The sequence below is a fragment of the Vipera berus genome (assembly GCF_964194415.1).
Source record: "Vipera berus genome assembly, chromosome: 6".
In the NCBI taxonomy this organism is placed as follows: Eukaryota; Metazoa; Chordata; class Lepidosauria; order Squamata; family Viperidae; genus Vipera; species Vipera berus.
The window spans coordinates 71,376,128-71,508,059 of record NC_138208.1 but is presented as its reverse complement, the minus strand read 5'-3'; the positions used below and the strand labels follow the sequence as shown (position 1 = coordinate 71,508,059).

The 131,932-nt window shown below is 40.5% G+C and overlaps 2 protein-coding genes across 4 annotated transcripts; one reads left to right on the top strand and one right to left on the bottom strand.

The window, feature by feature from the left end:
- Window positions 1-12,594: 12,594 nt before the first annotated feature.
- LOC308669509 (protein mono-ADP-ribosyltransferase PARP12-like) lies at window positions 12,595-29,477 on the top strand. Of its 3 annotated transcripts, none has more exons than XM_081330243.1 (8): window positions 12,595-12,998; window positions 15,949-16,086; window positions 17,496-17,616; window positions 18,494-18,590; window positions 20,299-20,380; window positions 27,001-27,131; window positions 27,831-27,910; window positions 29,083-29,477. In XM_081330243.1, exons 2-8 carry the CDS (start codon window positions 15,991-15,993, stop codon window positions 29,361-29,363), a joined length of 888 nt encoding a protein of 295 aa, XP_081186369.1. In that variant the 5' UTR covers window positions 12,595-12,998; window positions 15,949-15,990; the 3' UTR covers window positions 29,364-29,477. The 3 variants fall into 3 exon arrangements, with proteins under 3 accessions (XP_081186369.1, XP_081186368.1, XP_081186367.1); XM_081330242.1 differs by having other exon boundaries at window positions 27,759-27,910; XM_081330241.1 differs by having other exon boundaries at window positions 27,759-27,916.
- A 7,395-nt stretch (window positions 29,478-36,872) lies between these two features.
- On the bottom strand, window positions 36,873-79,054 carry AKR1D1 (aldo-keto reductase family 1 member D1; the record flags this gene model as incomplete). The annotated part of the gene is made up of 9 exons (XM_081331875.1): window positions 78,537-79,054; window positions 61,664-61,831; window positions 51,632-51,748; window positions 47,932-48,009; window positions 46,645-46,767; window positions 43,802-43,911; window positions 40,300-40,465; window positions 39,070-39,152; window positions 36,873-36,915 (listed from the first exon to the last, which is right to left on the bottom strand). The coding sequence occupies exons 1-9, from the start codon at window positions 78,630-78,632 to the stop codon at window positions 36,873-36,875; spliced, it is 984 nt and encodes a 327-aa protein (XP_081188001.1). The 5' UTR covers window positions 78,633-79,054.
- Between the last annotated feature and the right edge of the window lie 52,878 nt (window positions 79,055-131,932).

Below are 131,932 nucleotides of genomic sequence, written 5' to 3'. Positions count from 1 at the left end.
CTGCTCTTGGTCTTATCCTCATCTGCAATGCAGATGCACTTAGGTGCAACCAATAAATCTGATGCAGTTGCATCTGCATACCTACTCTATTTCTACATAAAGCAAGGGTAGAAACACATTATTTGTAGATTTTGAAATACCATAAATTTGTTATGGTATATTTTGACAGGCATTTCTGGGTTCAAGAGAATTTTGGATGCTTTTTAGCCTATGAAAAGCTTTACAAAAGACACATTTTTCAAAGCTGTAAGTGCATTTGATAGGATTCAAGATATTTTTAAACATGACCGGTGGTGTTATAATGGGTTTCCTGCACACCAGGGTGCTGTGCTGAATCATCATTGACATTCCTTCTGACTTTGATGGTGTACATTTGGAATACAGTTTTAACAGGATTTTTCAACCACAATGACATCCTACTTTCAGTTACTGTTACTGGCACTTCAGCAAGTGTTAGTAACTAAGTGTTAGTAACTTAAGTGTTAATTTTAAATACTTTAGTACCATCACCTCAGTTGGGAGAAAATTACTGTTCTCTACCCATGCAAAGGAATAATGATTTTGACACAGTTGCAATGGTTAGGATCTAGCCAAACAAACAACAACAACAACAACATTAATAGTAGTAGTATAGCAGGGTCATGTTCTGCAGCATTTGCATAGTATTTTGCTTAAAACAGCAAGATTCCATTCTTTCACTAACATGTTTAAGATTGATCTGTCAGACTGAAATGCATCTCTTTGTAAGACAGAGGGCAGAGCATGTTGTAAATGTTTTGTATATTAAATGGCAGCAGTGTTAATTCTTTTCTGTCCATGCCTGTTTCACATGTGTTCATTCATAAATATGTACTATTTCTGCCTTAATCTGTATGTTTTTGAAAATAAGTAGAAAAATATACTCATTTTATATGCATTTTGTCATAAAATATACATTTTGCTGTAAACTATCCAAGTTTGTTTATTGGGACAGAAAATGATTGTGTAACATTTGAAGAAGCATTAAACTGCCAGTTTGGTGTAATAGTTAAGGTACTGGTCTAGAAACCAGGACATGGTAAATCCTAGTCATGCCTTGGGCGTGAATGCTAGCTGGGAGAGTCACTCTATTTCTCAGTCCAGCCCACCTCACAAGGTTGTTGTTGTGGAGAAAAATAGGAGGATAAACTTTACGTCTGTTTGCCCCCTTGAGTTATTTATAAAAAATAATAAAGGCAGGATTTAAAAAATCTAGACAAAAATAATGGGAAAGATTTAATTTGAGAGGTTTTCACTGTCAGGAAATTTCTCCTTAGTTCTAGATAGGATTTTTCATTAAGGAGCTTCCACCCATTATTTCTTGTCCTGACCTCAGGTGCTTTGGAGAAAAGGTTGACCCCTTCATCTTTGTGACAGCCCCTCAAGTGCTGGAAGGCTGGTAGTATATCACTTCTAATCCTTCTCTTCATTAGACTACACATACCTAGTTCCCTTAATCCAAGGCACTTTTCCAAAAGGCAACTGGACTTCCTTGGTTTTTTCCTTTGAAAATGTTCTGCTTCTCATCCAAGAAGCTTCTTCAGTTCTAACCAGTTCCCTTAACTGTTCATTATACAGTGTAAGCCTCCAGAGCCCTAATCATCTTTGTTGCTCTTGTCTGTATTCTTTTTAGGGTCTCAGCATTTTTTTTTATATCATGGTGACCTGAACTGGACACATTATTCCAAGTATTGCCTCACTAGTGCAGCATAAAGCAAACTATCACTTCACATCATATTGATACTATCCCTCTTTGAGCAGGGCTTTGAGCAGTTGACTTCCAAGCATGGAGAAATTAAAATGTTCAAGGACCTTACTTACATATGTTTGCATATGCCTTTAAATGCTTCTCCTAGGTCCTAGGACAGGGGCAGGCAACCTCGGCTGTTTTATGACTCATGGACTTCAACTCCCAGAATTCCTGAGTCAGCTATGCTGACTCAGGAATTCTGGGAGTTGAAGTCCATGAGTCATAAAACAGCCGAGGTTGCTGTTGTGTATTTACATGTTTATTAACGTTAACATAATTATAATAGAATACGGGGCTGAGGTAAAGCCACGGCAGCTTTTGACAGCTGTCAAAAGCTGCCGGACAGAACCACGCAGGCGCCCGCCGTCTGACAGCTCTCGGCTGTCAGAATCACCTGGCAACAGCACGCGCTACCGATGACAGCTCCGAGCTGTCAAAACTCAGCCGGCTCGGATTGGCGAAGCAGACGGCGCGGGAAACCGGCTGAGCCCTGATTGGACAATACGTTGACAGCTGCGAGTATAAATAAGAGCGCTGCTCTTCTGTTCCTTGCCTGGTTCTTAATAAAGTTAAGTTTACTTAACTTTGCTGTCTCGCCTGCTCTCTTCACTAAAGCACTGGCGACGAGGGTGGGATGCCTGCTTGCATAGCTGAAGTCACCGCCTAAGGGGAGAAGAGATTTTTCCCCTTAGCCTGAGCTAGTCACTCGCTGAAGTCACTTGGAAGCCTAGCTTCCACACAACGCAAGCAGCAGCACCCACGACAAGACAGACAGCATGACGAACCACGGCCATATTCGCGAGTTCAACACTCGCCACCCAGAATGCTGGGAATCTCATCTAGGCCAGGTAGAAGGATACCTGGTGGTGAAGAAGATTACGGACGACCGGGCGAAGGCAGCCGCCTTCCTCTGGCTTAGCGGGCCTGCCGTCTACGATGCCGCTGTGGGACTCTTCAGTCCAGAACCCATCGCAACAATCTCCTACGCTGAACTCACCGAGGGGCTGAGTAAACACTTCATGCCCACGAAGTCAGAGCTCTTCTGGAGGGTAAATTTCGCCCGACGAGTACAGCTTCCTGAAGAGCCCACCAATGACTTTATAACCCGGGTCAGACACGCCGCTCGGCGATGTCGGATCCCTGATTTAGAGGACCGAATCCGGGACCAAATTGTCATAGGGCTTAAAGATGAGCGGCTGAGGAGGAAGCTGATCGCCAAACCCACTCTGACACTGGCTGAAGTGGCGATGGAAGTCATCGCCTACGAGGACAGCCACGGTGACAACCAACGTTCCCCTGATAGCGGGCCCAGCGGGTCCGTGCACCAGGAGGACGGCGGTTTCAGCGGTCCAGAGGATGACGACATCTCCATGGACATTGATGCTGTGCAGCGGCGATTCGAAAGGCTCAGGCTGCAACGCAACAACCGAGGGGGCCCTGCCAACAACCAAAAGAGCACCAGCTACCAGCCGAACAGGGCTAAATGTGCCAGCTGCGGCGGAAGCCACCCGAGAGCATCGTGCCGGTTCCACAGTGCCAAGTGCCATGGATGCGGGAAAACAGGTCACCTCAAAGCCGTGTGCCGTAGCCGGAGTCGAGAAAATCTACATGAATTGGAGGTGACGTCTGCAGGTATGAACCAACCCACACCCAGGGTCAGGCACAAATCCAAACCCCTAGTGCAAAATGTGAAGGGAAAAGTGAGGGAGCACACAGTCCACAGCACCCTTAAGCCCAAAGTCAAGGTGGACGTCCTAATTCACGGAATTCCCTGTGAGATGGAAGTGGACTCTGGGTCCTCCGTCTCACTCATTTCTTGGCAAACTTACAGGGACATTTGTAACCGCAGCCGAAAACGGCCTGCCCTACGCCCCACTAAACTCCGCCTAGCGGATTTTCAAAAAACGCCCATTAAACTCCGGGGGAAAGCTTCCGTCCCAACGGAGTTTAAGCAATTTAAGGGACCCCTTACTATACTAGTGACCCAGGAAAACAGGACCAGCCTGCTAGGGCTGGACTGGTTCGAGGCGCTAGGGATAGCGTTGACAGGCATCAACGCCACTCAGCTGTCAAACTTAGAATCCGTCTGTCTTCAATTCGCGGACGTTTTTGACAGCTCACTAGGGAAATACACAGGACCCCCAGTATCATTAAAACTAAACCCGAATGTAATGCCTGTCAGAATCAAGGTGAGAAGAGTTCCCTTCGCCTTGAGAGAAAAAATAGAAAATGAACTAGATCGGTTAATTAACTTAGGGGTCTTAGAACCAGTAGAAGGGGCCGAATGGGAGACACCCATAGTGACCCCAATTAAGCCCAATGGCCAAATCAGATTATGTGCTGATTATAAGGCGACCCTAAACCGCGCATTAAACGCCCATGCCTACCCGGTCCCGGCTGTCAAAGACATCCTCGCGGCCATTAAGTCAGGCGCCATTTTCGCTAAGTTAGACTTGGCGCAGGCGTATTTACAGCTGCCTGTCACCCCTGACACCGCCTTAGCACAGACAATTGTCACGCACAAGGGAGCGTTTAAAATTAACCGCCTTCAATTCGGCATCTCTGCAGCCCCAGGGATCTTCCAAGAAATCATGGAAAAAACACTTAAAGGGATCCCTGGGGTCTGCCCATATTTCGACGACATCCTAATTGCAGGGGAATCAGAAAACGACTTAGCGGACAAATTAACAAAGGTGCTCCTTAGATTCAGGGAGGCTGGCCTTAAATTAAGAAGAGACAAATGCTCCATAGGGGTGCCCTCAACGGAGTTTCTAGGTTTTAAAATTGACGCAAAAGGAATTCACCCCACTGAATCAAAAATAAAAGCCATCAAGACAGCACCCACCCCCAAAAATAAGCAGGAACTGCAAGCCTTTCTAGGTCTAGTTAATTTTTACCATACCTTCCTGCCTCACAAAGCCTCCATCGCTGAACCCCTCCACAGGCTATTAGACAAAGGCAAACCCTGGATTTGGTCACCTCAGCACGACAAAAGTTTTAAACTTCTAAAAAACCTACTGACTAGCAACGCTACGGTGGCACTGTTCAACGAACAGCTACCTTTATGTCTGGCTTGTGATGCCTCTCCCTACGGCATTGGAGCAGTCCTAAGCCACTTAACTAAGGAGGGAACGCAAACCCCTGTAGCGTTCTATTCCAGAACGCTGTCAAAACCTGAGCGCAATTACGCTCAAATTGATAAAGAGGCTTTAGCTATAGTTGCTAGCGTAAAAAAGTTTCATGACTACCTATATGGTCGTCAATTTACCATTTTTACGGACCATAAGCCTCTATTAGGAATCTTTACAGTAAACAAACTGACACCCCAAATATTATCTCCCCGCATCCTTAGATGGTCTACCTTTTTGTCAGCCTATTCATTCACCTTAGAATACAGACCAGGAAAAAGCATGGGCCATGTGGACGGGCTTAGCAGACTGCCCCAACCAATAATCGACCCAGACCCTGCACCAGCTGGAAAGATACTGGCTATCTCTGAACTGCCAGAATGCCCATTATCTGTCAAGGACATTTCTGCAGCCACAGCTGCAGACAAAATCCTGGGCAGAGTCTTAGGCTATGTCACGTCAGGCTGGCAATCCACACCCCCAGACCCAGAATTCCAACCTTATATTTTGAAACAAAAAGAATTATCCACCCATCAAGGATGTTTATTATGGGGCAGCAGGGTAGTAATACCCGAAAAGCACAGATTAAAGGTGTTAGAAAGCCTCCACGAAGGTCACCCGGGCACCGTCAAAATGAAGGCTTTGGCCAGAAGCTATGTCTGGTGGCCAGGATTAGACAAGCAAATAGAAGCACATGTAGCTGGGTGTTATCCCTGCCAACTTGTCAGAGCAGCCCAGCCCCAAGCTCCCATACACAGATGGGAAACAACCAAGACACCCTGGTCACGCATTCACATAGACTTTGCGGGTCCATTCCAGGGACAAACATTCCTAATAGTCGTGGATAGCTATTCCAGATGGCTAGAGGTGGCCCCAGTTACAAGCACAACTTCTGCAGCCACAATACAAGTCTTAAGGGGATTGTTTGCTACACATGGGCTTCCGGATGTATTAGTCTCCGATAACGGCCCACAATTTACTTCCCACGAATTCCAGAGTTTCACAACGGCGAACTCTATTAGACACACCACCACGGCTCCGTTTCACCCATCCACAAACGGCTTGGCTGAGGTGATGGTGAAGTCGACCAAAGAGGCACTGCAGAAAATCATCACCGGCAATTGGCACCGCAGACTTGCTCAATTCCTTTTATCACAACACACCACCCCCTGCACAACTACAGGAAAGTCTCCAGCAGAACTTCGCTGGGGCAAGAGACTAACTACCAGACTGGACCGTTTACATCCTGACAGATCCCCACCAGACCCAGAGCTTCCCCTCCAGTACAGAACTCTCAGCACCGGGCAAGCTGTCTGGGCCAGGGACTACGGAGGGGGCAATAAGTGGACACAGGGGGTCGTCTTAGAACAAACAGGTCCCCTATCATACGTCATTGACACGGGAAATAATTCCCACATCCGCAGACACATTGACCAACTACGGCGTCGCAGCCCACAAAATATGGGGGAAAGGGGGAACCTGGAAATGCAATCTGAACCACCGCCGCAGGCAACTGCACATCAAGACAGTGTTGTGACTCAGGGCCAGCCTGTGGGTCAGGCAGCCGGCTCAGATGTCTCGGATGACTCAGATGAGGGGGAGGAGGAGTGTGTGGAAGACGAACCGGCTGATGATGGTTTGGAGGCTTCGCAGAGCCCCCAGCCGGGGCCCTCTTCTCAGCTGCGTGAGCCCGATAGTGCGGAGGATGATGACCCACAGCTGGCCCTGTTCAAGGACGCCCGACGCAGGAGGCAGTCGAGCAGGAACAAACAGAGAAAGGCTGTGGGACTCCTCGGGAGGAGGCACAGGGAGGCCACGCCCTGATCTCTAAATAAAAGGAGTGTTTGGGGAAGGGCTGGTTGCTGAAAGCAACCCTTCCGTTTGAGGATTCAAGTTCCAGTGTTTTTGTTTCTTGTTCTGTTGTTTGAGTAATAAATCTTGGCAGACGCTTTTCAGCCTCAGACGCTCTCCAGTCTCTACTGTTTGAACAGGGGTTTGCCTTATTGCAAGGCCGGTAGCAGGCTGGTTCAGAACAGACACCCCTGAACAATTGACACCACAACAAAACCCCGCACAATGGGACTTCTTCCATCAAGGAAACCCCGAAGCAAGAGAATCAAGCCCCCCACCCCCCGAGCCAGATTCCAACACATACCAAGAAAAGGAACAAACGGAAGAAACCATTCCCCGACGGTCCGAAAGAATAAAAAGACCCCCCACTTATTTAGAAGACTTCGAATGGGGCAACCCCAAAAAGAAACAATTGGGGAAACGGCAACTCAATCAGAGGGAGGGGTAAGGGGTGTTGTGTATTTACATGTTTATTAACGTTAACATAATTATAATAGAATATGGGGCTGAGGTAAAGCCGCGGCAGCTTTTGACAGCTGTCAAAAGCTGCCGGACAGAACCACGCAGGCGCCCGCCGTCTGACAGCTCTCGGCTGTCAGAATCACCTGGCAACAGCACGCGCTACCGATGACAGCTCTGAGCTGTCAAAACTCAGCCGGCTCGGATTGGCGAAGCAGACGGCGCGGGAAACCGGCTCAGCCCTGATTGGACAATACGTTGACAGCTGCGAGTATAAATAAGAGCGCTGCTCTTCTGTTCCTTGCCTGGTTCTTAATAAAGTTAAGTTTACTTAACTTTGCTGTCTCGCCTGCTCTCTTCACTAAAGCAGTTGCCTACCCTTGTCCTAGGAGAATTAAAATAGTTATGGTATTGTTACAGCATCTAGCTAAATTTGTTTGGTCTCAGAAACACTAAGTAGGTCTGAATTGGTAGTAACTTGGACGGAGGAACTCTAGGACATTCCATATCTATGTATATGGACACATGTATATTTCACACAGAAATAAAAAAATAACTTCTCAGAAGACAACACTAGCAAACCACCTCCATGTTATTGCCAAGAGAACCCTATAGATGTGTCAATGTGATCATCAACTTGAGACCTTCTTTAAAGTATTTCTGTTCACTGCAATTTATACACCATTTAATACATGTTATCCTATGAGGAAGCAGTCATTTTAACCATTGTCTATACGGTCCTGAGCTTTCTTTTGCCAGTTGGGCCCACAATACTTGCTGATGTTGTCGATTCATGTTGCTTTAAGTCTCTTTCATGGATGTTTTTTTATCAAGTGGGATCCATTCTATGACTGCCCATCAGTTCTTCAATTAAACATAATTCACCAGTGCCAAGATATTCCTTTTTTTCTTTCCTTAACTCAAGGGGAAAAAAACACAAAATGCATACATTTTTGTTCTTCTGTTGCAATGCTTTTAATCAATGCTAGGAGTTCCCATGTTCCAATGACTAAACTAGAGGAAGAAACAGGATGTGATTTTAATTTATTACCAAATCTACAGTATGTAAATGTACTATGAAACTAAAGTTTAAGAGTTGTAGGAGTTTAATTTTCAATAAAATAATATATAGAAGGTTCACCAACAAAATAGGTTCTTTTTGATATTATTAATCTTCACAGCCATTAATCTTGACTCTCCAGATACTAAAGTATACTGTATGTTCAAAACTTGCTTTCAGCACAAACTTCAGAGATACGACCTGGTTAGATTACTATATAGTAGTTGCAATAAAGCAAGATAACTGCCACGTACCTATCTATAGAATTTAAGTGAAAAATATTCTTTCAGGACAAAAATTGATTTATATCAATTTCATTAAATCTCATTTTAAAAATTGAGTACAATTTGATATTTTATTTCAAATCAAGGTTCCATTTCCTGAAAAGAAAAGCACTTGAACCAGTCTGTGTAATATGGACTTTGACCATTTTGTATTTTAATTGCTTGCTATAATTTATGAATGCTTATTGGCTTTTACCTGTCACTGTTCTCAGTGCCAGAGCTGAAGAGTAATAACTGGTTTAGTGGTATGAGATTTTATACAGAGAATTACAGCTGATCATAGATCCAAATCCAGTTCTTCTTTGTCCATAGTTAATGCTATTGGCACCACCAGAATGGTTTTCAAATCAGCAGTTGTGAAACAGAATGTATCAAGAAATGCTGATGTTAATCATGCTAAAATATAAAATTATTATTATTATACTTTCTTCTAAATGAACAATCTTCCTTACTGGCCCTGAACGTGTGACTCTCTGAAGTTTGGGTTCAGCCTCTGCCTGGATTCAGTATACAAAACGAGCTGTGAATTGAACTTGATGGAGAAGAAACACAGAGAATATTAAGCGTATTTAAATGTATAATTAAGATCCGTGTAAATTTTGGTTCTGTGCTGGTCTCACATTTTGTTTTAAAAACTAGTCATGCTAAATGCAACTATATATTTTCCCTGCTTATTTAGCTTTGTGTGGGCAAAAAGATTTCAGCTTCCCCTGGAAAAAGAAGCCAGTTGATGACAAGTCTCTTAGAAGAGATCATTGCACAACTCGTATGCCACAATTGTGCAGACTTTTATATCTGTTCATCTCCTTATTTTAAATAACAATAGACTGGAAATAGGAACTGAGGCCGTAACAGCTACATACGAACCTGAAGTTGGAATGAGGGAATCATACCATCTTCATGGTCATCCCCAGCTTCAGGTTCATAGTTCTTCATCGCTGAGAATATTTGCTCAGAGTGCTGGGAGTTGTTCAATTTTGCAGAAAATTTTAGAGATCTTCCATCCTTACTTTTGGTAATATGCACTAAGTCACTTATGACAGGAAAGAATAAAGACTGGGCTCACATAGTGAGCTCAGCTATAATGGCATTGGTTAGTTTCTGGCAGTGTTTTAAACACTCAGCTAGTTTATGATTCAATACAATGTACAGATGCAAACAATTGTTTAATTAGAGATCTATGATTCACTAGATTAGCATTGTGGAAACTCAACCAATATTGTGTGGAGTGGATTGTTTCAGTCTATCTATGCTCTAACGTATCTACTAATTCCTTCCTTCCTTCCTTCCTTCCTTCCTTCCTTCCTTCCTTCCTTCCTTCCTTCCTTCCTTCCTTCCTTCCTTCCTTCCTTCCTTCCTTCCTTCCTTCCTTCCAGTATTGTGGCTACCTCACTGTTCTTAGATTCAGTTACAACACTAATTTTTTTTTTAAAAAAATGTTTAAAACATTCTACCTCCTCTTTACATTCAGTACACACACACCTAAACACACCCACACCCACACACCCTAGCTGATACAATTATGTCAATATAATGTTCCCCAATTTGTAGTTGTAGAATTGATGGAGATAATAATGCAATATGGGAAAGTTTCTGGATTTAAGATTAATATACAAAAAACTAAAATACTGTCTAAAAATATGACAGTATCACAAAAGGCTGTTTTAGAAGAGCTAATGGGATTTGAAATAGTTAAAAGGGTTAAATACTTGGGGATATATTTGTCAGCGTCAAATGTGAAGTTATACAAAAATAATTATGAAAAGTTATGGGGAAAAGTACAAAAAGAATTAGACAGTTGGAAAAAATTACAATTATCCTTATTGGGAAGAATTGCAGCAGTGAAAATGAATGTTTTGCCAAAATTTTTATTTTTATTTCAAATGATACCTATACTTAAAAAGGATTTAAACTTGGAGGAATGGCAAAAGGGAGTTAATAAATTTGTCTGGGCAGGGAAAAAGCCACGAGTTAAATTTAAGATAATGCAAGATATGCGTGAAAGAGGTGGTCTTAAAATGCCTAATTTCAAATTATGTTATGAGGCTGCTGCTTTATCAGCAATAAGTGACTGGTTTAATTTAACACAAGCGAGATTATTAAATCTTGAGGGTTATGATTTGTTATTTGGATGGCATGCATATTTATTGTATGATAAGAAGGTGGATAATGTGTTTAAGATACATATTTTAAGGTATGCTCTGTTGCGAGTTTGGAAAAAGTACAGACACAAGTTAAATTATAAGATACCTATTTGGGCAATACCTAAACACGCAATAGAAAATATAAATGTGGGATTTAAACATGATGTGACTACATATAAGGAAATTTTAAGTTTTGAGAGGAATGTATGGCAATTAAAGTCATATAATATTTTAAAAGAAGAAAAGATTGTACAAACTTGGTTTCAGTATGGGCAATTACAGGCTAGATGGAAAGAGGACCAGAAAACTGGTTTTTCAATGATTGATGAAAATTTGGTAAAGCAAATTAGAGATCAAGGTCAAGCACATATAAAAAGGATATATATTGCATTGATAGAAATTGATTCAGAGACGGAACTTGTTAAAGATTGTATGATAAAGTGGGCTCAGAATTTTTAAGAAGTTATTACAATGGATACCTGGGAAAAGATCTGGGTTAGAAATGTAAAATTTACACAGGCCCAAAATTTAAGAGAGAATTTTTATAAAATGTTTTATAGGTGGCACTTAGATCCAAAAAAATTAGCAAGTATGTATCCGAATTGCCAGCCCAAATGTTGGAGGTGTGGTTGTGAGGATGCAACGTATTTTCATATATGGTGGACTTGTAAAAAGGTTAAAGCTTTTTGGATTAAAATTTGGTGGGACATGCAAAAAATATTTAAGAAAAGGATAAAGTTCTCTCCGCAACTGTTTTTATTGGTTATTATTACAGATACCACCGTTGTAGATACTAAGTTGATGTTGAATTTAATTACGGCAGCGAGACTTTTAGTAGCGCAATATTGGAAGAAGGAAGAACTGCGGACTATAGAAGAATGGACTTTAACAGTTTCTAACTTGGCGGAAATGGCAAAGATCTCAGCGTATTTGAAAGATCAATGGCAACAGAGATACACTGTGGAGTGGAAGAGATGGATTGATTATATTCAGAATAAATATGGGACTAAAAAGTCTCACTTAGCATTTGAATAAGTAGTGGATTTACATGATGTATAACTAGCTTGTAGTTATTTTACTAAGAGTTAAAGTGCGATAGAATTTAATATTTTATTGTTGTTTGCATATTTTAGATTATGTTTGTTTGTATTTTTATACCCTGTATTTAGCTCTGGGAAGTCAGGGTGTGTGTGTGTGGAGGGGAGGGGAGGGTTGGGGAGGGTTGGGGAGAGGGGAGGGGGAGGGGGGTTGTATTCAAAAATGTATTGTAAAACTTTTCAATAAAAAAAAATGTTCCCCAATTTGAGAGTGCATTTGCTATCAAGAGATTGTTAGATGTGGATCACTTTGATTGAAATTGCAGTGGTTTATATCCACTAGTTTTAGGTTGTGGTTATTAGGTACACTGTACCATAAACCAGCTAGCCACCTTTTAGCCTAGCAGATTGTTCAAATACAAGTTCTGTGATTATTCTGAGGTACAGTGTTACTTGTGTACAGAACAAAATAGACAAATGAATAGAACCTGCTCCACTAATTCTAGGAATAATTATAGTTTTGTGACTGTGGAGAGTTTTCTGCCAGTATCCACAAAACTGTCCTCTCCTGTTCTGAATTAATTTCCTGGTTCAGGAGGGAATAAAATAATAATGGAAGTGTGTAACATAAAGGCTGTAAAATGATTTTTTAAAAAGCCTATCCCAGTTGACTGTAATATCTGCGTGAACAATAGTTTTCTATAGGCAGGAACTAGTTCAAGAAAGATCTGGGAAGGGGTTAATAGGTGGACTTTTACCTAGGAGCAGCTGACTTTCCAGTTAATTATCCCGCCCACGAGGTAATCCTGGAGGCTTGTTCTTTGTCCTCACAGCTAAGTTAGAGAGTAGGAGCTCAGAAAAAAGTTCAGACAGAAGTCAAGGCTCCATGAAAAAGAAGAAAAAGAAGTGACATTGGGATTTTGATTACCTGCAATATGAAAGCTTTACTTTAGAATTAGGTGGAAGTGACGTCTGCCATAAAATTTTGGGAATTAGAAACTTTGTAGTGAGATTTTGTTTTGTTTCCTTGTTTTCATTTTGTAGCCTTTTCTGACTGTTTTAAAACTTCCCCTCTGGCATGAATTTGATCAAGCCTTGTATTTTGATGGGCTGGTTGTAATCTTACTAGTATAGTTCGATTGCTGCAAAATTAGTTCACATGAAAAAATGGATATATACTTTTTCCCCCTTGCTGTTTCTACGTGAATATTGTTGCTGGATTTATCTAGAGAATAATAAAAGACAAGAGAAGGAACTCAAAGAAAAGGTAAGTGAATAAATTGGTTCTCTCGAGGGTTGTTTTTTTTTAACAGCAACTGCCCCAGGCCTAGCAAAGGACAGCTGGATGGATATGATGAAGTTGTAACCCATCAATCTGGGAACATTAAATTGAGAAAGGTGTCATTTAAATATGTTCACAGGAAAGCCTCAGGGCAAAATTTAATGTGCTGCTTGCTGAAATTCTTCGAAAGTGTTTATTTGAAATATGCAGTGCTTTTTTTGTAAAAGAAAAAGGTGCCGGAACTCACACATGTCATACAACCCCCCTTGCCTACCCTACAAGGTTCCATCCAAAAAAGGTGCCGGAACTCCGTTCTGAGCATTCTATGACAAAAAAGCCCTGGAAATATGTATTTCCAAGGAATTGGGGCAGTGGTGGGATTCGGCCAGTTCGGAAGAACTGGTAGCTAATTTTTTGTTGCCCAGGCCCAGAATGGACTTCCAGAAGCAACATCCACACAGAAAACCAGTTGTTTACATATTTGAATCCCACCACTGAATTGGGGATAATAACAGAATAACATATCCATTTAATTGGTAATGCATCTTGGCCAAACTAGAGCAACAATAGGAAGGAACTGTATGCATACAAACATGCTTAAATTAGGTCAGTCACAAACCTACTGTCTGAATGTATGCAACATGCTGGCTAGTCTGAGATAGTTTAACATATTGCATGAATCCAGGGCATTGTTCAGTTTATGCTTTATGATATTCAACAGACTCAATAACCAAGTCAAGCATGTTACAATGTTCATAATAAGGAGATGCCCATTGACTGTTGCAATATAGAAATAGATATAGATATGTGGTCATTGGATTTGGTTTTTATATCCAAAAGGAAGGATAATGCATGATCAAGTCCCAGATTTGTTTCTGTACTATATATGAATTTAGGAAGGTATCTAGTACTATAAACCATGGTTCTATCTAGCCGAATCTTATCAAAGCAGGTTTGATTTGGATACTGTGGAATTTCAGACAGTTTAGTAGTATTTTCAATGCTACCCTAGAAAGTAATATCTAAAATGGAGGTCTTTTGAAAGCAAGTGCTTTGCTTTACAACTTTTCTGTTCTGCTCAGATCTACTTCAGATATAGATATTTTCCCTGGTTGCATTCGACAGATCTTTTGTTGTTGTGATAGGATATGACCATCCTGAGCTTGAGTAGGATTTTTCCCCCCCAGGAGAATTAGAGAAGATGGAAGAGATTAGCCCTGCATAAGGGATGGATACTTAACAATTTTGAAAACATTTATTTTATATAAACCATCCCAACATTTTTATATTTCTCATGTCAAAAAACCAAACACAAAAGAAAAAAAGAAAGAAGGCATACTATATTACTTGAGGGTTTTTTTCTTTTTCCCTTTTTTTTAAGATATGAAAAATGTAAAAATGTGATGGCTTGTACGAGAAAAAAGACTTAAATACTTAAGTGTAACTAATTCTGAGAAAATCTTAACCAGTAAGAATGTTTTGAATATTGTGGGGAAAACAAATTTAAATAAGAATGTAAACAGGATTTATGACGAGGCAATCAAGATGATCAATGAAAAGAAGCTTTATACTGATGTGGTTATTACTTCCAGAAGCATGAGAAAAATGTCTATATTTAATGGTCATTTGTTTAAATAAGAACTGTATTAATTTAAGGTTGGCAAAAGAGAATATTATTGGAAGAAGAGGAAATCAAGCAAAGCTATTCTATGGACTATATAATTATAGAAATTAATTGATTGTTTTTTAAACACTAACCCAGACAACATGCTGTTTGCCAAATATTAAGATGTATGTTAAAAATCAATAAAATATATTTTAAAAAAACAATTTTGAATCTAAGACTAGCTAGACCAGGGGTAGGCAACCTCGGCTCTTTTATGACTCATGGACTTCGACTCCCAGAATTCCTGAGTCAGCATAGCTGACTCAGGAATTCTGGGAGTTGAAGTCCATGAGTCATAAAAGAGCCGAGGTTGCCTACCCCTGAGCTAGACTCACACACCATGTTGCAGTTAAACTTGCACTAGCACCAGGAAGATGGAGCTTCAAATGTGCTTTCAGCTACTGAAACCAACTAGGTGACCTTGGACCTCTGAGCCCAACCTACCTTACAGATGACTTGTTCTGTGGGGAAGACTAGAATTCAAGCTCCCGAGGGAAGGCAGAAGAGAAATCCGATGAATAATGAAATACAAGTGTGCTAAGGCAGGAACAAACATACAGTCTTTTCTATAGTGTTGTCAGTGCTAGTCAGTACGTTTGCCATGAGATTTGGGATTAAAGTGGACATTGCGCAATGACTGATGAAGCCACCACTGGATGGTTCCAATGTTGCTATTTTTCTTTTATGGGTCAAGATGGGAGGCCATTCCTAGCGAAAGGAAGTTGGCTGCCAAACACAGACTTGGCTTCTCTGTTGTTTCTTAGGTAGCACTGCAAGCCATATAGTTTGCAAGACAGCCTGGTAGGGAAATGGCTGCCATTATTTATTCACCACATTTCTACACAGCTCATTTCACCTAAGTGACACAGTGTACAGTAAAAATATCTGAAATAAAAGCATAAATAGGAACAAGTTAAAACAATTTTTAAAAGACAGAGTTAAGATATTAAAAGTTAAAACATTAAAAAGGTTGAGAGAAACTCATCATGACCCCAACTATCCCCAAGCTTCCCTATTACTCTTTGACCCACATGCTAATTGGCAAAACCAGGTCTTGGTGCTCTTTCGGAAGGCTAGAAGAATGGGGCCCTGTCTCATCTCGTGGTGGTGGTGGGGGCAAGGTGTTCCACAGGGCAGGGCTGCTACACAGAAGAGCCTAACTGGAGGACAGTGAATGTCTACCTCTTTGTCTCATAGCAAAATGTCAAATTGATTGGTTTCCCTCCTTTGTTTTTACATGCTTGCTGACATGCCTGATTTTTTCCCCAGAAGATGCCTGGTGCCAGAATTCATATCTGACTCTCCTAGCGAATGCCAGCGGTCATGCTGTTTGACTCCATTGTCAGAGTAGAGTTTATCTGGTATTGGCTGGATGAAAATGGCAAGTGGATCGAGTATGGCCAAAAGGTAAACTTTTATCTGCTGATGAATCAGACCAGGGTTGCTGTCGTTGCTGCTTCAAAGAGCTTCAATTTTGCTACACAGATTTATTAGCTGGGTTCACACATGGCAATAAATTATAACGCAAAGCAATTTCTTTGCCTTTGGCTTAGTGTGCTGCACACTTTGTGACTTGAGACACTGTGAGCTCAGCTATTAATATTTATAACAGCTTATTAAATCATGATAAAGCAAACTATTGCTGAATATGATATTTGAACCTTTTCTGCTGCTCTCGGCATCACTGCAGAGCAGCACCTGGGCCCATGAATATTGCTTGTCTCTGCTTTAGAGGATGGATGGTAGAGCTAAATACAGGAAGTCCTCAGCTTACAACAGTTCATTTAGTGACCATTCAAAGTTACAACAGCACTGGAAAAACTGACTTATGACCATTTTCCACACTTATGACCGTTACAGCATCCTGATGGTCACATGGTCAACATTCAGATGCTTGGCAACTGACTTATTTAGGATGGTTGCAGTGTGCAGGGTCATGTGATCCCCTTTTGTAACCTTATAATAATAATAATAATATAAAGTTGGAAGGGACCTTGGAGATCATCTAGTCCAACCCCCTGCTCAGGCAGGAAACCCTATACCATTTCAGGCAAATGGCTGTCCAGTCTCTTCTTAAAAGCCTCCAGTGTTGGAGCATTCACCACCTCTGGAGGCAGGTTGTTCCATTGGTTAATTGTTCTAACTGTCAGGAAGTTTCTCCTTAGTTCTAGGTTGCTTCTCTCCTTGACTAGTTTCCATCCATTGCTTCTTGTCCTGCTTTCAGGTGCTTTGGAGAATAGCTTGACTCCCTCTTCTTTGTGGTAGCCCCTGAGACAACCTTGTGACAAGCAAAGTCAATAGGAGAGCCAGCTTCACTTGTCACATAAGTGTTAAGATTCACTTAACAACCTAGTTACTAACTTAACAGATGCAGTGATTCACTTAACAGCTGTGGCAAGGACGTTTATAAAATGGGCAAAATTCACTTAACAACTGTCTCACTCAGCAACATAAATTTTGGGCTCAATTGTGGTCGTAAATCAAGGACTATCTGTACAGATGGATAGTTTAGGGGTCACAGTTGGGACCAGAAATTCGGTGGTTAAGTGAATTGATCTCAAAGTGAAACCACAACTGTGCTTATGATCATACTTCAGCTTTTCTTTGCTTTATACAGTAGACCTGGAAAAGTTGTAAATGTGAGCACTGGTGATAAAATTAGTTCTTCATCACCATCATAACTGAGAGAGTTGATAAGCAAGGACTACTGTAATATAACATGCTGTTTTGTGATTTGCTCTCCAATGATCAAAATTAAATTATCCATTTCCCTTTCTTTCCTACTTTGGTCTCTGTTTTTCCTTTCTGTTTTTCAGGATTCTGAGCACTGTGTTGCCTCAATATCATCCTCTGAGTTAGAGGTTACTTTCCTAACTGACTACAGAGGAGTTGTATTCTTCCAGGCTGGGACTCAGCTGTATTCATTAAATTTTCAAGGTATTTTTTTTTTAGCAATAATAGCTTGGTATGTGACAATGACTGCTAACTCGGATGCCCATGTGAATATATATCAAAGAAGTCAAAATGGTAGCTGCAACTCACATGATGAGGATTTTTTTTTTCAGGGATGGAACTTTGTTCACACTGTTGAGGCTACCATTTTGATTTTTAAAAACTCCCCATGCAGCCATCCCCAACATTCATTGCTAATATGAATTAGCCTAATTTATTCAAACTATCACATGAAAAAATATATGCAGACAGGCAAAACAATTACCATTTAAGACTACTGAATAGTACTGTGGGCTTAAAAAAACATCCTGAACAAATATCTATTGTTGCCAAAAATAGACATTTTCTTGATAAATCATTAATTTAACAAATTTAATAATTAAATATTTTGTTCATCCAGAGTCCTTGTGGTATAATTTGTCTCTTCTTGATAATATCTTAAATTTAAAGATTAAATTTCCATGAGACTGATCTGATTGAGATTCTGGTATCTTACCTTATTTTTAAATATTACTAAACTCAATATTGCTAATTGTGGAATAGCACAGTGTTTTTTAGGAAGTGAAAAATGGGTGTTCCTCTTGGGTGTTCTTTGGAAGTCTCTTGATTTCCAATGAGAAGGGCTTCCCTCTATTATATTAATAATCAAATGTAAATCTGACCAAGTGCACCAAATATAGTCCCTCAGTAGACATAAAATACCCATTTTTGTGGCTTTTCTGCATAGTCCACATAGCGTTATTGACAACAGCAGTCCAAGAGTAGCAGCCTACAATGCCTTGTATTTAAGTTTAATTGATAAGTGAATTAATTCTTAGCATAGATGAGTTATCTGACAGTGGGTATTGCTTTTTCCTTCAAGAGATGGTTCAGAGAAATGTGTACTACGGAACACAGAGGAAAGTCTGCAGATGGCCCCGACTTGTATTTTTTGGAGGTAGACGCAAAAGTGAGAAGAGGTAATTAGCATTTTTCACAAAATCATTTACAGGTACTCCTCTACTTACAACCACAATTGAGTCCAAAATTTCTGTTGCTAAGTGAGACAGTTGCCCCATTTTGTGACTATAGTTGCCACAGTTGTTCAGTGAATCACTGCAGTTGTTAAGTTACTAACACAACTGTAAAGTGAATCTGACTTCTCAATTGACTTTGCTTGTCAGAAGGTCACAAAAGGTGATTATGACCCCAGGATGTGCAACCATATGAACCAGTTGCCAAGCATCCAAATTTTGATCATGTGATGTAAAAATCCTTCCCCCTTCTCCCAGTTTTGGTTCTGCTACTTTAGTAATTTCACAGTGATGCTAGCCACAGTCCATGTGGCCTTTGGGCAGGCGGTATCATCATATTCCAGACCTCTGTTTAAAACCACATAACATTGTGGGAAGAAAAAATAGCAATTATTTTAATAGGAAAATGAAGAAAGGGATTTCAGCCATTTAAAGCAAAAGGTCGGTGGAAAAGAAATCTTTCTTGCATTAATCCAATGAAACATTTCCAAACAAATAAACGCCAACTGGATTTTTACATTGTGCTAATCAATATATTATTTAAACCAGTGATTCTCAACCTTTTCTTCACCATGATCCCCCTTTAAATTCCTTTTGTGGTTACTGACCATGGCCATGGACCCTCAAGATTTAACTCAAAATTTAAATCGTAACATTTCTTCAAGCTTTTGCGGGGGCCCTGTGATGACATTGCGGCTCCCCTGGGGTCCACGGACTACTGATTTAAATCATGGTCTTGTTGGCCTGATTCACACTCATTTTATCATAAACGTCCAAATCAAACTAGTGGACTCACATCTCATGCTAAGCTAAAAACCTAGTGTGTCAATGCAGTACATAAACCCTAAATGAATGAAGCTCAGTGTTTCTCAGTAATCCTTAGGTGTTATAAGAAATATATTGCTGAAATGCATTTGTAACCTTGTCCTGAGTTGTGCTATAGCTGTGCTTCAGTCCAATTTCTGGGTTATTTTTAAGTAGGGTCCCTAAATACAAAAGATTCCTGCAGTTTGCTGAAACTTGAATCATGTTTATATTCAGCTTCCACTTCCAAGATATGCTTCCCAATGATTTTGTTGGAAGTGTGACTCTCAATCAATTTGACCATAAGGAGCTCTGAGATATAGATACTTCAGGGAATTAAGCCTGTTCTCTGGCTCTCCTCCTGTAAACTGTGGTCAAATGGGTGCTAGGCCTATCCTAATCATGTATTTCTTTAAATACATCTTTTTGTTACAATTATAAAATCTGCTTCATTGCTCATGGCTTGGGCTCAATTCTCAGTCTTGGGACACTGTTATACACAAATATATCCTCTCCATCATTTTACCCCTTTACTAATCCAGGATTTGATGAAATAAAAGTGATGAGATTAGGGATAGCTTTCCAGTTCTAATAGCTTTCAATAACTTGGGAAAGGGCAAATACAGTTGGAAAAATTAGTTTGGGAAACTAACACAGGTTTTCATGACCTGGTATCCTTCAGAGAGTTAGACTGCCATTTTCATCATTTCCAGCACAATGAATATTTTGGCCAAAAACCTGCAGAGATTATCAAATTGGGGAAGTCTGCTCTAAAATAGATAAAATTGGAAATTAAATGAGATTTGTCTACAACAGGAATCCTCTTTGTTTCTTTATTTCCCATTTCCAGCTGGCGTTTTGAATCATCTTTTCCCTTCCACTTGTTTCCTTCAACCTGGGATCAATCAGCCCTTCCTGACATAGGCTATAAGGTATTCTGTTTTATCTGACCATAGCAACAACCTCTGTTTCTGCCCTCATTAAAAAAACACCTTCCATGTGCAGTTGGGGAACTTACTTCCCTTTTTCTTTCTCTACCCACCCCAAACTTGGTACATTCTTCCACTCTACTTCCTGGAACTTTGTCCAAAGTCCATAGGGGCTCAAATGCATTCAGAGTTTGTTGGGGACCAGCATTTCCCTTTGTTCCTGGCCATTTGACCATTGCTGTAATGTTGACAGATGTCATTCTTTACAACATTTCTAGGGAAAGATATTAGCCAAGAAAAATACTGTTTGGTGGTATGGTTGGTTCATAAGCTTCTCTAAAAGCCCTGGTGGCACAGTGGTTAAAGTGCATTACTGCAGGCAAGCTCTGTTCATAGCTTAGAGTTCGATTCCGACAGGACTCAAGGTTGATACAGCCTTCCATCTTTCTGTGGTCAGTGAAATGAGGGCCCAAATTGTTAGGGGCAATATGCAAATAATGCTTCTTCATTGGAAGCTGCCCAGAAAATGTTGTAAGGTGCCATGAGGTAGTATATAAGTCAAATTGCTATTGCTATTCCCTATGCCCCTGTAAGTGCATAGAGATGACACCCATACCTTCTTAATTCTGTCATATGTCATATAAAAGCCACATAGTTTGAAATAGTCCACCATTTCTTCTGAAATTAGGTTTTAAGTAGCTTGAAAGATACTACTGGTTTTTGTGAACATCAGACAGAATTAAATGTGAAATACCTCTCTGGCAAATAGTGATATGTGAATAGTTTTGCTAAGGTTACCCATCATGTCCCTTGGCAATATTCTATTTAAACCTTCATGGTAAAATCTGTACAGAAGAATCTATCAAGCAGGGTACACTCAGCAGCATTAAAAGTAATCTTTGAGTACTGAAATATTGCTGGATGACAATTCTATAATCCTTAACATTTGGGTATGTTAAGAGCTGAAGTCAATATCTGAGAGTCAAAGGTTAGAATAGGATGATTTACAGTAAGTTATTTATTCATGCCTCATGCTAAGCCATGGCTTGTTTCTAATTGTGGTTATTTAGCATGATGACTTTGTTCATATGTAATGCTTAACTGTAAATCAAGGTTGAATAATTTATTAGAGGGATTAAAGTCATAGTAAATGGAACAATGATGTACTGTGATTAAGATTTTTTTATGTACATGGTGAGGCCATAGTATATAAACTAGAGTGGTTATGTAGTGTATGCCTTTAAAGCATACACGGAAATGTCAGCAGAGCAGGGGGCTGGATAGCTCCAGGCTATAACCGCTTTGGCGGGAAAGCCTGAATAGAGCGAGTCGTTGACAGCCCCAGGGCATGGTCAGCTCTGGCGGGAAGCAAGGGTTTAAATCCATTGGCCACCTGCACTGGCGGGAAGCCCAGGTTTAAATCTATTGGTCACCATTCACCTGGGCAGGTATAAAGAGACGCCAGGTAACCCCCTTTGCTCCAGCTTCATTTCTGACTCAATAAAGAAATACTACCCAGCTCAAGTGTCCATCTCTCCGTTCAACCACGCGACATTGCACTGGCGACAAAGGTGGGATCCTGCACCGGACAACGCTAGCCGCGGATGGAATCCAATCGGCAGCCCCGGACCAAGGCGCAGGACGACCGAGACGGCGGAATGGCACAACTGGGTCAGTATCCCCTTTTCAATAGCAACCGCCCAGAGGAGTGGGAAGCCTTCGTGGGGCAGCTCGAGTGCTACCTACAGGCAAACGGGGTGAAAGATGACCGGCAGAGAGCGGCAGCGCTACTCTGCAGCTGTGGCACGGAAACGTACCAGCTGGCGGTCGGTCTCTGCGCACCCGACGTCATCCACTCCATCAGGTACAACGAGTTGCTGGCAAAGCTGACCGAGCACTTCAAGCCCGAGACGTCCGAGATTGCCTGGCGGTATCGTTTCAAGAAGCAGGACCAGCGTCCGGGTGAGTCTGCCAATCAATACATGGCCGCCCTGAGGCAGGCAGCTCGCCTCTGTAATTTTGAGAATCTAGAGATCCGGCTGCGGGATTGGATCGTCTGCGGGTTGAGGGACAGGAAGCTGCACCAGAAAATTTTTGCAAAGCAGAAGCTGACCCTGAGGGATGTCCAAGAGGAATTCCTAGCCTGGGACGCGGCCGAGGAGTCCGACGCGAGGGAAGGCAGATCCATCCACCAGTTGAGCGGGTGCGGCGACGCGGACGGGGCAGAGTTGGAAGTGGACGCCATCCACCGACAACAGCGACCCGTCACCTCCAACCGAGACAATGTGAGGGAGCCAAGACCAGCCGTGGCGGACACGAGATGCCAGGAGTGCAGGCGTGGAGCGAACGGCCCCCGGTATACCCAACTCCACGGCTACAGTGCGAATCGGCCCCAGTCTACCCAGCATTGCGGTTGCGGCCCCCGGTCTACCCAGCACAGCGGCTGCGGACAACCCCGGTCTACCCAGTGTTCCGACTGCGGCACGAACAGCTCCCGGTCTACCCGTTGCGCCAGCTGCAGAGGGCAGCATCCCTGGTCTACCTGCCATTTCAAGTCGGCCAAGTGTCGGGCATGCGGAAAAACCGGGCACATTGCGGCGGTCTGCAGGAGCAGGCAGCGGGATAGCCTGCACGAGGTGGAGGCAGAGTTCCAGTTCGCTACAGGTACCGGGGAGCGGTTGCCACGACTGACAGTCAGCAACACGGCGGGATGGCCGGACGTTCACCTAACAGGGGCCCCTGCGGCGCTAACCCCGAAAATAAAATTGAGGGTGAAGTTGCAAGGGGTCCCCTGCACGATGGAGCTGGACTCAGGGTCAGCCGTGTCCATCATCTCTGCCAGAACGTTTAATGAGATTTGCAAACGGAGAGGCCAACGGGTTCCCTTGAGGCCATCCAGACTGACCCTCTCTGACTTTCAGAATTCACCCATTAGCGTCCGGGGGGAGGCGTTGGTGAGGGCTCAGTACAAAGGGTTCGAGGGGAAATTAAGTGTGCTGGTCGTCGAAGGCCAGCGGACCAGCCTCGTGGGGTTAGGGTGGTTCAACGCGCTGGGCATCGGAATCACGGGGATTCACCAGACGCGGAGCTGCCTTTCCCTTGAAGCTGTCTGCAAGGATTTTGTGGACATGTTCGACGGGCAGCTGGGAAGGTACACAGGTCCCCCAATCTCATTTAAGTTAGACCTCCAGGTGCAACCCATAAGGATGAAGGCTAGGAGGGTTCCGTTTGCGCTAAAGCACAAGATAGAGCGGGAATTGGATAAGCTGGTAGACCAGGGGGTGCTAACGCCAGTCGATGGAGCGGAATGGGAAACCCCCATCGTAACGCCACTCAAGGCAAACGGCGAAATTAGAATTTGCGCTGATTATAAGGGGATAATCAACCAGGCTCTGAGCACTCATTCATACCCGGTTCCTGCAGTAAACAGCATTCTGGTGTCCCTGCAAAGCGGGTCGGTGTTCGCCAAACTGGATCTTGCCCAAGCTTAGCAGCTGCCGGTAGACCCAGGGGCTGCTAGAGCACAAACAATCATCACACACAAGGGGGCGTTCCAGGTAGACCGGTTGCAGTTCGGGGTCAGCGTGGCTCCTGGAATATTCCAGGAGGTGATGGAAAGGACCCTCAAGGGAATACCAGGGGTTTGCCCCTATTTCGATGACGTCCTGATCGCAGCCAGCTTCAAGGATGTACTGGCAGCCCGATTGAACGCAGTACTTGAGAGGTTCAGCGGTGCAGGGTTGAAGCTCAAAAGGGAGAAATGCAAGATTGGGGTAACTGAGACAGAGTTCCTGGGGTTCAGGATTGATGCTCAAGGCATCCACCCATCTGCATCCAAAGTCAGGGCAATCAAAGAAGCCCCTACCCCCAAAAGCAAGTCTGAGTTGCAGGCATTCCTGGGCCTCCTCAATTTTTATCACGCATTCCTGCCACACAAGGCTACGATTGCAGAACCCCTACACAGGTTGCTTGACAAGCAAGCATCCTGGAACTGGACTGACAAACACGCTAACACGCTAATGCATTCAAAACACTGAAGAACCTGTTAGCAGGCAATGCCACAGTCACCCACTTCAGGGAGGACCAGTCAATCTGCCTTGCTTGCGATGCGTCCCCTTATGGGATTGGGGCAGTGCTCAGCCATTTAAGGGAGGATGGAACTCAGGCACCCATCGCCTACTACTCCAGGACCCTGTCAGCTGCAGAGCGGAACTATGCCCAGATAGACAAGGAGGCACTGGGAGTGGTTGCAGGGGTAAAGAAATTTCATGACTACCTTTATGGTAGGGAATTTCAAATTTATACAGACCATAAGCCATTATTAGGGTTATTTACAACAAAGAAGCAGACACCACAGATCCTGTCACCCCGGATGTTACGCTGGTCCATATTCCTGTCCGCATACTCATGCAAACTGGTACACAGGCCGGGCAAAGAGATGGGGCACACCGATGGCCTCAGTAGACTTCCCCTAAGGGACACTGAGCCATACCCAGCACCGGCTGTCCAAATACTGGCAATACAGGAACTGCCAGAATGCCCCCTCAACACAAGGGACATAGCCACAGAGACCCCCAAGGACAAGGTTCTGAGCAGGGTACAATCATGGGTGAGCAGTGGGTGGCAGGACAAATCACCAGGGCAAGAGTTCATTGCTTACTTCTCCAGAAGGCATGAACTGTCCACACACAAGGGATGCCTCTTGTGGGGAAGTAGAGTCATCATCCCCATGAGGCTCAGAGAAAGAGTCCTCCAGTCGTTACACGAAGGCCACCCAGGAATAGTAAGAATGAAGGCCCTGGCAAGGAGCTACCTGTGGTGGCCAGGGTTGGACAAGGAGATAGAAGAACTAGTAGTGGGGTGTTACACATGCCAGAGGACACGGCCAGAACAACCACATGCACCAGTCCACAAGTGGGAGGAAACACACTCACCATGGTCCAGGGTGCATATAGACTATGCAGGCCCATTCCAAGGTCACACATTTCTGGTAGCAGTAGACAGCCATTCTAAATGGCTGGAGGTGATGCCTGTGGGCAACATGACCTCAGCAGGAACCATTCAAGCATTGAGGGGGATGTTTGCTACACATGGTCTGCCTGATGTAATCGTGTCAGATAATGGAACACAATTTACCTCCTCGGATTTCCAGGTGTTCCTGAGGACATTGGGGATTAGGCACGCCACCTCGGCTCCCTTCCACCCTGCCAGTAATGGATTGGCAGAACGATTCGTGCAGACAACAAAGGATGCCCTCAAGCGCATAGTACAGGGAAATTGGAAGCAAAGACTAGCCACATTCCTCCTACACCAACATGCAACACCCTGCACCGCCACAGGCAAAAGTCCAGCGGAACTCAGATGGGGCAGATGCCTCATAACAACATTGGACAGGCTTCACCCAGACAGTGTAGCAGCAGACACCGGGACCCCCAACATCATAACAAGCTTCAACACAGGAGACCCCATCTGGGCTGGGAACTATAGCACAGGTAACCCATGGGTGCCAGGGGAGATATTAGAACAAACAGGACCACATTCCTACAGAGTAAGGGTGGAGGGGGGACTTCTTTGGAAAAGGCACCTGGATCAGCTGAGGAAAAGGGCTCCTGAAAGGGTTATAGAGGACACGCTGGGGGCGGAGGAGGAAGAGCCAACACAAACACAGATGCAGACACCCAGGAGGGTTACCAGAGGGGCACAGTGGCAACCCCACCCCAGGCAGGAGACTGACAGAGAAACCAGGCAGTCACCAGAACCCAGCAGAACACAAAACCCGGGCACCGCAACACACACACACACACACCACAATCCACCACAACATTCACAACAAGGAAGAGAGCCTAGACATAGCACCACACCACCAGGTGAACCAGTCCCAAGAAGATCAAGCAGGCCACACAAGGCTCCAAGCTACTTCGCGGACTATGTGCGTTCTTAGGGGGTGGCAAAGCAACCAAGGAATAACAATTGTAAACTCTTGTATATGTAAATTTTGTGTATAGTGTAAATAAGTGTATATAGTTATGGAGACAGAATGACAGGGGGTAATTCCTCACTATGGGGGAAGGGGTGTAGTGTATGCCTTTAAAGCATACATGGAAATGTCAGCACAGCAGGGGGCTGGACAGCTCCAGGCTATAACCGCTTTGGCGGGAAAGCCTGAATAGAGCGAGTCGTTGACAGCCCCAGGGCATGGTCAGCTCTGGCGGGAAGCCAGGGTTTAAATCCATTGGCCACCTGCACTGGCGGGAAGCCCAGGTTTAAATCTATTGGTCACCATTCACCTGGGCAGGTATAAAGAGACGCCAGGTAACCCCTTTGCTCCAGCTTCATTTCTGACTCAATAAAGAAATACTACCCAGCTCAAGTGTCCATCTCTCCGTTCAACCGCGCGACATTGCAGGTTAGGTTCGTTCATTGTGAAAAAGATGTTACAAGTACTTCGTCCAACGTGTAAACCCAACTCTAATTATTTTAAAGAAACTTATTCTTCTCTTAATTTATTTCATCTGCATGGATTATGTTATGAGTCCCTATTTTGATATAGAAAGAATGAAAACTTTTGATAGATCAAAAGCAACTAAAAAATTCGTTCACAATAGCTCTGATCTTGTTCACAGCTGGTAGAGATCTCTAATTCTTCAGAAGAATATCATGAAATCAAGATGCTTTTTGAGAAGACAATGCAAGATTACATTATACATAGACTTCAAAGAATTCAGAATCCTTCTCTCTGGCAAGTCTTTCAGTGGTTTGTACTAGATTTTAATTTTCTTCCTGGAGAGACAAAATCATGATAAAATAATTGGATTCAGTATCTGGAACTTATGTTGTCTATTGAGTATTAGTACAGTTGTGAATGTATATTTTGTAATCATGTATCATGTTTATCTGGCTATGAATAGGCTGTGGCCTATAAACAAAATGTAGAAAGGACCCTGGTTATTATTTAAATCACTTTTCTAATCTGTGCCCTAAGTTCTTGAGACTGCATCTTGCAGAATTTATTTTAGTTGCACAGACTCATAATTCTGGGAATTGTCATCTTTAGTATCCCTAAGAAATCTGGAAGCATCAGCTGTAAATTTTGATCTACTCCCATTTTGACTTAGATCATTGTTGCTATACTGCAACTCTGCAGAATTCTAGCACAGATTCAATATGCTAGAGATTGAATTACATCATTTATGTATATCATAGCTTAAGAGATCAGGGAAAAATTAATTTAATACTTTCTTTGGAAAAGCTACATTAAATTGGGATAATAAATGCGTAAAGTGTTCTTAGATCCTTTTGCTGTATGTCTTCCAAGTTGGAAGAGAGAAGTGATTTAAATTCTTTTTGACATCAAGCATAACTTGAAGTAGTATGTTTCTAGGCAAAAAGAGCAGATGAAGAAGTTGAATAGAGGAAAGGAAATTGACGAACGGCTCTTGTTTCATGGCACTAGCACATCTCACCTGTATGACATCTGTGGGCAAAACTTTGACTGGAGAATTTGTGGCACGCATGGAACACTATATGGAAAAGGTACTGGTGAGTTGGGAAGAAGTAGTGCATTCTGGAAGAGCTAAGTATTTCCTACCTTGACAGCTAGAAGTCACATAATTTGCAAGATTGGAAGATATCTGAGTTTCAGCATCTTCAAGTATTGTTTTTCTATCCATTTCCCCAAGTTTATGCATTTGTGTCCTGACTTTTATCTGAGAGCTGAAATCTGAGTACGTGGGAAGCCTCCTCTAATTTTATTCCCACAATAATCCTGTTCAGCTGAAAGGTAGTTGCTGGACCTAAATCACTGAAAAAAACCTCTTAGTCCAGTGGAGGTTTGAACTTGGGCCTCTGCTGTCCAAGTCCTTAACCATTACACAACTACACTGGCTTTCAATTACTTGGCATATCATGCTATTGGACAAGTTCAGGTGAGAGACATACAGTTGCAGTTTTGAATGCTGTGGTTCAGTGTGCCACCTAATCATTTCCCATATCTATGCACATTCAGACTGTCCCTCTGACACACACTGAACCTACTGATCCATTCCTATTGTATAAAAATGGTGTTATTTGGACTACATAAGCAGAGGTCTTTGGAACACTGGAAGTAAAAGGTAGCCATCAGAAACATGGGCAAATGTGTTATTATAACAGGGCTGGGAAACTGTTGCTGAATCTGAGTATCCAGTGGTCCCAGCCACCACAGCCAAAGGGATATTAAGAGTTGTAGTTTAGTAATATTTAAAACCTGAAACAGGGACGCGGTGACTCAGTGGGTTAGGACGCTGAGCTTGTCGATCAGAAGGTCGGCAGTTTGGCGGGTCGAATCCCGAGTGCCGCGTAACAGAGTGAGCGCCTGTTACTCGTCCCAGCTTCTGCCAACCTAGCAGTTTGAAAGCATGTAAAAATGCAAGTAGAAAAATAGGGACCACTACGGTGGGAAGGTAACAGCGTTCTGTGCGCCTTTGGCGTCTAGTCATGCCGGCCACATGACCACGGAGACGTCCTCGGACAAGCGCTGGCTCTTCGGCTTTGAAACGGAGATGAGCACCGGCCTCTAGAGTTGGAAACGACTAGCACGCATGTGCGGGGGAACCTTTACCTTTACCTTAAAACCTGAAACAATATATAGCAAATTTATTTTGAAAGTTTTTTTTCTTTTTTTCTTTACAGAGGATTTGATTTTTTTAAAATGTGTTTTCTTGTAGGAAGCTATTTTGCCAGAGATGCCTGTTACTCCCACGCATACTGCAAGTCAAAAAGACAAACAAAGACCATGTTTGTAGCTAGAGTTCTGGTTGGAGACTATGTCCAAGGAAAAGCTTCTTATGTCCGCCCTCCTCCTAAATCTAACCAATCAAATGGCTTCTATGATAGCTGTGTGGACGATGTTCTGAATCCTTCTATTTTTGTCATCTTTGAGAAGTATCAGATTTATCCAGCCTATATTATTGAGTATGAGGAACTATCCCATTGTGCGATCTTGTAAAGGCAGCAATTCTTTGGTTGTTGTTTTTTCATGGCCTTTCATTTTTTTATATGTATACATAAATTTAAAATATTTCTTATTTAAAAGATGTCTGTGATTCTTTATTCCCATCTCTTGGAGGTAAAAGAAAGAAGGCAAACCCTCTTTTGAATACTTTGCTCACTGATTTTATTATCACTGGAAACATTTATTATGACATAATAACAAGTGAAACGGGCTTCTTGTTTTCATAAAACCTTCATAAGCATGTGAAGTGTGTATATACTGATGGGGTTGTGTGCACAAACAAACATTTTTTTTTACTGTACTGGTCACTTTACAAGGGGAGGTGGAGAAGTTAAAGCCTCCCTTTTTGAGAAAACCTAAGGGACTGACATTAGGAGTCAAGCGGGAGGTGTCTCCCTGCCATAATTAAACATGGCATGATAAAAGGGTTTGATACACAAGTTAGAGACTGCACAAAATATTGCATATATCAGTCTTGGTGTTTCTCAACTTTACAACTTTAAGCTTTGTGGGCTTCCAGAATTCCTCAGCTAGCATGCTGCCTGGGGAATTCTGGAACTCCACACAGCTTAAATTTGTCAAAGTTGAGAAACACTGTTTTAATTGCTGTGTTACTAGTCATTTATCTACCGTCCTGCAGGAGTCTAAATCGAATTTCCTTTCTTCTTACTTTCTTTTGCCAAGTTGTCTCTTAATGTTTCAGGTAAGTGCAGAGAAAACTCATTATTGTGGATCAAGCTGATGTATTGTGATTAATCCCTTGTTATCACTATTAACAACTCTTTCCAGATAGCAGAACTCATGGAAACACCTTTCATCATCTAGAAATATCTTTATTTGCATGTAGAGTAGATTACAGCAGATGAGGTGCGTTAAGATGATATTTGGCCAGTATTCCCAAGGTCAGAAGACAGTAATTACTCACAATGTCTGCACGTGTGTCTGCCAGTATGTAGGAGCACATGTATGTCTCCCAGTTATGGAGGAAGAGAGTCTCCAGGGAGGAAGAAGAGGAAGTCCATCCCAGAAAAGGGAAGGGAAGAGGAAATACATCATAGGGTAGGAGGGGGTCTGGCTGCCCACATTGTAATTTCCCCAAAACAGCCACGTGGTGGCAGCACACTCATTCTTTATCAGATTATTTTCTGAGAGGTGAGGGATATCATCCTTGTCATGAATGGCATACCAGTAACTCACACTTGATTTTTTTAAATGCCACCCCCCATTCCTCCAGTCTTGGTTTCTTGACCATTGGTCAAGTTCCCAGTGGCCAATGCCACTGGGAACTGATTGAAAATCAAAGCTTTAGAGGACAATTTTGGAAGCTCAATATAGAATTGAGAAACTGGAACACTCACTCCACCTTAACTTTCTACTTTTTTTTAGTTACCAACCCATTGCAATGCATATAGTTCTGCCACATATTACCAGCTTTCAGGTGGTAAATTGGAAAATTGCCCCCAGACAATTTATATTTTCATCATCACCTTCTTAGCTGTAGTGCAGCATATAACCATTAAATAAAGGAGGGGAAGGATATTTCTGACAATTCACTAGAGAGCTGATGGGACTCTCAAGCCATGTTGCTAAAGCTAAGCAAAGATCTGAGCGGAGATCAGTTTATGGATGGGAACAGGTCTACCTTCTTCAAGCTCATTGCTTGAAAGGCAAGATGTAAACCAGGAATGGGCACATTTGAAACTTTCCTAAAATGCTCACTAAAAAGGCTTGCATAGTTATTAGAATACTGTTACTTTAGGCCTTCTAAACATCAAATATCCATTTATCAGCAAAAATATCCCATTATTTCCGGACATCAAGAGGCTACTTACTACCCATGCCAAATAAAGCCCAGAGCTGCAAATATACAAGTTGTATTTTCTAAGGATGTCAATAGAGCAAATAAAGATGATTCCAGAAACTGATCCTTTGAAACATTGCAGCTTCCTATATGGTTTTCTTTTAATTAAAAGAACCTAGAAAAGAAGTGGGACAGGGAATTCTATACCAAGAGAGATGTTTCAGCAGCCTTCCCCAAACTTTTATGTTCTCCAGATGCATGGACATCAATTTACAGAAGGTTTGGTTACAGTAGGCATTGACAAAATTAAAATGGGGTAATGCAGAGCCTTCCCTGCATATGTAGCAACTGTCTTACACAATAGGGCGATGCAGATTTTTGGAGTCCTTTACTTTGACAATGGCTCAAAGCTGCTTCAGAAAACAATGCTATCCCCTCACTTCTAAGAGCCAAGCCAAACAGCTGCATTGTTCCCCTTTGCATCTTTTCTGAGATCTTCTCTGATAATCCCAAGAGCTGAAAGGAAATTTTGCAATGTATTAGTCGAATTTGTTGTTATTTGCGAAGTCGTGTCTGACCCATCACGACCCCATGGACAACGTTCCTCCAGGCCTTCCTGTCCTCTACCATCTTCTGGAGTCCATTTAAGCTCATGCCTACTGCTTCAGTGAGTCCATCCAGCCACTTCATTCTCTGTTGTCCCCTACTTCTCTTGCCCTCCATCTTTCCCAGCATTAGGCTCTTCTCCAGTGAGTCCAATAGTAACCCCCAATCCAAAGAAAGCTGTGGAAATTAGCTGTGACTTAGGTTGACTTTCTTTACAGTATATTTGCAGGAGGCTCAATTTTGAACAATAGAATTATACAAGTAAAAAGTATTTGTTTTATAATATATGGACTTCTGTCAATAGAACTACTATATTTGAAAAGATCTACTTTTTGGCTAAGGCTTTAAAATACCACCATTTATTCTAAACTGTAAACTCAGCAAGTAAGTTCTAAGTTTTCATGTCTGGATATGTGAATTTTAAATTTTACAGATGACTTTATGGAATACTTGCAAATGAGAAAACTGGTTTGTTCTGTACTACTAGACAGAAGAATAAATCTTCAAACAGCAGTATGTCAAACACATATTTAATTTCATTAAAAAACCCTTCTGCTTCTTTATCTATTAATCAATCTACAATATGCTATGTTAGACCTGTCCTACTTATCCACATTTGCCCTTTACTAGGGCAGAAAAACGTGTTTGCCTTTGAATTTGAATGGATTTGTTGCAATTCTGAAACAAGGCCAGGATTTTTTTTAAAAAAGTTACATTCTCTGAAACTCTACCTCTTTGAATCCCTTCTCTAAATTGTCGCCAAATTGTAAGTGCTAGATGTATGTGTTAGATATGGAGGTTGTAACTGTAATCTAATTTAAATATTACATTTACATGTTTCACTTATTTTTTTTATAGTATGGAACTGATTTAAACCTCAAATCCCTTGGGCTGTGCATTAGATTACACCACATCTCTTCTTCAGAATACAGAGTTGGCAGTTGGAAGTCCAACCCCCAGCTTAGGCAGAAAACACTATACATTTCAGACAAATGTTTGTCCAATTTCTTCTTAAAAACTTCCAGTGTTGGAGCATTCACAACTTCTGGAGGCAGGTTGTTCCACTGGTTAATTGTTCTGTCAGGAAATTCCTCCTTAGTTCTAGGTCGGTTCTCTCCATGGTAAGTTTCCATCCATTGCTTCTTGTCCTGCCTTCAGGTGTTTTGGAGAATAGCTTGACTCCCTCTTCTTTGTGGCAACCCCTGAGATATTGGAACACTGCTATCATGTCCCCCCTCATCCTTCTCTTCATTAAACTAGACATACACAATTCCAGCAACTGTTTTTTACATGTTTTAGCCTTCAGTCCCCTAATCATCTTTGTCATCATCCTCTTTGGATGATGAACTTCAAACAAGGCTCCCAACTTTTGAATCCTTCTAAGTACACTTCATTCTGGCTTCTCTGCTTGATTGTAGCCAATTGAAGAATTATTTTGAAATAGGCATCTCACTTTTTCAGTGTCGATCCTAAACCAAGAACACTTATGTTTCATTTAAGCCATGGGAACACACCATTTTGTATTTTGTATTGCTTACAATAGCCAACTGGGTTTATTTTTGTGTTTTTTGCTGAATCGGGATGTATTGTTTGATTATTGCTGCATGCCTCTGGAACTCGTGGATGACTCAAAAGGTTAGGTTAGTCTTTCACAGCCTAGTGTTGGAGCTATAATTCAATAATGGCAGAGAATTCTAACAAGTTCACACCTATTGCTGTAGGTTGGTAATTTTAGTCATTGCAGTTAATCTTATGCAGTTTTTCCTTTGGATAGCTAAGTGCAGGGGTTTTTTTGTAATTTGTAATATAACATTCCGCGTAGCAGAGTGAGCGCCTGTTACTCGTCCCAGCTTCTGCCAACCTAGCAGTTCAAAAGCACGTAAAAATGCAAGTAGAAAAATAGGGACCACTGTGGTGGGAAGGTAATCAGCATTCCGTGCGCCTTTGGCGTCTAGTCATGCCAGCCACATGACCACAGAGACGTCCTCGGATAAGCGCTGGCTCTTCGGCTTTGAAACGGAGATGAGCACCGGCCCCTAGAGTCGGAAATGACTAGCACGCATGTGCGGGGGAACCTTTACCTTTACCTTTAATATAACATTCACCTAATGAGAAGGAAGGACTCACTGGAGAAGAGCCTAATGCTGGGGAAGATGGAGGGCAATAGAAGAAGGGGACGACAGAGAATGAGGTGGCTGGATGGAGTCACTGAAGCAGTAGACGTGAGCCTAAATGGACTCCAGAAGATGGTAGAGGACAGGAAGGCCTGGAGGAATGTTGTCCATGGGGTCGCAATGGGTCAGACACGACTTCACAGCTAACAACAACAACATAGCATTCTTTTTTCCCTATCCCCTTGCTGTATTTTCATCTTTTACAAAGCAGATGTTTGCCACTGACTTTATCAGTTGTTACTCTTTGTCTCACAGCACTGAGATTTCTCTCTCTAGGCTAGCCTTTGCTGGGCTAGATTGGGAAAGGTGTTTTTAGATCAGTGTTTTTCAACTTTGGCAACTTTAAGATGTGTGAACTTCAACCCCAGAATTCTCTTGCCAACCAGCCCATGTGTTGTGTTGCTTGGATTGGCAGCATTGGCCACATCATATCCAATGCCCAAGATCTCAAAAAATTAAACTGTAATGATAAATCCCAAATCTTTAAAAATTGCCACAACTTGTGAGTAAGTGGCTCATTGAAATGTATCAGCCTTTATGAGGGCTTGGCATTTTCCTGGTGAACCAAGGATGGCATTAGCCAATACATTCTTTTCACCTCTCCAACATAAAAATAGCATTCTGCATACGCCACTTGGTAAATCAAGATGAAGCTGTATCGTAACATGCTGATTGTCCCCAGTTCCAAAATGTCTATAGTCATAAAAAAGTTGCCCCTTTATAAGTTTGGAAATTGACTATTCTCTTGGGAATGGGGTCTACGGGCTTAATTTGCTTTAAATCTTCAACGAATAAACAGGACTGGATTCACAAGGTTTCTTTGGACAAATTAGAGGACCAAATTTATGGTACTGTCTTTCCCATTTTGAGCCTTTTGCACCTCAGTGCAGATTTGTCAGCTGTTATCCATTTGAAAGCAAAATGGTTAAAGTTTTGGAAGAAAGTCTCAGGCAAAGTATGTATTTACCGCAAGACAATTATTGTTTTTCTAGTTGTGGATTCAGATAAAAGCAGAATGTCCAGCTGCTAAAAGACTATCATGTTCTAAATGGGATGTAGACACATCTAGCTTTGGATGGTAGCCTTGACTATTTGTTTAATGTCTTCTCCCTCTCCAGCTTTTTGATGAATGCATACAGAAGTTAAACTGCAGCACATTTTGTACTGCACAGAGTGTTACATCTTACTCCTACTGGATTTATTGGTGAGGTCCCACTAATCTTATTGGAGCAGGATTAAAATTTTACATCCCAATCGAGGATATGTAAGGATGCTGCTGAAGTTGCCCTTCTGTGCATGAGTGCCATGCATTTTCTAATGCAAACTGTAACTGTGGAATGAGAATGGCAGCACAGATAACCCTCAACTTACAGTGGCAATTGGACCTGGAATTTCCAATGCTAAGCAATGCAGTCATAAAGTGGAACTGCATTGCTTAGTGATAGCAATCTCTGAAGACCCGGTTGCCTTTGTCAATTGAATCTTACAATAATTAGGTAAGGGAACTTCCTGCCAGATTCCCACAACCAAAGTCAGTGGGGAAGCTGCCAAGAAGATGCAAGTTCCAGGCCTACAGGCCGATAAATGGCTGCTGCTGGGTGAGGGAGAGAGTGAAGGGGTGAGTGGGTTGAGTGGAGGATGATCTGGAAAGGTGCATGAGAGGTACCGCATAACATGGGAGGGGTAAGCAGGGATATGACAGATGTTGCGTGGATTGCAGAAGGTACATAAGAGTGGGTGGGGTAAACAACAGGAGCCATATGAGCTGGGGAGGGGGAGTCTGGGCGCACAAGAGGCTGGCATGGTGCAAATGTAGAGAGACTGGGGGATGGTGTGCAGGTAGGGAAGCTTATTCCAGCAACCTGCAATCTCTCCTGTCAGCTTCACCTTTGATTTCCTGGGGAAATTGGTGTGGAAGGTAGCAATGGTGAGCATGTGGCTGCAGTGTGCTTGGCAACCAGTGAAAAGTGCGGTTTTCCAAGTACTCAGATTGTGATCACGTGACTGTGGGGGTGCTGAGACAGGCAGAACTCCAAGGATCAGTCATAACCACCAATCACTCAGTGTCCTCGTAATGTCAAATGGTTGCTAAAAGGTTGTTGAGGACTACCTGTACTCTTACTTTGAATTGTTCAAAGTATTCACTTAATAGATCTACAAAATGTTCACTTGGATTTACAAAGTGAGTGGAATGGTTTTAAATTCTTCCTGGCTCAGATTTTGAGTTTCCTCTCTCCTCCCATTTACAGCATAGAGTGGAACATCAAGAAACTGTTGGAAGTGAAGGCAGGTCTTACTTCTTGTTATCTCCCCATTCTCTATTGCAGCCAGTGGTCTCTGGGAATTATGAAAGCTGCAGTCTAGCACATCTGGCAGTAGCATTTTCAGGGAGGCTATTTCGGGGGGGGGGGGAGACACACAATGTGATTATTCATGCAAACACTGTAATAGGAACGAAACATATAAGAGTAAAAATAGTATGCTAAACTGGAAGGCCATTAAAAATAAATAAAAAGCAACCCAAACAATTGCCAAACATTATTTCCAGATTTATTTGGAATAATTGCTGCCCTCAATCATTGTTTCCTGCCTTTGCATCCAGTAGTTCTGGTTCATTTGCAGGCTTAACCAGAACTGTTCTTTCATGTGTGTTAATCATGACAAGTTTTGAGACAGCTGGAGAAAGATATATATTTCATATATATGTAAAAAAAAGGCAATCCTGTCTTCCTCTACTACAGTTTACCTTTGGCTGTATTTGCACACTACATTTTAAAATGTTCTTTATTTTCTATATCCACTACGTAAGTTGTAGCACTAAGGATTGGATTGGGTTATGTGACTTAAGAACTACCACCAGATACAAACTGCTACCAGGTAAGATGTTACAAGTGAGTGTTTGTTCTTGGATGCCCCAAATTTTCAGTACTCATCAAAGAAAGGGTACTCAGGATGGTCTTTCCACCTGCAGGAAATTAGAAGTTAGGATTAATAAAATCAGTTAAAAAAACACAGTTACATAACTGGTTCACAAACAGCATTTGCTATGAGCAAAACTAGCATAGGAATGAAAATACTGCAGTTCTTCCAGAACTGCTAAACCAGAACTCTCAATATTATTTAGTATGGCCCATGATGCCTCGGGCTACTGGAAGCTGTAGCAGAAAGACCACAATTGTATATTAATATATTAGGTGTTCTTCCTGGTCTCCCACCTCCCTTTAGGCCTCTGAAGAAATGAAAATGCTGGTTGTCATTGCAGCTTTGTTGAGCATTGCATTAAATATTTTAATGGAGAGAATATTACTATTAGTTCTAGTGTAGTGTCAGTAGCTGGCAGCACCAGCTGACCTTGAGATTAACCTCAAAAAGTTAAGGTAGGTCAGACTGGGTTACTACTTGGATGAGATATTTTCAGCAAGTATCTGGGATAGGCTGGAAAGTTGAAAGAAAACATCTGGCAATGAGACAAGTTAATTTTCATATGATTGATGGAAATTACGGACTCAGCCTGACGACTTAGTATTAGTAAGCGTACTAACTGCATTTATCCTTCCTTTTCTCTGAAGGCTCAAGGCCTCAATCTTATTTATTTATTTGTTTGTTTTTATGAAATTTATTTGCTGCCCATCTCATATCCAACGACTTTGGGTGGCTTACAACCTAATCTTAACTCCACTTCACTTGCATGAGTAGATTAGGTTGAGACAGTGGGGAGTCTAAAATCACTCAATGAGTTTTGTGGGACTGGCTTGCGGTCTGGAATTTTATAATCTACATCTAATAGCCTTAGGTCAGGGGTCTGCAAACTTGGTAACTTTAAGACTTTTGGACTTCAACACCCAGAATTCCCCAGCCACCATAGAGAAAGCCACAAGTCTTAAAGTTACCAAGTTTAGACACCCCTGTCCTAGGTAAAGGACATGTCCAAAGTATTGCTTGGTTATTGAGAAGTAAAAGAAAATTATACGTCTTTTAACACTTGCTGACTTAGCTATATATGCTGAGGACTACAGCCATTACTGAATTTTGTTTCAGTTCTCTGTACTGCCAAAGGTTTCTGGCCTTTTTGGTTTGGCTAACTATTTGTTAGTTTCTTTGGACTGCCAGGCATCCAATTTAAGACTGGCTATCCCTTTTAATTAGGTTGCTGGGGCTAAAGCTGGAACCTTCGTTTGGTTATCAAAGGACACGGATGGTCTGGATAGCTTCCAGCAGGCTGGAGTGTGTAAAATAAAACCTAGCCTCTCTTGTGTCATTTCTTACACAATTTATTCTTCTGCAGATTTCCCTGATTTCAATGTTATCAATCCTGAGGTGAGCAGTAGCCTCATCAAATAGCCTGTTGTGCTCCTAAATCTTTTTTGGGAAACCTAAAGCCATTTTCCAGCTTCAGGATGAAGAGAATTTCATGGCAGAGACTGTTGCACTGTGGGAAGACAGAAGAGTCCAAACTATCTAGTTGGCTAAAAAAAATCTGGCGATTATAATCCAATACATGAAGGAGTCATGGATCTTAGCATTTATCTATTGCTTTTATATTCCAATTTCTGTCTCAAGTACATGAGGGATATTCCCTTGTTTTTAGTTATAGAACTCTGTGGTACTGACGACATTTCTATGTGCTGAGGTAAGGGCTTGAGGAAAAGTGAAGCTATCTTTTAAAGGTAAACTGATATATAATTCTCACATGACCTTAATCTTTGTTGTACTGATGGCAGCATGAATATTAGGAGAGCAATGAATGAACAGAAAATTGGTTTGTGCCAACTTCTTATCCAAAGGAATTCTTGGTTTTGGCTATTAGCAACTGCCTTGTGATGTCCTAACAATGGGCAAAGTGTGAAGCTCAAGAGATCCATCCGATGTGATGGCTATTTAGGATCCTGGATTGTTCACACATTATTCTAAGCTCTAATTTTAGCCATATATTATACAAAGCATGGATGGGCAAGTTCACAAGACATACAAAGCTGAAACCAGACATTTCCCAGTCTGTTTACATCATTTATGGCCCCCAATTTTATTTTTGTAAAAAGTGACAGTGTAGTAGTGAGTATCCCATAAAGATCACAAATTTCCCTCTGCTGTCAATCTTTGAAATTATTCAGGGACTTACATTAAAAGCTCCACATAGCGGACATTTTTATTCAGAGCTTCTATATCTTTCATTTCCTTGTCAGTGAGAGAAAAGTCAAAGATCTTAACAGAAAAAAGAAAAAAAATGTTCATATGAGTAGTAATTAAACATGTCTTTTAATAATGTCCCAACTGCTAATTCACAAAAGGCAGGTAGCCTTCAAACTTCTTCACTTCTTCCCACAGCTTTGTGGGAAATGACAGTAAGCAGATTAATAGCAAATTCACAAGTAACTTGTCACAGAGCCTGTATAATTAGGCACAACACTGTTCACTTTCATCAGTTGTATCTCAAGTATTTTAATCAAACAGATTATGAAAGTAACTTGGTGAAAACTTCATTTTTCACCCTGCTTTTATTCATTATTGTTTGTTAGCCATAGTTCCAGCAGCAGTTTAAGGAAGAAAAACATAGTATACGTACATTGCAAAAAGGACACTTAAAATGAGGATACAAAATGGCAAATTTAATTGACTGTATGGAAAGAAAGAAGCAATCCCTTGAAGGATTTTTTTTTAAAGGAGAGGAATAGGGCATTCACATTTATCACGTTATGTCACCCTGTAAGAACATGACTGGCCTTAGTTTAATCAGTCCAAATCCAGCAGTCTATAATACCTCTAAGGATATGGAATCAGTTTTCCTTCAGAAGATTTGAAATTCAACGTGCAGCAGCACTCTATCTGAGAGTGCTAGGAACTATAGTTCAGTAACATCTGAGAAATAGATGTTCTCATTTATGCTTCCTACTATATTTATTTGCCTTTTTAAAGGGGACAATTTGTAGCTTTCAAATGTACAAAAAAGGTGTTACAGGCATCTGAAAGAATGGAGATGTAAAAAAAAAGATGTCTGATCTTTTATTCCCTCTAGTTTCTAATCCAATCTGACATCTTCCAAACTGTTTTGGATTGGAAAACTCCTCCAGAGCCAGGCTGGCTGGAAAGGATGAGAGTTGTAAACTGATATATTTGGAAGGTGCAAGGTTAAAGAAGGCTGATGGTGTAGAATGACTTTCATTCTTGAGTTACAATGAATGAATCACAGCTGCAATATCTCCACCCAGATACAACTGGAGATAGAGTAATAGTAATGGCACTTGTAACAGACTCTAAATCTAAAAGATTGAAGGCTTCTGTCCATGAGAGAATCTGGGTCATTTTGTTTAATTTGGGAAGAATGTACACTGCATTCATTCACTGAGTTTACCTGGAAATTTTCTCTAATACGGTTTGAATCAAAGCTTTTTGGAATGACCACCACGCCACGCTGAATGTTGAAGCGCAGGGCCACCTGAGCGGCTGTCTTCTTGTATTTTTCCCCAATGGCATTTAGCAGGGGATCCTCCAAGAGTGGAGGGGAAGATACATTCACCCTTGTAAAAAACACAAAGAGAAAAGAATCAGATTTTCCTTAGGAGGAAGATAGGTAGATTACAATATAGGGTTGAAAAGGAGCTGGCAAAAGACAACAACTATTGTGATCAAGTTTGAAAATAATCAAAAGTGCATCCATTACTAAATCAAACGCAGTATTGAACTTTGTTCAAACTGAGGCATGTTACTTATGGATGCAGAATTAGTTCACTGGAGAAATCAAACCGTGCCAGCATATGAACAGATGGGTGAAAGAACAACTGAAACTCAAAAGTTGTCCTCAGGCTGAAAGCATGATTTTAGCTGCCATAGTAGAGGACAACTGTTTTTATGCGTAGCACTAATATATAATTAAAAATGTTTCCATTGGTTTAAAATATTCTAGCATTAAACCATGTATTCAGGGTTTTTTTTTTTAAAGTAAATCGGCTATAATGGAAGAATTTAAGACATCTGCAGAAGACATGACCTTAGAAGAGGTCATCTATCTCTTCTTTTAGACAGTTTAATATAGAAAGGAATGTCTCTTCCAAATCAATAATGGAAGTCAGGGTCAAGAAGACGCATTTCTTCTGAATATTTTCATGCATAGAGATTTTGCTCTGTATTGAAATAGTCTGTTTTTCATGTTTTATATTTTATTGTGCTGGCTGTTATTTGAAGCATACTTTTTATTTGTCTTTTATACATTTTTATTCATCTTCTATTTTTTTTCAAATACAAATTCATGTCTTCAAAAATTACATCATCTGAGCCACAAATTAGGATGATCAAGACTTCTAATGTTGCCTTCTTCATAAGTAAAAGTACTAAATCAGAATATTAACTATGATTTTTTTCTGTGTATAATTTAATAGAACATGCAAGCAAGATATGCTGCTTGTGATTGGTGATTGGAATGATGAAGCTGGAAACATGAAGGAGAATGTAGTTGGATTGTATGGCTTAGGAAAGTGAAAGGAACAGGAGACTGACTTATCCATTTCTGCTACTCCAGTGATTTCTTCATGGCCAACACTCTCTTCAAACATCCAAAATGATGTTTCTGTACATGGACATCACCAGATGGAGTACATAGAAATTAACTATATTAGTGTTAAAAGGAAGTGGAGGGGCTCAGTTATACCATCAAAGAGACAGCCAGGTACTGACTGTGGAACAAATCACAAATTGCTCATATGCAGGCTCCACATTAAGCTAAAGAAGAAAACCAGTCAGTTTCCATGATATGATCTAGAACATATACCCACCATTTTCAAGGAGAACATCAGGAATTGCTTTGAAGTCCTGAACTTCATTGAGAGAAGAATTATGGTATGAATTTAAGGAACCGGCTAAGGATGAATGTAAAAAAGGAACTGTTAAAAATGAAGAAAGAGAAGAAAGCAAGGTGGATGTCAGAACAAACCATGCAAGGGAAGAGAATCCAAAGCCTAAACTCTCAGAAATTAACTTAACAAAGCGTTTCAGTCAGATATTACAAGAGACAAGAAATGGTGTTACAATAACATCTGTAAAGACATGAAAACAAACATGGAAGAACAAGGAAAGTTTTTCAAAAGATCTCTGAACTCAGAAGGGGGTTTCAGCCTCAAATTGGTATGCTTTGAAAAGAGATCAAAGAAAGGTGGAAGAAATAAAGTGAAACACTATACAGTAGAAATATCAACATCCAAGATACCTTACAGGGGTGTCATATTGCTGGCCCACGGGCCGGATGCGTCATCCCAAAACCGTGCCTACCCCATTGCTGGCAATGGAGAAAAAGCTCCCATACGTTGTGCGACATCACATGACATCGCGAGTTTGACATGTCTGCTTAGAAGATGTACCTCTAGCTATAGTTCAATCAGCACTCCATTATTACAAAGTTGGAAAGCTACAGGAATTGATAGAATATGCACTGAAATATGGCAAGCAACAGAATAAAAATCATACAAGGTTCTAGCTAAACTATGCCAGCAAATTGGAAGAATGACACAGTAACCAAACAATAGGAAGAAGTCAATGTACATACCAATACCAAAAAAGGAGATTTATATATGCAAAATATACGTATATTAAGGGAAGCTGGATTGAAAGAAGATGGTTGTGGTTTAAAAACTGGAGGAAGAAACATCAATAACCTGTGCTATGTTGACACTATCCTAATAGCTTAAAATGCACAGGATCTGCAAGCCCCAATACTAAAAGTCAAAGAGTATAGTGAAACAATGGGACTAAAATTAAATATAAAGACCATCCAATTAATGGTAGCAGGTAGAAAAACCAACCTTAGAATTGACAATGAAGACATCAAAGTGATGGATAGCTTTGATACTGAAATGCAGTAATATAATAATACACCTAGAAATATCAGAATTGTGCAAACCATGGTATTCCCTATGACACTCTATGGAAGCAAAAAGTTGGACTTTAAGGAAACAGGATTATGAAGAGCATTGAGCTTTTGAACTTTGCTATAGAGAGATTCCTAAGGATATCCTCGGCAGCCAATAAAGCAACCAATGGATCATTGAACGAATCAACTCAGCTCCAGAAAGAAAAGAAGACAAGCAGCAGTGGATGGATGGGGTGGACGGGCTTAGTCATAGAAGCAATGATTACACCATTGGGAGGCATGAAAGAACATGTTAGGGATAGATTGTCCTGGAGAAAATGTATCTGTGTGGTTGCTAGGAATCAAAAATGTCTTGATGGCACATAATCTATCAATCTATTTTGAAATCAGGTGACTATCCTACTCTTAATCCTTGTTTGAATTCTTATTTTTGTTAGGGAATAAAAGAAGCTTTGTGATTGTCAGGAAAATGAGCCCATTTAGTAGAGGCTAAGTTCTGATGGCTGAAGCATTAAAATAAAACAGGACTTGCAGGGAAAGGACAAATTGCAGGACATGTAATTGGAGAATTGATCTCTCTCTGCTTCTCTATTAGTAGTGCATTGTCAGCCATCAAAAGAAAAAAGAGGGGTTCAGTGAGGATGGATGAGGAAAACGTTAGAGCTGACTGTCATCATCCTCACCACTCAACTTTCTGCTTTGCTAGCATGAGTAGTCCAGGAGGACTTCTATTTTGATCATTTACCTCACATTTGTTTCTCTCTTCATCTACTTAAAATTGCCATATCAATCTCAGTGATGGAACATCACAATTGATCCATGACAAAACATTCTTTATTTCTGTTTCTCTGCTTTGGTCACAAAGCTGCATCAGCATTAAACCATAAATCCTTTAACTTTGCTTCACTATTACACCTCCTCTCCCCTCCTCCTCCTCCTCCTCCTCCTCCTCCTCCTCCTCCTCCTCCTCCTCATTTTCAATGCAAAATCTTACCAGCTTGCATCTCTTGATGTGCCTAGTGGACTGTATCCAACAGGAACAATATCATGCAATTTGCAGAATTCTAAAAGTTTAGGTTGAATGAAGTATGGATGACATTCAATCTACAGGCGTGGGAAATGCAGAATTTAAAAAATCGGGGTTAAGAAACAAAAACAAAGTTAGCTGTATTTATTTTTGCAAAAAGCAACAACTTCAAAAGGACAAAGTATCTGTTCTGTACCAGCCTGCTACCGGCCCTGCAGAAAAGGCAGGGACAACCCCTTTTACAAGAAGGCAAGAGGCTGGAATTATGCCTGCCAAATTTATTGCTACAAAAACAAATAGAACAAGACACGAACCAAGAAACAGGAGCTTTTCAAGTGGTTGCCTTCAGCAAACCAGCCCTCCCACGCATTCCCCCTTAAATACAGTTCAGGGCGTGGCTTCTCTCTGCCTCCTTCCGAGGAGCCCCATTGCCTTCCTCTGTTTACTCCTGATTGACTGCCTCTTGCGTCGGGCATCCTTGAACAGGGCCAGCTGTGGGTCATCTTCATCCACGCTGTCAGGCTCACACAGCTGGGTCTGCGTTGTGACCAGATGAGAGGGGCCTGGCTGAGGGCTCTCATCAAGCTGTCCAATCCCCTCAGCAAGCTCTTCAACACCCCCCTCCTCCTCCTCCTCTGAGTCATCCGACGCAACTGCCGAACCCACAGGCTGACCCTGAATCACAACAGTATCAACTGGGAAAGTATTAAGAAGCTTCTTTTCTTCCAGATTTCTGTCTCTGGTATGTAGCCTCTATAGCTGCATTTGTAGAAGTGGCAAAAATGTGCAAACTAATTTAGGAGACCTCACTTAGTTCAGCTGGGTTTGGCACAATCAAGTCTCTCTCTTTCTCTCTCTGTGTGTGTGTGTGTGCGCGCACACATACACACACACACACCTTTGAGTCAGTTGACTCCTGGTGACACACAGGATTTCAAAAGTGGTTTGCTATTGCCTTCTTCTTCCTAGGACTGAGAGAAAGTGACTGGCCCAAGGTCCCTTTGGCCAGCTTTCATGCCTACGTCAGGACTAGAACTAACCGTGTCCCGGTTTATAATCTTTTCAACTTTTTTTTCCTCCCCCAAAATGGAGGGTGGGACTATATTGGTATAACTTATTTTAGTAAGATGTATGGTTTTTGCAAATATTTTAGTTCAAAGTGGCTACGAGATACAGGCAATATGGCCTATTTCCAAGTGGCTTGCAATTCTTTGGCTTTTAAATTTCATCAAAAGATAAGCCTGTAAAACAATTTCAAATGTGTTCCAAAAACAATAGCTTATTTATTACACATGAGAGATGTTCACTGAAATACTTAAGCAATTCCTATGGTTGTATATTCAATATGATTTCCTTGGAAAAACAGTGCAAGTTTGGAGCAAGGAAGGAGAAAATTCAACTCCCCAGGACACTGAGTAGCCTGGCCAATTAAACAGCTAATAAGAAGTTATTGCTTCATTGAATTGTTCCAGTTTACTCCAGGCATCTGAATGGTCTGTGACATTTAAGGTAATGGTAGGCCAAGGGAAACACAAGTTCTAATCCATAGAATCTCCTGTGGCTAAAGTGGGGCCCACTAAAGGGGTGGAGGAAGATTTCAGTTAGGCTAATCCACGTGTTTCAACTATAAGCTCAAACTGGTAGAACACACTGACCTTTTACAACAGCCAAGAAAACTGCTTTAGTCTGCTTTCAGCAAGCTTGCATATTAAAAAACAAAAACAAAAAACCAGATATGCCTTAGAACCTCATTGTCTGCAAGATAATAAGGCCCACAATATTTTCTGATGGCCTAGCCTTCTGAGCTGTGTAGCATCTCACTCCCAAGTATCTGCTCTTAATCATTCATGATCAGTTTGATATAAGGGATATGGATCTTTAGAAAGAAAAAGAACCATCATTCCAAACTTCCAAACATCTCCTTTTCTATGATTCCTCCCACCCCCCAACTTGTTGTTGTTGTTAGTTGCAAAGTCGTGTCCCACCCATTGCAACCCCATGGACCACGTTCCTCCAGGCCTTCCTGTCCTCTGCCAACTAGCAACAGCCAATTATCTTCCTAGTATTTTTTTCACATGTTTGAGTTAAATGCAATTATAATTTCCTATCTTTGATATAACACATTAGCTGGGTCACCTTATTTCCCAACTTTTTTTCATGGAATGTATGGTGTGTACATGGTACATTCATAAACATTTGTCTCCTACACATCTACTTACAAGAATTATGGAACAGATGACCCAGCTCAGAAACACACACACACACACACACAAAACACGCTGTTAATCAGAGTAAATAAGACCAGTCTGACTTTATCTGAAGCACTCTCTGAAATACTACACTTTTAGGTATTATTTCAGATGGTCACTGCCCCAAATGCCTCCCTCCTCCCAGAGGTAATGGCCTCTTAGAATGGAATTAATTACCTTAATTTCCCATGATTAAACCTTGAGCATAAAATTAACATGATTTTATGCTTTCCCTGACTGAGTATGAATTGACTGCTTGTTCATTTCAGCCAAAAATGCAAGGCGCATAGGGAAGGTTGAATGAATAGCTAAGATTTTGTTTGTTGTTTGTTTTTAGTAACATATTTGTTTATCTTACGTTTTATAGCAAACCAAAAACAAACCTGGAAGGAGAAATATATGAAAAATGACATAGTTGTTTTTTATGACAGGAAATCATGAAGATTCATTGTACAAGATATTCTGATGCTAGATACACTAGTCAAGGACCAATGGCTTATGCCAGTCATTATGTGAGAAAGTTAACATGCTTACATGGGCTCATCTATTCACAGTCATTACCTGGTTGCTGACAGGTTTGTACTTCAAACCTGGCTTGTTCAGAATCATTTCCAGCTGCCTACGATTGAAGTTGGATACACCAAGAGATTTCACCAAGCCTGCATCTTTGCATGCTTCCAAAGCCTGTCAGAATGAAGTAGGCAAAACAGTGTAATAAACTGGCAAATAATATTCTTACTGCTTAGGATAACAAAATAAATAAGTGTGATGCTGCTATAAGAAAACAATCCATGATGAAGCTAAGTGCTCCTCAGGTGTACCAATTCCCAGAAATGGAAGGCCCATTCTCAGCAATGGCCATGCTGGTTAGGGAACTATGGGAGTTCAGGTTTACACAGAGGCAGCCAGTGGAGGAGGGCAAAGGAGATGAAAGAAGGACAGTTTGACTCATCCCCCACCAAAGTTTGCTCTTGGCTACAGAAATTATACTTCAGCAAGAATTTTAATGAAGAAAATCAGGTATAAGAATGTGTATAGAGTAAAATATGACCGAATTAACGAAAAGGAAGATGGGAGAGAAGATGGACAGGGGACAAGCAACAGAAAACAAAAAAATGCAAGAAAGGAGAAAATACTAATGATCCTTGTAAAAAATTGTACAAGATAATGGCCTTTAAGGAATACATACCACCTGGGTTGTTTTTTTTTTGCAACACTGATCTGACAAGAACAATCCTTTCATTTCTTTTAAATTCCTACAAGTTTGGTTTCTTTGTCTTCAAATTTTGAAAATAATTCTACTTCCCAGAAAAACAATATCATTAAGCCCACCAAATGTTTCTCTGCTTTCTTGGATATATATTGAGTTCAATAAAAACTTCAATAGAATTAAATATTTAATGTGCCATAAAACTTACTGTAAAGACTACAATGGCTTAACTCTCCAAATATCATGAAAATAATAATGTTTTACAAATTACAGGATGCATACCATATTTATCATACCTGATAACCTGCTCCACTATTTGTGACTTTGTAATTTTGGTCAGTTAAGTAAAAAGATCATTCCTGAATTGTGCAGTGTTATGTTGTTATTTTATTTTTGCCACAATGATATTCCTCCACATCACAGACATCTAGCTTGATCAATCTTGAGCACACCTAATTTTAAGGCCAATACTACTGCTTCAGTATAGCATACAACTCAGAATCTATTGCTGTTCAAGTGTACAATGGAACCCAATCTCCTTTTCCCTTCTAAATTTATTGGAAGAGATATCCTAAGGACTATGAGAAAGTTTTAGATACTGTTAGTTATGATATGATTAATTCTTCCTAAATACTCACCCCCCATGTGGCACATAGATCTGTTTTATGATAAAGCCATTTTCCATTTTCATCTTTAGGATAGAGGTTTTCTCCAGGCTGAAGAAACAAAAAAGTCACATGGGAAAGTGGGGAAAAGAGATAAAATCTCACAAGGTTGCAATATTGTGTTAATTTTTGACAGGGAGACAGTTTCCCTATAGTTTGAGGAGAAAGTAGATATTTGTGTTATGTATATAGGGGATGTTTCCACAGAAATGAGCCACTGACACCACCAGGTGGAAGGGTACCCTGTCCGGATTGGCAGGGTGGTCCTTGGCGGGAAATCCTGATAAGGGGATTGGTCCCAGGTATACCTGGCTAAGTATATAAGAGGGGCTAATAGCCCTTTGTCCTGAGTTCTGTGCTAACCTCAATAAAGATCTATTATGCTGAACCCTGTTGTCCGGAGTCATCCATGCGGTCCAGAACCCACTACACAATAATTTGGGGAGAAGACCTCAAAGCTATTACAATTTACTGAACATTAACCATCAGATGTATGTATGTCAGATATGACAGACCCAATGTGTATCAGGTCCCATGTAAGCAACCTGATGTGCTCCAGATATTTTTGAGTATATCTCTCACAATCTCTTGTTGTGGGAGCCGAAGCTTAAACATCTGAAGGATACTACATTGTTTACACCTGAACTAATTCCTTTATATTAATCTTGAGAGATTAGAATGTCTTTCTTTTGGTGGTTTTGCCAAAAGGCAACTAGACATTGGGGCAGAATGTTTTCTAACCAGGGGGAAAGGAATAAGATCCCAATACCAGCCAACTCCTAGCTGGCTCTCTAGTCTAGAGTTTTCTCTTTGAAAAAAACTGAATGAAGACTGGCACTGCCTCTGAAATTCCTCTCCATTATAATTAACAGTGACTGGGGAGCTTTACAAATGAATATTCTGAATTACTCTCACTTTACCGCAAATTGAACAATATTAGAAGAACATTGATCTCTAGCTTGCTAAACCGTCATTTAGCCAGCAGGAATGTACAGCTGGGCTCACTCCCTCTCTTTAGGCAGGATGCCAATAGAAACAAGAGCCCAAAACAGAATTCTAGAATAATCAACATATCCTTTTTTAAAAATGAAATCTCAAAGGAAGTGGGGGAAAAGAAACAGTTGCCAACACTTTGTTAGTCACCTATATTCCAAATGTGATTCATAGGAATCGTAGGAAGAATAGGAAAAATACTATTGGTATATTTCATAGGGGGAAATCCTATTACTTGCAGAATGGCAGGAAACTATGCAAAGTAGTGAGATTTATATCATTGAACAGAATGCAAATTGTGTCCTATTTGATTCATTCACACTTTAGAATGAGATATACAGTTCATCTTCCCTTAAGCTCTCAGAGCAGAGACAAATTAATTCTATGCTATATCTTCACATGAAGCTACTTACCTTTTGTGAGAGAACAGGCTGCCTAGAAAATGACCAGCACATGACTGCTGTTGTCCTGTCTTTTTAAGCCTTCTCGCCACTCAGCAAGGTAAGGTTGGTATAAAAGCTATGCTGAGGAACAGCTGGTGTGTGTCTCTGTCTATCTATGTGTGTCTGTCTGACTGACAGACTGAGGTGTGTGTTTGCATATGGAAGTAAAACAGCTAGAACAAAACAATTTTCTCCAGTGGTACTCACAAAGAGTAGGAATAGTTGCACTCACAAGAAGTAGTAGTTGGAATAGTAGTAGTACTGTAATGGGGAAAAGTGGAGCAGTAAGGAATAGTGAGCAATAACTTGGGAATGCTTCTGTGTGCCTATTGTTTAGGGACTCATATTGTGTTGCCTCTTTTGTGTCTTGAGCCCACCAAACTGGTGTAGTTAAAAGAACTTGTCATAACCCCATGGTCCATTAGTCACATTGTAATTAATGCCATAACTATCTTCTGGATTACAATATATCAATTACAAGTTTAGTAGAGCTTTATAATGGATGGTATTAGTTATACTGTAAACATGTGGAAGAAAATAAATGCATTAATAAACATGGATGTAGCAAGGAGTCATACAGGTTGAAAAATGCAGGGAGAAAATTCGTAGAACCATTCCAAGATATCAGAAGTGCCAGGACATTTTACTATATTTAAGCTATTACCTCCAACCTAGTGTCTTGCATATGTATTGGAATTCCACAGTTGACATTATTCAGTTAAAACCCAACTCATTTCATGGTGCCTAATTGAAAATGATCATATTAAAGATTAGCCCAGCTGGTCTTTTAGGGCTATAGTATAAACTAACTTACACAGAACTCTAAGCCTTACTGTGATAGTTATGATATAGAAGGTGGCCTTTACATAATATGCAAAATTGTGATAGGGCTTATAAGTGAAAGAACCTGCCACTAACTCTCACTATTAATGGTGAAAGTCAAGGGGCTCAAATGGAACATTGGCAACATATAGTATGTTGTGACTTTGGGAGTCATGTGATTACACGAATCCATTGGAGTTGGGTGGCCAATGCATTTGCATCATAAATAAAAATACTAACTATAAGGTCCAAACTCATCCACAATGACATGTAAACCACATTTCAATTTAGTGCTGACACAGCAAGTCACTTTGTGTACTTTAGCATGAGATACAAAGGCTCATGTTGCAGTAGCCTGATATATTAATTAGTCTGTAAGGGGACAGTTTGCCCAGAGCTTTTCCTGTACAGAAGACTGTTAATGTCTATATTTGGTATTGACTGATTTATGGGCAATTAAGACTGTCTGGAAAGAAGGGAATTCTTGGACATAAATCATTATATTCTATCTTGTGCATGTTCAATAGGAAAATTCATGTCTGAGTGCCACATCTTTACCACTATATATATCTATGGAGATTCTCAGTCATCCAGGTCGTTGTTGTCCCAAAGATGTTTTTCAAAAGGTAGCTGTTTGTTTTTCTTTGAAGAAGTTTCACTTCTTATCCAAGAAGCTTCAGAACTGAAGAAGCTTCTTGGATGAGAAGCAAAAGGCCTTCAAGGAAAAACAAAGGAAGTCCAGTTCCCACTTGAGAAAGCACCTTTGGGACAGCTTTACTACTACTTAATAAGAAGGAAAAATAATAATGCATGGCAGCAATGAAGGCCAGGATCTTACATGCATGATCTGCTACTTGATTAGCACATCAACTAATAATTTGCGTATCTATAATAGGAATGTAAAATAGAAAGCGATTCACAACACACTGGAGCATGCACCAGAACCCCTCTCATCAAAACAGTAAAGCAAGTGAATTGCAAAAAACCTCTTTGAAAGGTTTTGCACAGTCCTAATATGTACATAAAATATTTGACCACCACAGTTCCATATCATTTCATATTGTCATCAATTCAATAAAGAGCTCTTGAATCCATGTTTGAGTGGATTCTTGCTGCCATAATCCTTGCATATATACAAATGAAATCAAGAAAAATGCATACATATTTGAATGCTGTCATCATACAACAACTTCACACTAGGGATATTTAAGTTGTCAATAGTGTGACTTTTGACAGAGACGGTCAATATAAATCTGTGGTCTCACTTTGCTCTTCTGCCAACTGAGCTCTTCACTATGTGGTGATCTACAATTGTGGGATGTTGTCCAAAAAAAATAATGGTCTGCCAGGGAGACTTTAAGTATTTACAGTTCACAATCATATACCCTAGGAGGCGCTCCAGCACCGCACTTTACCTGAAAAGCCATCGGCAGTTCGATAAGATAGAGATCAATGTAGTCAAGCTGCAAAATTTCTAATGTCTTCTCCAGAGTTGGACGCACTAATTCTGGTGGGTGGCATGTATTCCACAACTAGGGCAAAAAGAAGAAAAAGAAAGAAAGCAGGATCTTTACTCCTTAGAACTGTGGAATATAGAAACACAAATTTTAAAAATATACCAATTTGAGTGAATAATATTAATTAAAATAAATCAGCACTAGTTATATTAAATTCTAGAATAATAAACTGCAAATTTGCCAGAACAAACCAAAGATGTTACACTTTTTGCTAAGGGAATGAATACTTTGGCAAATGTTCTATAAAACAATAGTGGAAATGGACTAAGATACTCTGCCCATTCCTGTGGAAATAACTGCCATTCAAATAACTGAAATTTACTGTAACTTTGAGTAGAACTGTATAAAATTATGCTGCGAAGAATTGTCTACAGGGAGGTGAGAATTAAAGAACCAGCAGAGTAAATTGCTTATAAGCTATCATTATTTTAATTGTTTAATCTTCAACCTGCACTTTCTTGAATTGTTGCTATGCTTCCATCTTCTTTTGGGGTGTGATCCCAAGCAGTGTCTTTCAAAGGATGGCCTTTGATATGATGAAAGTGCACATTTGATGTGATGAAAACAGTCACTGAACCCCATCAAAAAACCTGTTGCATTATTATCCAGATCTTTCAAAGCAAATGGCATTTTATTGTATATAGGATACCCTTGATGTGTTCCTTTGGGCCACAACAGTTATATTCCTTCCAAAAGAAAACCTAACTCTGCTGATCTATGATCTAACCCAAAGTACTGACTGGAGAGCCCTTTAATTCCTGTTGTGTTTAATAGCTATGGAGTTTGTCAAAGAAAGGAATCAAGTATCTGTTTGAGGTTATAACTCCCATAATCTGTTCATCATGCTGATAAGGGCTAATGGAAGCTCCAAACATCTGGAAGGTTCTTAGGTTGTTTCCCCCACAGCAACAAATGATAGTGTTAATATTATTTATTTTTTATGGTTTTAAAGCTTTTAATGCTGTAAACCACCCAGAATCATTTTGAAGCAAGATGGGTGGCAAATAAATTCAATAAGTAAATAAAATAAGTATAGCAGCAGGTGGGAATTTCAAAACAATTGTAAAAAAATTTTTTTTAGTTGCCCAGATTTGCAGATCATCTTTCAGTGACACAGATTACAATCCTTTCCTCACTCAGGTCAATGAGATTTATTTTTCTTTTATTTATTTGTATTCTGCTTTTATTATTTTTACAAATAACTCAAGACTGTGAACATATCCAACATACCTTCTTCCTCCTATTTTTCCCCACAACAACAGCCCTGTGAGGTGGAATGGGCTAAGAGAGAGTGACTGGCCCAAAGTCACCCAGCTGGATACAAAAATAGATTTAGGATTACATTGCCTAATTGCATTGCCTAAATTATTCATCAAAGCACCAGAAGGCACGACAAGAAACCCTGGTTGGAAATCAACGAAAGAAGCAACCTGGAATTAAGGAGTAACTTCCTGACAGTGAGGATAATTAACCAGTGGAACAGCTTGCCTCCAGAAATTGTGGGCACTCCATCACTAGAGATTTTTTAAGTAAAGGCTAGACAGTCACTTGTCTGACATAGTATAGGTTCTCCTGCTTGAGGAGGGGGCTGGACTAGAAGACTGCCAAGGTCCCTTCCAGATTCTATTCTATTCTATTCTATTCTATTCTATTCTATTCTATTCTATTCTATTCTATTCTATTCTATTCTATTCTATTCTATTCTATTCTATTCTATTCTATTCTATTCTATTCTATTCTATTCTATTCTATTCTATTCTTGTAAGCCAACTCTTGGCTTCACTGCATCATTTTCAAAGTTTACATAAAGAGCAAACTTTACAAATTAAACCCTCTTCTGGGTGAAACTATGAACTGTGCTAAACTTATTTTTTCTTTGTATCAAGGATTTTTAAAATAAGATTGTCTTTCACTGTAATTCTTTTTCCTTTTTCATCCCTATTGATTGTGCATTTTATCACCTATTTGGTAAAGATAATTGCTATGTATCAAACAATGAGAATGAGAGAAAGCTGCCAGATCACTCTTCTGCCAAAGTTATCTCTTGGTTAGCAACAATATTTTAGCCTCATGAAAGGGATGATTTATGGGGGAGGAAATGACTACCACACCCAATAAAGACCAACTTACCTCAACAGAATTGGCTATTGATGGAAGAGAGTGGAACCTCCAGCAATCATTGCCTGCCATTCTTTAAAACGCTTTGACTTTGATCAGCATGTCAAAATATGGATGTTGATGCTTTCCACCAGCAAGAATTTTAGAACTTGCATGACCAATTCTTCTGACAGCTCTTCCAAATTATCTAGGGTGCATTGTCTTACCAACTCATGTCTTAATTTGTCAGCAATTCCCTCACTAAATTGGTAACTCAGAGCCAGATCTTTCCATTCCACATCTCCGGCAAATAATTTTAAAACTTATACCTTTCGATACATCCACATTTTCTGCTGACCTTGCTTGAGTTTGTGAATTTCACAGCTGCAGTTAGGAGCCTTATGAAATCATCAAAGGAAATTCTCAATCTTTGCATGAAGTTTTAATAATTGTCCAGCACTGGTTTGTTGCCCTTAATGATAGGCATGGGCCATCTGGCTTCCCTTTCTTTCAGCAAACTCAGCATGGGAGTCACTTTGGTGCAATCTGTGGGAAATTCTGTTGGTCAGCCTGCCATAAATTGACCACACTGGATCATGGTGGTCAGGAATTGGTCTTGGTCTCCTCCAAAGATCTCTGGAATTCTCATGGGAGCACAGAAATACCGGCTGCACTACAGACTGCTGGCTGAGTTAAATTGTATCCCAACTTTTGTGTTAGCTGCATCATGGCATTTTGCAAGTTATTCATAAATCTGTCTGTTGTTGGTGTTGCAACAATGCTACAGCTAAGTGCTCAGTGGAGAATGGAGTACCCTGAAGACCAAAGGCCATCTCTACCAACAAAGGCAAGGAAGGAAATGAATGTCGCCATAGCTATTGTCAGAACAGATGCTCTCCAGATGTATTGAAACATAACTCCCATTATATAGAGTGAAATAAGTCATTGCGCTAAGTATGATTAATGAGATTTCTCCCATCATGGTGGGAGAATCAGTACAAAGATAAAGTTACTCCTATGATTTTACACATAAACTAAGCTATTGGTTAGGATCACAAGTGTCCTTAAAATGGCCCTGAATCAAAATACACTAAGACCCACCCCCAACAGCCATTTTGCCTGGAGGGTTTTGGAGTTATTCTACATATCTGGAAGATGACCATTTTGGGAAAGGCTGATTAACTCCCATGTAAATTTCACCTCACAGAAAGCAGGACTGGGAGAGATTTGACCAAGTTGAACTCAGGGATTCCACACAGGAAATTCCATGTCTCCCAATTCTCCTTTTATTGAAGTATAACACAAAGGGGCATCAAGGCCAGCCAACCAGCAGAAGAAGGATGGCATCCCATCTGAACTTTTTAAAACTGTGTAATTGAATGCGAGGACTCCAAGATGTCTCTTATCAGCATCCGTGGGAAGAAAAATTATATAAACCTTCTTCCAAAGGCCTAGGGGACACAATGGTTCAGTGGTTAAAGAAACTGAGCTTGTCAGACCTGAGCTTCGTGCAATGGGGTGAAATCCTGTTGCTTGCCCCAGCTCCTGTCCACCTAGCAATTCGAAAGCATGCAAATGCAAGTAGATAAAATAGGTACCACTTCAATGGAAAGGTATCAGTGTTCCGTGTGCCTTTGGAATATAGCCATCCTGGCCACATGATCACAAAAATTGTCTTCGGACACTGCTGGCTTTCTCTAGAGTCGGACATGTCTGACAAAGAAACCTTTGCCTTTTTTTCTTCCAATGGCCCTCTGTCCCAATGAGATCTGGAGTTATAGTGACATAAGTGCAAGACTTTCAATAACCCTTTCCATCCCTGAAATGTGCCACCTGCAGTTTATCTGTTGGGATGAAACACCAACATTTGTAATCCTTAGTCACAAGATGAAAAGCAAGGTTTTCTCCATCTGTTTACAATACTCATTTGCTTAATCACATCTGCTGCTTCTGACTGTTACCCTTTTTCAATGTTTTCAAATTGCAACTGCTTCAAGATTGTTTTTGTCAGATTTTTGGCAAAAGAAAGGAGGGCTATCTTTGAGATAAATAAAATATGAAGGCTGCTACATTTATCACTATCTGCATGGAAGGCATCATGCCTATCATTACTAACTGTTGGAAAATGTAAACAGAGGGCTGTTGTTATTATATTTTTATCTTGCCTTTTTGTAGATAACTCAAGGCAGAGAATATATCTAATTCTCCCACCTACCTGTTTTCCCCACAGAAATAACCCTGTAAGAGAAAGCAAATGGCCCAACATTGCCCAGCCAACTTTGATATTTAAGACAGGCCAACAATTCATAATCTCCTGGTTAGCCACTATGCCAAACTTGCTATTCCACCAGTGCCATATTTGGAGACTTTCTAGAACAGGGGTGTCAAACTGCCGGCCCGCAGGCCAGATGCGTCACACTGAAACCGCACCCACCCCATTGCTGGCAATGGGGAAAAAGTCGCGATACATCACGACACATCACGTGATGTTGCGAGTTTGATGCCCCTGTTCCAGAAGCTTCTGAGGTCTATTGTGTGAGATCCAGAAAGGCAAACTGATTCCGAACCAGAAACATCAGATGTCTGTCAGAGACTAGCAGTAGCCAATTGGACTGATACTGTAAGACTAGCACTCCACAACGTAAGTTATCTTGGTGCCTATTAAGCATCTGCAGCCGTTCTATGTCCTGAAGTCTTTGTTTCACAACCTTTCTGAGTTACCGGGATCCTGGCAATCGCAGAGTATCCCAGGAAATGCCATAAAGACCCATCATATTGCTAATGGCTGGACAACTTTGGGTCAGTCATTCTCTCTCTTGGGCCAACCCAACAACTCTGTGAGGAACATAGGAAGGAGGAGCATTATGTACAAAACAAAGGCAAGAGACAAATTTAACAACAAAGAACGAACGCCCATCTTCTGTGAAGAACAGAAACCCTCTTTTCTTATCAGGGCAACCTGACTGGTTGAATTAATCCCAGATTCAGTTCTCTACTTATGCTTCCAACTAGAGCAGAGTGTTAAAATTACTAGAGTGTTAAAATTACATTAGAAGCAATTTGGGGACAATTTAGCTCACAAGGGTTGCGCACACCTGCCCTGCTGAAACTTGTATTCTTTTGACATAACTACCTGATTGTTGTGACTTTATATTTTTCCTGGTCTCTGCTAAAATGCCGCAATTATTTAACTCACAATAATACAGTAAGCAGCAGAGGAATGGACAAATTATACTATTTCATTATTTTTTCTCTAAAGCTAGAATGTTTGGGCCGATAATTACACAGGAAAAGTATTAAAACAGTAGCAAAATTTGGAGTAGGAGCCTAAAAATTTCATTCAACCACAATTGAAGTCCCCAAGTCATAAAAGGGCCAAGTTTGAAGACTCCTGCACTAAGCCCTTAATCTGAACATAGCAGGCTTACTAAGTTAATACACATATGATATAATGTATGCAAGCCAGTCCTCAGCTTACAATCTTTTATTTAGCAACTGTTCAAAGTTACAACATCACTGAAAAAGGTGAAATACAACTGGCCCTCACACTGATAACCACTGCAGCATCCTCTCAGTCACATAATCAAAATACAACAGTTGCAGAATCCCAGGGTCATAGGATCACTGTCTGTGACCTTCCCAGCCAACATTTGAGAAGCAAAGTCCGCTGGGGAATCCAGATTCATTTAATCACCATTAACAACTGCAGTGATTTGGTTAACAAACCTGGCATAAAAAGTGGTGAAATCAGCTGTGACTCACTTAACTACTTCTCTTGACAACGGTGATTCTGATTCCAACTGTGGTGATAAGTTGAGGATTACCTGCGTTGTGTCAAGGAATCTCCTTTATGAAAATGAGAATAACAGAGTGACAGAGTTGGAAAGGACTTTGAGGTCTTCTAGTCCAGGGGTCTGCAATCTTGACAATTTTAAAACTCGTGGACTTCAGCTCCCAGAATTCCTCAGCCAACTATGTCCACAAGTCTTAAACTTTTCAAGGTCGCAGGCCCCTGTTCTAGTCCAACCCCTTGCTCAGGCAGGAAACCCTAACAATTCAGGCAAATGGTTGTACAATCTTTTGTTGCCTTTTCTTAAGCAAATGATGGACCTACTAATGGCAGGAAATCTTGTATGTTGGGACATAGCAACATCAGGCTTCAATCTCTCTTATATCAACCATGCAAATGAAGCAGGAGTGTACTTACCATTCTTTCAAAAATCTTCAGCATTTTAAAAAAGGAAATAGATTTAAATAAACTTCTCTGCACAAGGAAGCTGGAAAATCAGTTGCTGCTCTAAAAGTCTTTAACCTTTACCTTTGTCAGTTTCAGAGACAAGATTTAATTCTGCTTTATACATTCATTCTAATTTTAATGCTTTCATTACTTATAGTGAAATAACTATGAAACTTGATGGAAAATATGGGAGAATTACGGTAATAAGCCTGAAATTAACTGGCCTGTCCTTCCCTTATAGAATAAAAGAATAACAGAGTTGAAAGGGACTTTGGAGATCTTCTAGTCCTACCCCCTGCTCAAGCAGGAAAACGTATACCATTTCAGACAAATACTGTAGTTGTCCAATCTCATCTTAAAAATCTCCAGTGTTGGAGATTGCACAACTTCTGGGGGCAAGTTGTTCCACTGATTGTTTAATTAATTAATTAAGTTAACTCAGGAAATTTCTCCTTAGTTCTAGGTTGTTCTCTCCTTGATTAGTTTCCATCCGTTGCTTCTCGTCCTGGCTCCAGGTGCTTTGGAGAATAGGTTGACTCCCTCTTCTTTGTGGCAGCCCTTTAGATATTGGAACACTGCTATTCTATCACGCCTAGTCCTTCTTTTCACTAGACTAGACAAACCCAATTCCTGCAACCGTTCTTCATATGTATTAGCCTCCAGTCCCCTAATCTTCTTTGTTGCTCTTTTCTGTAGTCTTTCTAGTCTCAACATCTTTTTTATACTGTGGTGACCAAAACTGGATGCAGTATTCCAAGGCATTATAAAGTGGCATTAACACGTGATCTTGATTCTGTTCCTCTGTTAATGCCGCTCAGGATTGTGTTGGCTTTTTTGGCAGATGCAGCACACTGTCCACTAGGACTCCAAGATTCCTCTTGCAGTTACTGCTATTGAGCCAGATTCCATCTATTCTAGGGTTGGTTTTTTTTAACCTAAATATAGAACCTTACTTTTCTCACCATTGAATTTCATTTTGTTAGATAGTGCCCAAAAATTGACAACAAAAGAAATTTAGAGAATTTTAGGAGTATTTTTTCCACTAGTCCATCAGCAAAAGGGAGCAATCTCATAGGATGGCCTTGGAAGCAGAACCTTTTAACCAGGGATGACGCTATTTCATTGATGAAACACATCTGCCCCATTTACCAGAATTTCAACAAACAGAATTTCAATAAAACTTAGATGATACTCCAATTTTATAGGCAAATTATCTTACAAGGTTTTCTTTTTCTGGAAAACAAACATAGTGTTCCACCACAAATAAAAACAACAAAGATTAAAATAAGGATGGTGATCATGATGATGGCCATGATCCAAACAGTAAATCAGGTATCTAAAAACTATAGATGCATGTTCCAGAAAACAAATGCAGTTATTTGTCAGTGATATTATTCAGTTCTTATGTAAGACTTGATCAAGCAATCAATTAAAATTCCAGAGGAAGACTAATATGGAACCTGTCCATCAGTTCAGAGACCTCACGTCTCCTGATGCAGAGCAACTATGGTCAAGAGAAACAGTTTTGTAGTTTCTAGTTAGGAGGGGAAAGACAGAAGAATCATGTTTATTAGCTGGCAGAATGCTGCTACAACTGCTGAATGAAGCAATGGTCCCCATTAAAGAATCTTGAATTCACAGCTCCTAGCTGGAAGCTGTTGAAACAAATGCTCTAAGATGCAGATAGCTTTACCAAGAATAGGCAATGTTTTAATGGTTCGGACTTATATTTAATAATGGAGAGGGACATGAAGAATGCAAGTTCAATGACATAAAAAAGGATGAAGCATCATGCATGTCAACAAAGCTAGGATCTTCCTCCACTATGTGGTTTATTATTTTTAATGTTATAAGCCAGTTACAGAACTTACAGTTTTTGCTTGTTCCCTGCCTCAACATGGCTATCAATTCAGGTTTGTGGGAGCTGTAAAAAAGAGGGAGGGGGGGGCCTGAGGGAGAATAGCAGTGTGAGTTGTAATTGCAGCTTCATTTCATGTTGCATTCAGTTTCTTCAGTAAGATAGACATGTTGCAGTTGTCAATAGTTGTATGTTATCAGAAAACAGCTCTATTTTTTATCAGGAACATTGCCTAGAAACTGCAACCTAATGTTCAGTCTTTTATCTGATGGTTTAAAATGGAATTCTTCTTATTTCCAAAACTTTGCTTGATTGGAATTTAAAGATTTTTATAGAGATTCTAGTGGCCCCTTCTTCCTCTTCAAGAAAAATCAAGCTTCAGACACATGAAATTAGCCATTTCCTGCAGTCTACAATAACAGTCTTTTCCAGTATAGATCAATGAACTGCTTTAGAGACTGATCTCTTAAAAGAATCTGACTTTTATTTGCAAGGATTTTTTTTTCTTGCCTGAAAGCCCTTGTTTAAAGTGGCAGGGTCAAGGTTAATTAAAACCACATTCATATTTTCTATTCTGCCAGCAAAAGCCTTTGTAATTTTAAACAGGCTTCACCCCAACATTTTCTGAATCCTTGTTCACCTTCAAACATTGGCATTTCTGATTTTAATTTTTAAAGAACTGGAAAAAACCTGCAAACATAACACTGCCATTAAGGGAATTTGGGGAAGCAAAGTGGAGATCTTAAGTTTCTGCAAGAAACCTAGGGCACCCATTTAGCTTCTTAAGAACTCCTCCCCTCAAAGCAGGCCCCAGGTTTTGCTTCAAGTCACTCAGATGCTATCACAATTCTGCCACACCTTTCACAGAGATGAAAGCATTTTTTTAAAAAAATGTCCAGTTCCCAGCTCCAAGAAAACTCATTTATGTTCCACTTAAAAAGTTTTGTTGACTCCATTATCTCTTGGGTTGTAATGATTCATTTATTTTTCTGCAGCCTGTTCTGAAGTTGTATTTTTATCAGACTGCAATAGGTTCATGTTTTTTGTATAGCGAGACAGGATTTTTCTTTTATTGTCAGTATTGCCATATTTTCTTGGGGGGGGGAAAAGAACAAACTTAAAAAGGGGGCAAAGGTAAAACAGGTTCATGAGGATTTTTTTTTAAAATGTTTATAACTTGGCTTTACCAAAGAAAATTCAAGAGGAAAACCAAGGAAGTAATGAAATAAATCTAAACTATTGCTTTCTGAAATAAATGACAGTCCTTTATAATAGAGGACACATGGTTACTGTAACTGTCAGTTACTTTTATTATTACTCATGTTGGAAACTTCACTGAGGGCTCCTGCCATGAAAAGGCAGCCTAAAGATTCCTCTAAAATAATTACCAGTATAAAATTAGCTGCAGCACCTATAACAGAAAGGAATAAGAATGCAGAATCTTTGCTATGAAGAATGGTTCTAGATTCTAGCTCAGAGGTTGGGAACTATAGCCTTTTTGTGACTTGTAGACTTCAACTTCCAGAATTCCTGAGCCAGCATGGCTGGTTCAGGAATTCTGGGAGTTGAAGTCCACAAATCATAAAAGGGCCATAGTTCTCCACCTCTGTTCCAGGCAATCTGCTCCCTGAGTTTCCTTTCTGATCTGAGAAAAACAGAAAAGGAGGCAAAACATCGGTTAAAGCAACAATATGCTTCATCTTTATTCCAAGGAAAGGAACTGATTCGGATGTCTTACTTTGCCACAATAAAATATGTCTTCACGCTTGATCTTCCCCTGTGCAATTTTCTCCTGTATGGCTTGTCCAACTTCGTGCTCATTGTGATACACAAAAGCCCCATCAATATGGCGATAACCAACATCAATGGCAGTTTTCACTGATTCAGCACATGTGCCTTTGGGAGTCTGTAGATTAGAAGTCAGAAAAAATTAGAGAAAACTTTCTCCACCCACCAGGGAACTGAGAGCAAAGCAATGTAGATAAACATATCACACAAATAAGCGTACAATATATATCAGCCTACTATATTGTTTAATTTTCAAATCAACTTTGGTCGCTCCTTTAATTGTTTAAAAAACAATTCAAGCTGCTTCCCATAAGTTTACCCCTAGTTCTGCCATCTCTCTGATAGCTTAAGGTTAAAGCTGTTCAACTTTACAATCGTTTCTTTCAGAAGCCCCAAGACAAATGTAGAAAAGTCCATTTGCAATGCAATTCTATACAGTATCTACTCATCAGTGGCTTCCACAGGGGGCAAGGGGGTCAGACAGATGAAAGCACTTGTGCAACATAATCCTCACCACTTTTCTCTTTTTGTCATGATGTCGTGCACATGCCCCAGAGCAGAGCTTGTAGCACAAAAGCAGTAAAATCCTGCAGAGGATGCTAATACCCATTCAAAGTTAAATCCAATTGTTCTTAGCACTGACAATATCCCAGTGTCCCAGGTTTACAACCCAAATGTATAATATACATTATTATTGGTGAACTGCAAACATTGTTTTAATTATCCCTTTCTATTTCTCAGTAAGAATGTGAGATGGCAATGATAGTAAAAGACAGTGATAGAAATAGAAAATTCAGTGACTTGCTTACTATTTGTATAGTTGCAACAGAGATTCCCTGTCATATGTATCTTTATTTCTGGCAGAGTCTTTTAAAACCTGCTTAATATGGAGTAACTTGGCATGTGAAATTATACTTCGTTTCAGTGCCTGAAGTAAATTTTCACTTGCTAATAATGTGTTCCAACACTTTGTCAACATAGGATACTGCCAAAAATTTTAAAAAAGCATCCTGTTCCTTGAAGATTGTGTGGTCACACAATGCACTGGCCTGGGCAAATTGCAAGAGAGCATCTGGTGACACAGTGAATTATCGGAAGAGGCCTTTTTTTTCCCCTTTAAGAGTTGAAGCAAGAGGAAAACCACTCTGGTTCCATTCATTAAAATTATGCTAGTGGACTGAAATTATGTTATTGAAATCTAGCCATTTGGTTTTTGATTTGGCCAATTAAGTGGGGAGCTTTACACTTGGACCATCAACATTTTACCAAGTAATCATGCTAAATGCATTGCTTCACTTCATTTTTTTTTTCTTGAAAGCATATTCTATCACTTGAACTGGGATGGGTGGAATTTAGACCATTTGATCAGGTAGGGAATGTATGAGATCTAAAAGCAATTTCTGTTAAAGAAATATACTCCGTTTTTTCCCCAAGGAGGTCATGGTAGGATCTTTTCTACTATAAGAGTATGCAAAAGGGTGTCAACAATGTACAGTCACCCAGAGCATTTTGTGGGTAACTGGGGGTTTGAATTTGCAATTCCCTAGTTCTTTTGGGACATATTTCACAATTCTTAGGAAAGGCATTTTGGTTTGCTCATTTTGTCATTTAGCTAAGCTGCACTCTTTCCAGATAAAATTCCAACCCTTCAAAGTCTCAGAGCTGAATGCCCTCCAGGCCTGTTTGAAATGCAACTCCTAGTAATTCAGCCAACATTTCGAGAACTGAACTGGATTAAACAAAATTTTGGCCCCATGTTGGCTGGAGGGTTCTGCAGATGGCATTCTCAGTTACACCACTGGACACTAGATTGGAAGAGGCTGTCCTAATGGCTAAAGGCAATTGCAAGGGCAGAAAAGCAATGTAAAACCTCAGGGTCTTTCCCTTCCCTGTCATTGTTGAAATAGACCTATATAGCAACCTGGGACCTCAGAAAAATGTTGGATTACACCGTTCTTCACCTTCCAACCCACCTGTCCAGGTTGTGGAACAGGCCAATGTATGGCTTTAGACAAAAGAGGAGAGAAGTAAATGAACAGTCTTACTCTTTAGTGTTCTTCCCCAAAACTATTTGATTGTAAACAACAACCCAATATCACTATGGATATCTACTGTGTATGTCTTTTGTGGCTAGATTGTGTAAAGTGTAGTTTTAAGCTTGATTAGGTCTTAATATCAATTTTGTTTGTAGATGTATACAGATAAAAGGCTGGCATACCCCAGATAGTGTTTATCCAAAACAAGAGAAAGAAAACAAAAACAAGAAAAACAAACAAAAGAAAACCCAGAAGGGTTTTTTCCCCCCAGGGGTGGGGCAGAGATTTATCTTATCAGAGTTAGCATAAAATTTGCAGATTTTTCTAGTATTCTCTGTAACTTTCCAGAACAGATATATCAATTCCTATACAGAAAACTTAGATTATTTAAGGTTCAGCATGTGGTGACCTTAGAACAGAGTTTCTCAACCTTTTGGGCACGAGGGACCGGTTCCGTGGAGAGAGGTTTTTCCACAGACTGGAGGGTGCATGGTTTTGTATACTGCCTGCGTCCCATGGATGGGGCTTTGCTTGTTTGTATGGACAGGTTGCTGGCATGCTGCAGCCCAGTACCGGTCCACGGACTGGGGGTTGGGGACCCCTGCCTTAGAATGCCTCTTATTCTGTATCACAGTTATTTACAATCCAAGAGCTATTTATATGCTATACACCTGTCCTTAAGTTGACAGAAAAGCAGGGCTTTTTTTCTCATAGAATGCTCAGAATGGAGTTCCGGCCCCTTTTTTGGATGCAACCTTGTAGGGTAGGCAAGCCGGGTTGTATGACCTGTGTGAGTTCTGGCACCTTTTTCTTTTACAAAAAAAGCACTGCAGAAAAGTATACCTGCATCAAAAGAGGCTGTCACAATTAGTCTGCTTCAAAAAAGGGGACAGTGAATAGAGTTGCCCTTGGCCAACTTTAGGTGATTTTCAAAACACTAAATTGATCAGACCTGGTTATAACCTAGATCAGCGGCTCCCAACCTTTTCTATACCCCACACCCCTAGAACGCTTCTGATATATTTATTTATTTATTTATTGAATTTCTATACCGCCCTTCTCCTGAAGGAGATAAAAAGCATTACATACAAAAGTTTAAAATAAGATTAAATTAATTAAGCCCTAACAATAAATAATTAAAAATACCCCAAACCCTTAAACCAGGCCAGCCTGTTCAAATAAATAGGTTTTCAGATCATGGCGGAAAGAGCGCAGGTCGGGAGCTCAACCGGTAGTAGATTCCAAAGGGCTGGTGCGCCCACAGAGAATGCTCTCCCCTGGGGGCCGCAAGCTGACACTCTCTGACCGACGGCACCCTAAGGAGGCCCTCTCTGTGGGAGCGCACAGGACGAAGGGAAGATGACGCTGGCAGCAGGTGCTCCCGTAGGTAATCCGGACCCATGCCATTTAGGGCTTTATAGGTAATCACCAACACCTTGAATCTCACCCAGAGGGCAACCGGAAGCCAATGCAGCTCACGGAGAAGAGGTGTTACATGGGAGTATCGGGAAACCCCCATCACAACTCACGCGGCCGCATTCTGCACCAGCTGAAGCCTCCGAGTGGTCCTCAAGGGCAGCCCCATGTACAGAGCATTGCAGTAGTCTATACGAGAGGTCACGAGCGCATATTCTTGCATCCCTTACAAAAGTTTGAAATAAGAGTAACTAATTATGCATATACACTATAATTTTGAAAACCCAAGTTTTCTCACCCCCTGGAATATCATCTCACACTCCAGTTGGGAACTCCTGGCCTAGTTGCAAGAGCACTACAAAATCCAGGATTGTCGTCTAGACTTGGAATTTTAAAAAGCACATTTTTTTAAACAAAGCAGTGATCAATCACATCTGTACTGCTGCCAAGAAATCTATACATAGGATACATAGCAAGGTTTTAAGATGCCAAAATGATGACAGGTGCATCATGATATCTTCTGCAAATGATACAATTATGTCATGGCATCAGAGGCAAGCACTAATTTGTCTTGTGTGTGAGGTTACATCATTATACATGTGTCAACAATTGCCTACCTTGCCCATCCCTCACAAATATCCCAGGAAGGACATTACCTGTATATTACGTGTAATAGAATTCTCTATTTCTATTTAGTGCTACACTCAATTTGTCAGCAAATTTGGAAAACTCAACAGTGGCCACAGGATTGGAAAAGATCAGTTTACATTCCAATTCCAAAGAAAGGCAGTGCCAAAGAATGTTCAAACTATCGCACCATTGCACTCATTTCTCATGCTAGTAAAGTTATGCTTAAAATCCTACAAGCTAGACTTCAGCAATATGTGGATCGAGAACTACCAGAAGTACAGGCAGGATTTCGAAGAGGCAGAGGAACTAGAGATCAAATTGCCAACATACGCTGGATCATGGAGAAAGCTAGAGAGTTCCAGAAAAACATCTACTTCTGCTTCATTGACTATGCTAAAGCCTTTGATTGTGTGGATCATAACAAACTGTGGCAAGTTCTTAAAGAGATGGGAGTACCAGAACATCTTATTTGTCTCTTGAGAAACCTATATGCGGGCCAAGAAGCAACAGTGAGAACTGGACACGGAACCACTGATTGGTTCAAAATTGGGAAAGGAGTCCGGCAAGGCTGTATACTGTCGCCTTGCCTATTTAACTTATATGCAGAGCACATCATGAGAAAGGCAGGGTTAGAGGAATCAAAAGTTGGAGTTAAGATTGCTGGAAGAAATATCAACAACCTAAGATATGCAGATGATACCACTCTAATGGCAGAAAGTGAAGAAGAACTGAAGAGCCTCTTGTTGCGGGTGAAGAAGGAGAGTGCAAAAGTTGGGTTGAAACTAAACATTAAGAAAACCAAGATCATGGCATCTGGCCTTCTCAATTCCTGGCAAATAGATGGGGAAGAAATGGAGGTAGTGACAGATTTTATTTTCCTGGGCTCCAAGATCACTGCAGATGGGAACTGTAGTCAAGAAATTAAAAGACGCTTGCTCCTCGGGAGGAAAGCCATGGCAAATCTAGACAGCACACTAAAAAGCAGAGACATCACCCTGTCAACAAAGGTGCGTATAGTCAAGGCTATGGTCTTCCCAGTTGCAATGTATGGCAGTGAAAGTTGGACCATAAGAAAGGCTGAGCGCAAAAGAATTGAGGCCTTTGAACTCTGGTGCTGGAGAAGACTCCTGCGAGTCCCTTGGACTGCAAGGCGATCAAACTGGTCAGTCCTAGAGGAGATCAACCCTGACTGCTCTTTAGAAGGCAAGATCCTGAAGTTAAAACTCAAATACTTTGGCCACCTAATGAGGAGGAAGGACTCACTGGAGAAGAGCCTAATGCTTGGAAAGATTGAGGGCAATAGAAGAAGGGGACGACAGAGAATGAGGTGGCTGGATGGAGTTACTGAAGCAGTAGGTGTGAGCTTAAATGGACTCCAGAAGATGGTAGAGGACAGGAAAGCCTGGAGGAACATTGTCCATAGGGTCGCGATGGGTCGGACATGACTTCGCAACTAACAACAACAACAACAACATTTCTATTTATTATTTGTGATAAAATCAGAAATGATACCATAAAAGAAAGAATTGGCATAGAACCAATCTTAAACTACATACAAAAACAGCAAATAAAGTGGTTTGCTAATCTGGTGAGGATGTTGTGGGATTTAATACCATACAAAGCATATACAAAAAGAGGAAATGGTCACAAAACAGTTGTCTGCCTTGTGTTTCTCCTCTAGTCACTGTCCCCTTTTCTGAAGCAGACTAATTGTGACAGCCTCTTTTGTTGCAGGTATACTTTTCTGTCAACTTAAGGACAGGTGTATAGCATATAAATAGCTCTTGGCTTGTAAATAACTGTGATACAGAAGAAGATGGAAAGACATCTTGTCTCCGTCTGTCAGAACCATGACAGACATCAAAGACACACTACAACAACATCGATTAAAAATGACTGAGGCCACAAGAAGAGCAAGAAACAGAACTTTGTATCTCCCTCAAAGCCCAAAATGGTAAAAGAAGAGGAAAGGGAAGAGGAAGAGGAGGAAGAAGAGGAGGAAGAGAAGTGGAAATGGAAATGGAACAGACATTTGCACAAATGGCAGAGCCACAACAAATGCACATTCTTCCCTCCATAACCAGCAAGTGAGTTGCAACATTTTCATTGCATCAAAAGGCAGAAGAGAATCAAAGGCATCAAGGAGACTCCTACTTAAGATTCTTACTGATCAATGGGAACTAAAGTGTCAAAGGAGAAAATAAAATAAAGACTCTTAACTGACTACATGCTCTGTCTCACCAGAAAGCACAGAGAGAAAGAAAAAGAAACTTTTCTTTGGACATGCGCACAGTAGTAGAGCCAGACATGAAACCAAAGCATGGTTGAACATGTGACACTCACCATGGTTACAATGATAAGATAGCAGCACAGCTGCAGAGCAGACTGCAACGTGCTTAACTGGCAAACACATAAAAACGCAGTGACAACCCCTTCTTTGTCAGTAAAGCAGAACTCAGATAAGACACATTTTCTTACGCAGATACTCGTGCTGGGCTGCAGGAAGTGGCTTGTTAAGCATATCAGCAATCTGATCATGTGTAGACACATACTGCAATTCCACAAAACCCTGTTTAACTACTTGTCTTATATTTTGATAACGGATGTCAATGTGTCTAGACCTTGACCCTGTAAACCGTGCTTCAGATATATAAACCACAGATTCGTTATCTTCCATCACAGTGATCGGTCAAATCGGATGTGTCCAGATATCTGCGACTAAAGCATCAAACCACGTTAGAGAATTACATGCATCTGAAACACAAGCATATTCAGCTTCAGTAGATGAACAAGAAACAAAATTCTGTTTACGCACATGCCAGTACACAGGACATCCATTTAAAAATATCATATAACCTGAAGTACTCTTATGTGATTTCTTATCGCTCGCCTAATTGGAATCTGCATAACAACATAACTCTGCATAATCAGTATGTGTCGGTTCTAATAATAACTTCATGTGTTTAGTGTATTTTAAGTATCTCAATAATTTTTTAACAAATGTCCAATGAAACTGTTTTGCCTTGCCTACGTGTCGTGATAAGAGATTAATACTAAGTGCAATGTCGGGTCTAGTCCAACTACTAATATACAGCAGCAACCCAATTACTGAGCGATAAAGTGTTTGATCTTCGAACTCAGGACTTGGTTCATGTGCCAAGTTGTGAAAATCGGTTTGCATGGGAATACTCACTGTATTAGCATCCTTCATGTTGCAATAGTTGTTCAATTTTATCTTCTTGTGTGAGACTAAACCCCTTCTGAGTTTTGACAACCTGAACACCCAAATAAGCATTAATATATCCTAAAGCCTTCAATGTGAAATACTTTTGTAAAGCTTTAGCAAAATTCTCACTCATCTGCTTATTTGGACCAATATAAACAATATCATCAACATAAACAAGAACTATCTCATACCCATTGTCAGATCTTTTAGTAAACACGCATTCGTCCGTTTAAAGAATTTAGTTTGTCAGTAAGACATATGTACCACATTAAACCAGACTGTTTCAGACCATAAAGACTTTTGTGTAGAAACCATGTATCCCCTTCTTGTTGTCGGAACCCCGGAGGACCTTTCACGTAGATTTCTTCATCTAGGTCAGCATGTAGATAAGCCGTTTCAACATCGAACTGAAAAACCTCTAAACCAAGAATAGTTGCAGTGGCTAAGGCGATTTTCACACTCTCAGTCCGAACTGTGGGTAAGTATTTGTATAGTCCTCAGGATAACGTTGAGCGAAACCCTGAGCTACAAGTCTGGCCTTATACAACAACTCACCATTTGGCTTCTTTTTAATTCTGTAGACCTACCAAGTGCCAATAACTTTCTTCTTTGCTGGAGGGCTTGCAGGCGTAAACACTTGAAGTTTCTTTAGACTATCCATTTCAGCCTGCATTGCCTCATACCATTTACTGTATCTTGCTCAGATTCAGGAATATGTTTGATTTGAGTGAACTTATCAGGAGAAAGTGTAACATTACAAATCAAAGGTAAAGGTGCATTCATTACGTGCCACGAATACCGTTTTGGATGGATTCCCTTTGTGGCCCTCTTGGAACGTCTCGGAATGACCGTCCGTTCTTCTTCCGTTTTGTCCTCGTCTTCATCATCGTCGCTAACAGCAGCATCAGCAGCTTGCAAAGACGGAACAGCAGGTTGAGAAGAACTCGTGGAAGGAACTTTCACCTGTGAGTCTTGAGCATCAGGCTGCGTGGCATTAGCAGCAGCATCTCTAGGAAAATAAACTCCAGGATCATTAGAATGAATCCTGGACCAGTCAGCATCTTCCTCAAAAGTAGCGGATTGGGAAATCACAATTACTTGAGTGGAGTCAATGTATTTGCTCCATTTTGAATTATCATCAATACCCATAAATCTCATTCTTTTTGCTGCAGGACCTCCTTTCTTTCTTTGAGCTAAAGGAATATTCACCATGGCGTATGAACCAAAAATATGGAGATGCGAGAGATCAGGCTTGTATCCATATAACATGAAGTAAGGGGTCTGATTTATTACACTACTCCACGTACGATTGATGATATGATTAGCATATTTAATAGCCTCACCCCAGTATGGGAGACTGAGGTTAGCGTCTTCAAGGAGGCAACGCATCATGGTTTGCAGTACCCCATTTCTGCGTTCTGCCACTCCATTCTCAGCCGGAGTGTAAGGAGCTGAGGTCTGGTGTAGTATGCCATTCTTACGCATCCAGTCCTGAAAACGCTGAGACATGAATTCAGCACCGCAATCACTCTGAATTCTAGCTATGCTAACTTCATGTTGGGTATAGACAAGAGCGGCAAAGTCTTTAAAGATCTGAAAGCTCTCAGATTTTTCTTTCATAGGAAATACATATCCATATCTAGAATAATTATCAACAATTGTCAAGAAATATTTTTACCACCAATTGTTGGTGTAAAAGGACCCACTATGTCAGTGTGTACCAAATCAAAAATGTGTGTTGATAGGCATGTAGCACACTTTGGAATTGCTGCTGCTTTGGATTTGGATTTTTTGCAGACAGCACAATCCTAAAACACCTTGCACCCCTTTAGATCCATATCTCTCGCGAACTCTGGCATCTTCTTAAGAACACGGAAACTGGCATGACCCAATCTTCTGTGCCACTTATGAACACACCCACTTTCCAAAATTCTGTAACTTAACCCTTCTTTCTTCTCAACACATCTGAGTAATGAGACTTTCTGAGAATCCAGTTTTCTGATTGCAAGTGGCTGCTCAGGGCCTGACCTTCCGTTACAAGCTGTCTTTGGCATTTGCCACCTATGAGTCAGGTTTGACATTGAGTGTCTCCTTTTAAGAGGTGATTTCTGCTTATGTTGACATTCTGTTTTTTACACGTCTATTAAATATACAGGACTATAAATATACCCATATATTTGTATATGGCCATTGCAGTTTCCCTGTACTGTAGAGATCTATTCATATCAAGCTGTAGTGTCTTCCACATGTTTAATATTTTGCTACTTGTTGGAAATTCAACTAGGGTTAAACCATATATACACAGAGGCACGTTCTCTTTGCAATTGGGATTTTTAAATCACTTTTATTTAAAAAAGAATCTTTTTGTAACTGCTTCAGCTTGGAGGATAAATACATGCTTTTCTCTCTGGGGAAGGGCAGGCTCTCCACGGTCGATATGGAGAGGGGAATCATCAAGGAACACAGCGAGGTGATGGGCTCTGGATCCATTTCTGTCTTTACCTTGGCCAGCAGCGGGGAGCTCGCCGTCCTCCTCTTTTTGGCCTCAGGGGTCCCGCCGACAGGAGGCTCCTTCAACTCCACCAGGTGCACCAGCACTGCCTTGACATTGGGGGAGATCTCCACTATTATGGGACTCAGCAGGCAGTTGAAGCCATACTCTTTGGCAGCGCCAGGCTCCACCTCGATCACCTCACAGTTGCTGGTGCTGCTGTTGGACGGGATTTTGCCGCTGATGTAGTAGTTGAGATTCTCCAAGATGTTGCTGGAGACATCCATGAGGTCGTCAGCCTCCCCCTCCCCCTCCCCCTCCTCCAGGTCTGTGCTGGCTAGGTACAAAAAGAATGCCTCTTCAAAGCAACAGTTGTCAGCTAGTTTCAGTCTATGTTAAAAATATGTTAAAATGTGATGCTTGGGTCTTGGGATAGAGATGGAGGGAGATAGGCAGATGGGCAGTTCAAGAGGAAGCAGATCCTTAGGTTACTGAGGCTCAGGGCTGGAAGGGACCAAACCAGGAATTGCTTGGATCACCTATTAGGCATGGGACCTTGTTACTAACTGATGGGACTCAATTAATGCTGGGATGTCTATCACTGAGTAATGTGGTCATACGACACTATTTTTTACCATATTGCTTTGTAATGGAAATTCTGATCCCAGTTATTATCATTAACGAAGGACTACCTATATGCATTTTATCATCCACAGCCTCTTTTGTTTTAAAAGTAAAGGTAAAGGTTCCCCTGTTCAGTCATGTTTGACTCTAAGGGGCAGTGCACATCTCTGTTTCTTAGCTGAGGGAATCAGTGTTGTCCAAAAACATTCCTGTGGTGATTTGGCCAGCATGACTATACACCGAGGGGCACGGAATGCTGTTACCTTCCCACCAAAGTGGTACCTATTTATCTACTCGCATTTGCAAGCTTTGCAACTGATGCAGGAGCTGATGCAGGGCCTGGAGCTCACCCCATCGTGCAGTGCTCAGGTCTCGAACATTGGTCTGTCAGCTTTTCAGCTGACAAGTTCAGCATCTTTAGCCACTGAGCCATCACACCTCTTTCATTTTACCATTCCACAAAGCATCTTTTCATATATTTTCTATTTGTACTTTTCATTCTTTCTTTTGAAAAACTAATCTTTTAATGCTTTTGCACACCAGACCTGTTCTTGTGTTTCCCACGCTTATTTATTCTTCTAATCTTTCTCTTAATTTTACAGGCACAACTTACTTTTTGTTTGTTTGTTTCATTCACTAATTCACATTTACCAGTAAAGGGGAATATTTGTAGCTCAGGGATGAATTGAGGGGTCCTTGATGCTCCCTTGGCTGTTTTCTTGCAGACTTTTCATTAACCCAAACTTGAGGTTGGGTGATGAAATGTCTGGAAGAAAACAACCAGGCTCAGAGAGCACCCCTCACTAATTCACATTCTTTACCATTTTCTTTGTTTGCATTCCAAGGTATAATATAATATTTAATGTGCTGTAATCATTCCCATATGGGCTCATAAGCTTTGATTGCCCATCATGACTTTGGTCAATCAAAGCTTGTATAACAGAGAAGAAAAATGTTATATTAGCAGTCTTTGTGACTCGTGCCACAGGAAGATGTACTGCTGGTGGCAAGGACAGTACTGGTGAGTTTGGGTACATTCTTGCTACTATGCCACAAAGCTTCATGCATGCTAATATCATTATATGCAAGCTAGGATCTTTAATTAGAGAAATTAGTGACATCCTTGCAAATCAAAATACTATTCCCTATTTCCCAGGGCTTTTTTTGTCATAGAACACACTGGAACGGAGTTCCAGCACCTTTTTTCAACGGATTTCTGCATGGTAACATTAATAGTATTAACTTATCTTGCTGCTAATTGCTTATAAAACATAGTTTATATGCTGGTAAGATACTTGAATCCAATCATGAGCAAATCATGACTTAGCCAAAAGATGTGATGCGAATCTCCCACTTGGTTGAGAGATCATGCTGCAACATAATATGGCTTCCTCAAGTTTAGCGTAGCATGCTGCATGAACTCTATGCTTTATAAACCATGACTTATGATTTATCAGACAGCTTAGTCAATAAATCAGAATTAACCAAGCCACAGCTTTACATATATGTGTGAATGAGGCTACAGAGTGTAAGCGTAAGAAAGTTTTCATCAACTTTTTGATGGCCCAAAGAAGAGGATATTGTCCAATATTTAGCACATGTTATCAAGAAACATGATAACATCCTGTCCTTCATCCTGCAGTGGATGAAAAATGGCTAAAATGATGATGATCAAGAGACATGGACATACATGGTCTCTTCTGGCATCTGATTTTGGCATTTAGTTCAGGGAGCTCCAGGAGCTGAGGTGAATGGGAGTCTGGTCTTTTGTTTTAGAAATATTCCTCTGAAAGCAAGAGCGTCTGACACATATATTTGCCTTTTATATTTGCTCACTGCAGCAATACAATAGGCAGGCAGGGAGCAGACTTAGAAACCTTATGAGGTTAGGAAGCCTGAACTTCTTTTGACTTAACAGCAGCAGAGAATCTCTAGATAAGGCAGCCAGAATCCAAATGTCTGAGAAGTCTGGCTGCAGATACCAAAGGACTCCTCCAGGTTTTGCGTAGATTATCTTCCTAGTTTATGTTGACGTTATTACACAAGTCCTAAACTAGAGGATAGGGTAGGAATTGCCAACTCTTCTAGTTGTTGTTCATTGGCAATAGACAAAACAGATATTGGTCATTCACACTCTGCAGTAAACTCAGAGGATTTGTTTGGTTTAGGTTTGATATGTAGTACTATGTCATCCATGCAAGGTTATTAACAAATCAAGGTTAAGCAAATAATGGTTAGGCATGATGGGCAAATCCAATCACTGTTTTGACACTGTTTTGTCTCAGAGAAGTGCCCATCACTCTGGTGCTAGTAAAATCTGGATAATTTAAAATGATTTCTCATTCATTTAAACTCGTTTAGTAAGATAACCCAAATTGTCAAGGGCTTCAGCAAAGGTTCTTTCTCAATCATTTGGCCTTTATTTCTATTTTTTTATTTCTTGTTCTTAATAACAGAAATGACAAAGACTAAACCTATAACCTTTAGTTATTCAAAACTGTTTCTTTTCATGAAATGTAACTGAGAAATATTAAATGATTCTCCAGTCTAATAGCATTCTAGTTGTTATAATTTCTTTATAGACAACATATAAGTTATTTATAATGGGTGGTTTTCAGGTTTTTTTAAAAAAAAGACTACTTTCTTAAGTAAAATTTTAAGATGCTCAGCCAAAAGCATGTTGAATTGATTGCCATTATTTGTTGTGACAGGAAAAGCGAGAGCACCAACTTCATTAGACCATGCCCAGGCAGTTGGTTGAAGGCACAATAGTTGCAATTGTTTTAAGTACAATCCAGTACCTGGATCACAGTCTCTTAACTGGAGGGGTGCTGGGATGGCCAGAACTTTAAGAACTGATTGCAAGTACCATTTGATTGGTGCCATTTTAACTTTAAATAATTGTTAAACAAGTGGTCATGATATCCAATATTGAGAAATCCAAAGCAGACCTATAGAACTATCTCTCAGATCAGGATGTATAGACATTAGAATGACAAATGAAATTCACTGTAACTAATTAAGGACAAAACTAATCCCAGGCCAGTCGAGAGAGCCATTCAACTCCCATGAATGCCTGCCAGTTTGTAATTAAGTAATTTTTCTGTTTTGATATTTATTTGTTAATCAAGTTTATACAGCTCCCATCTCATTGTTGAAGTTGAGTAACTAAGCATCCCATCAGATAATAAAGAAGAACACTCAGGAAGTATTGGTAGAGAACTAAGAAGTTGCAATTACTTCAAAAGAACCAAAAACAGAAGTTTAATAACACATTTTCACACTATTACTATCCATTTTAGTAAAACCACAAGGTTTCTTGAGCCAGCTCATCAGATGCATGGTTAAACTGATATAGGATTTGAAATGGGATTATTCTGATTATATGTCACAATACAGGTGGGTCACATCAAATACCTACAACGCTTATAATTTGAAAGAGCAGGGGAATCTTCGCTTCAGCAATGTTTTTCTTAGAAATTGAAGGGATAGCCTCCTGAACAGAAGAATGTATCTACTGTTATTAAAATGGTATAAAGGATAAAGTTCTCTCCCTTCACAGCAGAAAGAGTTCTCTGCCCTCAGATGATACAATACAAGTATATTTTATATACTTAAAATTAGGGCTCCTCATTCTGGACTGCAAGCATCCTAACAACCACTAGCTGGCAGCAAAGAGGGTTGGGAATCTTGCAACCCAGATCTGGTAGCCTAATGCATAGCGACATTTTTTTTCTCTTTTAATGCTCCTTTTCCATTAAAGAGCAATATGATGGTACCCAACACAACCTTGCAGCAGTTAAAATATGCCGTTTTTTCTCCTCTCTAATAAGCCTCTTCCTTATATATAGTTAGAGAAAAAAGAAAATCTTTCAAGAAAAAAGAAATCTGTTCTAGATTTTTTTCTCACACATGCCATTTTTCTGCAGGCAAGACTGTTTCATTCTCATTGACCTCAAAACACAGAGGACCAGTGCAAAACAGAAGGCATCAGACTGCAAATTAAGGATTATACATTTCTAGATCCTGGGTTTCCTCAGAATTGACTGAGGACAGAAGTACTTTCTCCCTCTTTTTAGTTTCATCTTGGATAGCCAAGATGGAGAGCCAGTCCAAGAAGCTAAATACAAGGACAATGTATCTGAAAGCCTCAAGATACATTGGACAGGGCTATTTGAAAAAGTGCAAGTAAGGGAGAAAAAAAAAATAAAAGAATAGAAAAGAAATTAAAAAGCTACAAAAAAGCTTTTAGTTTTCTCTTTTATTTTTTTTTCTATTCCTCACTTTATATTAGTATGTATTAGGTTTATCTTCTTTAAAAAAAATTAAAAATAAAATTATACATATATATATATATATATATATATATATATATATATATATATATATATATATATATATATATATATATATATATATATATATATATATATATATATATATATATATATATATATATATATATATATATATATATTGAGCAAGGCTATGGAGAGGTCTCAAGATATATTGCATTATCCCATTATTTTCATTCAACTGTCCTCAGGAGTCCTTGGTGTTGAGCTACATTTCTATAAAGTTCTGTAATCTGATGGCAGGAAAATCCAGGATATCAATTAATCCATCTGAGATCAAACATAAGCCTGGCAAGCCAATCTTAGTCTGCTACTATCATCTGATGTGTTGGACCACAACATCTTTCATGCCCAGCTAACAGTTATTCATCAGGGCTGCTAGACTCTTGGGAGAGTATTCCAGACAAGGAATACAGATTGTTCCTCATGTCTTAAAATGTAATTTGGTTCAGTGGAATCATGAGTCACAAGATGCTGAGGCAAGGGATAAGAAATCCACAGCCACAAACTATATTTGAGTTTTATTAACTGTGAAAAGCTCTGTCTGGCTGCCAGAATCATTTTTGTGAGATGGACAGCCAGAGAAATTGTTTAAAGCAAGGCAAATCTATCAGACAAAGATCTTTTCCCCTTAATGTTCTAGATCTCAACTAACATTGCAGCCTGGCTCTGGATGTTCAAGCCCCCCCCCCTTTTGTTACAAGGAATGCCTTTCCAAGCATCACCCTTACGGGTGATGTACCCTTACGGGAAGATGAAGGGAGATGCAGGAACACAAAGGCAAACCGAGATGGCATCTGGGTCGGAAAAAGTAGGGAACGCAAGACAAAGTAACCCCTGTTAGGGATTGGTAGAGAAGGAATTCCCACCACCGCTAATTCCATCGCTGACTTCTTATTTCTGCCACAATGAAAGCAAAAGAATTAAGTCTGCATCCCTAAGTCTTACACCCTAGAGCTGGCTGGAAATGAGGGAGGGCGTTGAAGCCCCTCGCAACTGGAGAACACCAGAGGGGGGAGCTTTCTTCCCAAGCTCACTATTGTTCAAAGCCATCTCTCTGGACCGCAGTGGAGAGAGATGCAGCCATTACAAGCCCCATGGATGCCTAGAAGGAAGAACAGATGCCTAGAAGGAAGAACGGGTCTTTTAAGGCCATGCTCTCATCAAGAGTAACTTAAAGGAAGACTGAAACCCTAACTAGCAATTGCACAGCTCTTTCCCCCCACCCCCTGCCCCATTTGAGGCCCAGAGGGGGTATGTTCGCCATGCATCCCTTCCCCATCCTTTCTTTTCATTTGCATTCCATGGAAGTGTCTTTCTTATTTTTTTTTAAAATTAATGGGAGCTTTGGGGAAGGCAAAACTTTAAACGTCATTTTGCATCCTGTCACTTTTTGAGTCTCGAATCCAAACGGGTGGTTTCAAAATACTGAACCCCACTTGAGAAGGGGCTCGGGCTTAATTGCACGACCCCGACTCCCTTTCCAAAAGAGAGAGAGAGAGAGAGAGAAGAAGAAGAAGAAACAAAGGGCGGTCAGCTGCCTTCTCCAAACAGCGAATAACCTTTCCTTCAAGAGGTCATAAAGCCCAGTCAGAAAAAAAGAGATGGCTTTGGGAAACCGCACCCGCACCCCCCCACGACTGGCCCACTTCTACCCCCCCCCAAAAAAAAATATTACACGAACAAAAGTTGCCTATTTCACAACGCGACCCGTCTCAGAAGCAGAAGGCACAGAGGAGAGTTCACGCGAGGCGCGCTTCCCACGAAAAGACCTGGCATCCCGAGGCGTCCGCAGTCTGAGGTGCAGCGCGGGGACTCCGCTTTGCACAGCGGCTGAGGATGGATGACCTTATTTTACTCGCGCACGCTGGACGGGCGGACCGGAGGGCTATTTCTGAGCAGAGAAGTCGATGCGGTGGAGTTTTACGGCGGAGAAAAGACTCCCCGTTTTAAAGGCGGAGGGGAGGCTAAATTTGGCCCCTCCATCAACGCCCAGAGTTTAGATTGCAGCAGTAGGCAAACCTGTAAATCAAAGGTGGCTTTACCGTCTCGGGATCCGCGTAAGTCCCGAGTCCTATCACCGGGATGGAGTTGCCGTCGCTGAGCATCACACGGTGGTTTGCGGCGGTGAACTTAATCATGATGAGCGGCCAAGAGGACTTTCTGCAATTTTCTTTCTTTTCTTTTCTTTTCTTTTCTTTTCTTTTCTTTTCTTTTCTTTTTCCCCCCACCCTTCTTCGCCTGCAGCGAAACTCCCCAAGAAAACGGCCGTCTTTTGTGCTCGCCAACGTGCTCTGGGGCTGCGGCCCGTTCCGTCGGGAGAGGGAGCAAGAGAGCAGGGAAAGCCTCCGCCGGTGGCTTCCGCCGTCGCCGCTCCAGCACGGGCCGCTTTGGTTAAATAATAGAATTGGTGACGCAACGGACCCGGGAATTCCGTCGGCAGAATTTATTGGTGGCCAGCCCGCTCCCGGCGGGACGGAGGCCGTTCGCCCGAGGAGAAGGTTGCGAAAGGCGGTTGCGAAAGCGCAAGCCTTCAGATGCTAAGTGACCTGGATAAGAAGCGTGTTGGGGGAACCCGCTGGAGGCGACGCAGAGCAAGGCTAGCAAAGCTTGACCGATCTCCCGTCGGAAATCTTATTTTGTCAGCTGACTGACAGTAGTAAAAGATTGAGTTGAATTGGAATTGGAATTGGAATCGAACAGGCAAAGGAATTTGTCTCCGGGTACAGAGGCACTCAGTGTAAGTGCAAAAGCTTCACGATCGTAATCATAATATCTGTAACACCATCAAACATCCACATCTGCCTATCCCAGGTCGTTGGTCAGGACTCGATAGGTAGACAAAAATGCCAGTCCCAGTCTGAACATCTGGCTGACTGCGATGTTCAATAATAATAATAATAATACCAATAAAGGGGGGGGGGAGTAAAGAAGATACGGCTAAAAGATATTACAGCCATACTACATGGGTAAATACACATAGACATTACACCGGGGGTCTTCAAACTTGGCCCTTTTGTGACTTGTGGACTTCAACTCCCAGCTGAGGAATTCTGAGAGTTGAAGTCCACAAGTCATAAAAGGGCCAAGTTTGAAGACCCCTGAATTATACAGTACTGTGAGAATTGGTTGTCATCAGGGAGAAAAACTGTCCCTGGGTCTAGCTGTTTTGGCATGTAATGCCCTATAGCGCCATCCCAAGGGGAGGATTTGAAACAGGATGTGAGGGGCCTGCAGATGTAGGCAGGCTGGTTGCAATCGCTCTTTCTGCAGCCTTAACTATCCATTGGAGTCCTGTTTGGTTTCTCTACCAGACCAATGATAGACTGCAGGATGAAAGTGCGACAGTGTAACTCCTTGTCCACAATCACACTTATACACATACCCTCACCCAAAGGGAAAGATTGCACTGATTGGAAGATGGAGTTAGGCAAGATGGCTTCTGCATCTTCAGCTGGACAACAGAATGATGAGAGGAATCCCCTCCTTCAGATTCTGGAGTCATTAACCAATAGAGGTTGTATTCACACAGCACAATTACCCACAGGTAAAAAAGGATATCCCACCTTTTTATAGATATCTGCCTCCACTTTGTCATGGGTTCTTTTATATATACTGAAGTCAGTGGGCTCCAAAACACGAGAGCCAACACAACAAGACAGGTTCCTAGGCAACATATGCACAAGCATTCACAGACTAGGACTCATTGCTCATCACTACTCCACCCTTCCTCACTGCTACTATACCTCCTTCTACTGCTTCTCCAACTACTACTCTTTGTGAGTCCCTACTTCTGGTCAAAAGTATCTCTAGCTGCTTCAGGCTGCTTTAGTTCCATAGATTCCCTCCCTCTCTCCCTCACACCAGCACCACAACCTCAGCTGTCTCTTAGCACAGCTTTTATCACCCATGTTGCTTTGGGAAGAGTTCACAACAGCAGCACAGCTATTGCTCATTTTCTAGGCAACCTGCCCTTTCACACCCATGATTAAGTGAACTAATTAACCAGGGTTGCAAAATTTAATTTAATTTAATTTAATTTATACCACCCTTTCCCGAAGGACTCAGGGCGGTTTACAGGGTATAATTTTAAAACATTAATACAAAAATTAAGACCAATTTAAAAAAGTCTTGGGGCATGCACAATCATCCAAACTCAGTTTCCACAACACTCTGAGCCACCAAACTTGCAACGTCATGTGATATTGCTAAGCACATTGATTTGTGCTTAGATTGTAAGCCGCCCTGAGTCTTCGGAGAAGGGCGGGATATAAATGGGATTAAATAAAATAAATAAATAAAGGTATCGGGACGATTTTGCCATTGCCGGCAATGGGGTGGGCGCAGCTTCTGCATGACGCCTCTGGCCTGCGAGTTGGCAGTTTGACACCCCTGCAGTAGTGTGTTTTTGGGCCCAGGCAAACCATGTTATTTTGAATTAAATTATTGTAGTCCAATTAAATCCCCTTTTGGTTGACTGGACATCACCTTCCATAATCTGCTGTCTCCATGGTCATGGAACTCCAAGGTATTTGGAGGGCAGCAAGGTGGGAAAAGTTGACATGTAATTTATAATGTATTTATTTTATAATGATTACATGTTGTCCCATTTCAAGACTCTAGACTGATCTAGGATAAGACGAGTCCCCTTTTTCCCCCCATGACGCGATTGAAGATGCAGAGAATACACTTGCCCTTAAAACTAAGCTATGGTTTCTTGAACTTTACTATGTTCATTTTGTAACAGGTTATTCAGACTACCAGATGTGAGTTCCAGACATTTGGTTGACTAAGAAATAATATGAGTTTTCTGTATTTCAGTGATCTGAAATGTTGCCCATCGGAAGAGGTGCAGGCAGTGGTACTCATTACGAACCATTTAATTTTGGCCATTTTTGCTAAAGATCAATATTTTGGTGAGATGATGGGAGATATATTTGTTTGCCTCCTTTGTCTGTAATTAACAAAGTTAGGAGATGTGGATTGAGACTTTAGTCCATCAGGAGGAATTTTGAAGGACTAAAACTATTGGCACTGACATCTCATCACCTACAAGGAAGCAGTAGGGTGTATATTGTCCCTTCTTTGTCTATCACTCAGGAAATTCCCTAAAGCAAAATCAAGCAACTCAGTGGACATGTTTATAATTCTGAATAAATGGTTAATTATTTAAAGCAATCATATGTATTTATCTTGATGCAATTAATATTGACGGGGTGAAAGAAGTGGTTTCCACACCGCTTCAAAAATCTATTGCTGCATCAGTTCCCTATACAGTTAATAGAATTAAAACTTTTTAAAAATTTAATGATTTTCTTCTGCAAAATAAATTGATTTCTCACCTTGTCCCACTGGCAACTGACTTTCATCTTGTCTTGTTCCCCATTAAAAAGTAAATTAATATGCACTCTCTCCAATCTTTTGGACCAAGATTGGTGTGCACTCCTCTCTCCAATCCTTTTGATTAAGATGCAAAGTGAAAAGTGATCATGAAAAAGGTGAGAGAGAACAAACCAGAGTTTTTGTGGCTTCTGACTAGGAAATCAAAAGAACCAGGGACAGTGATTGGCAGCACTTTGCTCCCTTCCTGCCTAGCTGACAATGATAGCCTCCTCCTTGTAGCATCACAGAGTGGGAAAGGGCCATATATATCATTCAGTCTAATTGTAGGCATCAGGTAGAGGTGAGGATCATGTCACCATCATGACATGACAGTTATAATGCAGTACTACAGGCTACTTCTCCTGCCTGCCAGCTGCCTGCAGTTTGGCAGTTCGATTCTCACCAGCTCAAGGCTGATTCAGCCTTCCATCCTTCTGAGGTTGGTAAAATGAGGACCCAGATTGTTGGGGGCAATATGCTGACTCTGAAAACTGCATAGAGAGGGCTGTAAAGCACTGTGAAGTGGTATATAAGTTTAAATGCTATTGCTATTACATTCCAACCTGGAACTTAAATCCATCATGCCACATCTGGAGCTTCCTGGGTGTGTACCATTCCACAGGGTACTTGGTATCCATAATCAATGTAAAGTCTGTATTAAGTTCCCCCCAAATAAGCCAGGCATTCGTTTTCTGGTCAGATCCAGAGTATGCAAAATGGGAAGAAATGGAACTCCACGATTGTGTCAACCACCACTCCAACTCCAATTGCACCACAGTTGGGTGTGATAGCCTCCCAACCTGGTTTTCTGAAGATGAGAGGATTCAAAATATGGCACCTGGCCACCCATCCAGGCATCCCTAATTGTTTTCTGTCTGCCCAGGAAGCTGAAAGAATTTATTTCAAGGAGGCTGTGAGACTGTCTATGTCATATGAATAGGAAAATGGGTTAGAGGCTTTTATCCTTGTGGTGCCCTATCAGATTTCTATGATAATAAGTGAATGCTTTCCAGATGTGAAGAATTATATCCTTTGGGGCATCTCTCATCAGAATCATGCCATTTGCTGTACTTGGCAATGAGAATCAAAGGGAAAATGTCTACCTTTAATTCTGTTACACTGCAATGAAGAGCAAATTTTCATCATAACTTCTCTGATAGCCCTTTAATTATTTGAGATCAGCTATACTATCATACCTTAATCATCTGACTTTCTGAACAGACATATCCAGTTTTTCCCCCAAATCCTTCATCATAATACAACATTCATTTCTCCAACCTCCTCCTAATTCATTAGGATACCCAGAGTAGGATCTATAATGTGAAACTGTTAACAGAACAGAGTAACAGAGTTGGAGGGGACCTTGGAGGTCTTCTAGTCACACCCCCTGCTCAGGCAGGAAACACTATACTATTTCAGAAAAATGGTTGTCCAATCTCTTCTTAAAAACATCCAGCATTCACCACTTCTGGGGGCAAGTTGTTTCACTGATTAATTGTTCTAGCTGGCAGGAAATTTCTCCTTAGAACTAGTTGCTTTTTTTCTTTGATTAGTTTCTATCCATTGCTTCTTGTCTTCAGGTGCTTTGAGAATAGGTTGACCCCCCCCTCTTTTTTGTGGCAGCCCTTTATTGAAACATTGCTATCATGTCACCCTTCATGTGAGCTGGATACTAGAGTTCAATTCTGTTATGGTCTATTGAAAATGTATACTTATAATGTTGAAATGTAATTCAGCTTATACAATCTTCTGTGGGCATTTCTTAAACAATGCCCAAATGGAAAGTCTGTGTCGAAGGGAGCCTAGGTGATGTGCGTAAGCATCCCATGTTATTTAGGACCTGAATGAACAGAACTATACATACTGTTCCTGTCCATGTGAGAATGGGGAAAATGGCATTAAATAATCTTCTGAAGATAGCTCTTTGGCCACTCTGCCTAGCTCTGCTGATACATTGTTTTTCTTGATATTTCCTCTACCAAGCACATCCCATAAAAAAATATCACTCAGCACAACAATAGAGGTAAAAATCCTGAAGCTCAGAAAGATTTGCATTGGCATATCAGAGAACAGACTTTTGGCTTTGAATGGTAAACAACTCATTTTGGGGGAAAAAGGGGAAAATCAAACTGATGGGAACTTGGTAAGATGGAATCACAACTGGACACTCACAATTCAGCAAAGCAATTAAGCAACTGACTAATTCAATAAATGTTTTTGGAGGCTACCTAAAAGTGAGTAGAAGTGCATGTCACTTCCTTGAAAAGTTGGCATTTCTGAGATTCAAAAGTAACCGGTGGGCTTTGGAAAAGGAGCAATCTCAATCAAGATAAGCAATCGATTCCTCAGATAAAAACCAGGAAACATTTAAAGATATGCCATGAACATAAACATAGTGCCCAGCCAATTCAGAGGCTGCACTTTAAATCTTGCTGTTTGATGTTCACTTCAAATTCTCATGAGTATTAAGAGCTAATCACCTCTGCCAATCCTTCTAACATCATAGAAGATTTTTTTTTGGCATAGATTGCTTTAACTGTATAGAGATACGTAAGATTAAGAAAGCACATGCGTGAGAGTGTGGAATTTTCCTTCCCCACTTAGACTGCAGCACCTGATCCCAGATCCAGTGTCAATTCCACTGATTTGGGCCTCCTGTAAAGACCTTCCCTGGCTTTAAATGCAACAGATCTGCCAATAGAAATGAAGAGCAAATAGCAGAGAAGAACAGCAAAGGTGATGACAGGTCTGGAGGCTACACCATATGATGAATGTTAAAGGGAAGCACATATGTCTAGCCTATCAAAGAAAAGGATAAGGAGTGACATGATAGATCTTCTCCAGTATTTAAGGGGCTGTCACAGAGATGAGGAGGTGGGGGGGTCAACCTATTCTCCAAACCACCGGGAGGGCAGGACAAGAAGTAATGGGTGGAAAGAGAGATCCAGTGTAGAACCAAGGAGAAATTCCCTGACAGTGAGAACAATTAATCAATGGAACAGCTTGTCTCCCAGAGTTGTGGGTGCTGCATTGCTGGAGGTTTTCAAGAATAGATAGGACAACTTTTAACTGGGGTGATATGAAGTATCCTGCAGAGGGTTGGACTAGAAGACCTCCAAGGCCCTTTCCAGTCCTGTGATTCTAGAGTGAAATTATTGTTAGCCCTTTGAAAAGCCAGTTCAGAAAAGAGACAGCACAAGGATTCCAGGACTGCTGCTTGATAGTTGTGGGGTAGAGTAACACAATCAGGAAAGTCTGTCAGAATTTCCTTCTGTCCCTTTTGTGTCAAAAAGAAACAAGGCGGGTTCTGTTGACTTCTTCTCATATCTTCCTCTTTCCAGGGTTATCTTTTATTTTCCTTTACTGGTTCCTGCATGCTTTCTTCAAGGCTATTATCTTCACTCCCTTCTGCATTTGTTAAACAAATTATCCCAAAACAACAGATTGTGGGGCCATTCAGTTTTTACCAAAGCACAGGTCAAGTAAGACATACAATAAATAAACTTGCAAGAAGTTAAAAAGCTTCGTTTCCTTATTTTTATCTCGCCTTTTATTACTTTTATAAATAACTGAAGCTGGCAGACATATCTTATTTTTTCCTTCCTCCTCCTCTTTTTCCTGCAGCAACCCTGTGGGGTAAGTTGGGCTGAGAGAGAGAGGCTGGCCCAAAGTCACCTGGTCAGCTTTCATGGGATAAGAACTCACATTTTTCCAGTTTCTAACTGGTGCCTTAACCACTGGACCAAACATCAAATATGTTATATAATATTTGTAAGAGAGAGAGAGAGAGAGAGAGAGAGAGAGAGAGAGAGAGAGAGAGAGAGAGAGAGAGAGAGAGAGATGCACACACAGAAATATGCCGCGTAGCAGAGTGAGCGCCTGTTACTCGTCCCAGCTTCTGCCAACCTAGCAGTTCGAAAGCACTTAAAAATGCAAGTAGAAAAATAGGGACCACTATGGTGGGAAGGTAACAGTGTTCCGTGCGCCTTTGGCATCTAGTCATGCCGGCCACATGACCACGGAGACGTCCTCGGACAAGCACTGGCTCTTCGGCTTTGAAATGGAGATGAGCACCGGCCCCTAGAGTTGGAAACGACTAGCATGCATGTGCGGGGGAACCTTTACCTTTACCTTTATATTTTATTTATTTATTTATTTTAATTCCATTTATATCCCGCCCTTCTCCGAAGACTCAGGGCGGCTTACAAGCTTAGCAGTAGCCTTCATTCTATGTATATGCCTGCTTATTAGGGCTTTCACACACACCCCAAGCGGCATTATTACAAAGTCAGCTTATTGCCCCCAACAATCTGGGTCCTCATTTTACCTACCTCGGAAGGATGGAAGGCTGAGTCAACCTTGAGCCTGGTGGGATGCGAACCTGCACTAATTGCAGGCAGCTGGTGTTACTTAAGGAGGCATTAGCCCACTGCTCCACCAAGGCTCTTGGTGTATACATATAATGTATATAGATCACTTATATGTTATATGATATGTTAAGCTGAACCACAATTCAGCAGTGTTTCAAATGATGCAATAGCATCTTACATCAAGAATCCAAAAAATACAGCTTGTATTAAAATGTTGGATACTGACAAGAGAAGACCAGATATCGTAAAATTCATGATTTTTCTGTTTCAAGAATATCACTCTTGAAAAAGCATCTTCAAAGCTGAAGGCATTTTTCATCAGGTGTAAATGGCAAAATAAGGCATTTCTTTCCCCTGTCACTCTCCTAATAGTCTTCAATAATAGTTCAAAGTGGTTGATTATTTAGTTATATCCTTAATAATAGGCCATCCCTCCATCTATTTCTAGTGGGTGGAAGAGCGAACTCCATGTGGTTATTAAGTGTTGAGAAAAAGCTGTAGGCATTCCTACATCTGTAGACAATTGTGTGTGAGAGAAAGGAGGAAGTAGCAGCAAATTAGTAGAAATTTAACTCGCTGTTTTGAATAATAAGTTATTCAAAATAATAAGTTAGACATTAGAATATATATTTACTCCTGCTCACTATAGATAGACATATAAACACTTATATCACATAAAGTTTTGTAAATACATTTAGTAATGCTTTGTATAATAATAACTGGCATTTACGCATTTTCTATCTTCTTTCCTATCTACTCCCACCCTCTGACAAATGGAAACAGATTACAACTGATCTTCTGCACATTTTTTTCCCTTCAAAATCTACATCTTCAGTGGGTTTTCAAACTGTCAAAACTGTCCATTTGAGCCTGGAGACTGCTACGTAAGAGAAATCAAGGAAGAGATTAGGACACAAATTACTTAACCTTCCGTGATTTAATTATTTTATAATTTCTGATAAGATCTAGGTGTGAAGAAGATTGAAGAACTTCAGAAGGAACAAGTGGAAGATGGAAGAAAGGAAGGATTCCTGAGCTCTCCTTCAGCAAAGGAATATAGCAAAGGCAAGCAGGAAAGTGTCGATTTCTTGTTTTCAATCAAGCTGAGGAATGAAAGCAACACATCTCACAAACAGAACTCTACATTAAAACTGATCACAGTTTTTGTGCTTCTACTTTCTCTTGATCTCTTGAGGTGTGGCTCATGCCCCCTCCCCCACACCTTTTAACCCAATGGACATCATGCTGCATAAAGCAATTTGCCATCTGTTTTACAGAAATAGTGTTTGGGGACACTGCCTCCTCACAATATCTTACAGATAAAATGGATGCTGCTTTTGTGATTGTTCTGTTGACCTCTCTGGTATTAAAACTCAATGTAGTAAAATTCAGCTTACTTTTTCCCTCTAGAGACTATGCTGCAGCCTTCATAGTAGTTCTCTGTCTTGCTCTGTCCCTCACTCCCTGATACCATCTAGAGCTCTGGAGAAGATAAGCCCTTGCATACTCTTAGACTGATCCTAATCCAAGTCATGACCAACTTCAAAAGTCTTTGAAATCTCCAGAAGATGCCATGTTGATAAAAGAAACTAAAAGCCAAACATTAAGCCATTTTAACTTTGCTCAGAGTAAAGTGGAGACTGTAGACTGCTCACAATCCTTTAGGGCATTCCCGAAAAGGTTGGAATAGACATGTGTTTGTTTCAGTAGAAGTGGGATATTTGCTTTGCTGCATATTCAATAAATAGCTGAGAATTTTGGGGCATTTTCAGATGATCAGATGTATTTATGGGATAAGCTTTTGAGAAATACACGAAGTACACAGGTTTAGGGTGAGTTTCAAATAAGTACATGGCTGGGAGAAAATTGTAAGCAGTGTTTCCCCTTTTTGTCAGAACTGGAAGGCTTAAACTTTATAACTTAACAAAACCTTTGTTGTGATTACTAATAGATACATGTTAAAAAAATATCCAAGCTTTCTCTCTATTTCTTTCTTGTTTAGTTTTTAGTTTTCCTTGCTAGCTTTTATTGTTTTCTTTGTTTACTACTTCACTTTTGATGTCTTGATTGCTTTTAAAGAAAGGCAATTAAAATTGCAATTCAGTGGCAGTTGGGAGCCCTGAGAATTATAGGCAAAGCTTTCAGATACAGTAGGGGAATTCAGATTGTGCAAAGTACTCTATTTTCTCTCTGAACCCAAAAAGATTTACAATGGTTAACAAAGCAACGGCTCTACAGCAGAATAGTTTCAAGTAGTGTTGACTGTTGGATGTCAGATGCTTACTGTGTTATCATTCTGGTAAACAGATTATTGAGAGATACACATTCTGAAAAGGAAAGCAGGATCAATACCAGAAATGGAGAAAATGCAAATCCTCTTAGTTAAAAATGATTCAGCATCCGATAAGGGTCAGAACAGGATCTTGTCCCTCAATTCATTTGTTATAATAGATGTGGCTAGCCTCTTGTTCTGCACCCGGAATCCTTCCCCTGAGGTTATGCTGTCAGAATTGGCAACCTGCTCAATTATAATGTCACCTTTGTTTAGGCTTCCTTCAACAAGCAAATGCATCCTAAGAGTTTGTAAAGCCTCTAACAAGCTTAATGTACCTAATTTATGAGGAAATGAAACAAACAAACAAACAGAAACACAGAGAATTAAAATGAAAATTAAATCTACGATGGAAAATGGTTGCTGAGAAGCCCAAACTTATCAATTATGCATTGCATGGAATTTATATTGAAGAATATGAAAAAACAGTAAATAGATCATTTTACGGTTGTGATATTTGCGCTAGTCCCAAATCCTATCACCGTCGTCTAGCCTCAAAAGGTGCTAAGGTATTTCTATAAGCGGCGAGGGCAGGGCTTCTCCCGTCAGCAGAGGGCGCAAGAGAACAAGGAATAGCCTGCCCAAACAAAGCCGCTGGACCTCAAGCTAGCGCTCCTTCACTTCAGTGGTAAAATTGGCGTCATGGTAGTGTTGGGGCTTTCTAGGGCAGTCTTTTTCCATGGGATAGAGACTGTCCACTTGCGAAAGGATATTGCACAAAAGCAGCAGGTGAGCTAGGTCAAAGACAAATGGACTTGCAAACAAGCCCTGAGGCATTTCCGAACCATCTAAGTTTACTTTTCTCTCAGAACAGTGTTGAGCGAGATCTAGTTTGTCTTGTGTTCAAAGAGCATATGCTGAACTTTAACTGTCCACATTATCTCCAGTCAGGGCGATCACGGTAGTCAACAAAATTGAGGGCACCAAGTTGGTCTGAAGTTTCTAGGTGGACTTGGAGTCACTGATTGGTTTAGAATTTATTTTACAAAGAAATCCATCATCTTCTATCTATCTATCTATCTATCTATCTATCTATCTATCTATCTATCTATCATCTATTTCTAACATTCTTATGCCAACATAATCAAAAATAGTACACTAAACAAATAGTAATACATAATACATACAATGTTAGACACCCAAAAGGTATACCTGGGGCCAACCCCCAAAGGTTTTCAGAAAAGTCCATTTTTACTTTTTCCAGAAGTAGGATAATACTGAAGTCAATCAAACTTCCAAAGAGAGCCAGTAAGAATGTGATGATGATGATGATGATGATGATGATGATGATGATGATCATCATCATCATCATCATCATCATCATCATCATCATCATCATCATACAAATAAAATTAATAATAAATAAATAAATCATCATCATCATCATCATCATAAGTTGGAAGGGACCTTGGAGGTCATCTAGTCCAACTCCCTGCTAAGGCAGGAAACCCTATACCATTTCAGACAAATGGCTGTCCAGTCTCTTCTTAAAAACTTCCAGTGTTGGAGCATTCAGAGCTTCTGGAGGCAGGTTGTTCCACTGGTTAGTTGTTCTGTCAGAAAGTTTCTCCTTAGTTCTAGGTTGCTTCTCTCCTTGACTAGTTTCCATCCATTGCTTCTTGTCCTGCTTTCAGGTGCTTTGGAGAATAGCTTGGCTCCCTCTTCTTTGTGGCGGCCCCTGAGCTATTGGAACACTGCTATCATGTCACCCCTCACCCTTCTCTTCTTTAAACTACACATACCCAATTCCAGCAACCGTTCCCTATATGTTTTAGCCTCCAGTCCCCCAATCATCTTTGTTGCTCTTCTCTGTACTCTTTCTAGAGTCTCGACATCTTTTTTACATCGTGGTGACCAAAACTGGATGCAGTATTCCAGGTGTGGCCTTACCAAAGCATTGTAAAGTAGTATTAGTACTTCACGTGATCTTGATTCTATTCCTCTGTTAATGCAGCCTAGCACTGTGTTGGCTTTTTTGGCAGCTGCAGCACACTGCTGGCTCATATTTAAGTGATTGTCCACTAGGACTCCGAGATCCCTCTCACAGTTACTACTATCGAGCAAGGTACCACCTATACTATACCTGTGCATTTGATTTTTCCTGCCTAAATGCAGAACCTTACTTTTTTCACAATTGAATTTCATTTTGTTAGATAGTGCCCAGTGTTCGAGTCTGTCCAGATCCTCCTGTATCTTAAGCCTATCTTCTGGAGTATTGGCTATTCCTGCCAGCTTGGTGTCGTCTGCAAATTTGATGAGTTCCCCATCTATCCCCTCATCCAAATCGTTGATGAAGATGTTGAAGAGCACTGGGCCCAGAACAGAGCCCTGGGGCACCCCACTACACACTTCCTTTCATGTAGATGCAGTTCCATTGAGGACCACACGCTGAGTATGGCCTGTCAGCCAGCTATGAATCCATCTGGTGGTGATGCTATATAACCCACATTTTTCTATCTTATCAAGTAGTAGGTTGTGATCTACTTTATCAAATGCCTTACTGAAATCCAAGTAAATTAAATCTACAGCATTCCTCTGGTCCACTAGTTTTGTCACTTGGTCAAAGAATGCAATAAGGTTTGTCTGGCACGATCTGTTTTTGACAAACCCATGTTGGCTTTTAGTGATAACTTTGTTCGCATCAAGGTGTTCGCTGATTTGTTGTTTGATTATCTTTTCCAGAATCTTCCCAGGTATTGAGGTCAGGCTGATAGGTCTGCAGTTTCCTGGATCTGTTTTTTTCCCTTTTTTGAAGATGGGAACTACATCAGCTCTCTTCCAGTCCTCTGGTAGTTCCCCAGTGCTCCAGGATCTTTGAAGAATATAGTTCAGTGGTTCTGAGATCACGTCTGCCAGTTCCTTGAGAACCTTGGGTTGTAATCCATCTGGTCCTGGTGATTTGAACTCGTCTAGGCTGGACAGGTGCTCACTTACCATTTTCTTGCCTATCTTAACTTGCGTTTCTATTCTGTTTTTTATGGCACTGGTTTGGGTAGGTTGGACTGTTTTTTCCCTTTGTGTAAAGACAGATGCAAAAAACGAGTTAAATAGTTCTGCTTTCTCCCTGTTACTTGTCACCTTCTTGCCACTTTCCCCCACTAATGGACCAATCATTTCCTTAACTTTTTTCTTGTTTCTTATATGTTGAAAGAAGCTTTTTTTGTTATTTTTGACTTTGGTCGCAAGCCTTAGTTCATTTTGAGCCTTAGCTTCCCTCACTTCATTTTTGCAGGCACGGGCTATTTGCTGATATTCTGCCTTAGTTATGTGCCCCTCTTTCCACTTCCTATACTTGTCCCTTTTATCTTTCAGTTTATCAGAGAGTTCTTTATGCAGCCATGCTGGTTTCCTTTGAAAGCTGTTATTTTTCTTCTTTGTTGGTATTGTGCTAGACTGGGCCTTTATTATCTCACATAATGTCAAGCCAAAGCTCCCACTGCCATGCTTTTTCTCCATCCTCCCTCTGGCTCTCAGCCACACTCTCTATTTTTGTCCCTCTATTTTTGTTTGCTGATCAAAGGCAACTAAGAGGTCTATATCCATCCAGGTCCAAACAAGACTCATCCATCAATGACCAATGCCATTTCCATTCTTCCATACTTTTCCTTTGCAGAGCTCCAATATTCAGAGCTTACGGGAAGTTTATCATTGATGAGAATCTTTACGTCGTGTCATGCCTTCATCAGAGCCTGAATTTGCCGAGGAAAATAAGCTGGAATGGGACCCTGTGGAGGTCGAGGGAGAGGTGTCTGTGGCTTCAGAGGATTGTGGGGAAGAACAGGCTGAGGCAGGCCAGGGCCTTTCAGGATTGGAACAGGAGGAAGAGGAGAGACAGAGCTCAGGCGATGAGCAAGGGCCACCCCCTCCTGATCCTAAAGCTCAGAGAGTGGAGAGAAGGAGGGAACAACACAGGCAGGCTCAACTACTCAGGAGGAGCATCCCCTGCCCCTCTCCACAAGACACACCTGGAGACTGAGACTTAAGGAGAGGCTGTGGGGAGAGGCATTTGTTGGGAACAAATGCTGATTCCTTGGAGTTTTGTGTGCTGTTGCTGATCTTTGAAACAACTCTCTGATCTCTTGTTTGGTGTTGTGATTTCTGCTTGGAAACCCTGAAACTCTGACCACTGTACTTACTGACAACTTTGACTGGGCGTTCAAAGACTTCGGATTATATTTTGGCTTCTCTTCTGAAACTGCTCAGGCAAGCTTGTATTTCCACAGACTTCTTAGATTCTGGTTGTACATTACATTCTTTGTTCTCTACGTGGCTTTGAGTAAAATACTCTTCTAATCTGACTGTATATGAAACTACTTGCAGCCAGAGGTATCTGAAGGTGTATGTGTCTTCCTTTGTAATGGGGCTTGCCAGGAAAGTGGGAGCATTTGGAGCAATTAAAGGGCGGTTTGAATTGCCAGTTGACTGCATTGCCTCCCTGCTGTGCCTGAGACATCACATCTCACTCTTCACATCTTGGGGCTCCCATCATCTCTAGCAAAATTGAGATTTACTCTCCAGGACCAAAGTATTACTTGCCAAGTTTGAAAAGGCCAAGCTAATAAAGATGACCTTAATTCTTCTTTAAAGCAATAAGGGACAGCATGGACTCAATTATACAGTGATACCTTGGGATTCAACTGCTTTGAAAGTCATCAAATTTGTTACTCAATGTGTTTTGACGCAAACATTTTCTTTCAGTACTCATGGTTTGTTTGATATACTTAACACACAAGCTAGAACTTGTCAGTGTTGGCTGCTTTGTGACTCGCTACATTATTCCTTATGGGAAAAAATTGTTTGGTACTCATTTTTTTGGTAGTCATCATGTTTCCAGAAACCAATTAGCTATGAGTATCAAAGTACGACTGTATAGCATTTTATTTCTGAGCAGAGGAAAGAAATTACAGTAAGTCAAATCAGTGTTCCTATTAGATAAAGCAAGTTAACCATTTAAGCATTGCATGCATCTTATGCTCAGGAACTCCAGAATTAGTAAATGAAAAAGATTATTTTACCTTTTCATTACCTGTGCTAGTACCAAGTCCAATCACCGGGATAGTGTTCCCATCGTTCAGTTTCAGACGGTGGCTTTCAGAGGTAAATTGTATCATGGTGATGCAAATAGGACTTTCTGTAGTTTTTCTCCTGCTTCTGCAACCAAACTCCCCAAGGAAACGATAGTCTTCTATATGTGTAATTTCTTCTTGAGCAATTTCTTGGGCAATTTCCTCTCTCAGCAGAGGGTGCAAGAGAACAGAAAGGTCCTGTGCCACTAACTGCAGCTCAATCTGTTGCAGATCACTGAGCAAACAATATATCACTGATATATTGGTGTCCTTGGCATTTCATTGGCAGAAATTACTGGGAGGTGGTTCCCTTCTACAGGGCAAAGATTGTCCAACCTTAAAAGTACTTGAAATGCAGCCTTTAGGTTCTAAGTGACTTGGATGAGTGAAAATTGTCAATGTGATAGAAAGAAAGGCAGCTACAGTCAAACTTTAGCGAAGCCCTTTGTAAATCTTATTTTATCATCTGCACTGAATGCCTAGTGTGAACAGATGGTGGTGATTGTGGCTGATAACACTAGCAATAGCATTTAGACTTATATACCACTTCATAGTGCTTTCAGCCCCCTTCATGGATTACTGCCTTGTTGTGGCGAAGGGGCTTGCATAATTCAATGAAGCTATGAGCTATGCCGTGCAGGGCCACCCAAGATGGACAGGTCATAGCAGAGAGTTCTGACAAAACGTGATCCACTGGAGAAGGAAATGGCAACCCACTCCAGTATCTTTGCCATGAAAACCCCATGGATAACCACGATGAGGTAGTCACTGACCTCGAGCCAGACATCCTAGAATGTGAAGTGAAATGGGCCTTAGGAAAGCTGAGCAACAACAAAGCTAGTGGAGGTGACAGTATTCCAGCTGAGCTATTCAAAATCTTAAAAGACGATGCAGTAAAAGTGCTACACTCAATTTGCCAGCAGTATGTGGATCAAGAACTTCCAGAAGTACAGGCAGGATTTCGAAGAGGCAGAGGAACTAGATATCAAATTGCCAACATATGCTGGATCATGGAGAAAGCTAGGGAGTTCCAGAAAAACATCTACTTCTGCTTCATTGACTATGCTAAAGCCTTTGATTGTGTGGATCACAACAAACTGGGGCAAGTTCTTAAAGAGATGGGAGTACCAGACCATCTTATTTGTCTCTTGAAAAACCTATATGCGGGTCAAGAAGCAACAGTGAGAACTGGACACGGAACCACTGATTCGTGGTTGAGAAAGGAGTCCGGCAAGGCTGCATACTGTTACCCTGCCTGTTTAACTTATATGCAGAGCACATCATGAGAAAAGCAGGTCTAGATGAATCAAAAGTTGGAATTAAGATTGCCAGGAGAAATACAGTATCAACAACCTAAGATATGCAGATGATACCACTCTAGTGGCAGAAAGTGAAAATGAACTAAAGAGCCTCTTGTTGCGGGTGAAGAAGGAGAGTGCAAAAGTTGGGTTGAAACTAAACATTAAGAAAACCAAGATCATGGCATCTGGCTCTCTCAGTTCCTGGCAAATAGATGGGGAAGAAATGGAGGTTTTGACAGATTTTATTTTCCTGGGCTCCAAGATAACCGCAAATGGGGACTGCAGCCAAGAAGTTAAAAGACGCTTGCTCCTGGGGAGGAAAGCCATGGCAAATCTAGACAGCACACTAAAAAGCAGAGACATCACCCTGTCAACAAAAGTGCGTATAGTCAAGGCTATGGTCTTCCCAGTTGCAATGTATGGCTGTGAAATTTGGACCATAAGAAAGGCTGAGCGCCAAAGAATTGGGGCCTTTGAACTATGGTGCTGGAGAAGACTCCTGCGAGTCCCTTGGACTGCAAGGCGATCAAACCGGTCAATCCTAGAGGAGATCAACCCTGACTGCTCTTTAGAAGGCCAGATCCTGAAGCTAAAACTCAAATACTTTGGCCACCTAATGAGAAGGAAGGACTCACTGGAGAAGAGCCTAATGCTGGGAAAGGTTGAGGGCAATAGAAGAAGGGGACAACAGAGAATGAGGTGGCTGGATGGAGTCACTGAAGCAGTAGGTGTGAGCTTAAATGGACTGCAGTAGATGGTAGAGGACAGGAAAGCCTCTAAAACAACTTGAAATGCAGCCTTTAGGTTCTAAGTAACTTGGATGAGTGAAGATTACCAATGTGATAGAAAGAAAGGCAGCTACAGTCAAACTTTAGCCAAGCCCTTTGTAAATCTTTTTTTAAAAAAAGATTTTATTAATTTTTATCTTACATACATTTATTAATTTTTCAAGCAGCGTGCTATCTGGATTCAAAAGCACTAATACATAATCAGTTCCTAATCCTTGGTTTTTTCATCTAGCCATTTATAGAATGAATCCCAGATTTGGTAATATTCTGTTTCTTCTTTATCTTTCAATCTCATCGTTAATCTGTCCATCTCAGCACATTCCAGTATTTTTTTAATTACTTCTCCCTCTAGTGGTAATCCTTCATTTTTTCAATATTGCGCAAAGACTATTCTTGCTGCTGTTGTGACATGTAGAATCAAATATAGGCTTTGTTTATTAATCTTTTCTGGCGTTATACCTAATAAGAAAAGTTCAGGTTTAAATTCAACATGTTCTCCCAGCATTTTTTCTAACCAAGCATGTATCTTTTTCTAATAGGACTTTGTTTTGCCACATGTCCACCAAACATGATAATATGTGCCTGAATTATGTTTACATTTCCAGCATCTATCTGACATATTTTTTAAAACTTTTGCTAGTATTGCTGGTGGCAAGTGCCATCTATAAAACATTTTATATAAATTTTCTTTGTACATTGTCAATTTATAATTTCTCTTCCATAACTTTTGCCATTTTTCTAGTTCTGTGTTATAGCCAAAGTTTTTCACCCACCCTATCATTGTTTCTTTAACTTGTTCATTTTCCATCTCCAAGAGTAACAAAATTTTTTACATTTTCTTAATTAATTTCTCATCAGAAGTTAACAATATCTTATCAAATACAGTTTGTTTTTTATAAAACCCATGCAGTTTCATGCCTTTTTCATATCTATTTTGCATCTGTAAATGTGCCCACCACGACAGCTTGATACCCTGATTTTCCAGTTCTTGTATAGATTTTAAATTCCCATCAATATTTAGAATATCTCTATATGTCCAAATTTTTTCAAAGTCTACAAAGTTTGGATATGATAGAAAGAAAGAAAGGCAGCTACAGTCAAACTTTAGCCAAGCCCTTTGTAAATCTTATTTTATCATCTGCACTGAATGCCTAGTGTGAACAGCTGGTGGTGATTGTGGCTGATAATACTAGCAATAGCATTTATATACCACTTCATAGTGCTTTCAGCCCTCTCTAAGCAGTTTACAAAGTCAATGTATTTCCCTCAACAATCTGGGTCCCCATTTTACCAACCTTGAAAGGAAGGTCAACCTTGAGCCCATCAGGATCGAACTCCTGACTGTGGGCAGAGTTAACCTGCAATACTGCATTTGAACCATTGTGCCACCAGTGCTCCATGATCCTCTTGAAGGGTAGGTGCAGGATGGAAGTTTTTACCCAAGGCAGAGACTATCAATATTATGAAAGTACATTGTGAAAATGCAGCCGTGGGATTTGAGTGGCCTGTCTAGTATCAGTAGTATCATTGGGGCTATCAACCAGCAGAACTGGACTACTATGCCATATGAACCCAGTCAATGTGATTTAAACAAAGAGCAGAGAAACTGTAGACAGGTTACTGATATGGTTTTTATCCAAGCACTCATATTTGTTTAATAATATACAGGTAGTCCTTGACATACCACACTTAGTGATTTTCAAAAGTACAATGGCACTGAAAAAAGTGACTTATGACCATTTTTGACACTTATGACCATTGCAGCCATAGTTACGTAATCAGAATTCAGATGCTTGGCAATTAACTTGTATTTATGCCAGTTACAGTATCCCGAGGTCATGTGATCACCTTTTGCAAACTTCTGACAAGCAAAGTCAATGGGGAAGCCAGATTCATTTAACTACAGTGTTACTAACTTAACAACTGCAGTGATTCACTTAACAACTGTAGCAAGAAAGGTCATAAAATGGGGCAAAACTGACTTAACAAATGTTTCACAGAAATATTGGGCTTAGTTGCGGTCATAAGCTGAGGACTACTTGTCTTGTGAATGTTGCAAGTCTCCCAGAAGTTTTTTGAAGTTGGACAGTCTTCAAAACTAATAAATCCAATAAAATATCTTATATGCATGATAAGTCTAACCTCTCATTCTAACATTTCTGTACAAGCAAATTAACACATGCCTGTAAGTATTGAATTCTTTATATGCAAGTGAATTAGCAATGTATTTACTTATCAAACTTTCTGCATACTTTTTACCAGGAAGCCTCCAATAAGGTATAAAATAAATAAAATTCAATTTAAAGGAGTTCAAAGGAAAAGAATAAACAAATAACAGTAGAATAGAGGCAACATTTTGTTCCTTTTACCAGTCACTGAAAACAAGAAAATAAAAAAATTGCTAATAGATCAGAAAAGTGGGAAAAACTTCGCATTTTCTTTTGTAATGCTTTTAATGGAAACTTGTTTATTTATTTATTACTTTTAAACCCAACAGATGAACCACAGATTCCCAGCAGTTTATGCTAATAAAAGCAATACAGTACATTAAAATTGAAGATGTCACAATAAAAATCAATATAGATTTAACATAAATTACTATGGCTCTAATAGAGCCATCAATCTCCAATATGTTCTGAACTAAATAAGAACACTGCATAAAACTCCAGATAAAACAATGGTAACAATAACACATTAAAACGTAAATGTTTTCTACTGAATTAAGCTAATGAAGACTGTATAGCACAAAAAGAAACATAATCATTACCTAATGTTTGCAAATCAAACTGTTGCCAAAGGACTGCTTTGGACTTCTTGTCTCTTAAAAATAAGGGAATAATCCTCCAGAAAAAATACAGATGCATAAAACAGAATACAAACACAACATATATAGCAATAGCAATAGCAATAGCACAAACTTATATATTGCTTCCTAGTCCTTCACAACACTGTCTGAGTGGTTTACAGTGTTAGCATATTGCCCTGAGCAATATAGGTCCTCCTTTTACTGATCTCAGAAGGATGGAAGGCTTAGTCAATCTCAAACCCATCAGGGTTGAACTGCAGATTATGGACAGAGTTAGCCTGTAATGCTGCATTATAACCACTGCACCACCAGGGTTCTTATATATATGATATAATCCCTGTGCTTAGTCGTCCAGGCCCTAGTCATCTCATGGCTGCACTATTGTAAAGCGCCCTTCACGGGGTTAGCCTTGAAGAGCATTCAGAAGGTACAGTTGGTGCAGAGGGCAATAGCGTAGGCAGTTCTTGGGGCCCCAGAAATGGCCCATGTAACACCACTTTGCTCCCAGGTGCAATTCAAAGTGCTGGTAATCACCTTTAAAGCCCTTTATGGCATGGGTCCAGGCTACTTGAGGGACTGTCTCCTCCCACTGGGATTGGCCCATCCCACTTTTGCAGGCATAGGAGGCAGGCTGCAGATCCCGTCGGTTCAATTATTCTGGCTAGTGAAATTCATGAGAAGGGCCTTGTGAGGTCAATGTGAGGTCCACCCCAACTCTCCTGACCTTTTATAAGTACCAAAGATCTGGCTCTGCCTCAATGGGAAAGCATCACAGTTGAGGTGGTTGATCGAGTAACAACAGATCTATATGGAGCACAATGACTCAACAGTTGAAGATACTGAGCTTATCAGCTGGAAAGCTGACCACCCGTGTACAAGACCCAAGCACTGTGCAGTGGGGTGAGCTCCTGTTCCTTGCCCCTTGCTCCTGCCCAACTAGCTGTTTGAAAGCATACAAATGCAAGTAGATAAATAGGTACCACTTCGATGGGAAGGTAACAACATTCTGTGTGCCTTTTGCATATAGCACTCTTGGCCACATGACCACAGACACTTCTTCAGAACAATACTGGCTCCCTCAGCCAAGAAACAAAGATGAGCACCACACCCTAGAGTTGGACAAGGCTGGACAAGGAAACTTTTACCTATATATGTTTTTCATTGTAAGCCACCCAGAATTACCTTGTGGTAAGATGGGTAGCCAATACATTTTATAAACAAACAAAAAATAAAATAAAATAAAAACACCACATATAGTGTATATATGGTCTTTGGCTCTCCTGTTTACACAGGAGAGAAGTGATCATTGATTCATCTGTTCTGGCTCCCTGTCAATTCTCTCCCATGTAAACACAATCGCACACCAACTGACATATTGGCGTGGCAGGGATCGACGAGGATTGGGTGCATGGAAGAGCAGACTGGACTTACAAACTCCAGGAGAAGACATCAAATTAATACTACCAACGATGCTGGCACAGTGGAGAGATTGTGAGCTGGAACAATGGCACTGCATGTGGGAGATATACCTAGGCATGACAGTAGGGAGAATAGTCAGGCGGTGGCATTAAATGACCACACGCCAGAAGACGAACATTCTCGGTGGGCAGGGCAGCCAGGGAGAGGCAGAGCAGTAAAATTCAAATGGATGTCAGCCAGCACAATAGAAACAGGATTGATGCAGCCAATTGTGGGTGGGTGGGGATGGACAGACCTATGACATGTTCTTTGTCCAAATTGTTAGCTTCCCAACATCGTGTGTGTGTGTGTGTATAGCGTATTCGGGTCTTTTCCCATGTAAGATTGAGGGTGTCTTGACGACGTTTCGACAAGGAAAATCTACGAAAACAGTGAAAATCTATGAATATCTATATCTATATCTATATCTATATCTATATCTATATCTAAAAGACGATGCAGTAAAAGTGCTACACTCAATTTGCCAGCAAATTTGGAAAACTCAACAGTGGCCACAGGATTGGAAAAGATCAGTTTACATTCCAATTCCAAAGAAAGGCAGTGCCAAAGAATGTTCAAACTATCGCACCATTGCACTCATTTCTCATGCTAGTAAAGTTATGCTTAAAATCCTACAAGCTAGACTCCAGCAGTATGTGGATAGAGAACTACCAGAAGTACAGGCAGGATTTCGAAGAGGCAGAGGAACTAGAGATCAAATAGCCAACATACGCTGGATCATGGAGAAAGCTAGAGAGTTCCAGAAAAACATCTACTTCTGCTTCATTGACTATGCTAAAGCCTTTGATTGTGTGGATCATAACAAACTGTGGCAAGTTCTTAAAGAGATGGGAGTACCAGAACATCTTATTTGTCTCTTGAGAAACCTATATGCGGGCCAAGAAGCAACAGTGAGAACTGGACACGGAACCACTGATTGGTTCAAAATTGGGAAAGGAGTCCGGCAAGGCTGTATACTGTCGCCTTGCCTATTTAACTTATATGCAGAGCACATCATGAGAAAGGCAGGGCTAGATGAATCAAAAGTTGGAATTAAGATTGCTGGAAGAAATATCAACAACCTAAGATATGCAGATGATACCACTCTAATGGCAGAAAGTGAAGAGGAACTGAAGAGTCTCTTGTTGCGAGTGAAGAAGGAGAGTGCAAAAGTTGGGTTGAAACTAAACATTAAGAAAACCAAGATCATGGCATCCGGCCCTCTCAATTCCTGGCAAATAGATGGGGAAGAAATGGAGGTAGTGACAGATTTTATTTTCCTGGGCTCCAAGATCACTGCAGATGGGGACTGTAGTCAAGAAATTAAAAAACGCTTGCTCCTCGGGAGGAAAGCCATGGCAAATCTAGACAGCACACTAAAAAGCAGAGACATCACCCTGTCAACAAAAGTGCGTATAGTCAAGGCTATGGTCTTCCCAGTTGCAATGTATGGCAGTGAAAGTTGGACCATAAGAAAGGCTGAGCGCAAAAGAATTGAGGCCTTTGAACTCTGGTGCTGGAGAAGACTCCTGCGAGTCCCTTGGACTGCAAGGCGATCAAACCGGTCAGTCCTAGAGGAGATCAACCCTGACTGCTCTTTAGAAGGCCAGATCCTGAAGCTAAAACTCAAATACTTTGGCCACCTAATGAGGAGGAAGGACTCACTGGAGAAGAGCCTAATGCTGGGAAAGATTGAGGGCAATAGAAGAAGGGGACGACAGAGAATGAGGTGGCTGGATGGAGTCACTGAAGCAGTAGGCGTGAGCTTAAATGGACTCCAGAAGATGGTAGAGGACAGGAAAGCCTGGAGGAACATTGTCCATAGGGTCGCGATGGGTCGGACACGACTTCGCAACTAACAACAACATATCTATATCTATATCTATATCTATATCTATATCTATATCTATATCTATATCATCTATATCTATATCTATATCTATATCTATATCTATATCTATATCTATATCTCTATATCTATATCTATATCTATCTATCTATCTATCTATCTATCTATCTATCTATCTATCTATCTATCTATATATATATATATAATTTATATATGTGTGTGTGTGTGTATTTGAGATATACCTAGGCATGACAGTAGGGAGAATAGTCAGGCGGTGGCATTAAATGACCACACGCCAGAAGACGAACATTCTCGGTGGGCAGGGCAGGCAGGGAGAGGCAGAGCACTAAAATTCAAATGGATGTCAGCCAGCACAATAGAAACAGGATTGATGCAGCCAATTGTGGGTGGGTGGGGATGGACAGACCTATGACATGTTCTTTGTCCAAATTGTTAGCTTCCCAACATCGTGTGTGTGTGTGTGTGTGTGTGTGTGTGTGTGTGTGTGTGTGTGTGTATAGCGTATTCGGGTCTTTTCCCATGTAAGATTGAGGGTGTCTTGACGACGTTTCGACGAGGAAAATCTACGAAAACAGTGAAAATCTATGAATATATATATATATATATATATATATATATATATATATATATATATATATATATATATATATATATATATATATATATATATATATATATATATATTCATAGATTTTCACTGTTTTCATAGATTTTCCTCGTCATATATATATATAATTTATATATGTGTGTGTGTGTGTATAAAGTATAAAATCTTTGAACACCGGGATGGATAAAAACAGTCGTTTATTGCTAAAAGATTATAATAAGCAATAAAAAGTAACTGTTTGTATATATATATTTATGTTTGTGTGCCTCTGTGTTTCTGTGTGCATGTATGTAATAAAATAGTTAAGTTAGTAATATAACATAAGTTATAAAGTACTACCAACTTTGACTACTATACTGGCAAAATAATTTTCCATGACCTCTTCTACTAATGTATGAAGGCAGTGTGATGGCTATCTGGTTAAGATGCTGGGTTTGTCAGCTGGAAAGCTGGCAGGTATGAGATCCAAATAACATTTGACAGGGTGAGCACCTGTCCTTGCCCGAGCTCCTACCATCTAGCAGTTTGAAAGTATGCAAAAGTGAGTAGATAAATAGATACCACTATGGTGGGAAGGTAACAGCTCTCTGTGATGTGATGCTGGCCACATGACCATGGAAATGTATTCGGAAAGTGCTGGCTCAATGGTCTTCAAATGGAGATGAGTACCACCTCTATAGTTGGCAATGACTAGCAGAGTAAAATCCACAGGACTCCTTTACCTTACTACCATCTACAAATTATCACATCTACCTTCAAAGATTGTTCTAAAGCTTGAAATTTTGTCTTTTTTTCTTTTTTTTAAGTGTACTACAGTTTCGAATGTTTTAGAAACCCCTGTATGAAACCACTCTATTTCAGCACTTCAGAAGAATCTCACCCTTTTTTAGTTATTTTATGAAGACTTTGTAATGTCATAGCTGATCAGATCAAATGATAATCTTCTGTATTTTATGGCACATTCCAGTTGACCTTTGAATACTTTTATCTCAGAGGTAAGTAAATGTAATATTTGCAACATGCTTGGAACATATACTTTACCTCTTACTTCTATCACAGAGCTAATTTGTCTTGGATCTTTGTCCCTTGGCTATTGGATGAAATATGAATACAATGTCAAGCACAACAATATTACAGCATTCTGCAGCATTCAATGGTGATAAATTTTTAAAATGTCTATGGACAGTAGGTCTGATAAAAGCAATGAAGGCCTTTTTTGTTGTTAATGGGATTTAAAAAAACACTCCTCAGGAGATTATGAATCATTGTTGTGTACATTAACTTGTGTAGCAGAGCTGGAGTGAGATTGGGGCCAGCTGAGAGGCTTTGCTGGAGCCCTGCTGATCCAGCAGGGAGATGAGAAGCTCTGGTAGCTGCTGTTGGATTGGCAGTGGGGTGTGGCCCTGGGGAAGGATCAAAAAAGGAGAAGGAAGTCAACTGATGAGAAAGAAAAGGAAAAAGAAAAAAAAAGGAAGGTGGCGATTTTTGGACATCGGGCAGAGCAAGGTGGGATGGAGAGAGAGAGAGAGCGAGAGAGAGAGAGAGTAAGGAAGTGGGAGTTTTGACTTTCTTCTTCTGTTTCATTGTGGGAAAGTCAGGTGGAGAGGGAGATAGAGAGTAGCTTATTGGAGTTTGTCTGTTCAGAGTAAGCCAGGCAAAGAGAGAGAGAGATAGAGAGAGAGAGAGAGAGAGAGAGAGAGAGAGAGAGAGAGAGAGAGAGAGAGAGAGAGAGAGAGAGAGAGAGAGAGAGAGAGAGAGAGAGAGAGAGAAAGAAAGTGGAGTTTTCTGTGTCCTTTTCCTTTGTTGGAGCAAGTTAACCAGAGGGAGGGTGATGGAAGAGTTTGACTGGGTTGAATGCATTTTTTTACTGGGGAAAGGTGGGGGGGGAATAGAGAGACTCCTGTAAGATCAACTGGAGGAGGCAAAAAGGGGACAGAGAAGGGGAGGATTATGTGGAGTGAGGGCAGAGAGAGAGAGGAGGAGAGTGGAGAAGGGAGGTCCCTGCGAGCTCCAGAGAGAGATTGACTACCATCATCCATGCAAGCTGCTGTGACCAGGGGCTGACTACCATCGTCTTATGCAAGTTGCTGTCACCAGAGACTGATCATCATCATCTTACACAAGCTGCTGTTACCAGGGACTGGCTACCATCATTATTCCACATGAGTTACTGCCAAGAGAGATCAACCATCACCACCCCATGTGCGTGGCTACTGATTATCACTGAGCATCGCCGCACTACATACCTCTGTCAAGCAGAGGTACCAAAGTGAGAGACCCTTTAGGCTGGCAGTCAGGCCAAAAAGAGGCCAGGAGGGCCTGGATTTCAGCAGTCCCTACAGAGGTGGTACTATACTTGCTTTCTCTATTTTGACACTCTCCATTTAGCTTAAGACTTACAGCAACTAAATCTTACTGGGAGATCAGGAAACATATTAGGAGCACATTGGGAAAGAGACTGAGAGCAGAATGAGAGAGAGAAAAAGATATATTGGAAGACCTTATGAGATTAAACCATAGCAAATTACTGAGTTCTGAGTACATATGAGTTATGAGTACTTAAAAGGGACGCGGTGGCTCAGTGGGTTAGGATGCTGAGCTTGTCGATCAGAAGGTCGGCAGTTTGGCGGGTCGAATCCTGACTGCTGCGTAACAGAGTGAGCGCCTGTTACTCGTCCCAGCTTCTGCCAACCTAGCAGTTCGAAAGCATGTAAAAATGCAAGTAGAAAAATAGGGACCACTACGGTGGGAAGGTAACAGCATTCCGTGCGCCTTTGGCATCTAGTCATGCCGGCCACATGACCACGGAGACGTCCTCAGACAAGCGCTGACTCTTTGGCTTTGAAACGGAGATGAGCACCGGCCCCTAGAGTTGGAAACGACTAGCACGCATGTGCGGGGAACCTTTACCTTTTACTTTTTTATAAGTTCTTAGAAAATTCGAATGAGCTTGGGTTTTTGATGTTAGATATAGCGTGGGTTTCATATGTATTTGGATTTTTATGATTTGGACTTTCAAAGATATTTGATGAATTTGTTGAAGAACTCTGAGTAAATTCGGTGCTCATAGGACATTCTGCTCTGTCATGATTTACTAACTAGTTAAAATTCAACAACAACAACAACAACTTTATTGATTAGCCCTTGGGCCATATCAAAGTGCAAAGTTCCAGCAACAAACCATCACCAAAACTTGATAAAAGCAATCCAAAATGGAATTTGATAAAATACAATTTAAAATGGAATTAAAATAAAATACAATTTAAGATGAAATAGTAATAAAATACAATCTAAAATGAAATTGTAATAATGTACAATAATTTGAGATATAGATAAAATATGATAACATTATATTTCGGAGTCGCCCTTGCAATCTACCCCAATCAGTCCCACATATGCAGATCTTAACTGGATCATTTTGTTTAAATACTGTGCTACGTTAAATGTTATTTTCAAGTTCTGACCGGACATAAGATAAGTTATTTTGATATGGGGATCCCAATGGGTCATTCATTTGGTATATTGACCAAGATACCTGTCTCTCACCCTCTTATACAGACAACAGTCAAATAGGATGTGAGCCAGGTCCTCTACCTCTGCCGCTCCGCAAATGCAGAGACGCTCATTGTACGGTATAGCATGAAATCTCCCATATCTGACCATTGTGTCAAGCTGTTCGAATCTCACTCTCTTAAATATCTCCCTAAGATGTTTTGGGAGTTGTAACTTCAAATAACTGTCCACTTGAAAAGTACATTTGTATTTACTCAGCCATTTCAAGTTACCCACCTTACTAAGGATAGCTATATCAGTTTGTGCTTCTATATCCTTAATTCTTTGGGCAACTCTTTTTTTAGATTGTTCTTCTGTTACGCAAGAAACAGGAAGGCCACAGCTTCTTACAAAGTTTGTTAGTTTGGTGATCCAGGAGATTTGTGATTGTAGTTTTATTTGCTCTAGTAGGCATAATTTGGGGAGTCTATCAGTCTCCATTTCATTAACTTTGCACCAGTAGTTATAAGCTCTAATTTTAGATAATGCCTGAATTGTATGAATTCCCAATTCAGCTCTAACTGCTGCAGCAGATGTTCTTGGATCTACACCCAAAATACATCTCAAATGCTAGGACTGTGTTTGTTCTGTGTTTGTAACCCCAAATTTCTGCTCCATACAAGAGCATTGTCGTAACCTTAGCCTTATAAACCTTGAGTAATGGAGCCAGGGACCCTGGGTAACTATGGTTCTTTAGTTTGAGCAATAAATTCAAACGGGCTTTTGCTCTAAATGTACTCCGTTGATGATGGCAGGCCCAAGATCCAGTCTTGGAAAAAGTTACTCCCAAATATACAAAGTTATTAACCTGCTCAATTGGTTAACCATCTAATTGCCACTTATGTCTCTGATGGTTTCTTCCAAACACCATTATTTTCAATTTAGATTTGCTAATGATTAGGGAGTTATCCTGGCAATAAGAGCTGAATCTTCTTAATAGCCTACGTAATCCTACTTGTGAGTATGATAATAAAATCATATCATCAGCATAAAGCAAACTGTTACAGTAAGTATTTAGGATCATCGACATGTGTACCATGGTGTCCTTCATTAACCCTGGCAAGTCATTGATGTATAAATTAAATAATAATGGGGCCAGGATACACCCTTGCCTTATCCCTTTATTTGTGTGAATCCTGTTAGTCAGGGCCCCATTAACCCCATACCGCACCCATACCTTTACACAGGTACTTGTGTAAAGGGCTTTAATCAAAGCCAGGAGTCTGGGTTCTATTTTAAGGGATGTCAATTTACTCCATAGTACGTCTCTATTTACCATGTCAAATGCTGCTGTAAGGTCTATAAAAGCAGCAAACAGGGGTCTCCTCTTATAGGCATATCTGGCAATTAGATGGTTCAAGACAAAGCAGTTATCAATAGTAGATCTGTTTTGTCTAAAACCTGCTTGTTCTTCTGTGAGGATGTTGTTTTCCTCTACCCAGATTTCAATTCTGTTCAAAAGGTACCTAGCATATATTTTTGCTACAATGTCAATCAGGCTGATGGGCCTATAATTACTAGGATCCTTTTTATTCCCTTTTTTATATATGGGGACAACTATTGCCATCTTCCACCCATCTGGTATATGGCAGGTGTTATTTATGTGTGTAAAAAGACCTGCTAATACAGGGCCCCACCAGTTGGGAAATTTCTTAAATAATTCTGCTGGTAAAAAATCCTCGCCTGGGGCCTTATTGCTCTTTAAGCTTTTAATGATGGACTGTATCTCCTTTTCTGAGACTGGTGGCCAAGGGGGGAGAGTTCTAGGATTTACCAAATCACTGTTTAAAAATAATTTCTTTACCGGTTCTGTGGGGGCAAACAAGCACTGATAATAATTCTCCCAGTCCGCAGCAGAGATTGGTATGTCAAATGCAAATCTCTGTTCCTTCAGGATACCTGCTACAGAGTGCCAAAATAATATTGAATTATGACTTCTGGCAGCCAACTCAAGTTCTGACCAGATTGAAATGGCAAAACGTTTTTTCTTTAATGTTATAGTTTTTTTATATTCCCTTCTTGTGTGCAGTATCTTAGCTTGTATATGGGCAGTAGGATTCCTCTGGGCAAGCCTCATGGCTGCCTTCAATTTCTTTTTCTGTCACTGGCAATCAGGATCAAACCAGCGAGGTCTACCCACTTGGGCTCTTTTTGTAGTAGGTTTAACTGTTAGGTGTTTCTTCAGTATGTTACAAAGATTGGAGAATGCATTAAAGGCTGACATGCAGTCAGTAGTAGATGACTATATTGTTCTAGCCCACTTAGTAGCATTCTCTGTTTTAAGGCATTCTAACCTTTACCTTTTTTTTTAATATTGCCTTAGTATCAAATTTGGCCCAAATTAACCTTTTATTTTGGGTCACCTCTACCTTTTTGGTGAGCCATCTGTCAGCCATGTTATATGGTCTTAAATCTGAGCGGCCTCGCAATGTCACACTTACAGGCTGATGGTCGCTATTGTCGCTAAGGTGTACTGTGACCTCTGAGAAGAGGTCAGCCTTATCTCTAGACACACAAAAGAGATCCAGTACACTACTTGAATTGGCTGAGTGGTATATATAAGGGTATGTATAATTCTTGTCCTTACCTCCCAAAATTTGGAGATTACCCTTAAAAATTAAGGAGACTAGGAGCAGGCCAGCGGCATTACTTTTACAGTCTCTCGAGAGCCACTGAGGATGGTTATCAAAGAACTCCCCTGGGATTCCCTTCTTCTGGGCAAGCTCATACAGAGAGGGACCCAGTCTAGCATTCAGATCTCCTAATAATACCACTATGGACTGAGGGTACAGTATAGATATATCTTCTAAGATAACTTTCAAGCCCATCCAATATTCAGAATTATAGTGCTGGGATGTGCTTGGAGGAATGTACACATTTACCAATATTAACTCAAACTGGTCATATTCAAATTTGACAGCTAGAAAGTACAGATACTTATCTTTGTTATATAATTCCTCTCCCTGCCATTGCAACTCTTGCTTTATAAGAATGCATAGCCCACCAGAGGGTCTCCCTTTGTTCTTTGTTTTTAGGGCTGGGGAGGCCCATCCCTGAAAGCCTGGCAATTGTACTGGTTCGTCCACTTCGGTTAGCCAGGTTTCTTGAAAGGCTATTACGTCAAATCTAGAGAGAAAGCTCATTAGTCCACTATCAACCATCCCTTTCCAGCCAGCTATGTTCCAGGTCATCTTTATTTTTAAGCTTGGGTTTTTGATTTTAGATATAGTGTGGGTTTCATATGTATTTGGATTTTTATGATTTGGACTTTCAAAGATATTTGATGAATTTGTTAAAGGACTCTGAGTAAATTCGGTGCTTATAGGACATTCTGCTCTGTCATGATTTACTAACTAGTTAAAATTCAGAAAGCAAAGAATATTATATTATATATTATATTTATCTTTATTAAAATTTTATACCGCCCTTCTCCCAAAGGACTCAGGGTGGTGTACAGGGCAATAAATATCAAAATACAAAATACAAAAGTTAAAAAAGATTAAATAATTATGCCCGATATAATATAATAGTTAAAAGCTATGTTAAAAACCAAACCCAAACCCCGAACCCATCAGACCAGGCCGGCTTGTTCAAATAAATAAGTTTTTAGATCGCGTCGGAAGGAGCGAAGGTTGGGGGCCATCCGGAGCTCAACCGGCAAGTGGTTCCACAGTTCTGGTGTGCCCACAGAGAACGCCCTCCCCCTGGGGGCCACCAGTCGACATTCTCTGATCAGAGGCACCCTGTGGGAGCACACTGGACGGAGGGAGGTTGACGCCGGCAGCAGAATATGACTAGGTGACACCTGGAATGACACCTGTCTCTGCACTACTTTATTCAGTGAGTGCAAGCACCTACAGTGGATGCAGAAGAGTGATTTATGCATTGCTGCCTCCCTCCTCTGAAACAGTATCCCCCTTGACATTCCAATGTTAGGCGTGGTGATAAATGAAAAAATGATGAAATGTGTGTCTTGTTGTCATAATAAAGCCATGTCCTTTTGTATATATGTGCAGCTACCAGATGCAAGGAGAACAACCAGTTTGATCTAGAGGTTAAGGCAGAATTCCCCAATATTTCCAGCTTTGTGGACTGGAGGAGGATAGGGGGAAAGGGGATAGTTCCATGCAAGCAGGCAGCAAGTGTGCACACAGCTCCATTTGTACAAGCATCGTGCACATGTGCTTGCCGCTCACTTAAATGGAGCGCAAATGAGGATGTGTGAGTGCATGCTCATGCTTGCCAGCCATTTCCACAGCCCAGTTGCAAATCCCTTGGGTTGGGGACCCCTGGGTGAAGGTATTGGATTAGATCTTTGGGAACATGACTTCTAGTCCTGCCTGTTTGGGGCAAAGAAACCAAAAGTGCTTTTTCCAAAAGGCAACTGGACTTTCTTGGTTTTTTCCTTTGAAAATGTTTCAGTTTTCATCCAAGAAACTTCTTCAGCTCTAATTAACTGTTGGGGAATGGAAGTATTTATATAATTCATATAAATAAGGATCATAGAAATCCTTTCATTTCCCACCATTTAGTCAGAACTGAAGAAGCTTCTTGGATGAAAAGCAAAAAGGTTTCAATGGAGCTTTCTGGAAAAAGTTTTCAAAGGAGTCCAGTTGCCCTATGAAAAAAGGTCCTTTGGGACAACCATGTCTTAAATGATTGAGAAATTCCATAGACATTGGAGATTTTACAACTATCACAACTTGTTTGTTGAAAAAAGCACAAACATTTCTACCATTGCAATTGAGTGGGTTGCCATCCTATTCTGAGGGCATCATTTAAAGGAAGGACTCAAAGTGCAGAACAAGAGGCTGGTGGGCCACAGGCTACCCATACCTACTATAGGAAATGAGTTGAGAAAAAAGTTCCTTAATTGCTAAAATAATTTCTTCAGCAGTTATCAGTTGATTCATCCCTTCCCTCTGTTCTAGTGTAAGTATAGGGATATTCACTTCTTGTAAATACCTATCTATATCTAAACCTTGAGTTATATCCCTAGCATATAATTTGGAATAAAATTCAACAAAAGCCTTTTTAATAAGATTTTGCTGAAACACCTCTTTACCCTTATATTCTATCTTATCTATATTACGTGATTTTTGTTTTTTCCTTAACAGATAAGCTAACCATCTACCTGGCTTATTAGCATTGTAAAAAGTATTATGTTTGACATATCGTAAATTAGTTGCCACTTGATCTGCCATCAACATATCAAACTGCCCTCTTAACAAATTAATTGCTTCTTTCAGCCTCTTATTAGATGAGTTCAAAATAAAAGCCTTCTCTTTCATCTTTATTTCCTCCTCTAATTCTTTACGCTTATATTCCAATCTACGTCTATATTTATTATTCAAATATATAAACATTCCTCTCATATAAGCTTTGCTTGCATCCCAAACCATTTCAATGGATGTACCTTTATGCATATTTATAATAAAAAATTCTTTCATTTGTTTTTTGCATTCTTCCATATATTCTTCATATCTAAATAAATTTTCATTTAACCTCCAAGATCTCCTATCTCCCTTCCCCTTGTCCAATTCCATCCTTGCTGTTGATTAGGTGCATATAATCCAATTAAAAGTATTTTCTTCCCTTCTATTAAAAGTTCAATTATAATATATCTTCCTTGTTTATCTGCTTCAATTAGGTTAGCTGTTAAAGTCTTCTTCACATAAATAACTACACCATTTTTCTTTTCTGGAGCAGATGCAATAAACTGTATACCCAGTCTGGAATTTATCAAATATTTTTGATCAGATACTCAGATATGCGTTTCCTACAAACATATAACATCATTTTAAAATTGTTTCAAATACTGAAATATTTTCTTTCTCTTTTGTGGTGAATTTAAACCATTAACATTCCATGTTAGAAACTTTGTTGTCATCTTTTGCAACTTGAAGCTTTTGTAGCGTATCTTGCAGATCCACAAGCATCTGCCTCTTTGGTCTCGCTCCTCCCACTGCTTCACTATTAGATTCTTGAGTTGTAATTGTAGGATACTGTTTCTGTTACTGTTGTTCCTTTTGTCTGGTTGCAGCCCATGTCACTCTTTGAGCCTTTGATTCTTCTAATGGGACCAAGGACTGCACAATTTCCAGAGTTTGCTGTGCTTCTTTTGGAATCAGCGAGGTGGTTTCTTCACCTCGCTGTATACCTTCCGATTGTGTCTGTCGCTCTCCTTCTTCCTTCCCTCTTTTAAATTCTGGGGATGGCGGTGGGTCTGCTTTCAGTATGTTACAAAAAAAATGCCTTCAGAACTGTATTAAGACGATATCTTGTACCAGCATAATTCACCACTATCCCAGTTGGTATCTCCCATCTAAACTGGATCTCTCATTTTTTTTAATTCATCTGTCAGGAAAACAAACTCTTTCCTTTTTCTTAAAATTCTTGGTGGAATTTCTTTCAAAATTAAGACCTCTTGATCAGCCACTTTAAATCTGTTATTATAAAAGGCTTGAATAATCACATTTCTGATCATTCTCTTTGTAAAATAGACAACAACATCTCTTGGTAATTTTCTTTGCCTAGCAATCCAGGAGTTAACACAAAATATTTTATCTATTTCCAATATAAAATCTTCAGCTCGCCAACCCAAAATAGGCGCCACAGCTTTTGCCAATATCTCTTCCAAATTTTCTTGTGGATTTTCTTTCAAACCTCTGATCCTCAAGGCAAACTCCATGTCTCTATATTGTATCATTACCACCTCCTCATCAATTTTATCCATTTTATTCTCAGGTTCACACATTTTAGCCTCCAATATCAAATTATTTTGCTTAACTTCTTCCACGCTTTTATCCAGACTCTCAATACAAACTTTCAGTCCCTGAAATGCCAGCAAAATATCCTCTCGTATTTCCTTATTTTTCTCATTAATGAGCTCTGCCATTTGCTCAGATATTTGCTCAGATTGAAGTTTTAAAGCATCTTTTAAATCTTTTAGTGTTAATGTGGGTGTAGGTGCTGCGGGGGGTGGCATCAATGTCCGAAGTCCAGATTGTTGAACTGGTGATGCCCCCGCACTTTTAGAAACAGTAAATCTAGGTGGTTTGGAAGCCATTTTAACACCCAATTAACTTTCGTTTCTCACTTTCACTTTTCTGCCCAAATTGCAACTTTGCTGCTTTACAGTTAAATATCCAAATTTTTAAAATCTCTTTTAAGCCAACTTCAAATGTTTTTAACAGAGTCTTTTACAGCTTTAAAAATCCACTTTCTGTCTTCCTCCTTGATCTTTTATATTATTTTCCTTATATATTATTTTCCTTATTCTTTTGTTCTTCCCGCTTTCTCCAAAAAGTTTATTCCAGCGCCATCTTCCTCCCCTTCTTTTAAGTTAAACCGGAGTTAAAGATCATATACTTGCTGTTTCAATATTCTCCTGCTCAGCTCTGCCTGCGTCCAAGTTATCCAGAGTACAATATTGAGTGCAGGGATGGTTGCAGCATCCTGCCCTGTTTTAAAACCTTAAAACAGAGGAGTCCCCGAGTCCGGAGTTAATTCAGGCTCTGAGGGAGCTCTCACCCTTCGACCCCCAGATTAATAATTCTGGGGGTCTAGGGGAGCTCTACCTCTACCTGAATGCTCACCCTCCCCTCTTCTCCTGAGGGGAGGATTCCCAAACCGCAAAACAGCTGATTGTCGCTGTTTTCGCGATTCGAACGGAACAACAGGGCTGACGGTCAAAAAAGACTGCCATCAATGGAGCCTTGCCACCCGGAAGTCCCAAAGTGGGTAAGGCACCTGGAACAGATGGTTTGACAGCCATTTATTATAAAAACTTACAATTAGAGTTGGTGGAATCTTTAAAAGAATTATTTAGAACAGTTCGATCTGGAGGAGAAGTGCCTCCATCGTGGAAAACAGCATTTATAACATTGATTCCAAAGGAAGATCAAGATCTTACCCAATCTAAAAATTACAGACCTATATCACTTTTAAATACTGATTATAAGATATTTGCAAAGATTTTAGCAAATAGATTAATGAAGGTTATGCAGCAAATGATTTATAGTGATCAAACAGGATTTATAAGTGGTAGACAAATGAAAAATAATGTGAGACATATTGTATACTTATTAGAATATTTGGAAATATTTGGGCACAAGACAGGGATGTCCGTTGTCACCATTGCTGTTTGTTTTAACATTGGAAATATTATTGATTAAGATACGTGACTCAAATAAAATAAAGGGAATTAAAATTAAAGATCAAGATTATAGATTGAGAGCATTTGCAGATGACTTGGTTATTACATTGGGTCAACCGACTCAGTCGGTTATAGATTTAATGGAAATAGTTTTGCAATATGGACAAGTTTTTGGATTTAAGGTTAATAGGCAAAAAACTAAAATTTTGTCTAAAAATATGACTACAGAACAAAAGGTAATTTTAGAAAAATTAACAGGATTTGAAATAGCTAAAAAGATTAAATATTTGGGGGTATATCTTTCAGATTCAAATGTGAAATTATACAAAAATAATTATGAATTGTTATGGTTAAAAATACAAAAAGAATTAGATACTTGGAAAAAATTACAACTGTCTTTATTGGGAAGAATTGCAGCAGTTAAAATGAATGTTTTACCAAAAATTTTATTTTTGTTTCAAATGATACCTATACTTAAAAAAGATTCAAATTTGGAGGAATGGCAGAAAGGTATTAATAAATTTATTTGGGCAGGGAAAAGACCAAGAGTAAAACTTAAGATAATGCAAGATATACGTGAAAGAGGTGGTCTTAAAATGCCCAATTTTAAATTATATTATGAAGCTGCGGCTTTATCGTCAATCAGTAATTGGTTTAATTTAACAGAAGGAAGATTATTGAATATTGAGGGATGTGATTTATTATATGGTTGGCATGCATACCTATTGTATGATAAAAAGGTGGATAATACCTTTAAGACACATATATATACATATACATACACATATGAGGACCCAGATTGTTGGGGGCAATTAAGCTGACTTTGTAATAATGCCACTTGGGGTGTGTGTGAAAGCCCTAATAAGCAGGCATATACATAGAATGAAGGCTACTGCTAAGCTTGTAAGCCACCCTGAGTCTTCGGAGAAGGGCGGGATATAAATGGAATTAAAATAAAATAAAAAAATATATTAAGGTATGCTCTGTTGCGAGTTTGGAAAAAATACCGATACAAGTTAAATTATAAAATACCAATTTGGGCAATACCTAAACATGCGATAGAAAATATAAGACTAGGATTTAAACATGATGTGACTACATATAAAGATATTCTCAGACTGGAAAGGAATGTATGGCAATTAAAGCCATTTAATACTTTAAAAGAAGGGAAAATAGTACAAACTTGGTTTCAGTATGGCCAGATACAAGCTAGATGGAAAGAAGATCAGAAAATTGGCATTTCAACAACAGATGAAAATCTGGTAAAACAAACTAGAGATCAAAGTCAAGCGCATATAAGAAGGATATATAATGCATTGATAGAAATAGATTCAGAAACGGAATTTGTTAAAGATTGTATGATAAAATGGGCCCAGAATATTCAAGAGCCAATAACGATGGATATTTGGGAAAAAATTTGGGTCAGAAACGTAAAATTTACCCAGGCACAAAACTTAAGAGAGAATTTTTATAAAATGTTTTATAGATTGCACTTAGATCCTAAAAAATTAGCATGTATGTATCCAAATTATCAGCCTAAATGTTGGAGGTGTGGTTGTGAGGACGCAATGTATTACCATATGTGGTGGACTTGTAAAAAAGTTAAAGCTTTCTGGATTAAAATTTGGTGGAATATGCAGAAGATATTTAAGAAAAAGATAAGGTTTACTCCACAGTTATTTTTACTGGGTATTATTACTGATTGTACTGTTATAGAAAGGGGGAGGGGGAGGGGAGGAGTATATGTTTAAAATGTACTGTAAAACTTTTCAATTAAAAAAAAGAAATATAAAAATGAGAAACTTCAAACGTTTAACTTTAATATCAATGCAAAATTAAAGCTGGAAAAGTATATAAGGTGTTTGATGTCTTAAAGATGGAATGTTAAAATATAAAATATACAAAAGTATTGACAAATGTAAGAAAACTACTAAATAACTGATGGATAACAATAAGAAATATGTTAATTTAGATAAGTGATAATATGTATCAAAGGAAAAGAGAGAGGAAATTCTGGTGACAACAAATTGGAGATTTGTAATAATATGTATTTGTATGAAATGGAACTATTGTAACCCAGACACCACGTTGCTTTTCAAAGATACTATTGTAACATTGGAAAATCAATAAAAAACTTTATATATATGACCTCCAATCTGAAGGGATAGAGGATAAATATATATATATGTCAAATGTTAACTATTTAGATTACCTTGCTAGGCCCCAAACATGGGGCAAATCTTTATTTCCTGTTTTCAGCCTATCTTGAAGGCCATCGAACAGGCTGTAGTCACACCGGACAGTTCATATATTTGTGTAAATTACTAACAAAGAATTAAGGGAGACTGAAATGCATTTCTGACTCATTAGTCTTCATCAGTCAGCCATACCCTTCTGAGATTCGAATCTGGGCTGATTGCATATTAGGCAGTGTATTTACCTCTTGAGCCACAGGATCTCTCTCGCTCCGTTAGCTTTCTGCAAGGGGAGATATGTGTCAAATGTTAACTATTTAGATTACCTTGCTAGGCCCCAAACATGGGGCAAATCTTTATTTCCTGTTTTCAGCCTATCTTGAAGGCCATCGAACAGGCTGTAGTCACACCGGACAGTTCATATATTTGTGTAAATTACTAACAAAGAATTAAGGGAGACTGAAATGCATTTCTGACTCATTAGTCTTCATCAGTCAGCCATACTATATATATATATATAGTTTATCCTCTATCCCTTCAGATTGGAGGTCATGCTTCTCCGCATTGGTCGCAGCATGAAAGGGGGGAGTTTGGTGACCAGGACTTAGGGGACAGTGAATGTGTCCAGATGGCCTCTCTTTCTCTCTGGTCACTTGCAGGCCTCTGAATGCTGGGTCATGAAAGGACAGCAAAGAAAACACCTAAAGTTCTAACTCACCCGGGGACAGCTACAGTCTTGGGGAAACAACCAGAGCGAACAGATGGTGTCCTGGGGAAACACCCCAAAGGGAACCTGCTAGCTACTTCTGCTTTCTAGTTTCTTATCTATAGTGTGCTAGCCCTAAGGGGTGAACTTAATCTTCTGTGTGTTAGTTTTGCTGGGTGAATTGCTTATATAACCAAAATAGGTATAAAAATAAGACATCTTTGCTATGTGGTGCTTTTCGCATTTTTTAGAGAAGCCCGTCTCTATGCAGCTGAATAAACATGTACTTTTGAAGGCAAATTCTGGTTTCCTGTATTTTGTTATCAAGCAAAACCTCAGAACCTGCACATCAGCAGAGGACAGAGCAGTCCTCAAAAAACTAAAGAAGGACCAAACCATCCCCATCCCCCCAACAGATAAGGGCTGAATGGATAAAGCGTAAGATGTACAGAAATGTAAGGAATTACTAGAGAACAGAGGACAGTAAACACCAGCCCTATAAAGATACTATTCAACCAGATCAAGAGAATTCTCAATGACCTCATCAAGAAATGTTAAATCATAAAAGAAAAACAACCATGGATGAAAAGCAGTGGACCTGTCCTTCCATACTTCTATGGAGGCCCCAAAATAGGGTTCCTTTTTTCTTCCTTTTTATTCTGATGTTATAAATCTTAATACTTGGCATTATTTCAATACAGTGAATATTATTGAAGTTCTGTTACTTGGATATCTTAGAATACTGAAAATAGAAAGAAGAGAAAAATATATTCTATCAATATTAATTACAAGATAGCAATATTAATTAATTTAAGATAGCAATATTACAAGCATGAAATCTTTTGGCTTTTTTCATTCAAATTTGAGCGTAAAACAAAAAAAGAATGCTGTGACTTAAAGGTTTTATTCTTAAGCCACAGCAGTTATTTAATATTAAAATCTCTCTTGTGTTATGTTTGTGTGTGTGTTATTGAAAGGAAAGAATAGATGAATGGCACACATTTAATAAGAAATCAAATACTAAAAACGATGGGGGGGGGGAAGAACGGAAAAAAACTATTAGGTTTATGATCTTCCCCTTATAGTAGATATGCTAATTTGCAATATTTATACACAGTCAGCATCCTTACAAGCCAAACAATAGGTGTGTAATGTACATGATAATGTACATGCTGTGTAATGTGCATGAGAGATTTTCAAGCAGACACTGAAGGCCCTCCTCAGAGACACTGTGCTAACAAATGTTTTGCATTCATTGAAAGTTAACAAATCGGGTTGGAAATTACTTTCACCTTTGTTTCTAACAAGGTGGACTATTTGATCCTGTTTCCTTTATGTCTACCATGATAGCTTACAATTGGCTATCTATGCCTTTGAAATAGACAGCCATCAAACTCTTGCAAGTTTTCTTGAGTCTGCCTTTTATATCTTCTATCTGCTCCTAAGCTGCCCTTTGTTCACCATCTTATATAGATATTGACATCTCTTATCATGCTGTAGAAGAGATTAGCAAAGCACTTAACTATTTAACAGGGCTATATAATTGTAAAGATTATTTGTTGCTTCAGCTATAACCATAATGCTGATTTTGCTTAAATACCATTTATTTTATACTTCACTATAGTAGCTGCATTATATATTCCTTTGTAGTCCTCAGGTTGTTTTGTTTTATTAACATTGTAAACAGTGCTCATATCTAACAGATTATTGGGAAATGCATATAAAGTCTATTCTGTATCCATCATCTCAGCATTTTTGTATTATCCTCTGGCCAAAATGTACTATCTAATCTTCTGCAGAAATTAAATTCAATCGCCTAAACTGATGTCCACTTCCAGCTAAATGAAGTGTTTTTAAAACAGAGCACAATTAGAATGAACACTTTCTCTGACCATTGACTCTCTTGGCTGTGAATGAGCGAACCTTTATTATCAAAGTACAACATGTGTATAGTGAGATTGGCTGAGCCTCCCTTCGTGCCCCCCCCCGCAACTCACAGTGACAACAAACCCACCATCTTGTTACACCATGTGAGCTAATTGCACAACACACCAGCCTCACAAGTCAATCATACATAAAGTTATTTCCCGTTCAGGAGCCTGACAGCCCATGGATAGAAGCTGTTCTTCAGCCTGTTGGTACAGCTGGCTATACTTCTGTATCTCCTACGTGATGGTAGGAGAGTAAAGAGGTACCAACCAGAGTGTGAGTCGTCCCTGAGAATTTTCCTCACTCTTCCAAGGCAGCAAGCCCTGGTGATTGTGGTGTCAGGGGACAGCCCACAATGTTTTGTGCTGTGCTCACCACCCTCTGTAATATCTTCCTATCTGTGGCTGTCAGGCCAGCATACCAAACCACAATACAGTGCGAGAGGATGCTCTCTATAGTAGACCAGTAAAAGAAGGTCAGAGGGACATGGTGGCTCAGTGGGTTAGGACGCAGAGCTTGTCAATCAGAAGGTCGGCAGTTTGGCGGGTCGAATCCCGAGTGCTGCGTAGCAGAGTGAGCACCTGTTACTCGTCCCAGCTTCTACCAACCTAGCAGTTTGAAAGCACGTAAAAATGCAAGTAGAAAAATAGGGACCACTACTGTGGGAAGGTAACAGCATTCCGTGCGCCTTTGGCATCTAGTCATGCCGGCCACATGACCACGGAGACGTCCTCGGACAAGCGCTGGCTCTTCGGCTTTGAAATGAAGATGAGCACCGGCCCCTAGAGTTGGAAACGACCAGCAAGCATGTGTGGGGGAACCTTTACCTTTACGTAAAAGAAGGTCATTAGTCGTTGTTCTACCCTGTTCTTTTGCAAGACCCCGAAGAAGTGGAGTCTCTGTTGGGCCTTTCTGGCCACCTGGGTTGTACTGACTTTCCAGGTAAGATCTTCACAGAGGTAGACTCCCAGGAATTTAAAGGAGGAGACTCTCTTCACACAGTCTGGTCTTTTCACCTCGTAGTGAACGAAGAAGATATTCAGCTCCTCTGCCAATGAGGCATAGGTATTATTTGTGTTCCTCATGTTGCCCTTATGGTTGGTTAGATGCTGCAGTCCCTGCCACACTTGCTTTGGGTTGTTGTCTGCTAGATGGTTCTCCACCTTATGCTTATATTGTTGTTTCGCCATCCTAATGAGATTTGCCCTGGCCTCTCTATATGTGTCCCTGACCCCTGCCTTAAAGGCAGAATCCCGGGCTCTCAGGAGTGTTTGTACCTCTGCAGTCACCCAGGGTTTGCAATTCCCATAAACTCTAATGCACTTTTCCGTTGTCACGCTATTGGTGCACGCTTTGATATAAGACAGTATGGCATCTGTGTATACATTCAGGTCTTGATATTCGAATACACTCCAGTCAGTGGTTTCAAAGCAGTCCTGCAGCTGACTGAGAGCACCCTCTGGCCAGATTTTAGTTCTTTTCCTGAGAGGGACATACTTCGGGCACAACAGGAGTGAAAGATGGTCGAATGTACCCAGGTCGGGGAGGGGGAATGCTCTGTATGCCTGTTTCAAATTAGAGTATACATAGTCTAGAGCAGTGGTGGCAAACCTTTTAGAGACCAAGTGCCCAAACCACAACCCAAAACCCACTTATTTATTGCAAAGTGCCAGGGCCACATCAGTATTGTGGTTCCTTCAGGGAGGGTGGGGTGTGTGGCCCACTGTGGTTCCCTCAGGGAGGGTGGGGTGTGTGGCCAGGGTGGTCACAGCAGACTGGGTAGGTGTGGCCAGGTAGGCGTGGCCACCTCAATGCTCTAACACCTCTACTCGAGCTTGCTAGCTGGCCATTTTGCCTGCTTTGTGCTGGGCAGGGCTGCTGCTCCAGGCAGCAGCAGTGGTGCCCTAAGGGACCTGCCTGAGCTTCTAGTGATGGCAGTGTGCGTGCCCACAGAGAGGGCTCTGAGTGCCAGAGATTTGCCACCACTGGTCTAGAGTGTTCTTCCCTCTGGTGGAAAATTGCACATACTGCACAAACTCAGGGAGAACTGTCTTTAGACAGGCTGATGAGAGTTAGAGTCCAGCACCTTTGGGAAGGCCAAATGTTCTCTTCCCTTATTTGAAATTTTGACTATTGTCATAGGAACCTTAGACAAGAAGAAACTAACCAAGGAGCTTGGCAAGAATTTTGCTATACCTCATGTCCAAAACAAAAAAGTCACAAAAAACCTCTGACTCCAGATAAAATTAACTCCAAGGCCTCCTAGGGGCTAAAATATATTATTATGCTATATTAGAATTGTGTTAGTGTCTTTGAAGGAAGACCTGGCCAGAAATGCATGTTGCTTAAAGGCTTACAAGAGTTCCATGGACCTATTCTGGTTCTCATTCCTGAGTTTAATATTAACTGCTTGGCTGAATTGTTTGACTAAAGTAACTGAATAAGCAGAAAAACTACATGCCAGCATTTCCCTGAAATATGCTACCTGATAATATCCCTTCCAGCTGTCAGACCACCCCAAAACAAAATATTCCATCTGTTCAGTATCCTTTAATATATAACTGAAAAGCCTGTGAAATGAACTTAAAGGCAGGGGCAGAGTGGTGTCCCCATTTTTGTTTCTTCTAGAAACTAGCTATGAAGAATTCCAGTCTTTGCCTTAATAATAATATTTATTGGAAAAGCTTCATTTGACTATTAGAAAGCTCTTGGCACTTTTCCAGTAAGTGCTAAAAATCTGACTACTTTGGAATAAAAGAAGAGGTAGAAGAGAAAAGATAGAGAAGAAGCAAAGTTTTTGCTTGTGAATCCTTACAAAGGCTTTTTGTTAAAATAATGGCGTCAAATAAAAGAAAGGCTACAAATATTTTGTCCTTTGTTTTTCTAAGCTCCTTCCAAAAAATTTCTCATGATTTTCCAAACTGGGCACCCCTTCAGATGCATAGGGAATTCAGCTCCAAGGATCTGGATGTCAAGTTATCTGTAAACATTTAGTCTGACCAAAGAAAAATGGTCACAAATGGGCAACATGCTGGGACATATTGCTGAGGCTCAATTAAGGGCAAAAGGAATTAAGGCAATCCTTTCTCGCCAAATTGTTCCGATGATGCCACGGTTGGACAGTAGTCAATGATCATTATTGTACATTACCACCCTTCTTCCAAAGAGGTGAGGTGGCATATACATGGCATTCTCTGCTTCATAAGATAGCATGACAACAACTCTGAGATGGAGGTAGAAGAGACAGAAAGAAGAACAGAATGATTGGTCCATGGTATTTAGTGAGAATCGTGGCTGAGTGAATATTAGAATATTGAGGTTTCTGTACCTCAGTCCCTCTGATTCCAATATCAATGTACTCAGGTCTATATGGATCATTCTGACTATTTATGAATCTCTTCTCTGCCTCCTTTCATTGAAAGTCTTCATCTACATCAGGGGTGTCAAACTCGCAATGTCATGTGACCACCTGCTGCCGGCATCAACTCCCCTCCGCCCTGTGCGTTCCCACAGAGAGGGCCTCCTCAGGGTGCCGCCAGTCAGGGAATGCCGACTGGTGGCCCCCAGGGGGAGGGCCTTCTCTGTGGGCGCTCCGGCATTATGGAACCAACTGCCGGTGGAGCTCCGGATGGCATCAGACCTCCGAACTTTCCGTCGGGGCCTGAAGACCCACCTGTTTGAAATAGCTGGTCTGGCCTGACGGGGGATTATGGGTTTTTACTGTTGTTTTAAATTTGTATTACTGTTTTAACTGGGCATGGGTTTAATCTTTTTTAATTTTTGTACTGTCTTTTTTATATATGCCCTGTGAACCGCCCTGAGTCCCTACCAAGGAGAAGGGCGGTATATAAATCAAATAAAACTGAAACTGAAACTGAAACATGTCGCGGTTTCGTTATGATGCATCTGGCCAGCAGGCGGCAGTTTGACACCCCTGATCTACATGTAGTAGCCAAGGTAGAATGAGCAGGAATGACATTTATCATAATTAATTACAGCTGACAAACTGCCTGTTTTCTAGGGTGACCAGGTCCAGGCTACAAAAATCCAGCCAAGGCATACTGCAAATTCTAACTATTTAGTGCCATATGTAATAGTTTTATGCCTTCCTCTGCATGGACTAGAGAAGAAAAATACTCTTTGGCAGAGGATGAGTGGTGTGCAAAATAACAAGCTTCTTGGACCTTTTGTCATTGTTTGACTGCTTGTAGAGAGAGTTCCCAGGTAGCTGAAAGTCTTCAACAGAGTGTGAGCTGGTAGGCAAAACACTACACTTTTTTTCTTCTTCTCCTAGATCAGACATGTCAAACTCGTGACATCATGTGACATCGCGCAACGTATTGGAACTTTTTCTTCATTGCCGGCAAGGTAGTGGGTGCGGTTTCCTTGCAAGGTAATCTAAATAGTTAACAAACACACACACACACACACACACGTGTGTGTGTGTGTGTAAAGTATAAAATCTTTGAACATCGGGATGGATAAAAAACAGTCGTTTATTGCTAAAAGATTATAATAAGCAATAAAAAGTAACTGTTTGTGTATATATATATATATATATATGTGTGTGTGTGTGTGTGTGTGTGTGTGTGTGTGTGTGTGTATACTGTATATATATATATATATATGTTTGTGTGCCTCTGTGTTTCTGTGTGCATGTATGTAATAAAATAGTTAAGTTAGTAATATAACATAAGTTATAAAGTACTACCAACTTTGACTACTATATTGGCAAAATAATTTTTCATGACCTCTTCTACAAATGCATGAAGGCAGTGTGATGGCTATCTGGTTAAGATGCTGGGTTTGTCAGCTGGAAAGCTGGCAGGTACGAGATCCAAATACCATTTGACGGGGTGAGCTCCTGTCCTTGCCCCAGCTCCTGCCATCTAGCAGTTTGAAAGTATGCAAAAGTGATTTATTTACTTAATTAGTTTTATATACCGCCCTATTCCCGAAGGACTCAGGGCAGTTTAAAGGGCAAAGTTTAAAAAACAATATAAAAGTTAAAATAGAAATAGAATTAAAATAAAATAAATTAATTACTAGCCCAACAAATTAAAACAAAGTTTAAAACTTAAAACCCTTCAGTCCAGGCCAGATAGATCAAAGAGCCAAGTTTTCAGGTCCCAACGAAATGAACGAAGGTCGGGGGCGGTCCGGAGTTCCACAGGTAAGTCATTCCATAGGGCAGGCGTGCCCACAGAGAACGCCCTCCCTGTGGGGATCACCCGCCGGCACTCCCTGATCAGCGGCACCCTAAGGAGGCCCTCCCTATGGGAGCACACGGGACGATGGGAAGTTGATGCTGGCAGCAGTTGAAAAGTATGAATATTTGACTTAGACTCCTAAATGGAACTTTTTAGTCCCATATTTTTTCTGAATATAATCTATCCATCTTCTCCAAACCGAAATGTATCTTTCTTGTGAATGATCCTTCAAATAAGCAGAAATCTTAGCCATTTCTGCTAAATTTGACACTTTAAGCGTCCATTCCTCTATAGTAGGCAGGCAGTCCTTCTTCGAATATTGCCCTACCAATAACCTTGCAGCTGTTATCAGGTACTTGCCTTTCTTGAACTGTCCTGAATTTTCCCAACACTTTGTCAAAAGCAAAAGATAGATTAAAACTGCTGTTCTTAAACCTGAGGTTTATGTTTCACACTCCTGGAATATGTGATATTGAATACTTATTTATTTAAAGATTATTGAACAATAAATATCAATGTTTTAAAATTAATGTCAGTAATTTCAGTGTCTTGAGTATAATCTTTAAGACTTTCTGCAGAAAAAAGGGAGATACCAGAAGACTGCAGAAGAGTTTGTGTTATTCCAATCTTTACAAAGGAGGGGAAAAGTAGATCCAGGAAACTACAGACATATCAATTTGACATCTGTATATGGGGAAATCTTCAGAAAAATATTGAAGCAGAAGGGTGGTAAGCAGTTAGAAAGGAATAAAATCAAGCACTAGAAGCCAGAATAGGCCTGTTAAAAATAAGCCATGTCAAAAAAAATTCTTATTGTTTGTTTTGACAAAGTGACTGGATTAGTAGACCACAGGAATGTGGAGGTGGAGGTGGTTAAAATTCATTAAGTCATTTGATAACATTGACCAGAGCACTCTTCTTGATGAAATGGAACCATGTGGGACAGATGGCCCCACTGAGATGAATTCAATTGGTTATGCAACCATAGTCAGTGTATGCACACATACAGTAGTCAACGCATCTTAGGGGTTCTTCCTCCTTGTGGGCTGGTGCCTTACTCGGTGTATCCTGGATCTCCAAGTTCTCCTGAACTGGAGAGTCAGCAGGTAAGCTCTGGCTGACCGTTTCTGGTGGACCCACCCCATAGTCAAACCCTGTGGGGGGGGTTAGCCCCGCGGTCCTGGGAGGGTTGCTGTCCTGGTTGATCGGGGTTCTCCTGGTTCTCCTTGGGCTCAGACACAGTTGTTTGTTGATGGTGCTAGTAGGGGGAATGTGAGCTAGCTTGTGTGCCAGCTTGGAAACTCAATGAGGGGTAATTCACCCCATGGTTGCTAGGTGACTGTTCTGGAACTCTTTTCCTTACTTGGTTTATGTGCCATCTAACCTGACGACCCCCCTCCAACCCTACTACGTAAGATAAGAGCCCAGTTTTGTCAACCACCCCCCCCGAAATCCACAAGTGTCCCGAACCTTAGTTCCTGGCCCAAACCAAGTCACCCAGGTGTAGTTCTCTTGGGGTTTTGGGTTGTGCGGCCTCAGAAGCCACTCTGTTGGGGTGAAGCCTGTCCAGTTTGGTGATGAGGCGTCTGCCCCAACGGAGCTCCACAGGACTCTTCCCCATGGCTGTGCATGGTGTGGTGTGTTGCAACAATAGGAATTCCGCCAACCTGTGGTGCCAATCACCAATGATAATGCACCTGGTTGTTCTCACCATCCTCTCTGCTTGTCCATTAGTTGACGGGTGGAAGGGTGTGAATGTGGCATGTCTAATCAAGTTTGCTCTCATGAAGGCCTGAAATTCAGCAGCGGTAAATTGAGCTCCATTATCAGATACCACAACGTCAGGCAGACCATGTGTGGCAAAAAGTCTCCTGAGCACTTGGATTGCTCTGGCTGTGGTCATATTTGGGACTGGCACTACCTCCAGCCATTTTGAGTGGCTGTCTACCACTATTAGGAAAAGCTGTCCTTGAAATGGACCAGCGTAGTCTATATAGACCCTGGACCAGGGTGTATGTGTTGCCTCCCATTTGTGGACAGGCACTTGGGGCATCTCAGGTCTGGACCTTTGGTAAGTGTAGCATCCCTGTACCTGCTTTTCCACTGCCTTATCTAACCCTGGCCACCAAAGGTAGCTCCTTGCTAAAGCCTTCATGTGAAATATGCCAGGGTGCCCTTTGTGTAGAGACTGCAGAACTCTCTCTCTCAGTGTTGATGGTATAATAACCCTACTACCCCACAACAGGCATCCTTTGTGTGCAGACAATTCATGCCTCCTTACAAAATACGCTTGGAATTCTGGGCCTGGACTTTTATCCTGCCACCCTGTGAATACCCCAAACTGGACCCTGCTCAGGATTTCGTCTGAGGCTATCTCTGCTGCATGTCTCGTCGGAAATAATCGAGACTGCAGAGCTGGAGTCTAGCTCCATTTTACAAGGAATGCCTTGTAAATGGACTTCCAATTTTAGTTTGGGTTTAAGCGGTCGGCTGGCCGCAGTTCGGCAGATGGCCCTTCGGCTTCCAAAACCCCAACGCTTGTCGAGCTCCGGGCCCTGGTATCTTTCCACGACGAGTTCTCCAACTGTCGCTTGGGTAGGCCCTCTCGGAAACAGCTACGGCAGACCGCTGTGATGTGGCCCAATTTTCCGCAGGCCCGACATGTGGCCAACTGGAACTTGCAGTTCACCCATGTGTGGTTGCCTCTGCAGCCTCCACATTTTGGGGAGGGAGCTGCCTTCTGCTGGCTCTACCTGCACTCGTATCGTCGATCCCGTTGTTCCATTTTTCGCTGGATCTGGTCGATGTCGGTTTCTTCCTCATCTATGTGCTCGCCGTACATTGCGCCTTCGTAACGTACTGCTTCCTCTGGGCTGCTGGGCAGGGGAGTCTGTACTGCTTGCACTGCACCTCCGGCCGCCTCATCGGCCAAGATCTCATCTTGAGCATCTTGGAGAGTTATATTGGGCCTTGCAAAAAGCCTCTGTTGCAGTCACTTATCTCTTAGGCAGCACACAAGCCTGTCCCGTAGTCTCTTGTCCAAGTTGGAAAACTTGCAGAGGCGGGCAGCCTGTCGCAAGGCCGCAATGAACTCCAACGCAGATTCACCCAGCTGTTGTACCCTCTGGTCAAACCGGAACCGCCAGGCCAGCTCAGACATTCAGGGCTTGAAATGCCCGTTCAGCTTTTGCGTGAGGTCTCTGTATGAGACGGTTTCGATTGGCATCGGTGCGAATAGGCTTTCGGCCAAGTCGAAAGTGGTATTAACACTTCACATGGTCTTGATTTATCCCTTTGACACTAAGGCAGTCTTTTTCTTTCTTTTCTTTATTTCTTTGCCTTCCTTTTAGGGTGCCATTGGTGTTCTGATACTACTGCAGTAACTAAAGTAATAGGGAACAATTTGGGATGTGTGTGTGTGTGTGTGTGTGTGTGTGTGTGTGTGCTACCTTTGTCTGTTAAATTCTTTGAAAGTTTGTATCAAGGAAGAATTCAGCTTCAGAGACACAAATATGTTTTTGTATGTTTTAATAACTCAGTTCCATAAAAAATGGGGAAAGCTTTTTGAAAGCCTACTGTTTTCTAAAAAAAAGTTCTATGTTTATCAACTTCCCCAGTGCAATCAATGGATAAACAGGAGGCTAATCTAATTTCTAAGAGGAGGCTCTGAACTTCAGTCCTTTTTGTTTCCAAATACTGGGAAATTACTAGCAGTTTTTCCAAGGAAGAACTAGCTTTTGCGTGAGGTCTCTGTATGAGACGGTTTCGATTGGCGTCGGTGCGAATAGGCTTTCGGCCAAGTCAAATGTGGCAGGCCCACTTATACAAAGCAAGGTCACCACTTTAAGGCCATCCTCGGCGATTTGATTCGCCCAGAGATAGTTCTCGACTTGCCACAGGTATGATGGCCATCGTTCGGGATGGCGGATGTCGAATTCTCTGTGCTGGCCGACCTTCGGCATCTTCCTCTTGTTCTCGGATCCTGCTCCACAGACTCAGATGGTTGGTTCTGAGTATGTGAGGCCGCTAGCGTGGTGACTAGCTGGCCATAGAAGGGGGGGAAGATGCCTCTTTCCTCCAGCACGCGAAGCCGTCCCCTCATGAATTCAGCTCTTTAATGCGAAGCAGGATCCCATCCTTGTCACCACTGTTGTGTTCCTCATCGCCACTGTTCTTTATATGTATTATCTTCCAGTCCCCTAATCATCTGGCATACCCAATTCTAGCAACTGTTCTTTATATGTATTATCTTCCAGTCCCCTAATCATCTTTGCTGCTCTTCTCTGCACTCTTTTTAGATTCATAACATTTTTTATATTGTGATGACTAAAACTGGATGCAATATACCTGGTGTGGTCTTACCAAGGCATTATAAAGTGGTATAAACACTTCACATGGTCTTGATTTATCCCTTTGACACTAAGGCAGTCTTTTTCTTTCTTTTCTTTATTTCTTTGCCTTCCTTTTAGGGTGCCATTGGTGTTCTGATACTACTGCAGTAACCAAAGTAATAGGGAACAATTGTGGTGTGTGTGTGTGTGTGTGTGTGTGTGTGTGTGCTACCTTTTTCTGTTAAATTCTTTGAAAGTTTGTATCAAGGAAGAATGCAGCTTCAGAGACACAAGTATGTTTTTGTATGTTTTAATAACTCAGTTCCATAAAAAAATGGGGAAAGCTTTTTGAGGCCTACTGTTTTCTAAAAAAAAGTTCTATGTTTATCAACTTCCCCAGTGCAATCAATAGATAAACAGGAGGCTAATCTAATTTCTAAGAGGAGGCTCTGAACTTCAGTCCTTTTTGTTTCCAAATACTGGGGAATTACTAGCAGCTTTTCCAAGGAAGAACTAGCTTTTGCGTGAGGTCTCTGTATGAGACGGTTTCGATTGGCGTCGGTGCGAATAGGCTTTCGGCCAAGTCAAATGTGGCAGGCCCGCTTATACAAAGCAAGGTCACCACTTTAAGGCCGTCCTCGGTGATTTGATTCGCCCGGAGATAGTTCTCGACTTGCCACAGGTATGATGGCCATCGTTCGGGATGGCAGATGTCGAATTCTCTGGGCTGGCCGACCTTTGGCATCTTCCTCTTGTTCTTGGATCCTGCTCCGCCGACTCAGACGGTTGGTTCTGAGTATGTGAGGCCGCTAGCGTGGTGACTAGCTGGCCATAGAAGGGGGGGAAAAGATGCCTCTTTCCTCCAGCACGCAAAGCCGTCCCCTCATGAATTCAGCTCTTTAATGCAAAGCAGGATCCCATCCTCGTTGCCACTGTTGTTTAGTGGGTTCTGAAGAGCAGGAAAGACGCCAGGCCGATGAGTACAGCATAACAGCTCTTTATTAGGTGGAAGTGACCGTACTGGGGAATAGGGGCTACCTGCCCTCTTTATATACCTGGCCAGTACCTGGCCAGGTACTCAACCAACCAATCGGATTGAACCTCTGTTTCCCGCCAAAATTGCTTCCCGCCAAAACAGTTACAGTTCAACGCCTCCTGGTGGTGACTCTTATACAAGCTTTAGGTGTTCCAAATAAAACCTAATACATAACAGTTAGCCTAAAGAGAAGTAAACATGATAGCAGTCTTCCAATATTTGAAAGGCTATCGTATGGATCAAGATGCAGAGTTTTATGTAGTGCCTGGGGGTAGAACAAGAAATAATGGGTGGAAGCTTTACAAGAGAACTTCAAACTTGAAGTAAAGAGTAAGTTCCTGACTGTGAGACATTTTGCACATCATTTATTGCATGTTGGTCTATGTTCTGTGATAAGCCAGCCTAATGGTTAATTTCTTTTCTTTTTTTTGAAAAGTTTTATAAAAGGTTACAATATTATCCCATCCCCAAACCCCCCCTAAACCCCCCCTCCTCCCCCACTTCCCAAAGCTGATAACAGGGTTACAAATATATAGTAATCATAATCTAACTAACATTAATCAACTATATAAAAACCAAATACATAATACACTTTAACCCGCCTTTAACATAATTACAAACACTCTAAAATATAAATTATAACAATAACAATCTAAAATTTACTCATAAGCTAAATGGAACTTTTTAGTCCCATATTTTTTCTGAATATAATCTATCCATCTTCTCCAAACCGAAATGTATCTTTCTTCTGAATGATCTTTCAAGTAAGCAGAAATCTTAGCCATTTCTGCTAGATTTGACACTTTAAGCGTCCACTCCTCTATAGTAGGCAGATAGTCCTTCTTCCAATATTGCCCTACCAATAACCTCGCAGCTGTTATCAAATTCAACATCAAATTAATTTCTTTAGTATCACAGTCTGTGATAACACCCAATAAAAATAATTGTGGAATAAACTTTATCTTTCTCTTAAAAATCTTTTGAATGTTCCACCAGATTTTAATCCAAAAAGCTTTTACATTTTTACAAGTCCACCAAATATGGAAATAAGTAGCATCCAAACTACCACATCTCCAACACTTGGACTGTAAATTAGAATACATACAAGACAGCTTTTTAGGATCCAAGTGCCATCTATAAAACATTTTATAAAAATTTTCTCTTAAATTTTGGGCTTGAGTAAATTTTACATTTCTAACCCAAATTACCTCCCACACATCCAATGGAATCGGTTCTTGAATATTTTGAGCCCACTTTACCATACAATCTTTCACCAATTCCGTTTCCGAGTCCAATTCTATTAAGGCATTATAAATTCTCTTTATATGCACTCGAGTTTGATCTTTAATCTGTTTTACCAAATTTTCATCCATCAGTGTCAAACCAACCTTCTGATCTAACTTCCACCTAGCTTGCAGTTGAGTATACTGAAACCAGGACGGTATGATATTTTCTTGTTTTAACTCAGCTAATGACCTTAATTGCCAATCATTCCCTACCAATCTAAGTAATTGCTTATAAGAAATCATATCCAAATTCACACCCATAGATATCCCCTCTATTGCGTGTCCAGGAATCCCCCAAATTGGTATTTTATAATTCAACTTATAATAATGCTTTTTCCAAACACGCAATAGAGCACTTCTTAAAATATGAGATTTAAAAGCCTTATCAACTTTCTTATCATAAATCAAATATGCATGCCACCCATATAATAAATCCCATCCCTCAAGATAAAGTAAGCTTTTATTAGTTAAATTAAGCCAATCACTAACCAATGTTAAAGCTACTGCATCATAATATAGTTTCAAATTAGGCACCTTAAGTCCTCCTCTTTCCCGAGCGTCTTGTAAAATCTTAAATTTCACTCTCGGTTTTTCCCCCCGCCCAATTAAATTTATTAATACCCTTCTGCCATTCATCCAGATTAGCATCTTTTTTCAAAATAGGTATCATTTGAAACAAAAAGAGAAACTTTGGCAAAATATTCATTTTAACAGCTGCAATTTTACCTAACAAGGATAATTGTAGTTTTTTCCAATTATTTAAATCCTTTTGTACTTTTAACCATAACATCTCATAATTATTCTTATATAATTTCACATTAGAGGCTGTAATATATACCCCAAAATATTTAACCTTTTTCACAATTTCATAACCTGTCAATTTTACTAATGTATCCTTTTCATTCATAGTCATATTTTTTGATAATATTTTAGTCTTATTATTGTTTACCTTAAAACCTGAAACTTTCCCATATTGTCTTATGATTTCCATCAAATCTAAAACCGATTGAATCGGTTGAGATAATGTAACAACCAAGTCATCTGCAAATGCTCTTAAC

Bases quoted from the DNA above. Each gene is read 5' to 3' on its own strand.
- LOC308669509 (XM_081330241.1), top strand. From the start codon at position 15,991: ATGCCAGCGGTCATGCTGTTTGACTCCATTGTCAGAGTAGAGTTTATC. The intron at 20,381-27,000 runs GTATTCTGTTTT...TCTTGTTCACAG, and splicing joins TTCCTGACATAGGCTATAAG to CTGGTAGAGATCTCTAATTC. The intron at 27,917-29,082 runs GTGAGTTGGGAA...GTTTTCTTGTAG, and splicing joins ACTATATGGAAAAGGTACTG to GAAGCTATTTTGCCAGAGAT.